Here is a 144,179-nt window from a genome sequence, read left to right as displayed (position 1 = left end):
TCACCCCATTTTCATCCAATGATGTTGCCAAACCCATGACCCTTCTAAGTGACACAGGTGCTACGCAAAATCTCTTACTGGAGAGGGATTTGGTTTTCCTCCAAAGAATTGAATGAAAGCTAAGGTCTTAGTGAATGGGATAAGTGGAGATTTTATCCCAGTTCCCTAGTATAAAGTTCAATTGGAGTGTGGTTTATTATCAGATCCAGTAGTGGTTGGAGTGATTAGGAAGTTGCCAGTAGATGGAGTAAACCTACTTTTGGGGAATAGTTTGGCAGGAGCGAAGGGTATAGCTTCACCCATGATTGCATGGAGTCTGAGGAAGGGTAAGGAGACAGAACAGTTACAGGAACAATTTCCAGCTATTTTTTCATTAGTGTGTGGCGACTAGGGCAATGGCTAAACAAAGTTCACCACAGAGATTAAAGTCACGCCACAATCAGATGGTAGAGTAGCCAAAACTATCCTTGAGAATGAGGATAATTCTGAGGAAGTGTTTGATAGGACTTCATTAATTGAGGCCCAGGAGGTAAACTCAGTGTTACATAGATTAGCACAGTCATCTCTCACAGAAATTGGGGTTGAGGGGGTTCCAGAGTACTATTAAGAACATGAAGAACGGAGTTCTGATGAGGAAGTGGAAACATCCTTTTAGACCTGTGGAAAAGCAATGGACGATTGTTCATCAGATAGTGGTGCTGCCCAAATATCATAGGGAGGTACTGCAGATAGCAAATGCAATACCAATGGCAGGACATGTAGGAGTTCAGAAAGCGCAGATATTGGTCAACAGGCATTTTGTTCCCAGCCAGCACTGCATAAGGATGAAGTGCAATTCTGTAGAACCTGTCATACTGGTCAGGTAACAGGTAAACCACAACATGTGATTAAACCTGTACCTTTAATACCATACCAGTTGTTTGAAGAACCATTTCAACAGGTATTGGTAAACTGTGTGGGACCATTGCCTAAAAAGAAGGCAAGGCATCATTCTTGCGGTCATGGATATGACTACCAGATTTCCAGATGCTGTGCCTTTGAGAACAATTATATCGCAAGTAGTTGTGAACAAGTTGTCATCTATGGCCTATCAGGGTTCCCACTTCATGTTGAAAATATTCCAGAACCATGGGCAGGATTCTCTCAGCCCAGGCCAAGCCGGAGAATCGCCGGGACGGGCACGAATCGCGGGATTCCACCCCAACGCAGGTCCGCCGATTCTCCGGAGAGCAGGGAATCGGCGCTAAATGGCTCCAGCATGGTTGGCGCAGCGCCGGTCGGGGGCCGCTCTGAGCAGCCCCCCGTGATGATTCTCCACCCGGGATGAGCCGAACGGCCGCGCAAAACTTCCGAGTCCCACCAGTACCGTCCACGTGTTCTCTTACCCGGCGGGACCTCCCTGTGCATGCATCCGGCGGTGGCCTGATGGGGAGGGAGGGAGGTCTGACCCCAGGGGGGGGGGCTCTGTTGTGGCCTGGCCCGCGATCGGGGCCTACCGATTGGCGGGCCGGCCTCTCGGGCTGGGGGTCTCTTTTGTTCCGCGCGGGCCCTGTAGACCAAGCTATGTTGCGTCAGGGCCGGCGTGGAGAAGGGAGCCACCGCACATGCGCAGACCCACGGCACCAATCTGACGCCGGGATCAGCAGCTGGAATGGTGTGGGTTGCTCCAGTGCCATGCTGGCCCCCTCTAGGGGGGCCTTTACGACAGCATCAACACTTAGCCTCAGGATCAGAGAATCCCGCCCATAATTTGTAGCTTAGGTATCAAACAATCAAAAGCAACCACATATCAGCCACAAATTCAAGGAGCTTTGGAGAGACAATCAAAATCTCTCATCAGACTCTCAAAACACTGATTAGGGCCTATTTCCATGAATATCCAAAAGATTGGGACAAGAGATTGGATTTTTTACTATTTGCCACCAGAGATTCTCTGAACGAGTCTACTGGGTTTAGCCCATTTGAGTTAGTTTATGGCCATTAAATACACATAGGACCATTAAAATTGATGAAAGAGAGCTTTCTAAAACAAGAGGATTAATCCTCCATGCTGGATTGCGTGTCCACGTTTGGTTCTGTCCTCACAAAAGAGGACACAAATCAGATGCCAGAAATATTGGAGAATGAAAGGTTTTGTGAGAGGGAAGAACTGAGATGGAAACCCATTACAAGGAGGCACAACACCAGTGAGCTGCATGGCCGAGAAGCAGACTTGTTAAAATTCTTTCATGGCATGTGAGCATTGCGTGCAAGGTCTGCATGTGTTGCTCATCCCTAAGTGACTTTGAGAAGGTAGTGTGAGCCACCTTCTTGAACCGCTGCAGTCCACCGGTAAAGGAACACCTCGGGTGCTGTTAGGAAGGGAGTTTGATGATTTTGACCGAGTGTCAGTGGTGCTGTTTGAGGGATAACTGTCGGCTATTAATGCATCAGGAGAACTCCCCTGCTTTTCAAAATAATGCCAGCATCGAGGGAAGGTAGAGCCTCAGTTTAGTGTTACATCCGAGAGGCAAGCAACTCCAACAGTGCAGCACTCCCTCAAAACTATCCTGGGATTGTCAGCCCGGGGTGACCTGCTTGAGTCTAAAGGGTGGGACTGTTCCAAGTGAGATGTGAGAGTGCTGCACAGTGAACCGCAGCAGTCAGAAAACTGACAGCAGAATCTGGGAAGGCCCACGGGTCAAGGTCAGCAGCAGAATGACAACCTTTCGGAGAAAGCAAACACACAATTCTGCAATTTCCTGGAAGGAGAGAAAAGGAGAAACAAATATCCAAGGAACATCTTCCAGCCAACACATCAGAGAGGGCTGAGATATGAATCATTGACCCTGACCTACCCCTTTGTAGCTGTTTATTGATGTTGACTAACGAGCCAGGATGAAAAGATTCCCTCACTTATGGTTAGAAGTCGGACAGCAAAGATGATTTGTACACTGGTGTCATTATTACAGGCTTAAGTTTGTTTTTATGATGAGGATATTGAATGAATTGGCAGCAATGAAGTACACATTTCAGTTTTATTGTAAACGTGACACATTTTGTGGTTATCTATTCTAAGTGACGTGTATCAGAACGTGAAAGTCTGGCCTGTGAGCTGAAACGGACAGACTCGCATACAGAGTGGGTTCAATTGCCTTCAAAATTCTACTAAATCCCTTAGCATGGCTAACAGAGAGTCAGATGTTTTGGCTTATGAGAACAGGAATGTTATTTCATGTAATAGGCCATTTATTCAGCTCTGAAAGCACCGTTCTGAACACGACAGCTTGTCCCTTTAAGCTAGGAAGTCTAATTACTCTTTGAAAACAGTGAGGTCAATCAGAGTCCAAGGTGGTGTTTTACCTGAAACTTTACTCCCTTCACAGAGAAATAGGGAACAATTTTGCCAATTTAGAGCCCCATACCTATCTGAAAATGGGGGTTGTGGTCAGAAGTAGAACATGATGCATTCCACCTTTTAGCTGGGCTGCCAAATCACCCTGGCAACAGGGAAGATTGTGCGGACTGAAGCAGGTAGAAGTTTCATTCTTTAACCTGCTTGTGAGGTATGGCTGTGTTAGCTGCCAGAAACTTGAGCACAAAGTCTAGGCTGTTGTTCCATTGAGCCAGAGGCAGACAGCGAGACAGCAGCAGCTAAAGGAACAAGAGAGTCATGGAGTAATTGAGTTTTACAGCACAAAAAGAGACCCTTCAGCCCATCGTGTTCACCCTGGCCATCAGGCACCTATGTATTCTAATACCATTTGCCAACACTTAATCCATAGCCTTCTATGCTATGTCGTTTCCAGTGCTCATCTCAATATTTTTTAAATGTTGTGAGTGTTCCTGCCTCCACCACCCTATCTCACAGTGAGTTCCAGATTCTCACTGCCCTCTGGTGAAGAAGCTATTCCTCAGATCCCCTCTAAATCTCCTGTCCCTTAACTTAAATATATATGCCCCCTAGGCATTGACCGCTCTACTAAGGGGAAAGGTTCCTTCCTACCTATCCTATCTCTGTCCCTCATAATTTTCTACACCTCAATCAGGTTCCCCCTCAGCTTTCCCTGATCTAAAGAGAACCCCAGCCTAACCAGGCTCGCATCAAAGCTGAATCTCCTCTGCACCCTCTCTCCTGCAATCTCATCCTTTCCTATTGTGTGGTAACTAGAATTGCACAGTACTCTAGCTGTGGCCCAACGAGCATTTTATACTGCTCCATCATAATCTCCCTGCACTTATATTCTTATATGCCTCAGCTAATAAAGACCTTCTTAAAAACCTTGTTTACCTATCCTGCACCCCAACGTCCCTCTGAGCCTCTGTATTTCCTTGTGCCCTACCACTCATTGTGTATTCCCTTGCCTTGTTAGTCCCATCAGAATGAATCACCTCAAAGTTTTCAGGATTCAATTCCATTTGCCACTGTTTTGCTCATCATATCAGCTCATTTATATCATCCTGTAATCTGAGAGATTCCTCCTCACTATTTACCACCTCACCAATTTTCATGCCATCGGTAAACATACTAATCACACCTCCTGCTTTCACATTAATGTACGCTACAAACAGCAAGAGTTCATCACCAATCTCTGTGGTACACCACTGGACACAGGCTTCCAGTTACAAAAACAACCTTTAATCATCACCCTCTGCTCCCTGCCACTAAGCCAATTTTAGACCCAATTTGCCAAATTGTCCCAGATCCCATGGGCTTTTACCTTCTTGACCAGCCTCCTAGGCGAGACCTTGTTAAACGCCTTACTGAAGTCCATGTAGACTACATCAACTGCACTACCCTCATCTACACACCTAGTCACCTCCTCGAAAAATTCAGTTAAATTTGTGAGACCTGATCTCCCCTTGACAAAGCCATGCTGATGATATTTAAGACAGAAGAATAAACTTTTTGATATTAAAGATATGAAGGGATGTGGAGATGGTGCAGGAAGATGGCATTGCATAGAAGATCAGTCCTTCAGTCGAATGACAGATCAGGCTCAAGGGGCCAAATGGCCTACTCCTGCTCCCATTACCTATGGTCCTGCATTGAAATACCGTAATGAGGGAATACTGCACTGCCAGAGGTGGTGCCTTTGGGATGCGATGTTCAACTAGTCTGTCCGCTCACAATATCTGCAGCATTATTTGAAGAACAGGTAAGTTCTTTCAGTAATTGGTCAGTATCTATCTGTATCCGATAATAAAGAGATTACCTAGACAGTACTTCATTGCTGTTTGTGGTATCTTGCCATGCACAAATTAGCTACAACACTGGCACTTACCTGGCAATATGGAAGGTTGCCCAAGTATGTCCTGTCCACCAAACCCAGGACAAGTCCAACCCTGCCATCTGCTGGGCCATCAGTTTACAATCACCAGAAAATGATGGAGGGTATCGTCTACAGTGCAATCAAACGGCACTTACTGAGTAATAACCTGCTCACTGATGCTCAATTTGTGTTTCAAAAGGACAGATGTGTTTCAGATCTTATTACAGTTTTAGTAACTTGAGCAAGCCAACGGTTGTGGAAACAATGATTTATTGAACAATACTCTCTCCCAATCTAGTCCTTGTTGGACTAGCGAACATCTGCAGGCCCTGCTTGGGCCGGTTTTATGTGTAGTCTTTAACAAGCTCCAGCTGGGTGGGGCCTCCTCCCCCTGCCTGGGAAGCTTGTATTGTATGAATTACATAGAGAGATCGGCAGTGGTTTCCCTGTGGTCCTCATGGGGGTTATGTCACCCTTCCCCAAAGTTCAAAAGTTCCCCTTCGGTCGCCAATGGCGAAGGCCTTCTGCACTGCTTTTCCCAAGGCTGAGCTTCAGCTTGCAGCCTCTGGGTCGGGTGGTGTACATCAGTTCATCCATTGCTCTTTTCAGACACAACATTGTCCATTTGCACAATACGTCCATGTCCATTTCCAAGCTGGAGTCAGCTTGGGGCAGCACGGTAGCACAGTCGTTAGCACAATTGCTTCACAGCTCCAGGGTCCCATGTTCAATTCCAACTGGGTCACTGTCTGTGCGGTGTCCGCACGTTCTCCCCGTGTGTGCGTGGGTTTCCTCCGGGTGCTCCAGTTTCCTCCCACGGTCCAAAGATGTGCAGGTTAGGTGGATTGGCCAATCTAAATCGCCCTTCGTGTCCAAAAAAGGTTAGGTGGGGTTATGGGGATAGGGCGGAGGTGTGGGGTTAGGGCGGAGGTATGGGCTTAGGTAGGGTGCTCTTTCCAAGGGCTGGTGCAGGCTCGATGGGCCAAATGGCCTCCTTCTGCACTGCAAATTCTATGATTCTGCCTGCTGGACGGGGCACAAGGCTGCATGGTTGGGTCCCCTTGCTGAGGGGTGGTTCTTGGCACGGAGGGAACGTCAATGCTGCAGGTTGGGTGTCATTTAGTGCAGGCGTTTGCTTCTTGAGGTGGTCCAAATGCTTATGCTGGACTCTCCTGGACCTTGTAGGAGACTGTTCCCTTTCTCTCCCGGGAGTCAAAGTGCGCCATCTCCAAAGCTGCGGGACAAAGACAATGTCCCCAGAGTCCTGACAGCCTCAGGTCATGGTGTCACTTCTGCACCTCCTGCTGCACCTTCACTTGCCTGTCGAAGTTTGGAAATATGAGGCTCAAGCGGATTCTAATCCTTCGGTCCATCAGCAGTTCTGCAGGGACGATTCCCGTCGTCATGTGTGGCATTGTGCGGTAGTTAAAAAGAACTACGCCAGTCGCGTGTGCATGGAGCCCCTCCCGAAAGTTTGGACCACCGATTCTGCCTGGCCTTTGGATGAGGGATGATACGGGTCAGTTCTGATATGCCAGATGCCGTTTGTTTTGTAAACATGGCAAACTCCTCACTCAGGAAGGCCTTCCATTGTCCGTTACCATGACCTCAGGGAACCCATGGGTGCTGAACGAGCACCAGAATTTTTCTACCATGCCCTGGACTTCATCTAGGCCATCTTGTACATGTCTGGATGCTGGATCTAGGTCCACGACTCCCACAGGGAGATCAACAATGGTTTAACTGAGGTCCCAGTGGAGGTTGTGCAACAGCCTTGGTCCGAACATGAAGAAAAGAGTTAAACGCAAGAGGTGAGGTGAGAACGATGGCCTTTGACATCCAGACAGAAATTGACCCAGTGTGGCACCAAGAAGCCCGAGAAAAATTGAAGTCAATGCCAATTAGGAGGACACTCTGCATTAGTTAAAGTCATACCTAGTACAAAGGAAGATGGTTTTGGTTGTTGGAGGCCAATCGTCCCAGTCTCAGGACATCACTGCAGGCGTTTCTCAGGGTAATGACCTAAACCCAACCAGCTCCAGCTGTTGCATCAACAGCTCCATGATAAGGTGAGAGGTGGAGATATCTGCTGTTCAGTTTTGTTCACTATTCCTCAGCTACTGAAGTAGTCTTTGCCCAAATGTAGAAAGACCTGGACAACATTTAGGCTTGGTTAGATAAGTGGTGAGTCAGTTAATCTGGGCTCCTCTCAGGATTTGTTGGCTTCTTATTAGAGAAGAGATTTAGCTGGAGGCAATAATCATGTTCATAAATATTTACTTACGTGCTAAATATTTACACGTGTTAAATAAGACCAAGACATAGCTGTAACTACTCTCTGAAAACATTCACACTCACTTCTCAGTGAATGGCATCGTTGTGACATAATTCTTTTTGCACATGCTCAGTAGCTACCTTTACTGTTAACCTTTACATCTCCCACCGAATCCCCATACCATTATAGACACATTCTCCAATACCTACCCCCCCCCCCCCCCCCCCCCCGGTGTCTCTTGCGCCAGTGTCATCAACATCTAACTGTGTTCTCAGTTCTCTTTGAGGACGTATAAGTCATATGCTCTCTAGAATCTTCTCTTTGGAAGGCACTGACCTCCTCAAACAGAAATTTTGATTTCTGGTCCATGCTAGAAAGGCGATGAATAGAGATTTTCTTCCCTATTTTCTTTCCTTTCTTCCTGGAACTTTGGGGAAAGGTTGGACTGCTGGCTGCTCTGGCTTGAAAGAATGAAGGTCGTTCAGCTCATGGGAAAGTTGTGCAGCTGAAGAGGGCCTAGAAACCTCAATGAAAAAGCATCATGAAATGCCCCATCCGTGAACAAATCAGAAGGATAGAAAGACTGGCGAAGAACATTCTAAGGAAAAAAATGATAAATTTCCTGCTAATATCGTGGGAACTTCTTTTTCTGTGTGTAGTGGCGGTTCAGCTTACACATTCTCTTCAAGTGTGAGTTTGCTCATCAGCGGACCTGCGTCTGAACATCTCCAGAAGCTCATCAGAAGGGCCTGTCCACCACCCAGAAAGCACAAGTCAGGGGTGTGATGGAACATTCTCCACTTATCTGGGTGAGTGCAGGTCCATCAATACCATCCAGGATGATGTGCCAGCCCACGGTGCCTGTCGTCTGTACCATGTACAAAATACACTGCAGCAGCTCACTGAAGCCTCCTCTGACAGCACCTTCCAAACCCGCGATCCCTACCACCCAGAAGAACAAAGGCAGAAGACTTCTGAAAGGAAAAAAAGAAGAAAAAAGAGAAAGTTTAAAGAGGGGATTCTACCGAATAGCATGAAGACTGCTGGTGGGGATGGTGGAAGGATGCACCAAAGGCCAGAATTGCAGTCCAAAGGTGCAGGAGGAAGTCTTCAGTGGCAGAGTTAAATGTCTTTGCTTCAGGCCTTTGGAGATAAGAGTGATTTTAAATCCAATCAGTTACATGGCATCATGAGGGTTGATCGCAAGTGGAGTACAATGGGTCAGCAGATTCCTAACAACACCAGAAAGATATTGTCCAGCACTTTCTTCAAACATATGAATATCAAAGATTTTACTTTAAACCTGAATAGAAGTTATTTTATAATCTCTCTCCAACGTTGCTGACTCATGTATGGCGATCCCGCTGCAGATGTCTGCTGGTGGATGCCAGTGGTTCTGGAATGGTAAACCTTGGGCTAGGAAGAGGAATAATAAGTCAACAAGACCATTTCTTATCTCTGAGCTGGTGACTACAAATAGGAAACGTCCAACAATCACAACCATCTTCCCGTACCAGCCTCCCCGAACAGGTGCCGGAATGTGGCGACTAGGGGCTTTTCACAGTAACTTCATTTGAAGCCTACTTGTGACAATACGCCATTTTCATTTCATTTATGTCATTTCATTTCATTTTCATTTCATTTTCATTCTTTGTGCTAGTGTTGGGGTCTTTCCTGTCTATTCCCTGTTTATTCCCTTATTTCCCATTTCTTTAATTTTACAGTTGCATTTTTGATCTATTGATGATTAATTGACATGCCACTTTAAGGCAAGAGGCCTGTACCTTTAATTCAAACAGAAGAATCCAAAAGGTTGTGCTAATTTAGACGGGTGAATGCAATACCCTTAATTTCTATCTTTATTAAACAACAAGAATATAGACCATCTCAGCTCTCAATCCAGTTAAATACAAATGGCATAGAGTAATACTTGCTTTACAGAATTATTCTTTGAGAAAGAGATCTCTAGACACTGCTTTACGGAACAGATCTGACTCCGGACTGAACCCCTGCAGAATCTCTGCTTGGTTGTCTCCAAAAGCAGTTCCAACTGGCTTATTTCAACTCTCCCCCCCCCCCCCACTCCCCACCCCCGTCCTCAGAAAGGTCTGCACTGTTTGAAATACAATTAATCTCTTTTAACTAATCAATGGGGGAAACAAACTGTCTTAGTTGGTCTCAGCTTCAGCCACCATCAGAACGGAAAGTGAAAAATGCTTTCTTAAAAAGCCGTGACGTCTCAGCTCCATCCAGCAATGGCATAATCTCACCAAGCTGAAAACTAATTAACTCCCCAGGGACTCCCCTTAATCAAAACAAAACTGCATTAGCCCAAGCTTTTTACACCTCTGCACCTCTAGCTCCTAAAACCTTTGTTGTCTTTCAAAGCAAGATTCTTTTAAAAACATGACTGCAGCAGTCAAACACTCTCTAACCCAGCTTTTAACCCTTACTTCACCACCTACTTATAATACAACAGCCCGTAACGTCCTGCATGATTCGTGGCTTAAGCCGCAGGTGCATCGCACATGCGCAGCGTGACAACCTGGAAGTACAGGAGTTCACGCATGCAGGCTGGAAGCACACGGCATTTAAACTCCCAGACGGTTTTCTTTTGACAGCTTGAAGCCCTGCACTGCGCTGGAGCAGCTGAATAAAAAATTCAGCCACAGCGCTAACTTGGACCACTTACACAGATTTTGGGTGAGATTTTGCACCTTTTTATTTACACTGAAAATTTTCGGTCTAGCAGAGGAAGGAGATTTGGGAGACATTTTTTTGGTAGGTTAATGTTTTATATGATTAGTGTTTAGTATTTATAAGTATGGTTAAAATGCAAATAAAATGAAAGGAAGATATATTTTATTTTTTAAACTTTGGTTTGTCATGAGGTTGTTAATTCAATTGAAAGGGTACTTCACTGTATACAGTGAGGTTGAAGTCACAGAAGGTGAAATAATGATTTTTCAAAAACTTTAGTTTGTCATGATAATCCATTAGAGAAACAATAATGGATGGAATACGGCGATCACTTGCTAACCGATATGATTGTCAACCTAAGATATTCAGTGTTACTCGTCATTGGTTCTGTGGGGCCTTGTGTGGCTGATGAGCCCGATCCCAGAGCCGAATCTTCATTCACTCACTTGGCAGGAGTTTTCAAAATGTGGGATCGGTCTTTGGACGCTATGTCGCGGGTATTCCTTTCTCAGCTCCCTTCCCGGGCCTTCTCTTGCCGCCAGGTGTTCTCGAGGAATTGTGACACTTCAAAGAGGACGTTCCTCCAAGTAGGTCTCTTCTGAGCAAAGATCTCCCCAACATTGACGTCTATCTGCCATTTCTTGTTGTAAGCCTACAAGGTGTCTTTGAAGAGCTTCCTTTGTCCTCCTCTTGTTCGGTTTACTTCCTTGAGCTGGGTGAAGAAGATTTGCTTTGGCAGTCGGAACACTGACATTCCAAGCATATGGGTGGCCAGCGGAGTTGGTTTCGGATGATCATGGCATCAATACTGTTGGTATTGACTCCTTCAAGTTCACTAATGTTAGCACGCCTGTTCTCCCAACTGATTCAGAGCTAAAGTACATTTGGATTTTGCAATGCACTTTAAACTGTATTGTTTATGAGTCTCCCTCATGTAATGTTCATCCTTCGAAGCCTCAGTGAATACTTCAAATTCTTTAACAAAATGTAATGTCTTAGTTGATATATGCAAGCCTCTTGTAAACTAATGTGAACTACCTCCCTGACAGGTATTGCAGCAAATTAATCACCCACACCAAAGAGTGTACTGCCAAAGGATATCCCAAAATGATGTCAGAGGAGATGTGGCCAGGACACTATGCTTCAGCAGCTGCTGCTTTCAGAAGTTGAGCTTGACAATTCGTAGATGATATGTCAAAACACTCCCCTTCCACCCTCTTCTTTCTCTCCCCTCTTCCCTCCCTCCCTCCTCTTCCCTCCCTTCCCTCTCTCCCCTTCCCCTCTTTCCTCCCTCCCCATTACAAATAGTCAGAACTATTGTGTTTAAGTGAGAAAATATTTTTTTTTGCAAGAAATGTGTAACATCGCACTTTAACTGTGGGATAGTTGGTACTCCACATGTCTGACAGACGTGTGTTATTCTGTAGCGTGTTAAATGGCTTCTTTTCTTTCGTTTGGACACTTTGGAAACAAATCAATTACGCAATATTTCCCAGTAGGTGCCAGCATAGCTCCTTTGACCTCTGACCTTTAACTTTGAGAGAGATGGAGACACCTTGGCTGTGTTAAGTGCAAGAGCTGATTTAATTAATTGCCAAAGGAAATAATTAAATCTCTTTTCTTCCTCCCCGCCTTGTACTGGCTGTTCCTCCCCATCCATTTATGATCAAAATGCTCCAAAATAAATAAAGTCACTAGCAACGATGGAAAGGATAGAAACCTGAAATGATAAGCAAAAGAAGACTCATGTTTTCATATTACACTTGGCACAATGTGATTTCAGAACTTCACATCCTTACAATATATAATGGGCCATAAAGCTGCAGGGCAGTGCAACCGGGGGATGGATACCTCAAAGGTGTACTGGGGTATCCCACCCAGACGTTCCCACATCAGGATTGCACGGCCATTGCCCAGGAAGTGCAAACGCCCTTGGAGCAAATCCCTTGCATTGAACAGCATCCGATACTGTGATTTATATTGTATATTTCAGATGTTTCCAACTACTTTTACATAAATAATTACCCAGAAAAAGTTAGAAGAATTAAAAACAATTCTAACTTCTGGGTAAGTATTGTACAGATCCACACCAACTCCCCATGGGACATCCCTCACCAGCCCCTGCCCAAAGCAACAAGGGGCTCCCCAAATCCCCAACTATGCCTGGGGAAACCTTCCACCCTCAATTTGTAGAGTCCCCATGCGCCTTCCTCCTCCCCAACCTCCAAACCTCCAGCAAACTCCCCCAACTCCCAACCACATCCCCCATTGACTCTCCCACCCTGGGACATCCCCCCTCTCCTGATGACCTACACCAGGCCCGATCGACCACCCTCTGCAAACTGCCCAAACTGCTCCATCCCAACTGTCCTGCCCCAAAACACTGTCCGCCCTTCCCACACAAATTGTCCAACACCCACCCGACACTCCAACCTTACTGTCCAAGGCCCCCCCAAACCTGGCTACACGCCCACTGACTGTCCAACCCCTCCCCAAATGTCCAACCCCTTCCCCAACAGTCTGGCCCTGTCTCGACTGTCCCATCACCTCCCCAACTGCCCACCAAACCCCATGACTGCCACCAAACCCCATGACTGCCCACCGAACCCCACGACTGCCACCAAACCCCATGACTGCCACCAAACCCCATGACTGCCACCAAACCCCATGACTGCCCACCGAACCCCACGACTGCCCACCAAACCCCATGACTGCCCACCAAACCCCATGACTGCCCACCAAACCCCACGACTGCCCACCAAACCCCATGACTGATTTCTCGAGGAATTAAGGGCTATGGGGAGAGAGCGGGTAAATGGAGTTGAAATCAACCATGATTGAATGGTGGAGTGGACTCGATGGGCCGAATGGCCTTACTTCCACTCCTATGTCTTATGGTCTTATGGACTGCCCACCAAACCCCATGACTGCCCACCAAACCCCATGACTGCCCAACGAACTCCACGACTGCCCACCGAGCCCCACGACTGTCCAAAACTACTCGACTGATTGGTCTCCCCGCACTGACTGTCCAATTCCTCCAACCGTCTGACCCCATCCCCAACTGCCCAACCCCCAACCATCTGATCCCCCCCCCAACATCTGAACCCCTGTTGATTAACACCCCCCCCCCCAAACGACTGTCCAGTTGTGGTCCCACAAATGGCCGAGGTGGGATTGCACCTTCATTCAGGCCCGGTATTGAAGACACTGCTGTGCTGCTAAATGTCAGGCCAAATTCCTTATCAAGTTGCATTTTGGAAGTAGGTGGGATCTGAAAATCCACCAATCTTTCCTACATCACAACTGTAAACACTGCAGAATTTGGAAATTAAATTGAATGGTAAAATCATTTGAACACTGTTATAACTGTTGCCACTGTTATGGTGGCAGCACGGTAGCATTGTGGATAGCACAATCGCTTAACAGCTCCAGGGTCCCAGGTTCGATTCCGGCTTGGGTCACTGTCTGTTCGGAGTCTGCACATCCTCCCCGTGTCTGTGTGGGTTTCCTCCGGGTGCTCCGGTTTCCTCCCACAGTCCAAAGATGTGCAGGTTAGGTGGATTGGCCATGATAAAAATTGCCCTTAGTGTCCAAAATTGCCCTTAGTGTTGGGTGGGGTTACTGGGTTATGGGGATAGGGTGGAGGTGTTAACCTTGGGTAGCGTGCTCTTTCCAGGAGCCGGTGCAGACTCGATGGGCCGAATGGCCTCCTTCTGCACTGTAAATTCTATGATAACCTGCCCGCTATTGGCTGGGGACAATTGGTTACCCCATATTCCCATATTCCTTAGGGTCCCAATGAGAGGGTAGGCGGGGCAATCATTAGCAGTGCAGCTGTATAAATAGAGCTGGCCAGTGTGGTACCGGCTAGAGAGGGAAGCAGTGGTGAACTGGCGTACCTGTGTCCATATTGTTGTTAATAAAGTTACTTTCTGTTTGACTCTATAAACTCATGCTGGATTCTTCATGGGCCTCACAAAACGCACTTACTCTGGCCTCCCACCTTGTGTTTCTCAGCAGCAAGAGGTAGCTCCACGCTCGCCGGCAACGGGATCCTGTGTTCCCGCTGCTGTCAATGGGATTTACCATTGACTCCACCTCACGCCGCCGGGAACCCCACGGCGATGGTGCACCTTCGGCGAAACGGGCGATCCTGCCGGTGTGAACAGCTGGAAGATCTCGCCCAAAGATCGGTCACTTGGAGGTTGAGTCGGTTATCAACAGTTAATATTGTTCCCTGTGCAGTGATCCTGAATTCATTATGTGAAGGAGGAAGGACATGAAGTTGGAATTCTCCAATTAATTTACTATCCTGTTAAAGGCTGTGTCACACTGCACTAGGGGGTTTGCACCATGTAACACAGGGCCAGCAATTTGCTTAGAGTCAAAGTCGATCTCTACAGGAGTGGGCATTGACAGCACCAAGGAGGAAACTCCCCTAAGGAGAAAACCTTACCTCAGGACTGAGAGGAGGAAACATTTCTTCACTCAAAGGGTAGTAAACCTGTGGAACTCTCGACCACAGAAGACTGTGGAGGCCAAGTCACTGAATGTATTCAAGAAAGGGATCGATATTTTTTAGATTTTAATGGCATCAAGGGGTAATGGAGAGAAAGCGGGAATATGGCATTGGGAGCATGGATCATCTATGGTCATATTGAATGGAGCAGCAGACTCGAAGGACTGAATGGTCTACTCCTGCTCCTAGTTTCTATGTTTACGTTGACTGGAGATTACAAGGAAGAATGACGTACATTCCTGTATCAGAAATTTCTCCAAGTAATGGGAAGTTAAAATCTGCAGCCATGACTGCAACGTGGGAGATGATATATCGAAATACTGAATACTGCTTCTCCAAGACAGAAATAACAGTCGGGGTGGCCGATGGAGACAGCTGCATGCGACTACTGCAGCTCAGTCTCATCAAAATACCATTTTAGCTGCAACCTGATCTCCTTGGGGTTAAAAGTGCAGGAAAATAATAATTTGTGACATCTAAAATATGGTTTCAACTGGAATTTGATCCGATTCAAGTTCATCTGCAAAGGCTCGCCATGGGAGAAATGGATTGTCTTTTGGCCCCTGCTCAGTACTCCAGCCCCTGGCCAAACTCTCCAGAGGCAAGTGGATGAAAGAGGCTTTGGTTTATTTTGCTGGTTAGTAATGATGTTATGGTCATCAAGGGAAAGGTTGGTTTTGGCATGGGACTGGAGCATTTTCCACTTTGCACCGAGGCTCAACCTCCATTAGACAAAGCAGTGCAAGGTTAAGTACAGTGCAGATCAACTGCAGTTTTGAGGATGTAACCGCAACGATCTGCCTTAAATCTGTATGGCAGGCGAATATCTTCTGATGCACTGGAGTAACATTTCACCCTTGTTTAAATGCTCAACATGATTGAAACAGCTCAATTGACGTCAAGTTCTTGGTCAATACTAACTGCATGCAATTTCATTACACTTGGGCATGCTCTGATTATACAAAGCTCCTGTAGTTTCATTCTGTGTATTGATTGCTCTTGTACTGCAAGAGACAACTGTACTCTGATTTGATCGCATCATGCTAAGCTATAGCCTCCGAATACCTACTTGAGCGGCAGCTGCCCAGCTTAGCAAGTAGCATTCTTAATTCTGAGTCAGAAGATTGTCGGTCGATAGTCCCGGTCCATGAGACTTGAAAACATAGGGCGGAATTCTCCCCAAGGTGAACCCGGAGAGGTTCACAACGGCGTCGGAGGCCGCTCCTGGCCCCCTATTCTCCTCCCGCCGGGGGGCTAGGAGGGCCGTGCTGGGAAACCCGGCCGCGGGGCCTTGTCGCTGGCGTCAAGGCCCGGCGCGCCGAGAATGACGCAGCCGACGCGCCTATGACGTCAGCCGTGCATGAGCGGGTTGGCCGGCTCCAACCCGCGCATGTGCGGCTGACGTCACGCCGGATGACGGCTCAAACCCACGCATGCGCGGTTGCCGTCTTCCCCTCCACTGCCCCGCAACACGTGGCAGCTTGATCTTGCTGGGCGGCGGAGGGGAAAGAGTGCGTCCCTTTGAGACGCTGGCCCGACGATCGGTGGGCACCAATCGCGGGCCAGTCCCCTCCCGAGCACGGGCGTGGTGCTCATTTCCGTCTCCGCCCCCCACAAGCCACAAAACAGCTGTCGGCGCCATGTTCACGCCGGCAGCGACCAGGTGTGGTTGTCGGCCGTGTGAACCGGTCGGGAACGGCAGGTCACTCGGCCCTTCAGGGTCGGATAATCGCGGGTCGCCGTGAAAAACGGCGGCCTGCGATTCTCCGAGCAGCGTGTCGCAAAACGCAACATGCCATTTTGGGGGGGGGGGGGGGGGGTGGGAAAATCGCGGGGGGTGCCAGAGCAGCCCTCCTGCGATTCTCCCACCCGGCGTGGGAGCGGAGAATCACACCCATAGTTCCATAGTTCAGCCTGGCAGTCCAGTGCAGAGAGTGCTGCACGGTCAGCTAACATCCAAAACAGGGCAGCACAGTGGTGCAGTGGTTAGCACTGCTGTCTCACGGTGCCACGGACCTGAGTTCGATCCCGGCCCTGGGTCACTGTCCATGTGGAGTTTGCACATTTACCCCCGTGTCTGCGTGGGTCTCACGCCCATACCCCAAAGATGTGCAGGGTAGGTGGAATGGTCATGTTAAATTGCCCCTTAATTGAATTTGTCTTTTAAATCTAACATCCAAAACAAATGTCATTATCACATTGTTTTCTTGTGGGAGGTTACTGTACGCAAATTGGTTGTGTGTTGCCTACGTTACAAATACAAAGGTATTTTATTGCATGTAGACCACCTGAGACTGTCCTGACAGTCTCCAGCAGTAGGCCATTCAGCCTGTTAGGCCTGCTCACCTAGCTGATCATTGCTATTACATGACATGCAGCCATTGTTCCTTCACTACAATCCCATGGTGGAGCTAAAATCTAGTCGACTGAGGGAGAGTCAGTGCTGAGATTTGACAGCAGGCGAGCAGACCTGGGAAGCCCTGAAATGCCAATCAGCCTGCTCTGTCGGCCAAGCTGGGAACTGCATAGACTAATAGGGCAGGAATTTCCGGCACAAACATTGGCAGGCAGAGTTGCAGGAGTGACGGGAAAATTTGGAGAACTTCAAATCTCTCTCCAAATTTTCCCATCCCATCCGTAATGATGCCCAATGTTGTTGAGTTGAACCAAGAGGCTGACAGGGGATGACAAGAGGTTTCTGGGAGTGAAATGGAGGTAGTCCTCCTAAACTGCGTTGACTTACCATAAAATAATTGGAGGAGAACAAAGGTTAGGATCCCCAGAGCTCCCACTTATGAACTTGAAGTTGCATTAGTTATAGCCATTGCAATCATATTTCTTGTAGCCACTGCAGTCCTCCAGTATGCACTACTCTGATTGACTTGCAAGCTCACTGGAAAAGGCTATTGCAGTTCAATATTATCTACAACAATGAAAGAATCTAAGCATTGTCTTGAGACCACCAACTGTGGCACGTGTAACATCAGATGGCATGTCCGGTACAGCTTTGTTTAATATTATTGTTTCCTACTAAACCCTTACAACCAGATGGCATGTAGTATAACACCATGTGATCCATGCGGAAGCAGGAGGAAGAGATCAGAGTTTATTTTGAAAAGATTGTTTTTCAAAGTGGTTTTTGGTGTCAGAATGTTTGACTATAAGAACACAAACATTTTATGGATCAGAGTGAAAAAGTGGGTCAACGTCTTGTGCTTCAGATTTTGATCCTGATCCTTCTGCGCAGTTAAATCAGCATCAGAGAATAATGCTACTGACTGGTACAGTTCAGATGAGGTAGGAAGGGCAACAATGCTGGTGAAGATTAGTGCATGGTACTGAATATGGCCACAGTATTTAATATTGGGCAGCAGGGGTACAGCCACTCAGTGCACTATGGACGGAACTGAATGTACTGGAGCCAGATTCCTACTTAACTGAAAGTAATTACAGAAGGTGTTTTTATATTAGTCAGAGAACCAGCGAGAGTCCAAGGCCCACAATACAGTACACCATCAAAACTGGAATAAAGTACCAGACAAGTGAAAATTCATTAATTAATTTAGGAAATAACAATTGAGTTTTCTGAACCATCTTGAACTGAGTAAACCTTTTAGAAAGAAGAAATGATTCTTGTAATCCGAGTGTCCTGGCCAATGACACTGGCCCCATAATAGCTCAGATTCCAGACTTTCTATAAATCAAAAGAAACATCCGGAAAATTTTGTAAGTGTTTCTTAGCCCAAGGTTGACAAACACCTGCCTTTTCCCACAAGGGAAAGAAATTAATCCTGTGGTTTTGCCACTGCCTCTTCTGTCTCAGATTTCACTCTTTAATCTATGTTTGGAGAATGATGGACACAAGATGAATTGCGTTTACAATAGAGACTTTTAGTGATGTTTTCTCTAGGGGAATGGCTTCTGAAGGAGGTGTTCGACATGTCAAGCAATCACTTCTTGCACAGTATTTCTCTAAGGCCGATGAAAGATGTGTTTGTAAAGACATCGCAACTAGTTAAGAAGATCTCTATGCTCATTTGTTCCCTACCGGCATACAGCCACATCAACAGAGCCCAGAGCACCATGATTAATCACTTGGGCATATTCTGGGCATCTGAAGCAAACCAATATTAAGTACCGCATTCAAATTTACAAAGATGCTATGATGTACAGAGGTAATTCAATATGGTAGGTAGACCTGACTTATTTAAACATAGTGGTAGAAAATATATGCAGCCAACAGAAGTTCTAGCTCTCCATATTTCAGAAACTATAAGAAATTAGTAAGAAGTCTTACAACACCAGGTTAAAGTCCAACAGGTTTGTTTCAAACACGAGCTTTCGGAGCACGGCTCCTTCTTCAGCCGTGCTCCGAAAGCTCGTGTTTGAAACAAACCTGTTGGACTTTAACCTGGTGTTGTAAGACTTCTTACTGTGCTCACCCCAGTCCAACGCCAGCATCTCCACATTATAAGAAATTAATCATTTGTGGCTCCTGCAGATTTCATTACATTGAAAATCCAAGGTAAAAGCAAAATATTGCTGATAGCCTCTTAAATCCACCGCAGTCCCTGTGGTGTCGGGAATGAGTTCCAGGATTCCAGCCAAGCAACAGTGAAGGAACGGCAATATTCCACATCAGGATGCTGTGTGACTTGGAGAGGAATTTTCAAGTCATCATGTTCTAAGGGTCTGCTGCCCTTGACCTTTTGGGTGGCAGAGGACAAGTTTGGAAGATGCTGTCAGAAGTGCTTTGGCAAGTTTCTGCAGTCTATCACATAGATGGTGGCAGAAGGAGTGAATGTTACAGGTGGTGGATGGGGTGCCCGTCAAGCAGATGCTTTGACCTGGATGGTTTCGAATTTCCTGAGTGTTGTTGGAGTTGCACTCATCCGGAATATTCCATCACATTCCTGACCTGTGCCTTGTCATTGTTGAACAGGCACTGGAGTCAGGAAGTGATTTACTCGCCAGAGTGTTCCCAACCTCTGGTCTGCTCTTGTAGCCACAATATTTTTACCACAGAGCCGGTTACGTTTCTGATCAAGGATGATACCGAGGATGTTGATGGTGAAGGATTCAGCAATGGCAATGATGTTGAAAATCAAGGAGAGATTCTCCCTTGTTGGATGTTTTAATTGCTGACACCTGTGTGGGGCGAATGTTACCTGCGACTTATCAGTCCAAGCCTTAATATTGTCCACGTTTTGCTGCATATGCACATTGACTGCTTCCGTACCTGAGAAGTCGCATAAGGTGCTGAAAATTGTGGAGCCATTGGTTAACATCCCCACTTCTGATGTTATTTTGGAAGGAACGTCATTGATGAAGAAGATGAAGATGTTTGGGCCTTGGACACTGACCTGAGGAACTCCTGCAGAGATATGTCCTGGAGCTGAGATGATTGAACTCCAACAACCACAACTATCTTCCTGTGTGCCAGGTATGATTCCGAACCAGTGAAGTTTTCCCCCTAATTCCCAATTTTGCTCGGGCTGCTTGATGCCACACTCAGTCAAATGTTGCCCTAATGTTAGGAGAAATCACCAGCACCTCACCTCTGGAATTCAGTTCTTTGGTCCATGTTTTGACAAAGTCTGGAATGAGGTCTGAAGCCAGGTGGAAACTAAACTGAGCAGCAAAAGGTAGATTACTGCTCAGTAACTGCCACTTGATAGCACTGTCAAGGCATATTCCATCACTTTGCTTATGAATACTGATGGTTCAATAATTGGTCAGGTTGCATTTCTCCTGGCTCTTCTGAACAGGACACACCTGGGCAATTTTCCACATTGACAGGTAGATCCCAGTGTTGTAGCAGGACGCAGACAGCATGTCTTGGGGTGTGGCTAGAATCATAGAATGTACAGTGCAGAAGGAGGTCATTTGGCCCATCGAGTCTGCACTGGCTCTTGGAAAGAGCACCCCATTTAAGCCCACACTTCCACCTCATCCCCGTAACCCAGTAACCCCACCTAACCTCAGGGGAATTTATCATGGCCAATCCACCTAACCTGCACATCTTTGGACTGTGGGAGGAAAGCGGAGCTCCCAGAGGAAACCCACGCAGACACGGGGAGAACGTTCAGACTCCGCACAGTAACCCAAACCGGGAATCGTGCCTGGGACCCTGGAGCTGCGAAGCAACTGTGCTAACCACTGTGCTACCCTGCTGCCCATATCTGGAACACAAGTCTTCAGTATACTGCTGGGATCATGTCAAAGCCAAAAGCCTTTGTTGTATCCAATACTTTGGACCAATTCTCGACATCACATGGAGCAAATCGAATTGGCTGAAGATTGGCATCTCTGAAGCTGGTGGCCACTGGAGGAGGCCAAGATGGATCCTCCACTCAGCACTTCTGGCTGAAGACAGTTGAAAATATTTAAGCCTTGTCATTTGCACTGAAGTGGTGGAGACCCCCATCATTGAGGATGCATGGAGGTGTTTGTACAGGTTCATCCTATGGTTACTTGTTTAATTGTCCACCACCATTGATGACTGAATGTGGCAGCACTGCGAGAACTTTGGTCTGACCCACTGGTTGTTGGGTCGCTTAGCTCTGAATATAGCATGCTGCATCTTTTGTTGAGCATTAATGTGTTGTAGCTTCATCGGGTTGGCATCTAATTTTTAGGTATGCCTGGTGCTAGCCCTTCCATACTCTCTTCACTTCTCTTTGAATCAAGGCTGGTCCCCTGGCATGATGGAAATGCTGGAGTGAGGGATATGTCACACCATGTGGTTACAAACTGTAGTTGGATACAATTCTACTGCTGATGACCCACAAGACCTCATGGAGGTCCAGTTTTGAGCTGCTGATCTGTTCAGAGGCAGTGGTGTAGCAGTATTGTTCTTGAACTAGTAATGATGTGGAGATGCCGGCGTTGGACTGGGGTGAACACAGTAAGAAGTCTTACAATACCAGGTTAAAGTCCAACAGGTTTATTTCAAATCACTAGCTTTTGGAGCACTGCTCCTTCCTCAGGTGAATGAAGAGGTATATTCCAGAAACATATATATAGACAAAGTCAAAGATCCAAGGCAATGCTTTGAATGCGAGCATTTGCAGGTCATTAAGTCTTCACAGATCCAGAGATATGGGTAACCCCAGGTTAAAGAGGTGTGAATTGTCTCAAACCAGGACAGTTCGTAGGATTTCGCAAGCCCAGGCCAGATGGTGGGGGATGAATGTAATGCAACATGAATCCAAGGTCCCAGTTGAGGCTGTATTCATGTGTGCGGAACTTGGAAGAAAAGCTGCAAAAGGAACCCTTAGGATCGAAGTGGGAAAGTCCTTTCGTAATCCTTCTCACTACCCAATCCACTGTAAAGTCAAAAGGAAAGAAAAGTTGGATTCACGCATCGCACAAAAAGCGCGCATACAAATATTAAGATTTGTAAAATGTTTATCGCAATTTTAATTTTCAGTTATTTGATTGGCCTTGTAAATAGAACATAGAGCAGTACAGCACAGAACAGGCCCTTCGGCCCTCAATGTTGTGCCGAGCCATGATCACCCTAGTCAAACCCACGTATCCACCCTATACCCGTAACCCAACAACCCCCCCCCTTAACCTTACATTTATTAGGACACTATGGGCAATTTAGCATGGCCAATCCACCTAACCCGCACATCTTTGGACTGTGAGAGGAAACCGGAGCACCCGGAGGAAACCCACGCACACAGGGGGAGGACGTGCAGACTCCACACAGACAGTGACCCAAGATTTATTTACAAAAGTTTATTAACTTATGGAAATCTGCAGGCTATCCACTAAACACCTTTTCAGGATGGCACCAACTTAAATATAACCCTAACCAAAAACCTCAACATCTTAACCTCCCAATTAATATTAAACAAAAAGGATCAATTTGCCTCATCTGTAAGAACCCTAAAGGGATACAAATGGGTAATAGTGTTTGTACTAATTATGTAGATGTTAGCACAGCTCATAAACGTATAAAAGATTATTTACAAAGAGTTAAACGGTCCTCAAGAATACCAGGCATACCTAACCTCAAAAATAATCAAACATTCTCAGACCAATGGTTCTTAGAAGATATTTACTTATATTCTGCCTATAATGGAGCTTATTTTATTTGTGATGATAGAGCAGCACGGTAGCATTGTGGATAGCACAATCGCTTCACAGCTCCAGGGTCCCAGGTTCGATTCCGGCTTGGGTCACTGTCTGTGTGGAGTCTGCACATCCTCCCCGTGTGTGCGTGGGTTTCCTCCGGGTGCTCCGGTTTCCTCCCACAGTCCAAAGATGTGCAGGTTAGGTGGATTGGCCATGATAAAAATTGCCCTTAGTGTCCAAAATTGCCCTTAGCGTTGGGTGGGGTTACTGGGTTATGGGGATAGGGTGGAGGTGTTAACCTTGGGTAGGGTGCTCTTTCCAGGAGCCGGTGCAGACTCAATGGGCCGAAAGGCCTCCTTCTGCACTGTAAATTCTATGTTCTATATCCCTGGCTCCCAGAATACTGGTCAGGATTTTGCTATTTAGATACATTGCACCTGCCATTCGTCATTTGCCTAATCTCCCTCATGTTTTAGAATCAGCTGCTCAAAGAAATAAACGTTCCATTACCTTAAGAGATGCAATTTATGCTAGAATCATTGCTTTCTATTGGGAAATAAGGACGGACAATGAATTGATTAAAATAACAACCATCATATAAAACGTAGCCGATTACACCGCTCCTGCCCGAGGTAAAATTTCTAACGAAATGCGAGCAATTCGAACCGTGGCATTAGAAAATCGAATGGCACTTGACTATGTGCTAGCCGAAAAAGGTGGCACCTGTGTCCTGATTTGTGCGGAGTTTGGACTTTCATTCCAGATAACTGGAATGAAGTTAAAGATTTGACATTTCATATCCAAAAAGAAATCATGAAACTTGATCCATCCCAAGTTATCTCTCTCTGGGATAAAATTTGCGGGTGGCTGGGACACACTGGAATGTCCACAATAAGAATAATCCTATTCTCCTGTGTAGCTGTATTCATCATTTACATGGCTGGGCCAGCATTTATTGCCCATCCCTGAGGGCATTTAAGAGTCAACCACATAATAATAATAATATTTATTGTCACAAGTAGGCTTACATTAACACTGCAATGAAGTCCAGAGTCACCTGTAGGCCAGACAGGGTAAGGACGACAGATTTCCACCCTTAAAGAACATTAGTGAACCAGACGGGTTTTTACAACAATCAACAACAATTTCATGGTCACCTTTTAGACTTTTAATTCCAGAGTTTTCAAAATTCACCATCTGTCATGGCGGGACTCGAACCCTGCTCCCCGGAGAATGACTCTGCATCTCTGGATTACTAGTCAAGCCACTATGCCACTGCCTCCCCGCAATCTCCACTATGGGATCAGTCGAATAGAAGTTGGCCAAGTAGCCTGGGATACATGCAAAACACACCTTAAGGTTCCTGGGTGTGTGAGCAAATGAATGGTCTTATCTCTTTCGTTCTTATCCTTCCTCACACAATCACAATGTTATGTAATAAGCTTGATTTCAAACTTCTGCAGACTGCTGGAACTTGCATGACTAATGTCTCAGCTGATAAGGTGGATTACAGTGAAGTCATCATGTTCAAACAGTCTTTGTGAATCAGTAATAATAGTCAGGAAATTTCATGCAATATTATCATCCCACTCAAACAAACCCAACCACAAAATAATTGTGTATTGTTTCTTGTTTCCGCAGTTAGCAGCACATTTCAGCCCTGAAATAAAAGCACGTGAACCAGACCTTGAAGTGAAGACAAACCTCTTGTACTTAAATTTAAGACAATCTGCAGTCTTTTTTAATCTATTTAGGATGCAGTACAAAGAGCGATTGTTGTAACGATCATTAAATCTCCTGGGGAAACCAACAAGAAAAATTGCATTGTACTCAGCCATAGGCACTTGGGAAAATGCCAACCAAACTCATAATAATCATCCACCACACCCCTTAATTAACAACACTGCTGATATATAGCACAAAAAGCAAACTTAGTGATCTCAAATCATTTTCCCATTTGTATTTCATTGTGAATGATGTAGTCACACACAGTAGTCATGTTTCTGCCTTTTCAGTTGTAAGGGTTTTTTCAGAAATGCAGCATGTTTTTGCAAGGACTTCTCAGAAGCAAAGAACAGCATATTGCTCTCTTGAATTCATAGAACTAAAAGAATAACCAGATGCTAACGATAGCCAAGGGATCTGACATGGGAGTGTGCGTTATTATTGTTTACTGAAAAATCCAGTGTGTGGTTTTGAAACTACTTGATCAACTCTTTTTTAATCCAGTTTCCCTCTTTATTTTGCTGAAGCTGCCCATTTTTTGCAGAGATACATTCCCAAGTAATTGTTCTCCCTGTGTCAGCCACAACAGTCAGAGGTAGCGGGTGACCTATCTCAAAGTGGAAAGTAAGACTTGCATTTAAACAGCACTGCCTTTTCCTTTCCCACAGAAATGTTTCAAAGGCTTCTCATATCACAAATTTCTTGTGAAGTGCATTGACTGTTGTATAGAAAAATGCAACCGTGGTCAGATGCCAATTGCCTAAGGAGGAATCCATGTGTTTGAACACTGGAACCCAGGCCAACAGGCCCACCTGTGATATCTATAGCCATGGCCACTCATTTTTGGAAGGCAATAAACCTTCTGCAGTATCTATTTCAGCATTGCTTCACCTTAATATCTCACAATCAGATGAGTAGCATGAATCCCTTCAATAACCCTTTGCACAAGTTAAAGGTTAGCTCACATGGTGAGACAACAGTGCAAATAATGAACTGGCCAATGGACTTCATTGCAGTGTTAATGTAAGCCTCAAAACACACAAACATCAAAATTTCAATAAAGACAATTCCAAAAGTATAAAGACAAAGTTGGCTACACTGGACTGGGAAATAGGTTAAAAGGCAAGCATTTGCATACATTTAAGGAGACATTTCATAACTCTCAGAAAAGATATATTCCATTGAGGAAGACGGACTCAACAAGAGACATGTACCATGCGTGACTAACGAAGGATGCTATCAAATCAAAAAAAAAGGAGCTGGATTCTCCAATCCTGCGCCTATGTCCACAGAATCGGTCTGGTCATATGACAGGGGGTTCCCCCGCACCAATACTCCGTGCGATGGGGGGCTAGCAGCCGCGCAGCATAAAGCCCCCGGCTTTACCTGCGGATACGGCCGGAGAATGGCCGGGTCCTTGGCCGTGCAACATGGCACAACATGGCGCCACTCCCGGACCACCCAACCCCCCCCCCCCCCCCCCCCCCCCGTCAGTCCCCCCCAGCCCCACCGAAGCCCTCCTGCTGCCAGCGGAACTCTCTCTCCGACTATGGTGGCGCTGGGCTCAGCCCGCAGCCGCCACGCGAGGTTCCAGAATGGTGTGAGCAGACGCGCCCCACGCCGTCGGGGACACTTCCCATAGGGGGCGGAGCATCAGGGAGGGCCTCAGGTGACGTTCTGAGGCCACCCATACGACGTGTGGCGTACCCGTTTTTGAGGGGGCGGAGCATCGCTAATATGGCACCGCCCCGATTCTGGCGTAAACGGGGATTCTCCGGCCGATTGCCGAACACGACTTTGGCATCGGGAATCGGAGAACCCCGCCCAAGATATGCAATGCTGCAAAGGTTAATACTGCGCCAGAGGTTTGGAAAACATTAGAAATTGGCAAAGGATCATCAAGGTAATAATAAAAAAAGAGAAATTGGAAAATGAGAGAAAACTGCAAGAAATATAAAAACAGGCAGTAAATGTTTCTACAATATATAAAAAGGAAAAGAGTAGCTAAAGGGAGCTTTTATCCCTTAAAGGGGGGACTGATGAAGTGATAATGATAATAACCATCAATAATAATATGTTAATATCTGTCTTCATAGTAGAATATACAAAAAGCATCCCATGACTAGTAGAAAATTAAAGGGAAAAAGGAGGAACACAACTCAATCACTATCATGAGAGAAGACGGTTGTAGTGTTTCGAGGTCGTGTCCAGAATTTCACTGCAGGAGTTCCTCAGGGGAGTGCTCTAGGCCCAATCATCTACAGCTATTTCATCAATGACCATCCTTCCATCATAATGCACAAATGTGGATGTTTGCTGATGACTGCAGAATGTTTGGCACCATTCACGACTCCTCAGATACTGAAGCAGTCCGTGGCCAAATGCAGCAAGTCCTGGACAATATCGGGGCTTGGGCAGACAAGTCGCAAGTATCATTCTTGCCACATAAGTGACAGGCAATGACTATGTCCAACAAGAGACAATCTAACCATTGCCCCTTGACATTCAATGGCATCACCATCACTGAATCCCCCACTATTAACATCCTGGGTTACCATTGATTAGAAACTGGATAGGGTTGGCCATATAAAAACTGTGGAAAAAAAAAGCAAGTCAGAGGCTAGCAATCCTGCGGTGAGTAACTCAACTCCTGACTCCCCAAAGCCTGTTCACCATCGACAAGGTACAAGGCAAAAGTGTGATGAAATGCTCTCCACTTGCCTGAAATACTCTCCACTCCAAAAATACTCAAGAAACTTAACACCATACAGGACAAAGCAGCCCACTTTCCTGCCACCCATTCCACAAACATTCACTCCCTCCACCACCAACAAACAGTGGTAGCAGTGGATACCATCTACAAAATGCACTGCAGGACTCACCAAGGCTCTTTAGGCAGCACCTTCCAAGCCCATGGCCACTACTACCTAGAAGGACAAGGGTAGCAGGTACCTGGAAACACCACCACCTGGAGGTTCCCCTCCAAGTCACTCATGACCCTGACCTGGAAATATATCGCCATTCCTTCACTGTCGCTGGGGCAAAATCCTGGAACTCCCTCCCTAACAGCACAGTATGTGTACCTACATCTCAGGGACTGTAGCAGTTCAAGAAGGCAACTCACCACCACCTTCTGAAGGGCAACTAAGGATGGGCAATAAATGCTGGCCCAACCAGCAATGCCCACATCAGGTAAAAGAATTTTTAAAAATACACTCATCACAGACAGAGACACACACATTGATCCCACACTCATTGCACACACACACACTCATTGCACACACTCATCCCACACTCACCACACAGGCACACATCATGCTACGTTCCTGGAGAAGTCCCCTAGAATCACAGGGTACCACGGAACCCAGTTTGGGAACGCCTGGTTTAGACAACTGAAAGCACAGCCTCCAATATTGGACGGAAGGCTATTCGGGAGGCACAAAACGTTAAAGTTGGCGCACACAAAGATTTCAGAGTAGTCAAAAGCTGGAGTAGGTTCCAATAGGGACAAGGGAAAGGATGAATTTTAGAACAAGGATGAGAATTTTAAAATTTACACAGAAAAAAAATAAATTCTGATGGACTCAGCTCATGTCTCTGCTATTTTAACTCAGGTGTAACCCCATTTCTATTTTGGTAAATGGATACCACATTTACATCACTCAATTATTACCAACAATCACAGCTCTTGGTATAAAAGGTAAGTATTTTAGAACAGATTACAACATATAACGATTCAGTTCAAAATCTGTCATTGTTTTAAAAACTCGTAAATTAAGTACCCTAAATTCTGTGGTATTCAGTGAAGTTACCTTGTAAAATTTTGATGGCTTCCTGTCTTATTTTTAGAAGAATTATGGGGGGCTCATGGTCAAACTGCCAAATATGATCTCAAGGGCAATTAGGGATGGATGATAAATGCCAGCCTAGTCAATGACACCCACATCCCAAGAATGAAAACGAAAATTGTGGACTGATTCATTGGAACAGTAAGAAGTCTTACAACACCAGGTTAAAGTCCAACAGGTTTGTTTCAAATCACCAGCTTTTGGAGCCCAGCCTTCAGAACAGCGACCATGGGCTGTTTAGCTCACAGGGCTAATCGCTGGCTTTGAAAGCCGACCAAGACAAGCCAGCAGCACGGTTCGATTCCCGTAACAGCCTCCCCGAACAGGCGGCGGAATGTGGCGACTAGGGGCTTTTCACAGTAACTTCATTTGAAGCCTACTCGTGACAATAAGCGATTTTCATTTTCATTTCATTTTCAGAACACCACACAACCCTGCCATGTCAACCTCTGCAAGACATGCCAGATCACCGACATGAGTACCACCATTACACGTGAGAATACCACCCACCAGGTACGCGGTACATTCTCGTGCGACTCGGCCAACGTTGTCTACCTCTTACGCCGCAGGGAAGGATGTCCCGAAGCGTGGTACATTGGCGAGACCATGCAGACACTGCGACAACAAATGAACGGACATCGCGCGACAATCGTCAGGCTGGAATGTTCCCTTCCAGTCGGGGAACACTTCAGCAGTCAAGGGCATTCAGCTTCTGATCTCCGGATAAGCGTTCTCCAAGGCGGCCTTCAGGATGCGCAACAACGCAAAATTGCCGAGCAGAAACTTATAGCCAAGTTCCGCACACATGAGTGCGGCCTCAACCGGAACCTGCGATTCATGTCGCATTACATTCATCCCCCACCATCTGGCCTGTGCTTGCGAAATCCTACCAACTGGCTTGAGACAATTCACACCTCTTTAACCTGGGGTTACCCCTATCTCTGGATCTGTAAAGACTTAATTACCTACAAATGCTCGCATTCAAAGAATTGTCTTGCATCTTTGACTTTGTCTATATATATGTTTCTGGAACATACCTCTTCATTCACTCGAAGAAGGAGCAGTGCTCCGAAAGCTAGTGATTTGAAACAAACCTGTTGGACTTTAACCTGGTGTTGTAAGACTTCTTACTGTGCTCACCCCAGTCCAACGCCGGCATCTCCACATCAAAATTCATTGGAAGACCATGATCGGCAACACCCTCTTGGAGCCTGCTACCTGAGGAGGAATAGGAGATGATGGAGGTAGGTAGGGGAGGGGGGGGGGGGGGGGGGGGGGGGGGGAGTGACAAACAGAATACCACAGCTTTCATAAATATTGCCCGCCCCTTATCTTTACATAATTTCCTTCAGGATGAAGTCAAGAAAGTTCACAATTCCCCTTCTTTTAAGATTCTAATATTTTGAAAATTCTGTTACCTCACAGATTTCTGACCTTTGCCTTCACTGTGGGGCAGCAGGGTAGCATGGTGGTTAGCATAAATGCTTCACAGCTCCAGGGTCCCAGGTTCGATTCCCGGCTGGGTCACTGTCTGTGTGGAGCCTCCCCCTGTGTGCGTGGGTTTCCTCCGGGTGCTCCGGTTTCCTCCCACAGTCCAAAGATGTGCGGGTTAAGTGGATTGGCCATGCTAAATTGTCCGTAGTGTCCTAATAAAAGTAAGGTTAAGGGGGGGTTGTTGGGTTACGGGTATAGGGTGGATACGTGGGTTTGAGTAGGGTGATCATGGCTCGGCAAAACATTGAGGGCCGAAGGGCCTGTTCTGTGCTGTACTGTTCTATGTTCTGTTGCGGGCGGGGGGGGGGGGGAGGAAACAAAGAAGGCCTGGGCCGGTAAGCTCAGAAGAGAAGATCTGTCATTGCACTGTAACAACAAGTGTTTGCATAGAATATTTCCAATATCGGTGTAGAAGGGTCGAGTGACTTAGGGAATTGGTTACTCAAATTGTTAAAAATGGGAGGACGTTTTGATAAAGAAGTTAATTAAGTAGATGGTCCCTAGATTTTATTAATAGATGCAGGCAGAGTAGCAATGCTATGTTTACATAAATCATTGGTTGGAACACAGGTAGAATAGTGTTCATTTTTGAACACCTTGCTTCAGACAGGATGTCAGGGGTATGGAGAAGCTGCCAAAGGGATTCACTAAGAAGTTATTGTGGGGTAGATTTGATGGGCCAGCTGCCCGTCATTTTTCATATGTTTCATTTGAGAAACGGCAATAACTCATGTAAGCATTCAAAATTACAAGAGATTATGACAAGGTCAATAGGGGAAAAATATTTCCAATGGTTAGTGAGACAGTAAGTCCAGCTCACATATTCATGATCACCACTACAAGAATGCAGAGAGTGGAGGAGATTACTTTTTTGCAGATTATTGAAATACGAGATTCATAATTATTTGAAAAAGAATAAATTAAACCAATTTTATACAACATAGAACAGTACAGCACAGTACAGGCCCTTCAGCCCATGATGTTGTGCCGACCATTTATCCTAATCTAAGATCAACCTAACCCACACCTATAAGAATCCTTTCCAATATTTTGCTCACCACAGACGTAAGACTGATGGGTCTGTAATTCCCAGGGGTTTTCCTATTCCCTTTCTTGAACAGGGGAACACCATTCACCTCCCTTCAATCAGCCGGTACTACTCCAGTGGAGAGTGAGGACGCAAAGATCATTGCCAATGGCGCAGCAATCTCCTCCCTCACTTCCTGTAGTAACCTTGGGTATATCCCGTCAGGCCCAGGGGACTTATCTATCCTGATGCTTTTCAAAATTTCCAGCACATCCTCCTTCTTAATATCAACCTGCTCGAGTCTATTAACCTGGTTCACACTGTTTTCATGAGCAACAAGGTCCCTCTCTCTAGTGAATACTGAAGCAAATTCATTTAGGGCCTCCCCCATCTCTTCAGAGTCTAGGCACAAGTTCCTTCCACTATCCCTGATCGGCCCTACTCTCACTTTGATCATCCTCCTATTTCTCACAGAAGTGTAGAATGCCTTGGGGTTTTCCCTAATCCTTCCCGCCAGGGCTTTTTCATGCCCCCTTCTAGCTCTATATCGGACCAGGTGGCTAGTTCCTTCAGAGAGATGCATGGGTACCATAGATTCCTCTGTGTTCAAACGCTCACTTGGACCAAATCTTCCATTTCATTCCTGCAGGTTTGCATGCAAAGGAATGGAAAGCCAATAATGTCCACCATAACAAATTGCAACAGCTTTAAATCACCTTCACTTTATAAAATAACCATGTTCTCACTGACAACTGGGATGTCTTGTGGCCTGTGTAAAATGGAGAGGTGAGGTGTGCAATAATGGTGAGTATACGAGCATGGAGGGAGGGAGGTTTAATGAAGGGCAGTGAAGAGAAGCGGAGGAGAACAATGCTGTAAGTAGTGTGACTGGGAGTGTTGGAGGAACAGAGAGCAAAGAAATTATTTCTAAACAGAAAATGCTGGAAGTACTCAATAGATGAGGCAACAATTGTGGAGAGAGAAACAGATTTAACTATTCAGATTGATTACCTTTCATTATAAATCTATGGAACAGTAACAGCCCTGGTGAGGTCAGTAAACGTTCTCCCCCATTGTACAATTTGCTTTGGAGCAACTCTCCCATGCCCCCCCCCCCCCCCCCCCCCCCCCTCACCCTGCAGTAGAGAAGATGCCAAGAGAGATTTCTGCCCTCTTTGGGGAACAGGATCTCCCGCCTCCTGTCCATTCCCTGGAGCAAGGATTCCAATGCAGCCCCTGAGAATATCTGGGGATGATCTGCAGGTTTTGCAGCCTTTTCGATGCTGAGAATCTTTTCCCCTTGCCTGCCACCAGACTGCACCTGCCCTGTAATAGGGGCTGGCTTCCTTTAAGTGGCATCAGATAACCGACTTTCACCGCCTCAAACCCCTCCCAAACCAGCGAGCAGTCAATAAAAAGCACCAATAACGTCAGCGACATTTATTTCAATGTGCTCCCATCTCTATCTTAAGCCCATGTACAGCACACCCCCCCCCCCCCCCCCATCCCGCCAACCCCTTTGCAACATCAACTTAAGGATTTCTTGGCCATTAACTCAGTACTTTACCGAGAACATTTTTTTCTTTCCAGAGCAATGTTTCTATCATGTAGCCTAATGGTTAAACGGTAACTACTGAGTTAAAAAAAAATCCCTGACTGGTAAAGTATGACCACATTACCTCGCACCATGCATGTGAAATAATCACCACAGTTCCTGGGTAGCGAATGCCGGTTCCCAGGTCATTCATCTTATTACGTCCACACAACATGAGATTCGTCCTGCTTAGCTTGGCACCATTTCCAAGCCACCTTGCACTAGTTGACATTTCCATAAAACTTCTAAGGGGTCTGGACGATTCTGACTCAAATTGAAACCACACAAACGAAAGGGCAGCTTTTTCACAAGAACATCAACCTTCTCCTGCTGCGACATGTTTTTTTTATTCCTTGCAAAACAATGAGCTGTGACGCTGGCTGTACGAGTTAAATCAAATATTTATACAGTCTATACCAAACCCATACGTTTTCCCACCATCATTCAAAACTGTCTCCTTCATCATGTCTGCAACAATGACTAACCTCTGCAATTATTAGTGGCATGAAATAAATATTAATGTTTGTTAAACGTTGGCTAGCTTGACAAAGTGATGCAATTCCATTAAGAACAGCACAAGCTCGTTATCCCTATCCCATAGGAGTCTTCAGTCAGCCACTTTCTGCCATGTCCAGTTATAAATACCAGTCAACTTCCCTCAATGTGTAGTTTAGTCATACTAAAGTTGACCCAGATAAACATGTGCTCAACCCAAATGTGGAATTCCAAACCACCACATTGCTTTCTATTCATCAGACTAATTTTTTAGTCTGTCAAAGGACTTTGCTTCCAATCTCAAGTGGAACTCCCGCATCTCCGACATTGCTTGGCCCACCTTGAAGAGGTTCGGTTTCCTCATCTCAACTATAGAGATGGTAGCACAGTGGTACAACTATCGCCCAGGCAATTTACAGGCCAACTGTGAGTCTCTCTCCAGGATGTTGTCTTATGAGAATAGGTTAGCCAGGCTGAGGTTGTTTCCAGCGCAGTTTAAAAGAGTGAGGAGTGACTTGATTGAAATTTATAAGATCCTGAACAGCCTTGACAAGGTGGACGTGGAAAGGATGTTTCCTCTTGTGGGTGAGTCTGGAACTAGGGACCACTGTTTTAAAATTAGGAGGTCGCCCTTTTCAGACAGTGATGAGGAGAAATGGTTTCTCTCAGAGTTGTATGCCTTTGGAACCCTCTGCATCAGAAGCTGCTGGAGGTAGCGTCACTGAATATTTTGAAGGTGGAGGTAGGTAGATTCTGAAGATGACACAAAATTGGGTGGGAGGGTGAGCCTTGAGGAGGATGTAGAGATCCTTCAGTGTGATTCGGATGTTGAGTGAGTGGGCGAAGGAATGGCAGATGCAGTATAATTGAGATAAATGTGAGGTTATCCACTTCGGTAGCAAAAACAGGAAGGTAGACTATTATCTCATTGGCCATAAGTTCTGAGAGGGGAGTGTGCAGGGAGACCTGAGTGTCCTTGTACACCAGTCGCTGAAGGTAAGCATGCAGGTCCAGCAGGCGGTAAAGAAGATAAATGGTATAGAACATAGAACATAGAACAGTACAGCACAGAACAGGCCCTTCGGCCCTCGATGTTGTGCCGAGCAAATGATCACTCTACTCAAACCCACGTATCCACCCTATACCCGTAACCCAACAACCCCCCCCAACCTTACTTTTTAGGACACTACGGGCAATTTAGCATGGCCAATCCACCTAACCCGCACATCTTTGGACTGTGGGAGGAAACCGGAGCACCCGGAGGAAACCCACGCACACACAGGGAGGACGTGCAGACTCCGCACAGACAGTGACCCAGCCGGGAACCGAACCTGGGACCCTGGAGCTGTGAAGCATTTATGCTAACCACCATGCTACCTTGTTGGTCTCCATAGCGAGAGGATTTGTGTACAGGAGCAGGGATGTCTTGCGGCAATTAGACAAGGTCTTGGTGAGTCTAGACCCGAATATTGTGTGCAATTTTGGTCTCCTTATCTGAGGAAGGATGTTCTTGCTCCAGAGGGAGTGCAGCAAAGGTTTCCCACACTGATTCCTGGGATGGTGGGATAGTTGGATATATGAGGAGATATTTAGTCAGTATTCCCTGGACTTCAGAAGAATGAGGGGGTAACTCATAGGAATCTATAAAATTCAACCAGGACTAGACAGATAGATGCAATAAGGATGTTCCCGATGGTGGAAGTGTCCAGAACCAGGGGTTCTGAGGATACGGGGTAGACCATTTAGGAGAGAGATGAGGAGAAATCTCTCCACCCGGAGAGTGGTTAAACCCATTACCACAAGAAGTAGTTGAGGCCAAAACATTGTTTTCAACAAGCAGTTAGATATAGCACTTGGGACAAAGGGGATCAAGGGATTTGGGGGGATTGCGGGATTAGGCTATTGAGTTGAATGATCAGCCATTATCATAATGAATAGCGGAACAGATGCAAAGGGCCAATTAGCGTCCTCTTGCCCCTATTTCCTATGTTTTCTATATTTTATATGTTTAAGCAAATCAAAAGTTATCGGGGGTAGATAGCAATATTACATAGATTACATAGAATTTACAGTGCAGAAGGAGGCCATTCGGCCCATCGAGTCTGCACCGGCTCCTGGAAAGAGCACCCTACCCAAGGTTAACACCTCCACTCTATCCCCATAACCCAGTAACCCCACCCAACCCTAAGTGCAATTTTGGACACTAAGGGCAATTTATCATGGCCAATCCACTTAACCTGCACATCTTTGGACTGTGGGAGGAAACCGGAGCACCCGGAGGAAACCCATGGGGAGGATGTGCAGACTCCGCACAGACAGTGACCCAAGCCGGAATCGAAACTGGGACCCTGGAGCTGTGAAGCAATTGTGCTATCCACAATGCTACCGTGCTGCACAAACGGATCAGTCATGATATTATTGAATGGCGGAGGAGGCTTAAGGGGCCGAATGGCCTACTTCTGCTCCTAATTTGTTTGTTCATAAGTATGTTCATATGCTTGTATGGGTTGGTAATCCAAAGGCCCAGCCGATATTGATTCAAATCCCACCATATGGCAACAGGCAGAAATCATTTGAATAAAAATTCAGTTAATAAGAGATATTCTGGAACTGGAAGCTAGTCTCAGTAATGGTGACCATGTTGACCAAGGCCCATCTGGTTCACTCACGTCCTTGAAGGAAATATATCTGCCTCCTTTGCCTGGCCTTTCCAAGTGTAACTCGAGACCCACATCAATGTGGTTGACTATAAAGTTCCACTCAAGAGCAATTAGGGATGGGCTTCAATGGCACCCACATTCCATGGAAGAATTGTTAATTTCAGGATCTTCAGACAGCTCATTAACACCTGGATGGATTTTTTTTTTTAAAGTTTGGTATCTATCTCAATTGTTGTCTGCCCTTTAGACCTGAATTCTCCGTTCTGGAGACTAATGGAAAATCGCTACTGGTCTCCGCTGATGCTAGGAGTGGCGCCCATGTATGAGTCTCTCTCCTTCACTGTGGTCCGCCGTGGTTTGCTCTTCTGGCTCCATGTGGGAGACCAGGAATGTTTCCAGTTCCCAGGACCAGCATGTATGTGGGATGTGTCTCCAGCTGCAGCTCCTGGAGGCCAGAGATTCGGAGCTGGAGTGGTATCTGGGGACACTGTGTAGCATCTGCGAGATGGAGAGAGGGTATTGTGGATAACACGTATTGAGAGGTGATGACACCACAGGCTCAGACTCCACAGGCAGGATGGGAGTGGGTGACCACCAGGCAGAGAAAGAGATCGAGGCAGGAAGTGCAGGACTCTCCTGTGGTTATTCCCCTGAAAAACATACATACAGCTTTGGATACTGTTGAGGGGAATGACCTCTCAGGGAAAAACAGTGGCAGCAGCCAAGTATAGAAATAGGAGGATAGGTCAGATAAATGTGTGTTTGGAGGGACAGTGCAGGAGGGAGAGCTTTAGATACTTGGATCATTGGGATTGTTCCTGGGGCAGGTGGAACCTGTATAAGTGGGATGGGTTGCACCTGAATTGGAGGGGGACAAATATCCTAGCAGGAAGGTTTGTTCATGCTACTGGGCAGTGTTTAAACTAATTTGGAAGGGGAATGGGATCCAAAGTAACAGTACAGCGGGTGAGAAGATGGAGTCAAATATAGAGGATAAAGCAGGCAAATCCAGTGGGCGGAGCAGACAGGAGTATGATAAAATACATGGTATGATAAAGCACATCGGCTAATCTGCATTTATTTCAATGTAAGGAGCCTGACGGGTAAGATTGATGAACTCAGAGTGTTGATCAGCACATGGAATTATCACATTATTGTAATCACAGTAACTTGGTTGGAAAAAGAGCAGAACTGGCAGTGGAATGTCCCAGGGTTTAGAAGATTCAGGTTTTGGGGGTGGGTGGGGGGTGGGGGGGGGGGGGGGGGGGGGGGGGGGGGGGGGGGCTAAAGGAGGAAGAGAAATTGTATTATTAATTAGGGAGAACATCAAGGCAGTACTCAGGTATCATGGGCGGGATTCTCCGACCCCCCGCCGGGTCAGAGAATCGCCGGGGGCCGGCGTCAATCCCGCCCCCGCCGTGTCCCGAATTCTCCACCACCAGAGATTCGGTGGGGGCGGAATCGCGCCGCACCGATCGGCGAGCCCCCCAGGCGATTCTCTGACCTGCGATGGGCCAAAGTCCCGCCGCTGTCAAACCTCTCCCGTCGGCGGGGATCAAAATACCTACCTGACCGGCGGGACTGGCGGCGCGGGCGGGCTCCGGGGTCCTGGGGGGGCGCGGGCGATCTGGCCCCGGGGGGTGCCCCCACAGTGGCCAGGCCCACGATCGGGGCCCACCGATCTGCGGGTGGGCCTGTGCCGTGGGGGCACTCTTTTCCTTCTGCCTTCGCCATGGTCTTCACCATGTCAGAGGCGGAATTGACCCCCTCCCCTGCGCATGCACCGGGATGATGTCAGCAACCGCTGATGCTCCGGCGCCTGCGCGGACTTACGCCAGCCGGCGAAGTCCTTTTGGCCCCGGCTGGCATGGCGCCATAGGCCGTTTGGAGCACCAACCACTCCGGCGCGGGCCTAGCCCCGCCCAACTCCAGAGTGGTTCACGCCACTCCATCATGCCGGGACCCCCTGCCCCACCGAGTAGGGGAGAATCCCGGCCCTCATCTTTGTCGGTTCCTCAAATTAACCCATATGGGTAGAAATTAGTAATGAAAAAGGGGGCATCACATAGCCGGGAGTGTACTGTAAACCTCCAAAAAAAAAACAGGGAGAGCTAAAAGGACAGATATGTATGTAAATCTCTGAGAATTGTAAGAAAAATTGGGTAATAATAGTCGGGAATTTCAACTTCCCCAATATTAACTGGGATAGTCAAAGTGTGACTGGCTCAGAGGAAGCAGAATTCTCAAAATGCCTCCAGGAGAGCTTTATGTCCCAATATTTAGAAAGTCCTACAAGTGAGGGGGTGGTGCTGGATCTAGTTTTAGGGAATGAAGCCGGGTTAGGTGATAAGGTTTCAATGGGGGAACATTTTGGAAACAGTACCGTAACTCAGTAGAATTTAAGGTAATTATGGAAAAGGACAAAGATAGATCAGAAATTAAGGTTCTGAATTGGGGGAGAGCCAATTTTAATAAAATAAGACAGGGCCTGTCCAAAGTTAACTGAGAGAAGCTACTTGCAGGAAAATCTACATCAGAACAATTGGATCCATTCAAAAAGGAAATAGAGAAAGTACAGGGCCAATATGTTCCCATGTTAGTGAAGGGTGGGAGCATTAACTCCAGAGAACTCTGGCTGTCAAGGGATATCCAGCGTTGGATAAGGAAAAAAAGGGAGGCTTATGGCAGATACCGAGGGCTCAAAACAGCAGAAGTCCCAGAGGAATATAGAAACTGTAGGGTGTAAACTTCAGAAGGAAATTAGGAGAGTAAAGAGGGAGCATGAAAAAGCATTGGTATGTAAAATAAAGGAAAATCCAAAGGTGTTTTATAAGTATATTTAGGGCAGGTGATAATAATAATAATCTTTATTATTGTTACAAGTAGGCTTACATTACACGGCAATGAAGTGACAGAAAATCCCCCAGTCGCCACACTCAGGTACACTGAGGGAGAATTCAGAATGTCCAAATTACCTAACAAGCACGTCTTTCGGGACTTGTGGAAGGAAACTGGTGCACCTGGAGGAAACCCACGCTGACACGGGGTGAATGTGCAGACTCCGCACAGACAGTGATCCAAACTGGGAATCGAACCCTTGTCCCTGTGCTAACCACTGTGTTACCGTCCCACCTAACTGTGTTCAATATGGAGATGGATAATGTAGATATGGAAATCAGGGAGGTGCATTATGATTTACTTGAGCAACAGGAAATTGAGGGGGAGGGAGGTTTTAACATTTTTAACAGACATAAAAGTGGATTAATCCCCTGGGCGAAATGGGATGTATCCCAGGCTTCTGTGGGAGGCAAGGGAGCTCTGACAAAAATTTCAAATCTCAAATGGCCACAGGAGAGGTGTTGGAGGACAGCTGTTGTGGTACCATTATTCAAGGAGGGAAGTAGGGACAAACCAGGTAATTAGAGTGAGTCCAACTCCAGTGGTAGGGAGACCAATGGAAACAATTCTGAAGGATAGAATTAATCTCCACTTGGAGAGGCAAGGATTAATCAAGGATAGTCAGCATAGCTTTGTCAAGGGGAACATAAGAACATAAGAACAGGGAGCAGGAGTAGGCCATCTGGCCCCTCGAGCCTGCTCCGCCATTCAATGAGATCATGGCTGATCTTTTCTGGACTCAGCTCCACTTTCCGGCCAGAACACCATAACCCTTTATTCCTTTATTCCTCAAAAAACTATCTATCTTTATCTTAAAAACATTTAATGAAGGAGCCTCAACTGCTTCACTGGGCAAGGAATTCCATCGATTCACAACCCTTTGGGTGAAGAAGTTCCTCCTAAACTCGGTCTTAAATCTACTTCCCCTTATTTTGAGGCTATGCCCCCTAGTTCTGCTTTCACCCGCCAGTGGAAACAACCTGCCCACATCTATCCTATCTATTGCCTTCATAATTTTATATGTTTCTATAAGATTCCCCCCCCCCCCCCCCCCCATCCTTCTAAATTCCAATGAGTACAGTCCCAGTCTACCCAACCTCTCCTCGTAATCCAACCCTTTCAGATCTGGGATTAACCTAGTGAATCTCCTCTGCACACCCTCCAGTGCCAGAACGTCTTTTCTCAAGTAAGGAGACCAAAACTGAACACAATACTCCAGGTGTGGCCTCACTGACACCTAATACAATTGAAGCATAACCTCCCTAGTCTTAAACTCCATCCCTTTAGCAATGAAGGACAAAATTCCATTTGCCTTCTTAATCACCTGTTGCACCTGTAAACCAACTCATGCACTAGCACACCCAGGTCACTCTGCACAGCAGCATGTTTTAATATTTTGTCATTTAAATAATAATCCCGTTTGCTGTTATTCATACCAAAATGGATAACCTCACATTTGTCAACATTGTATTCCATCTGCCAGACCCTAGCCCATTCACTTAATCTATCCAAATCCCTCTGCAGACCTCTAGCATCCTCTGCACTTTTCGCTTTACAACTCATCTTAGTGTCATCTGCAAACTTGGACACATTGCACTTGGTCCCCAACTCCAAATCATCTATGTAGATTGTGAACAATTGTGGGCCCAACACGGATCCCTGAGGGACACCACTACCTACTGATTGCCAACCAGAGAAACACCCATTAATCCCCACTCTTTGCTTTCTATTAATTAACCAATCCTCTATCCATGCTACTACTTTACCCTTAATGCCATGCATCTTTATCTTGTGCAGCAACCTTTTGTGTGGCACCTTGTCAAAAGCTTTCTGGAAATCCAGATATACCACATCCATTGGCTCCCCGTTATCTACCGCACTGGTAATGTCCTCAAAAAATACCACTAAATTAGTTATGCAAGACCTGCCCTTTATGAAGCCATGCTGCGTCTGCCCAATGGGACAATTTCTATCCAGATGCCTTGCAATTTCTTCCTTGATGATAGATTCCAGCATCTTCCCTCCTACCGAAGTTACGCTCACTGGCCCATAATTACCCGCTTTCTGCCTACCTCTTTTAAACAGTGTTGTCACGTTTGCTAATTTCCAATCCGCCGGGACCACCCCAGAGTCTAGTGAATTTTGGTAAATTATCACTAGTGCATTTGCAATTTCCCTAGCCATCTCTTTTAGCACTCTGGGATGTATTCCATCAGGGCCAGGAGACTTGTCTACCTTTAGCCCTATTAGCTTGCCCATCACTACCTCCTTAGTGATAACAATCCTCTCAAGATCCTCATCTGTCATAGCCTCATTTCATGTCTTTCATTTGTAAGATCATGTCTTACAAATTTGATTGAATTATTTGAGGAAGTGATTAGGAGTGTAGATGAGGGTGGCGCAGTTGTCTACATGGACTTTAGTGAGGCTTTTGGCAAGGCCCAACATAGAAAGCTGATGAAGACAGTAAGAGCATATGGGATCCAATGCAATTTGGCAAACTGGATCCAAAACTGGCTTAGTAGGAGGAGGAAAAGGGTGCTGATTGAAGATTGTTTTTGTGAGTGGAAACCTGTGTCCAGTGGTGTTCCACAAGGATTGGTTCTGGGTCCCTTGTTGTTAGTGTACAATAATTTTTTTTTTTAAATTTAGATTACCCAATTATTTTTTCCAATTAAGGGGCAATTTAGCGTAGCCAATCCACCTACTCTGCACATTTTTGGGTTGTGGGGGTGAAACCCACGCAGACACGGGGAGAATGTGCAAACTCCACACAGACAGTGACCCAGAGCCGGGATCGAACCTGGGACCTCAGCGCCGTAAGGCGGTTGTGCTAACCACTAGGCCACCGTGCTGCCCAATTAGTGTACAATAATGATCTGGATGTGAATGTCGGAGGTATCATCAGTTCGCAGATGACACAAAACTAGTGATGTTGTAAATAATGACGAGCAAGGCCTGAGATTGCAGGACGATATAGATGGGCTGGTTACATAGGCAGAAGATTAGCAAATGGAATTTAACCATGAAAAGTGTGAGGTGATGCATTTTAGGAGGACTAACAAGGCAAGGGAATATACAATGAATGGTCGGACCCCAGGAAGTACAGAGGATTAGAGGGACCTTGGTGTGCATGTCCACAGATCTCTGAAGACTGCAGGACAGGTAGATAGGGTGGTTAAGAAGGCTTATGGGATCTCTGCCTTTATTAATCGAGTCCAACATGTTTGTTTCAAACACTAGTGCTCCGAAAGCTAGTGTTTGAAACAAACATGTTGGACTTTAACCTGATGTTGTAAGACTTCTTACTGTGCTCACCCCAGTCCAACGCCGGCATCTCCACATCTTTATTAATCGAGGCATTGAATATCGGAGCAGGGAGGTAATGCTGGAGCTGTATAAAATGCTGCTCAGGCCCCAGCTTGAGGTCTGTGTGCAGATCTGGTCACCTCACTATAGGAAGGAAGTGATTGCACTGGAGAGGGTGCAGCGGAGATTCACCAGGATATTGCCTGGGCTGGACCGTTTCAGCTATCAAGGGAGAAGGGATAGGCTGGGCTTGTTTTCCCTGGAGCAGAGAAGGCTGAGGCGGGATCTGACTGAGGTATATTAAATTATGTGGTATATAGTTAGGGTGGAAGGAAGGAACTTTCCCTCTTAGTGGAGGGGTCAATAACCAGGGGTTTAAGATAATGGACAGGAGGGTGGAGGGGATTTGAGGAAAAACATTTTCACCCAGAGTGTGGTCGAATCTGGAACTCACTGCCAGAAAGGATGGTAAAGGCGTAAACCCTCACAACTTTTAATAAACATTTAGATATGCTTAAAACACCATAGCTACAAGACTACGAAACAAGTGCTGGAAAATGGGATTAAAATAGTTAGGTGTTTGATCGGTAACGCGGACATGATGGGCCAAAGAGCCTCTTTCCGTGCTGTGAAACTCTATGACTCTCTGACCATACTATGCATGAATGAGACCTTGCCGGATTCCGTCTAAATCCTGGTATACCGAAGTCCGGCAGCTGACCCCCCACCGTCCACAACACAAAACCTACCCACCCACCACCACGGGAATAATCAGTCACCCCTCACAGCATGCATGCATCAGGGTAACTTTAACCTCCCGACGAACCCCCACAGATCCCTGCAGACCTCCCATCCGAGACCCCCATATATATGAATTAATTGTTTATTTAATTCATTTGCGGGATGTGGGCCTCGCTGGTTAGGCCAACATTTATTGCCCATCCCTAATTGTCCTTGAGAAGGTGATCGTGAGCTGCCTTCCTGAACCACTGCAGCCGCTGAGGTGTAGGTACACCCACAGTGCTGTTAGGGAGGGAGTTCCAGGATTGTGACCCAGCGACAGTGAAGGAATAACAATATATTTCCCAAGTGTTTACCTGTCTTGCACCATCACCCAAAGTTAACATCAACTGCAAAGTTTACCACATATTTTTTATTCCATCATGGGATGTGGGCAAGACCAGGATTTCTTCTCATCCCTAACTACCCTTGACCATTGGCCAAGTGGTTTTCCTGCTTTTCTGTACCTAATATTGACTTTTCAGTCACAGTTTGATTCAACTGAGTGGCTTTTGAGATCGTTTCAGAGGATAGTTAAGAGTCAATCACATTGCTGTGGGTCTGGAGTCACACAGAGGCCAGACCAGGTAAGGATGGCAGATTTCCTACACTTAAGGAAATTAGTGAGCCAGATTTACCAGATATGAAAGTCGCACAAACATCGTACAATTCGGAATTTCAGTGGAGTCAGACTTTAAAGGACTTTCACTGGGAAATCACATCCATGCATTATCCTTTGGAAAGAAGAATAGTCACAAGGTGCCAGAGGAAAGAAAGAATCATGTGTTCACATAAGTCAATTTATATTGAGAAATAAGAATGACGAAGTGAGCAACTACGTTGCATCTCAATAGTTTTGGGAATTCGAATAAATGCATCAAGCAAACCTATTTGTCTCTAATTCTCATTTCTTTTTTAGAAGTGTTTGGAGAAAGAAAGATGTCCTCCAGATGGCCAGTGATGCTTTATGGAGATGCTCTTCAGTTAATTTGTAGACTTATGAACAGAAGACAGTAACACAATCCATCTGGCTGCACAAGTCTGCTTACTGATATACATTCTGCGGAAGAATCCTTTAATAACAGAACGGCAATCCTCAGTATGGAAGTAGAATGAAAACAATCAGTCTTGGATTGTTGTCAGGGCAGTTGTTTATGGCCAGACAAAAAATTATACAGCGGTAAATTTCAGGATTTACTGGTGCAGAGCCTTATTCAATAAGAATGCAGACAAGGACGCTGAGTGCCAACCCAGAGGCAATCGTGGCTCACGCATTTTTCTATTCATTAAGCATGCAAGCCGCAAAGCTGATTCACCGGAGTTCCCTATATGGGCATTCGTTGTGCAAATCATAGACCGACAGCACCACATTCTAAAATGTGTTACATGGAGCATCCTTTCACCTGAAGGCAAGAGAGCAAATCAATATTGTATACAGGTAGTGGCATTAATCTAATAAAGCTTTTCAAATTATTTTATAGGAACATAGATAACTGGACACTGAAAAATGGATCATGGTGGCAACTGAAGCAGAGAGATAGGTTCTGAGGAAGCTTTTTGAGAAAATCAAAAAGATGTGAAGGAAGGAGGGGAGGAAGAAAAGAAGGAAGGAGCGAAGGTAGGAATGAAGGAAGTAGGGAAGGAAGAAAGGACTGAAAGAAGGAGGGAAGTAAGGAGAGAGGGAGGGAGGAGCATATACCTCCATTGCAATGCCACCATGTCCCAAATTACTTTGGGACTTCCTGTGGAGAGAGGTAGGAAGAACACTGCTGACAGTAATATCACCAAGCACTTATTGCCACAATACCAGTACCAATCAGCCTTTTCGAGTCAATTTAACTCAGTGGAAAGCATTCTTACCTTGGACTCAAATGATCGAATGTACAAACCTGAAAACAGAAAGTAGTCTGACACTCCAGGGAAAGAATGAACGAATATTGCACTTGAGGTGAAGCATCATATGGTTACTCCAGCAATGCAGGAAAACTTTAAAACGTCAATGGTCAGTATTCCTCCCGAAAACACAATGTTTGGTTTATTGCTGCAAGCAAAATTTTTGCATCCATAACAGCATTGCTGCATTCAAAAAGAATTGCTGTGTGTGATGTAATTATCAAAACTATTATATTAATATATTAACATATATTAGTAATTACTTGAAGTTAAATAAGTTGTAGCAGGACTATGGGGAAAGAATGGGAAGTGGGATTTTGCAGAGAGCCAGCATTGGCAAATGATGGGCTGAATGGCCACCTACTATGCTGCAATCATTCTATGATTCCATACATGCTGTAAGATGTTCCAGAGAGATATATTAAATCACTTTTTTAAAAATACATGTATTTCTTTTCAACCCAAACCAATCACTACTTGGCCCATGTAATACCTGTGCCAGTAACCAACTTGGAATAGATGTATAAATTAATTTGCTTCTGGCAAAACACTTACTTCAGCCTGTATGCCAGGAGTACTGCGGAAAAATGGCCTAAAATTAAAATAGCTAAATTAGATTGCTAACCAAGAAGCAAAAGGAAAACAGCTGAAGGGCTGACCATAACTAATAACGTAAAAACGCTACGCCCTAAATTGGAAATCACTGAAACATTCCATATACAATTTTCAAGATTGCAATGTTTAAATGTTCTGCTAAAACTTACTCCAAATAAAATAATTTATTACTTGAATAATATTTTCTTGCCTAAGAGCCCTGTATGGCAGACGAAACCCCCGTCCCAATTACTGAGGGCATATTACAATCTGTTTCCAATTCCACATATCTTATTGTTTCAGCTAATTATGTTTTCCCCATTCCTTTTTTTTGGATTGGTTTCACCTTAATGGCTTGAACTTTTGAAATGATGCATGACCAACAACACATTCACATGAAGTTCCTCTGTTGATATTTGCATTGAGGTGTTGACCTGTTTCAAATGAAGGCATCAACATGCGTGAAACTTAGACGAGGAAATCCCCTGCTGATTGTCAATATCACCTCCACCTCAACGGATGAATAAGCTGTCGTCCATGTTGAACACCGATTTGAAGCAGCATTGATGGTACCAAGGGCAGAGAATGCATTCAGGTTGTGGGGTTTCAATGTCCATCAGAAAGAGGGGCTCGGGCGCACCATTACTGACCGAGCTGGTCGACTTGGCCTAGCTGCTAGATTGGGTCTGCAGTATGTCATGAGGGAACTAATAAGAAGGAAATGATTACTTCATCTCATCCTCACCAATCTACCTGTTGTAGATGCATCTTTCCATGACAGCACCGGTAGGAGTGACAATCACAAAACCCTAAAATAAAAACAGAAAATGCTGGATAAATACAGCGGGCCTGGCAGCATCTGTGGAGAGCGAAATGACCTAAATTATCCTTCTACAGGTCATTTAGAGAGAAACATTGGGTGCGATCCAATCGCCACGCTGCACCAGAAAAGTAGCTCACCGAGGTACAGTGTGGCCAATAAAAGCCGGAGACCCCACTCCCGGATCTACCCGGCTCACAACGCCTCGCGAGGTCCAATGCAATCTCACGAGCCGTTGCAATTTAAATCCTGCCCATTGTGGGCGGGATCATGTTTTGGCAAATCTGCATATTTGGACGAGACACTCACACTAATGCGCAGATTCCAGAGGTACCTAACCCTTTGGGATTCATCCCCTTTGCCTCGGAGACCTCGGGTGAGTGCCATTCAGCACTGAGCCCCACAAACGGGGACCAGACAGAACGCACTCGTGGGAGTCTGCCAGGGGATTAGAGGCCCCCAACTGCATGCCCTTTGGGAAGGGTGATGCCCTGGTACTGCTGTTGAGACCTGGGCACTCTGGCAGTGCCACCTGGATGCCAGCCTGGACTGCCACAGTGCTCAGGTGGCATTGCTAACTGGTACGGGCATTTCCAGGTGCCAGATTGGCACTACCAAGATGCAAAGCTGGCATCTTTTGCATGAGTGCGATTGGGCCCGGGTGCCCTTTGTGAGTGTTTGGGGGGGGGGGGGGGGGGGATGGAGGGTCGGGGACTCTCCCATAGTGCGTTCGGCTGAGGGGGGTGCGTGAATTGGTGTGGGGGCCTCGGAGATCGAGACGGCATTTAAAAATGGTGTCCCGATCTCTTGTTACAATGGGGAGTTCCGGTGAGCGGAACTGCTCACTGTCTAAAATGGGGCTATGTGCAGCCTGGACCGCGTGTTCCCCGGTGAGGACCCTTATACAGTGCAAGTCGCGTTCAATGGCCATGTGTTTCTCAGCATTGCGTGCACCGGGAAACGCTCGGCTAAATGGGCTCGCTATCGGACTTTGTCCCCATTTTGTTGAATCAAGCCCGTTAACTCTGTTTCTCTCCATAGATATTACCTGCTGAGTTTACCCAACAGTTTCTGTTCTAATTTCAGATTTCCAACATCTGCAGTACTTTGCTTTTAACCACACAATCATTGTAGACACAAAGTCCTGTCTTCACATGAAGGATACTCTCCTTCATGCAGGTGCAGCACGAGCACAATATAAATGGGTTAGGTTGCAAACAGATTTAGCAATTTAACATTGGAAATCTATTAGGTGCTGTGGGTCATCAGCAGCAGCAGAATTGCATTCAACCACAATCTGTAACTTCTACAATTACCATCAAGCCGGGAGATCAATCTTGGTTCAGTGAAGAGTACAGGAGGCCCTGCCAGGAGCAGTACCGGGCATGCATAATAATGGTGTTAACCTGGTGAAGCTACAACACAGGACTGCTTGTGTGACAAACAGCGGAAGCAGCACACAGTAGACAGAGATAAGTGATTCTACAACTACCGGATCAAGGCTCTGCTGTCCTGCAACACCCAGTCGTAAATGATGGTATACAATTAAGCAACTAACTGGACAATATTCTAGGAATAGTATTGAAGGCTTGTGCTTCACACTAGCTGCAGACCTGGATAAGCTGTTCCGGTACAGCTACAACACTGGCGTCTACCAAGCAATATGGGAAATTGAGAAGGTATGTCCTGTCCAGAAAAACAGGACAAGCCCACCCCACCAATTACCATCCCATCGGTCTACTCTCGATCACCAGTGAAGTGATCGAAGATATCGTCGACGATGCTACTAAGCAGAACATTGCAATAACCTGCTCATTGACCCTCAGTTTGGACCCTCAACCAGGGTCACACAACTCCTGACCTCATTAGAGCCATGGTTCAAACATAAACAAAAGAACGTCACTGAAAAATGAGGTGGGAGTAACTGCCCTTAGCATCAAGGTTACATTTGACTTTGTATGGCATCAAGGAACCCCAGGAAAACTGGAATCAATGTGAATCGGAGGGAAAAGTATTTGCTGATTGGAGTCATACCTAACGCAAAGATTATTGGAGGTCAATCATCTCAGTCCCAGATATCTCTGAAGGAATTCCTCAGCGTAGTGTCCTCGGCCCAACTATCTTCAGCTGCCTCATCAATGACCTTCCTTCCACCATAAAGTCAGAAGTGTGAATGTTCGCTGATGACTGCACAATGTTCAGCACTATTCACAAATGCTCAAGATGCAAAAGCAGCCCAGGTATCGAGACCTGGACGTCATTCAGGCTTGGGATAAGTATCATTCGCATCTCACAACTGCTCGGCAATGACTAACTGCAACAAAAGAGAATTTTGCCATCTTTCCTTGACATTTAGTGACATTACCATCAATGAATCCTACCACTGACCAGAAACTGAACTGGACCAGCCATATAAATGCTGTGGCTGCAAAAGCAGGTCAGAGGCTAGAAATGCTGCAGCGAATAACTCACCGCCTGACTCCCCAAGGCCTGTCCACCATCTACAAGGCACAAGTCAGCGGTTTGATAGAATACTCTATTTACCAGAGTGCAGTTCCAATAACACCCAATAAACTTGACACAATCTAGGGATTATCAACCCACTTGTTTGTGACCCCATGTACCACTGTAAACATTCACTCCCATCACCTTCCGCCACCACCACAACACCTCATATCATCGACATGATGCACAGGAGCAACTCATCAAGGTGCCTTCAATAGCACCTTCCAAACCCATGACCTTCACCAAGAAGGACAAGGGCAGCAGATGCATGGGAACACCACAACCTGAAAGTTCCCATCATCACCATCCTGACTTGGAAAGATATCACATTTTGGGTCAAAATCCTGGAACTCCTTTGCTAACAGCACTGTGGGTGTACCTACACCACATGGACTGCAGCTGTTCAAGAAGGCAGTTCACCACCACCTACTCAAGGGCAATCAGCCAGAGTTGCCCACATCCCATGAATAAACAAAAATAATTTGTCCGTGTGATCTCCAGAAATGGTTTCAATTGCCTGAAAGGATCAGAGAGGAATTTTCTCCCTTTTTGACTATGGGTTGTTCTCTGCTTGCCCTGCCCGGAAGATTACGTGGCTGTGGGTTGGAAGTGGCTAGCAATGGTGTTTCAGCAGTTCTGAGTGTGGAACAGGCTTGATGCATTTTCTGGTATTTCCTGACCATCATTTTCATATGTTTAATGTAACTCACTGTCTCTCTAACTTTCCTGTCCTGAAAGCACCATCTGGCATTGAAAACATCTTGCATTTGCAACTTGCATGCGTTTTCCAACTTCCCACAACTCTAATAGGAAACCAACTTACTCCACGAACAGGACCCAAGCACGCAATAGAATTAATATCCTTGCCATTTCCAGCCTTCTGTCCAAAGAGAGATTCACTGTTGCTACAAAATAGTCGTGCTTGAGTTCGGAGAGAATCTTCTCAAGTCAAAACATCTCAGTATTTCCTACAATGCATTACTTGTTTTGAAGGGCTGTGACCTTTATGTCAGTTAATACATCAGCGGTCCCATGGCCGCAATACAGCAATGAGATGAAGGAGCAGTTATTCTGTTTTTTGGTGGGTGCTAGCTAAGGGATGTTGGTCCAGGCACCGGATGAACTCCTTGCTCTTCCAACAGTGCCAAGAGCTATTTAACATCCACTTGAACCACCAAAACAAGCAGACAGGGCCTGAGTTGAATGTCCCAGCCAAAGAATGTCATATCTTCCATAATACCAGAGTACCATCGGCCTTTATTAGTTTAAACTTTGATTGGAGCCTGAGGAGGGGGGATGCGAGGGGTGGGGTGCAAACCATAACATTCTGATCTTTCAGTAACTGTGGCAAACTACCTCACATCATCATGTGTCTGCGGGGTAAGGAAGGGATAAGCATTGAGTGATAAAATTCCTGAGGATAACATGGGAAGGCTTTGTACAAACCAAGGAGAAGATATCACGACACATACTAGTGGCATTATGTCATAAGGGATGTGTCACTACAAATTATGCGACTGGACTTAAAAATAAATCCTTGGTGTCTTTCATGCCTGTCGTTGGCCACTGATTCTGAAGAGAATTTATTTTGGAAGGACTGTTTAAACAATAATATTTTGAATTCTTGCAGAAGGTGTTGTTGGGTGATTTTCAGTCAGAATCCAAGAAGCCTTCCTTTGTGTACGATGAAGCGCTGTGAGCAGCAGAAGTGTACTAAAAAAATGCGCCTGCCAGGGAACATGGGGCAGCTGGGAAACAGGTGGGAGAAGTGGTAAAATGAATAGATGGAGCTGTTTCAGAAAGCAGAGCTGCTGTTAAAAGCATAAAAAATAAATACCCTACGTAGGCACAGAATAATATTGTTACTCAGAATGTCCTTATCAGCCAGGGCAATGAAATGGTTCCGAACATGTGGAGTTCATCACAACTATGACTCCATGCTGATCATCAGGAAATGCACTTCATGGAATGAGGTCAATCTCCCAGCTGATAAAAAAACAAGCTGACAAATGAGCTTGCCTGATGCAGTTTTCACTTATGCTGGGCTTGACTTCAGAGCAAAATTTCAATTCTGAGATGGGATTAAACTGGGTGTAGAACAGTCCAGAACCACTAAGAAAGTGTTTAATCCTTAAATCATGAACACATTCAATATCTCACTGCGATCGCTTTGCTTTCTGCCTCTTCGCTTGATTTATTGTAATGTTCTTTCATGGGATGTGGGCATTTGTGGCTACACCAACATTTATTGCCCATCCATAATTACCCTTGTGATGGAGCTGACTCACATAGAATCACAGAGTCACTACAGTGCAGAAGGAGGCCATTTGGCCCATTGAGTCTGCATCAATCCTACTAAAGAGCTCCCTACCAAGGCCCACTCCCCCGCTGCATACCCTTAATCTAACATCTTTGGACACCCAGGGGTAATTTCTAGTGGCTAATCCACATAACCTGCGCATCTTTGGACACTAAGGGACAATTTAGCATGGCCAATCCACCTAACCTGCACATCTTTGGACACTAAGGGACAATTTAGCATGGCCAATCCATCTAACCTGCACATCTTTGGACACTAAGGGACAATTTAGCATGGCCAATCCACCTAACCTGCATGTCTGTCGGTGGATACCGAAGGAAACCCACGAAGGCACAGAGAGAAAGTGCAAACCCAAGGCCAGAATTGAACCCAGGTACCTGGCGCTGTGAGGCAACAGTGATAACCATTGTGCCACCGTGCCGCCCCATGGAGAGTGAAATTCAGCATTGGTGGAGATGAAAAGCAGGCAGTCATGAATTGGCTGCACATTGTACACCCTGCAGTTTTCCTCTCTTTCATTTCAGTGTGTACTTTCGACAGGATGTTCGAGGTAAGGTAAGGTAAAGTCATCACAGTCTCAGATGACCTTTGAGGGGGAGAGCTGCCTGGTGGTGATTTAACCTGAGGGTCACCACATACCTCATGCGAGGGGCAAGATTGAGAAGGCGGGGCCTTCGTGAAAACCTGAGCTGGTACAGGAATTGAACCCGCGCTGCTGGCCTCACTCTGAATCACAAACCAGCTGTCTAGGCAACACGCCCACATAGGATGTACTGCAGAACAAGGAAAGGCTCCTTCTAGAAACTTCAAAACTCACAACCTTCACCACCTTGGCCAACAGCGGCAAGGGGAACAGTCAGCAAGAGAGCTGTGGACCTGGATTTCAGTGGCCATGGAGGAGGGATGTAACAGCTTGGGAAGGACCCCTTAAGGGCCCAGGAGCCAATTTTGGAGGGATACCCCTCCTGCCCACTACCAGGCTGTGCAGGGAAACCTGGCAGGCTGGTCACTTGGCATGGACCTCAACTATCACTAATCTCGGTGTTGGTATGAAGTCCCTATTTTGGGATTAATTGCCCACTTAAGGGCCTCAATTGACCCACTGGAAGGTGGGCCACCTGATACCACACCTGTGTCTGGCAGAAATTGAGGTGGGAGCAAGGACGTGTAGATAGGTGGCAGGCAGACCATCCACTAGATATAATGCACCTTTAAACCCACCAGCAAGGGGCATTAAGATCATCCTATTGTATAAAAGGAAACAGAAACAGGAGTCAGCCATTCAGCCCCTCGAACCTCTTTCACCAATCACTGAGAACATGGATGATTGGTGAAACGAGAAATTGAATCTGTGCTGCTGAGGCCGTTCTGAAACACACACAAGCTATCGAACCAACTGAGCTTCCCAGGCAATGATAGCTTGAGGACATTTTAGTCGGCATGCCCTCTTGCTATGCCTGGTCATTAGCTTTCCCCCATTTTGTTCATAACCTCACTACCAATAAAATAACCTCACGATAAACTATTATTTGCAGATCCTGCATTGGCAACATCACCCCATACTGATCTTTGGGAGATAGGCTTAGTAAATGGAATGAAGTCAATCTGTTGGCTGATTCTGAATATAAAGTAAAGTCACCATAGTCCCAGGTGACCATAGGCTCCTTTCCCTTTTGAGGGGGAGAGCTAACTGGTGGTGATTTAACCTGAGAATCACCACACCTTAGGTGAGGGACGAGGTTGAGAAGGCAGGGTCTTCATGAAGAACCTCAGCTGGTACGGGAATTGAATCCGAGCTGTTGGCCTCGCTCTGCATCATGAACCAGCTGTCCAGCCAACTCAGTAAATCTCACAGTCTCCTGGGGTTACTGCTGTGTTGGGTAAGCTGGGTCTGCGAGGACTGCGTTTACTGCAGTGGCGAGAGAGACAGGCTTCCAACACTTGAAGAAATGCAACTTGATTTTATTGAACACTTAACGATAATACATGCTTTAACTGTGGGTTGACACTATGCTGAGTTGACTGGAGACCTGAGGCTAACCTGACCAGACTATCTTACGACCACATGGTGTTTGTTCTAGTTGCTGCTCACGGGCTCTGACTGTCTCAGAGGCTGGATCCCGAGAGAGCGGGAAACCTAGTGCCCTCTAGCTTTATAGTGATCGTGTCCTGTCTGGTGATTGGCTGCTCTGTTCTGTGTGTTCACTGGTCATCCTGTGTGTCAATCACTGCCTGTCTGCACACCATCATATACCTGGATGTATATTATGATAGTTACAAGTAGTTAGGAGGGGGTTCAAGTGGAATATATTCACTGAAACAAATGAATTAATTAAAGTGGACTATATATAATGAGTTCAAGAAATACATTGATATTTCTGGTGAGTTATTAGATAACTTATCATAGAATTTACAGTGCAGAAGGAGGCCATTCGGCCCAGCGAGTCTGCACCGGCTCTTGGAAAGAGCACCCTACCCAAGGTCAACACCTCCACCCTATCCGCATAACCCAGTAACCCCACCCAACACTAAGGGCAATTTTGGACACTTAGGGCTATTTATCATGGCCAATCCACCTAACCTGCACATCTTTGGACTGTGGGACGAAACCAGACATTTTATAATAACAATAATCTTTATTAGTGTCACAAGTAGGCTTACACTAACACTGCAATGAAGTTACTGTGAAAAGTCCCTAGTCGCCACACTCCGGCGCCTGTTCGGGTACACTGAGGGAGAATTCAGAATGTCCAAATTACCTAACAGCATGTCTTTCAGGACTCGTGGAAAGAAACCGGAGCATCCGGAGGAAACCCACACAGACACAGCGAGAACATGTTCTCGAGGGAGTGCAGCGAAGGTTTACCAGACTGATTCAAGGGATGGCGGGACTGTCATATGAGGAGAGATTGACTAGGTTGGGATTGTTCTCGCTGGAGTTCAGAAGAATGAGGGGGGATCTCATAGAGACTTATAAAATTCTAACAGAACTAAACAGGGTAGAGGCAGGGAAGATGTTACCAATGATGGGTGTGTCCAGAACCAGGGGTCACAGTCTGAGGATTCAGGGTAAACCATTTCAGACAGAGATGAGGAGACATTTCTTAACCCAAAGAGTGGTGAGTCTGTGGAATTCATTACCACAGGAAATAGTTGATGCTAAAACATTGAGTATATTCAAGAGGCAGCTGGATATAGCACTTGGGGAGAATGGGATCAAAGGCTATGATCGTGATGAATGGCAGAGCAGGCTCGAAGATCAAAAACCCTCCTCCTGTTCCTATCTTCTATGTATCTATGTAAACCCTTACCTGGGAACTTTCTGGAGCAACTTCCCAGCGCATCATTGGGGTACCCCCTAAATGCGATGCTGGGGAACCTGGAAGTTATGGGTAATCTCTTAACTTCACAAGAAACATTTTACAGGCTATCAATAGCTCATATATGTTTCAACGAGGTGGCCACCAGACAGCACAACACCAACAACGCATCATTTTTAATGCAATTTTATTTTACTTGACACGCATCTCATGAAACAAAAGCTACAACATCGCTGCCCAATTTTGTGAATGACCTAAAAATTAGGCTGGTGAATTGGAGCCACGATCAAATAATCAACTGGAGGAAGCCGCAAAGAAAATGCTCTGCAGCCAGAGCTGGGACCAGGAGGTTATTGGACTGAACCAATCTGCAATATGAGCTGTTCATGAGGCAACTGTGGGAAATGGCGATAATGCTGTAACAGGGTGAGGAGGGCCTTGGAGTTGTGGGGGGGGAGCATTGTCATCAGGGTATTTATTGACATTAACACTGCAATTCCACTCCTCTTGTTGCATTTAAATGATTCTATATTATATCGCTTAATTTGCTTCACATATAATGAACTACTTTGCAGTGCAGTAGCTATTACTATCCTGCTGTTTGCGCACAGCAGGATTCTACTAATAACAAGATAGATGACGAATCTATTTTCTTTGGAGGGGAAGGCTGAGCAAGGAATGTTAGCCAAGGCACTGAAAGAATCTCCCACAATTTCTTTGAATGATGCCAAGATGTGTTTTGAACCACTGGGGCGGAGAGGCAAGGGGCCTGTCCGTTTTTGGGACTATGTCTTCACAGCGTTGTGAAAACTGCGGGGCAGGATTCTGTAAAAAATGGGGCTATGTCCCCACACCAGCGGAAAAACTGGCAGCAGCATTTCCAGAAGGCCACAAAAGTGACAGATTCTCACATTTCTGGGGGGCCTAGGTTGCTGTCGGAGTCGTCCCCGCAGCTCCAGCCGGCGGGAAATGGCCCGCCCAAGTCCAAGCATGCGCGGAACAGCCGGTGCATTTCCGCGCATGCATGGAATGGCCAGCGTATTGGCCTGCAGCGTAGGAAAATAGGCCCCCACGGAACCAGCCTGCCCGCCGATCGGTAGGCCGCAGGCCAGGCCACCCCCGCCCCCCCCCCCCCCCCCCCCGCCCCCCCCCCCCCCTCCCCGTTCCAGGATGGCCCCCGCACACTCACCTGCCAGGTCCCGCCCTGTGGGAGGTGAGTAATCCACGCCGGCGGGACTCAGCCAAACACGTCGGCCCATCGGGGCCCGGAGAATCGACCGGCAGCACCCGAAAAACGGCGCCGGAGAATGGGAAGGCCGGCGTCGGGGTGGCGGGGTGCAATTCTCACAACCCCCCCCCCCCCCGGGGATTCTCCGACGCGGCGCTGGATCGGAGAATCCCGGCTGTGGCCTTTTACGCCAGGACAACTGGCATCAAAAGGCCACAGAGTCACAGCCTTGCAGGGGGCTAGCAGCAGCTGCCATAGAGCTCGGGCTCCAGCTGCCGATACGGCCCTCCATATTTCTCGGACAGAGGCCGCGCATGTGCACGCGGGCGGACTCCAGCGGCCGAGCCGTGCTCCATGGCGGACTCAGCCCGCAGTCCTGGACTACCAACATAGTGTCCCACATCAGACACTTGCCCGACCCGGACCAGCCGCACACATAGACCGGGATTCTCCCCAACTGGCGGGCAGGCCGTACCGGTGCCAAAGAGTGGTGTGAACCACCAAGGCGTCGGGCCGTCCGGAAGTTGCGGAATCCTCCACATTTCCGAGAGTTTGGCTGGCGCTGGAGTGATTGGCGCCGCTGCATCGGCGCCGAAGGGCCTCTGCCAGCCGGCGCAAGTAGGCGCATGCGCGGGAGCACCAGCGTGTTCTGGCACATGTGCAGAACTGCTGCCATGATCCCTGCGCATGCGCAGGGTGTTTCTTCTCCGTGCCGGCCATGGCGGAGCTTTACAGAGGCCAGAGTGTGGTGGGAAAGAGTGGCCCCACGGCACAGGCCTGCCCGCAGTTCGGTGGGACCCGATCGCGGGTCAGGCCATCGTGGGCCCCGCCCCCCATTCCCCCAGGGCCGGATTCCCCCCGTGCCCCCCCCCACCCCGAGGACTCCGCAGGCCGCCCTCAGAGTCCCACTGGTATGGACCTTGTGTATATCACGCCGGCGGGACCGGCCGAAAACTGGCGGAGCTCAGCCCATCGGGACCCGAAGAATTGCCGGAGGGGGCACTGCCAATGGCTCCCTACCAGCGCGATGTGATCTCTGCCCCAGCCAAAAAAACTGGCGCTGGAGAAATTGGCGTCAGAGCGGCGGGTCGGGATTCACGCTGCCCCCCGACGATTCTCCGACCCGGCGGGCGGTCGGAGAATCCCGCCCATAGCCCCGAGTCGCGAATGAAGGCCTCCCTGCTTTCCGATCAGCCCTCCCCCGACTGTGGCGGACCCAGACTGAGTCCGCAGCCGCCTCCCGAACAGCAGGATCACATTAGAACCACGCCGCCAGGAATTCGGCCTGTCGAGGGCAGAGAATAGCGGGGCGGGCCTCAGGCAAAGGCGGTGGATACTCGGCGCGGCGTACTCCCCTAGTATGCCGCTTTTCGGGGGGGCCGAGAATAGTGGAATCGGTGCCAATCCCGATTTCGTGCGGGAAAACGGACTCTCCACCCCCCTCGCCGAACGCGATTTCGATGTCGGGGTGCGGAGAATCCAGCTCAAGTTCTTATTGTGAGAGGTTTTGATGACAGGTCATTGATCTTTATATGCGGGGCCATGTAAATGCAGCCCATTAACTCTGTTTCTTTCTCTATTGATGCTGCCAAACCTGCTAACGATAGGAATCATTTTCTGTTTTTGTTTCAGTTTCCAGTGCCCACACTCCACAGTGCACCATTTCCTCAATTTTGCACGGAAGGTGTCAGCCTCGCTTGTACTCAGGTCTTGGATTGAGGTATAAAGCCACAACCTCATCATTCAGAGCTGTAGGTGCTATCAAATGGCCTGAGATGTCACTAACGTGTACTTGTGACTTTGAATAAGGAGCATGAGGGTTTAAGCACTGCACAAGGACTTGCACACCTGACCCAGGATGATATTGCTGAGGCGGATTGTATTGTCAGAGGACCTGGTTTTTTGGGTGAGATGTTAAGCCACAGCATACCTGTCTGTTCTACAGTTCAGATGGACAGTAAAACTCTCCTGGCACTGTTTGAAGGGTGAAAAGGAGTTCTCTCAGAGGCATGACGAATAAGCTTCCCTCAATCAATACTATTGGGAAAACCATGGGCTGGATTCTCCACCTCGCGTCGCCCGCAACTGAGTTATTGATGAGACGGTTGAAAACGGGATTGGCGCTTGGCGTTGATCAGTTTCCGATGCTCGGGTCCCCGTTGGCGATGGGATCGCGGTTCACGGCCCGTGCCAGCAGGAGGATGCAAATGGGTCATCAAGATCGAGTTGCATCCACTGTTACGACACCCTGGGCTACTACATGGTCAATTCCAGCCTCACTTAATCTGCAGTCACAAGTGAATTAACCAATAATTCTCAGAAAAATACCCTGTTTTAGGCCCTCGGCTGCCCAATGATTAAAGTCACCAGCATTGTAAATGTAAACACTATTACTTTTTATTAATAACAAGAACAGTAATGAAATACAACAATAGTTAACTATTCCAAGGCATCAAAACCATATTTTCAGCTGCCAAATGCACCGTTCAATGGCAGCCCGGTGGCCACATGGGCCACCGTTAATTACTAATTCCGCACTTTAACTTGCCCTCCACCCTCCACACACACACACACACACACTCACACACACACTCACACACACAAACACGACAGGCAAACACAGAGGGAAGGAAAGGTGTTATGGAACACATAAGAGAAAAAGAGTCTTTGGGCGCTATCTGACAGAAAGGTTTTTAAGTGTGGGAATTTCTGGGTGCTTCGCGGTAACCCTGCCGAGACACACTCGATCACAGGTGGGCCTTGCCGATCTGCTCCAGAGCATGTGCCAGTCGCTGAGGAACGTATCCCAGACACAGGTGGACATTGCCCAGGCACTTCCTGGTTCTCTGGGCATGCCAGTCCCGTGCTGTCTGCCCTCTGTCCTCCAGCTGTTCCTGCAGGTTCTCCCCAAGCTCATCCTCCAGCCTCTCCTGGTCCGGCTCCTCCTCCACCTCCAGCACGACGCCCCGCTGCTACCAGTTTGTAGAGGGTGCAGCAGACCACCATAAAGAGGGCTACTCTCCAGGGGTATGTACTGCAGTGCATCCCACAGGGGTCAAGGCATTGAAACCGTATTTTCAGCTGCCCGATGCACTCTTCAATGGCAGCCTAGTGGCCACGTGGGTCTCGCTATCACGGGTCTCTTGCATTTGGCCGCCTGGACTGCCCCATGAGATATCTGGAAATAATTGGAGAGGGTGAGAGACTGACAATCAGTTAGGTATTTCACCCTAGGATCTTCGGATCCCCCAAGCCTCCCCCACTCTTACATTCCCTGCCATCTCTCAGGGCGCCATCCAACGAGCTGGTTGTTCTGGTGGACGTCCCTGCACACATACCCCAGCCACAGCATGGGACCCTGGGCACTGGACCCCAAACCCCACTAGGAACATTATTTGGACCTGGTGCAGGTTCCCTCTCTGATCCACACACCTACCCTCTGGACACGGGGATGTTCCCAGTGCTGAGACCCAGCTCCTGGGTGTTTGATTGTCGGCTGCCGCCTCTACGGTATTGATGCCTCCAGTGTTCAGGCAAAGTGTCCGGGCCTCACAGTCTGATCGGGATGCCAGGCAGTAACACTCACCTGCGACATGGCACATCTATGCACGGAATCTATTTCCAAGCTGTGGAATGGTCACATCACTAACATTGCCAATTCTCTGTTAGCGATAGCCTTCAGCTGTGCAGCCAGACTCTGCCACGGTCAGTGGGAGTTAAAATGACCGACACCATATTACCACAGATAGGGTGGGGGCGGGTGGGGAGAGCGGGAGTGGGGAGGGTGGGGAGAGTGGGCGAAGGGTGGAGTGAGTGGGGAGAGGGAAGGGGGAATTGGGAGAACGAAGGTTCGAGTGGGGTTGGGGGAGTGGGGAGGGGGGACAGCAGAGGAGGGGGGCAGCGTAGGGGGGAATGGATGAAGGCGTTATCTTGTGAGAATAGGTTAATTGGAGTTTAGAAGAATCAGAAGCGATCTTATTGAAAGACAGGGTGGGGTTCTCCATCCCCCAGCCACATACTTTGCGGATGCGTGTGTTCACTGGCGGTGAGGTTCTATCCTCTGACCGCTTGGCAATGGGAATTCGCATTGAAAACACCCCACGCCGCTGCCAAATCTGCTGGCGGGGGTGCGTTGCCAACTGGAAAAGTGAAGCAGAACAACCGGAGAATGCCGTCCATAATGCTGAGAGGATGTTTCCCCCTGTGGGGGAGTCTCGAACTGGGGGGCACATTGTACAAGTTAGTGGGCTCCCATTGAAAACTCTCAGAGGGTCGTCAGTCAGTGGTATACTCTTCCACACAGAGCAGTGCATGCTGGGTCACTGAACATATGCAAAGCAGAGTTAGATAGATTTCTGATCAACAAAGAGGTCAAGAATTGTGGAGAGGGAGGGGGGGTCAGACAGCAAAATGTAGCTGAGGCCACAATCAAATCAACCATGATCTTAGTGAATGAGCAGAGCAGCCATGATGGGTCGAATGCCTCACTCCTGCTCCTAATTATTGTTTTATAATCAGTGACAGCACACAAAGACGGAAAATTGGGGGATTTCCCGCAGGATTTAATTTGAGCCTTAGTGATGAGACAAGGGTCTGCACCTGTGAGGGACAAAGATCTCTCAGAGGGTGGTAGGGCTGGAGGAGTTTTAACAATAATCATAATCTTTATTGTCACAAGTCGGCTTACATTTTTAAAAATAAATTTAGATTACCCAATTATTATTTCCAATTAAGGGGCAATTTAGCATAGCCAATGCATCTACTCTGCACATTTTTGGGTTGTGGAGGGTGAAACCCATGCAGACACGGGGAGAATGTGCAAACTCCACACGGACAGTGATCCAGAGCCGGGATCGAACCTGGGACCTCAGTGCCGTGAGGCAGCTGTGCTAATCACTAGGCCACCGTGCTGCCCAGAGTAGGCTTACATTAATACTGCAACAAAGCTACTGTGAAAAGCCCCCAGTCGCCACACTCCGGCACCTGTTCGGGTACATAGAGATAAATAGGAAGGTCATGGATGAATTTGAAAACCATCTGTAAACTTAAAACGTCAAGGCGTTGCTCAGCTGTTTGTTCATATAGGTGATCTGAGGTGACGGGTCTTAGTGGTGGAGCAGGCATCAGGCACATTCCTCTCACCTGCCACCCGAAACGCATCAGGAGTGCAAAGTTGGCCCTGTTGATCCAACCCACAGACAGAACTAACCAGTTCTTTCTGCTATAATGTTCTTCTTTCGCACGCCTCTTTGTATTCTCTATCTCTGAATTCATTATTTCCTTTAGGATTAGAAGCAGAGGATCATCATGGAACTTTCTGGAACACTAGGATCAACTAGTCAATAGTTGCTGAAAACAGCTGTGGGAAGTTGCTAAATTCTCAGTCTGCTGTTCAGTGCTGGATTTTGGAATAAGAGCTCAGAGTGGGAGATAGCGCATTTCCTGCCTTGAATAGGTAAAGCAGACCTGGTGGATGGTTGTAAGAGAAGTTCCATTGTTTTCAGCAGTCTGTCTTGCTCTGTGATTGATTTGAATGGAAAGGCACCAGTTGCCAGAAGTTAATGTCATAAAGAAGTTCAAAATGAAGTCTGTACACAGCCAGCTGTAAACTGCATTCAGAAATAAACCCAGGACAAAGCTACAATAATGGAGCCAAAGAGCGTGCAGTAGCTAATGAGTCTCCCAGGCATGCAGCATTTCTGGAGAATCGAGGCTGCAAAGTCCTTCCTGAAGAGAAAGCTGGTTATTTTGTTAATCCCCCCAGCCGCAGCCCCCCCCCCCCCCCCCCCCCCACCCACACTGCCCCAACATCCAAACATTCTTCTCATTGTTGGGATGGCTTCCCGTTATGTAAGAATGGACAACTGAAGAAGCACCACATGCTAGATTGTTGTTGTGACATTCCCAATCAAATTGCAACATAGTTGATGCAGCATGTGGATTTGTTCAATTTCAATTCTGGTTGTGGTTGTGGTAGCGTTGCCCCTTTAAGGGGTGAGCTATCACGGGTTATGTGACCCTCTTTGAGCTTACGGGACGGAGCGCTAAGTTGCCTATTGGGTGCCGTTGCGGTACTGTAGAGTAAGCTTGGGAGGTGAGAGAACTAGACCTGTGTTGGAGTTGAATATTAAGTTCTTCTTCTGTTAAATAAATCATCGTTGAGATTTACCACAGTCTCGCCGCTTCGCCTCGCACTAGAAAACTGGTCAACATTAATTCCCAAATTACAGTACCCGCTTACCATACTTAACCACTACTGTGGGAGATAAATATCAAAAGGACAGCATTGGGTAGTGGCTGTCTGCTGTTCTTTATATGATGGACAGGAAGCTTTGTTATGATCGCACTTAGGCCAGCATCTGAGCAGGAACAAGGCTCACTGAGAATTATTGAGAAGCCATGTTATTGAGGCAAGGAAAGAAATAAACATTAAATTATCTTAGCGGCATTTCTGTCCTCTGATTCCTACACTGTTTCAGTGAAGCCCAACACAAAATGGAGGCGCAGTCTTCAGCTACAGATTCGGCACTTGCCAGCCTGCTGGACTCAACATTGAGTTCAACAAATTCAGACCATGAATATGTCCTCCATTTTGGTTTTTTCTACCCCTCCTTCCCTACCCCTACCCCTCCCCGCTTTAGCCTTTAATCCTATTATTACTCCCCTTGTTTGTGTCTATGACATATTTGTAAATTAATCTCTCCTTACATCTAACCAATCCCTGACCTTCTATTTGCTCCAGCTGCTACCTCCCCCTTTCTCAATAGTAGAAAACCCCCCACGTTTAGATCTCTCCAGCTCCAAAGAATCATATTACACTCAAAAAGCGAACTCCATTTTTCTCTCCCCAGGTACTGCATGACAATTGAGTTTTTCCAACATTTTCTGTTTTTATTATTAAAGTATCATACTGCTCACTAAATTCACCTTGCCAAAAGGATAGATCTCGAGAATTCTGCTCTTTCCTCGAGAAAAGTTATCTCAATAATATTCCATGTATTTTGGAATCTGTATGCTATTGCAGCTGAGAATTCTCCCTCCAACACTTTCACTTACCAATGAGGCCTCGGTTTGAACTTAGGAACATTCCGTCCACTCTGGCTAATTTGCTGAGATGTTGGTCTCAGTAGAATGCCCTCTGAGCTTGTTTGTGTATTTCATACCCATATGTTGTTTTTGTACACTTTTGTGGTATAGCGAGGAAGGTGGTGGAAAGATTTCCTGAGCTGATTATCAGCCCATTGACCAATGTTGAATGCTCCTTCTGCGGCCAACAAGTCCTGGCATTGGACTTAAACCCTGGGTTTCTGGTCCAGCGGTAGGGATGCTATCATTGCGCCACAAAACCTCCTGACGTACCAGTATGTCATTTCTATGTTCCATCCCAAATATCCTTTTGTCTACTTCAACTAATACAGCCAATTGGTATCCCATTTAGAACAGTATTTTGTTGATAACTTTTAATAACTAGGATGCGGTCAATGAAAAAAAGAAATCTTATCATTTCAGTTTCGAATGGCTTCAGATTAGGCATCACAAGGTGACATCCTTACTTACTTTATAGACCATTCCTGTAATTATTGATTGAACAAATCCAGTTCTGAGTAACATTTTGTCACACTGAGCAAATGAAGTACAGTACTAACAAGTGAGCAAGAAGAATACATTCAATCACCTAAGGAGATCGGAAAGTATTGTTCAAGAAGTTTTCTTTCCCTGATTGGACTGGGTTTTTATCTAGTATTTTGCATCTCCTAGGAGATTGTGTGGCTTTGCGTTGGGCACTTGGGAAGTCTATAAGTATTGCAATACACAAGGTATTTCAGAAGTGTGGAACAAACCAGGTGGATCTTATCAAATTTGTAATTGCTTGTATGTTCACAAGTTATGTCATGAATAGGCATTGTGGGGTGGGGCTGAAGAATGTAGATCAAATAAAGAGAAATAACGTCTTACATTTATATCCCACTTTTCGCAACCATAGGATGTCCTAACATGCTTTACAGCCAAAGAAGCACTTTTGAAGTATAATCACTGTTGTCATGTAGACAGTTGAGGCTCAATGAGTGTTCTTTATTGAAGTCATGGGTGTTAGCTGAGGTAACTGATTGGGAAGTGGAGAAAGGGGTCAACATTAAAATAGTAGCAGAGACCGAAGGCTAGTCAGGAAAAATCAGTCAAAGTTCAAACTTTAGATTGGAATGAAGACTCCCTTATTAGTAATTACTGCTGTGTAGGCCTCTCCGGAGACCAAACTTTAGCTTGACTCTAATATCATCCAGTAATCAAGCTATCAAAATACGTGCTCCCAGATGAAAAATGGAAAAAAGTGTTGGTTAAAACCATTTTCAAAACTGCACTGCACAAGTGAACTATTTGAAGAAAAGGTGGCTTCAAGATTGTGGGTTGGGAAAATTGATATATTGACGGTTCTAAAGCAGAGCAATGTAAAACGCATTTAGCTCCACACTTGAACTCAGGGTTAATCCTTTAATCATCAAGTAGGTGCATCTTGTTCAAGTCATCAAGTCTTGTGTAACCAAAGTAATGTAGAACACAGGTTTGAAAAAAATTAAGGAAAGCTAGATACCTGAATTTAATGGAGTCTCCTTTCCAACAAAATGTTGCCTGGAGGAAGAGGCTGGAGGAAGTGGAAATCTGTAGCATACACTGTCAGTTCCCCAGGGCCCCTTCTATCAGAATTAATCCTGAGAGCGTTTGCAATTTGGGAACCTTCCCACGTGTGGAAAACAAGAGCTGCACAATCATTTTTCATTGTCATCGCCATTCCATTTCATAGGACAGAGCCAAGGCAGAACTTGTGTAAATCTCGACTCCCCCTGAAGGGAAATGTGTTATTCTTGCTTTTGCTTCAAAGTTGAGTCTGAAAAATATTTTATTTCAAAGTCTGGCTTTCGTGGCAAAATGTCAGGTTTATGTCCAATTTATCTCCAAAACTGTAAACTCCAAGCAAAATTCCTCAGCCCAAGCCAAGCCGGGCAGTGCAAGGCTGTGGGATGCAGGATCATAAGGAGTAGTGAGGAAAATGAATAATTCTAAGATAAATGTTTTTCTGAATTTTGTACCCCTCCACGTTGGAGCTGCCAACTCCGTCTCTTACCATATTTCCTTCACCACTCTGGGTCACTCTGTTCTAGCAGTGACTAACGGCAGCCAAAAAAACACAACACGGTTATTCTTCAATAAAAGATGTATTTTAAAAATAAGATTAACGTAAATGTTCTGATGAAAACGTACACATCATACTTCAACTGTGAGTCGCTTTTTCGCTCGAGATCAGGAAACCATTGGATGATACCGGGAATGATCTCACATAAACTATGAGACTGCAACTATAAAAACAAGTCTTACATTAAAGTCTCATTTGGAGCAACCAATCACAGACAGGCTATCCTTGCCCTCTCCATTATGTGGCCTATCACTTAAGGGGCAGTGTGCACAGTATCCAATCAATAGTGGGGTATAACCTAGGAGACTTCTTTCAGTTGCATGAAAAGAAGGGTCAGGGTTCAGAGTGCAGCACTGTACCAAGGGCTAAACAAAGGAAGTAAAAACTTGAGGCAAGTCAAGAAACATTGTTAAGCTAACACATGGTGAGGGTTATAAAATCCAATAAAGTATAGGTCAAGGAATTCAGGTCTTAAGAGAGAATGAATAAGTGTCATGGACAAACTAATCTCTTTTATCTTCTGATATGGATACAGTTTACATCTGATGGTTTAGAATATGAACATATGAATTAGGATCAGGAGTAGGCCACTCGGCCCCTCAAGCCTGCTCCACCATTCAATACGATAATGGCTAATCTGATTGTAACCTCAACCCCAATGTGGTGAATTATAAATACTATTAATCCACACTGTATTGTACAACATGGGGGCAGCAGGGTAGCATGGTGGTTAGCATAAATGCTTCACAGCTCCAGGGTCCCAGGTTCGATTCCCGGCTGGGTCACTGTCTGTGTGGAGTCTGCACGTCCTCCCCCTGTGTGCGTGGGTTTCCTCCGGGTGCTCCGGTTTCCTCCCACAGTCCAAAGATGTGCGGGTTAGGTGGATTGGCCATGCTAAATTGCCCGTAGTGTCCTAATAAAAGTAAGGTTAAGGGGGGGGTTGTTGGGTTACGGGTATAGGGTGGATACGTGGGTTTGAGTAGGGTGATCATGGCTCGGCACAACATTGAGGGCCAAAGGGCCTGTTCTGTGCTGTACTGTTCTATGTCTATGTTATGTGTTGAGCCTGTACCTCGTATTAGATCGCGTGTAGTTGCGCGGCTCTACCCATAGGGGGAGATGAGGAGCTTGTACTGGGCTCCACCCTTGGCTCCACCCATGGCTCCTCCCCTTAACTGGAAGTATAAAGGTTGATGTTGTGAGCCTGCCTGCCAGTTCAGCTGGAGTTCATCTCGTCACAGGCAGGCTCTGTTGTAAGACGATTAAAACCACTGTTCACTTCTAACCACATGTCGCGTGAATTGATGGTCCCATCACCCACATTCCTGCCTACCTTCGATAACATTTCATTCCCTTGTTAATCATTCAAGAATCCATCTGAATCTGTCTTAATATTATTCAAAGACTCTGCTTCCACTGCCTTTTGCGGAAGAGAGTTCTCCTCATCTCCATCTTAAATGGGCGACCCATTATTTGCAAAAGGCGACCCCTAGTTCTAGATTCACCCACAAGAGGAAATATTCTCTCCACATCTGCCCTATCAATACTGCTCAGGATCTTAAAGGTTTTGATCAAGTTGCATTTACTGTTCTAAACTCTAGTGGATACAAACCTAGCCTCTCCGACCTTTCCTCATAAAGCAGCCTGCCTATTCCTAGTATTAGCCGAGTAAACATTTTCTGAACTGCTTCTAACACATTTACATCATTCTTCAAATATTCTTAGCAAATACTGTATACAATAATCCCGATTTCGGCGTTGAGCTACGGAGAATGCAGCCCTTAGTCTCCAGAACGGATAATCCAGTCCATAACCTTCCTACTTTTGTCATCTATTTCCCTTGTAATAAATTATAACATTCTATTAGCTTTCCGAATGACTTGCTGTACCTGTATACTAGCCTTTTGCGATTCATGCACTAGGACACCCAGATCCCTCAGCATCTCAGAGCTCTGTGTTCTCTTTGGATAATAAGCTTTTTTTTATTCTCACTGCCAAAATGGACAATTTAACATTTGCCAATGCTTGCCAAGTTTTGACCTATTATTTCCCTTTGTAACCTCCTTCCATTCTCTCCATAACTTAGTTTCCTCCCAGCTGGTTGGTACGCTCAGAAATTTACACCCAATTTTGTAAGGTAAGCTCATTGTGGTGGCTCAAGACAATATTCAGGAACCTTCCAGTATAATGAAACAAAGGCTTATCGGTAACAAGTAAGGGTAAACTGTACACAAGCACAGTCACTTAAAGGTCTTTACTCTCTGGCTCCAGGGCCTACTCCATGCTTTTTTCCGATTGGTCGAGTTTTGTGTGCTCCCATGCGAGAGACCCTGTGCTAGTCACAAGAACCACAAGGACTCATCCCTTAAAGGGGCCACACTACCACATCACTTCCCTCTGAAGTCCCTGAATACACAATGCAAGGTTGAGAATCACAAAGGGAAAGAGTCCATTACAGTTCATCACAATGTCAATCTGTCAAGGGGACTTTCTGGGTCTCATGGAATACTTTACTCCCCCCACCGGTTCCTCCAATCTGAGGTAGCAACCTTATCATCAATGGAAGATTGTCTCTGAGTTTCAACCACTAAGGTATGGGCATTCGCTTCTCCAGGCGGCACCATGGCACAAAGGCAGCACGATGACATTAGGTGTGGCACAGTGGTTAGCACTGCTTCCTCACAACTCCAGGGTCGCGGGTTCAATTCCGGCTTCGGGTGACTGTCTGGGTGGAATTTGCACTTTCTCCCCATGTCTGCGTGGGATTCCTCCGGGTGCTCCGGTTCCCTCCCACAGTCCAAAGATGTGCAGGTTAGGTGGATTGGCCATGATAAATTGCCCCTTAGTGTCCAAACAATTAAGTGGGGTTACTGTCTTACGGGGATAGGGGGGACTAGGGTGCTCTTTCCAAGGGCTGGTGCAGACTCGATGGGTCAAATGGCCTCCTTCTGCACTGTAAATTCTATGATTCCAGCTCCCCCTTGCATCATCGACAGGGCCTACTCAGAACTCCCAAATTCCCTCTGTACTGGCTTCACCACGGGAGCACTGGTGCTTCCTGCTGGCTCCAACTGTTCTGAGATTATATAATAATCTATAATAATTTTTATTGTCACAAGCAATCATTGAAATCAATGGGAATGAAAACTTTACTCTTCTGCATAACTTATCGAAATCCCATATATGCCACAGCTTGATCAATTAGGAGTAACTGAGGTTTTTAATATGAGTGAAATTCACTAAATTTGATGACAACAGAACTGGTCCTGAAAAAGTAATTTGATATTTGTGGAGTTTTGTTGCATCAATAATTAGAAGATTTTTCAAAATAATTTAAAAAATTTTTTAGGTTTTTTTCAAAATGCATTAGCTCCTACGTTCAATTTTTACATCCCAATCCTTAATTCACTCTCATTACAATTTTTTAAAAGTGGTTTTTATATTACAAGTTGAGCATCCATTGTCCGAAATGCTTGGGGCTGAGTGTGTATCGGACTTTGGAATTTTTCAGATTTCGGAATATGTGTATCTGCGGGGTTAGGACCAGCACTTGTGCGACGTGTGACTTGTGCACGTGTGCCGCATCAGGACTGGCGCATGTGCGGTGCACATTGGGAACTGCGCATGTGCACCACATTGGGCGCTGTGCATGTGCAGTGCATATTGGGAACTGTGCATGTGCGGTGCACGTTGCGAACTGTACATGTGCGCCGCATTGGGCGCTGTGCATGTGCAGTGCATATTGGGAACTGTGCATGTGCGGTGCACGTTGGGAACTGTACATGTGCGCCACATTGGGAACTGCGATGTGCAGTGCATGTTGGGAACTGCGCGTGTGCGGCATGTTGGGAACTGCGCGTGTGCAGCACGGTGGAACTGCACATGTGTGCAGCACGTTGGGAACTGCGCATGTGCGCAGCCTTGGGAACTGCGCATGTGCGGCACGTTGGGATTGCGCATCACCCCAGGAACCTTCTCAAGGCCTTGTGGGATTTCCCACTTGCGACGTCATGTCAGCGCTCAAAATAAAGTGTAGATTTCTGAACTTTTCATTTTTCGGAATTTCGGATAAGGGATGCTCAACCTGTACTGCTTTTTTGTTGCCTAGTAATAATATGAATAATAATCTTTATTGCTACAAGTAGGCTTACATTAACATTGCAATGAAGTTACTGTGAAAAGCCCCTAGTCACCACATTCCGGTGCTTGTTTTGGTACACAGAGGGAGAATTCAGAATGTCCAAAATACCTAACAGCGCGTCTTTCGGGACTTGTGGGAGGAAACCGGAGCACCTGGAGGAAACACACGCAGACACGGGGAGAACGTGCAGACTCCACATAGACAGCGACCCAGCCAGGAATCAAACCTGGGATACTGGCACTATGAAGCCATAGTGCTATCCACTATGCTACCGTGCTGCCCAATAATTGGGATGTCTGTGAAATTCTTTTCTCATGATTGACCACTTGGAGAGTTTAATAATTTCATTGCAGTTCCACACCAGGAATCCCCAGTAAGGAATCCTGAAATTAGTTACAGTACCAAGGTGAAAATCTTGCCACAGATCGCTAGCCTTACTTTGTGGCTTTTTCAACAAGCAGCCTTGCTTCACTGCAAACTGCAAATGCCAGGCTATTAGTTCTCTTGCGACAATGTTTTCCAGGTCTGTCGACAAAGATACATCAAACAATATAACTCTCACATGCTGCATTACACATCCTTAACCAACTACCTTCCATGACAAGACATTTTAACTACCCAGGGATCTCCTACACAATATTTAGACTCCTTTTCAACACTTAACCCTGTAATTCTCAATTCTATTTGTAACCAGGCATTCAAACAATTAGAGGAAAGAAAAAACTTGAAATAAAAATGGAAAATGCTGATACTATTCAGCAGGTCAGTCACCATCTGTGAAGAGAACCAGGGAATCCCTACAGTGCAGAAGGAGGCCATTCAACCCATCAAGTCTGCGCCGACCCTTCAAAAGTGCACTCTAACCTCGGACCACTCACTTTCCCTATCCCTGTAACCCCACCTAACACTTTAGACACTAAGGGGTAATTTAGCATGGCCAATCCCCCTAACCTGCACATCTTTGGACTGGGTGGAAGCCGGAGGACCCGGAGGAAATCCACGCAGACACAGGGAGAATGTGCAAACGTCAGACAGACAGTCACCCAAGGCCGGAATTGAACCCGTGTCCCTGCTGCCGTGAGGTAGCAGTGCTAACCACTGTGCCACCGTGCCGCCCGTTGATAGAAACTGAGTTAATGGGCAGAATTTTATGGTGCCCTGTCAGAGGGTTTGCAGGTGGGGGAAACCTGTAAAATTCCCCCGGGTGGCTTTGGTGCTGCCGTCCCGCCTCCCACCTATCTGCTGTTTTACATGGGGCAGACAAGGCCTAGTGTGATCCATCCACACTTGCTCCAATCGAGGTCTTTCTGTGCCCAGGCAGTTCCCGAATAGCCTCCATTTTGAGACTGACACGAGGGAGTTCAGGTCACCCGACTTGAACCTCAGGTTAAAAAGGTAGATGGGACACTTCCCTTGATGTGCCTCAATCATTGAAAATACGACATTGAAACTTCAACTTCAGTGATCTTCAAAGTTTGTTTTCAAACATCTGCCTCCTTTCTCCTCTTCTGTGAGTGTTGACACCTGCTGGTAAATGCTTCCATCAGAATGGGTGCCACACTAGCATCTCATCTAATTGGCCTTCTTTCATTTGTGAGCCTAGAGTGTGATATTAGGCGGGCTATGCGACCACAGGCAGCATCACAGCTGAACCCAATTCCCCCCAACCTGACATCACAAGTACATGCAACCCAGCAAGAGTCACGCTGGCTTTTTCCTGAGGTTGCCTCATCCGCTGCCACCCAAATCTGATCAGATCAGTTCAGCGCAGAGAAGCAATCCAATTTGTAATCGTTAATGCTTAGAGTGTGATTAAATTGTGTCCTAATGAAGGTCATTAGTTTCGTTTAGCCACTGAACCATTAGGGAAACATTTATAGTACTCTGTCACATCATGTTAACCCTTGCTGTTATCTGTACACTCTGCCACCCTTGAATACAAACTCAATGCATCTTTGGCATCTGCTTGGGCATGGTTCTGACTTCTATATATATCACGTTGCCCATGCTTGTGATCCTGCTGCCATTTGATTGACTCAGAAGCATTCAGTGAATGATCATAACTTTGTGCTTGGCTGCATCAAATCCCCTCGAGATGTCTCTGATGCTAATAATGTTCCATCGGTTGTCAAGGCACATTAGTAATGGTGAAATGAAGCTCTGTTTCCATTATGACAGTTTCTACTCCTTCCATATCAGTTTAATAGAGATTTGATTCAGCACAGAGAGTCGCACAGGAGAGGATAATCTCAGAATTCAGCAGCATTCATCTGCCATTTTAAATTCAAGCAAACTTTTTCAAAGCGGTGCATGCAATCTTCCAGCTAGATACTGGGCAGTAAAAGTATATACTTGCTTGTAAAAAATATGTTGCTTGCTTGCAAAAGTGGCCAGTGACCTTGAACACATTGGGCTGGATTCTCCGTTTCAGCGACTAAACGTTGACACGAATGGATCATGGGCGGTCTTTTACGACCAAAATTTCTGTGTGAAACCCTCACCGATTCCGGGACCGGTGAGGGGCTAGAAGCGCCGCCGGATGAAACTTCACGACCCGACAGCCCAAGCCCTGAGAACCCCATTGGTCATCACCCCCCCACCCAGCTCCACGGATCCCAGCCGAGTGTGGCGGCGTTGGACACAGTCCACAGCCGCCACGCCAGGTTCCCCACACGGCTGAGACCACACGTGTCCCACGCTGTTGGGAACTCGGCCTACCGGGGGCGGAGCAGCGGGGGGAGGTCTGGACGAAGACGTACCAACACCGTTGCAATGGCGCGGGACGCGATGATGCCATTTCCAAGGGAGCGGAAGATGGCTGACCGGCGTCAAAGCGGTGCCGGCCAATTTGGTCGATTCTCCACCTGATGGTCAATTATGAGACCAGGGTGCCCTGCCCTGATGAGGTGGCAGGCGGGTGGGGGGGGGGGGGGGGGGGGGCTCATTGACGCCCTCATTGGTGAGTTGTGGCATTAGGGTGGGTCCGGAGGCCATGGCGGGGGGTTTAGAGATCAGGGCACCATTTATCTCATCCTGCACTGGTGGGCTGAGCCCACGTTAGTGAACTAAGTGCGGCCCCAGCGTGGTGTTCCTCGCCTAGGCCCAGAAATGAAGCAGAGTCCCGTTTAAAGCTGGGGTCATTCTCGGCATTGCAAGAGCTGGGAAACATCCGGCTAAATGCACCCCAAACGGAACTCTGCTTCATTTCTGTTGAATTGTGCCCCCGGAATTAACAGTCCAATGATGGGCACGAAACCATTGTCGATTGTCTGAAAAACCCACCTGGTTCACTAATATCCTTTAGGGAAGGAAATCCGCCATCCTTACCTGGCCTGGCCTACATGTGACTCCAGGTCCACAGCAACGGACCCTGAAATTCCCTCAGTTCAAGGGCATTCGGGGCAATAAATGCTGGCACAGCCAGCGATCCCCACATCCCAGAAATTAATTTATTAAAAATGTATCTTTCACCTCCGCTCCACAGGTGAATTCTTTGCTGCTGATTTTAGATTTTTAGATTTATTGTTATGTGTACGAGGTACAGTGAAAAGCATTGTTCCGCGTAGAGTCCAGGCAGATCACTCCAAACATGAAAATATAGAACATACGTTAAATTCATGTGGATACATAGTGAAAATACAGAAATATAGACAGCAGGTGAAGTACACAGTGTGTACTGATAAGCCATTGCAGAGATTTAATCTTATTTCTTTTGCAGCCAGATAAGCTCGAGACCCAAAGACTGAGGTTTCCAACAAATTGAGTTGTGGCAGTGTCACTTATCAGTCTTATTAAAATGCTCATGCATCCACACGTATGTCCGGTTCTTCTTGCATACTTATCCATGCAGCTGCACTTCAACAGTATAAACAGAGGTAAAACACCCACAGTAGTTAGCAGGGCCTAAAAGATCGCTTCTTTCATCAGGGTGCATCGGCTTAGCAGCATGGCTTATCTTTGCGTTAGAAAAGGTATCCTTTTCAAGGTGACCTAATTGGCAAAGTTTAATGTCTGCCGCATCAGATTGTTCTCATTTGGAACCCTGCTTCAAATCCAATTTAATATTTTACTTGGGATTTGCTGAACACCAAAAGGTTGTTGAGAACTCCAATTGTTCCAAGCATTATTTCTCAGAAAGAGAAGCCAGAAGATTTAAGTTCCTGATTAAATGCTCAAATTGCATGATCAGCATACGCAGTGAATACAGTAATGCCTGGGAGTGAATACAAACTCTTTCTGCTGGTTACTACAAATTTACGTCCGATTTGCGACCTGCGCAGATTTAATCCTCGACTGGGCTAAGGTTCCTTGTGGTCAATTGTCCGATAGGAAAACTTCATATCAACAATAGCCTATTCTGGTCAGATTGTTTCAATTTGGTGTCATGACAACGTGTAAGACTCAGGGTATCAGGCTTTATAATTTCACTACAATGTTAAGGGCTTCTGATTGACCCAGATTTTTCGCTAACCAACGCAAATGAAAAGCACAATGAGAGTAAGAATGCTTAGAGATCTGTACTGCTTCATTAATGTGTAGGCTGCATTGAATTGTCTCAAATTATTATATAAGACCTGAGTTGTATTTGTGAAAATACAGACTGCCTGAATAGGTCTGAGTATTTACAGGTACAATTTAATGGCCTCGTCACACCCAACCTGGTGGCACGACAAGGCCAATGAATCGCGCAAGAGGCCTCTTACAAGATTATAAACGCTTGAGATATCTCACGAGATTCATCGGCACATTTATATATGCTTACGCGTATTCTCTCAGGGCCGGGGAGCTCACAACCTTGGGCCAGGCCTAACGGAACCTGGAGCTCTCCCAGGACTTTGGAGACACCTGGGTGGTTGGAGGCAAGGCAGGGTGGCCCCCTGGCTCTCCCTCTAGCACACTGGCACCTTGGCACTGCCACTCTGCCGAGGTGCCCAGGTGGCACTGCCAGGCTGACAGTGGCATTGCCAGTCTGCCCATCTGGCAGTGCCAAGGTGCCCAAGTGCCAGGGTGGAAATGCCAGGTCTCTGGGCCTGAGGGCGACCATACCCATGAAAGGGGGGATGAGATGGAGGGTATGAACGGGGGGGGGGGGGGGGGGGTTAATCATAGAATCATAGAATTTACAGTGCAGAAAGAGGCCATTCAGCCCATCAAGCCCGCACCAGCCCTTGGAAAGAGCACTCCACTTAAGCCCACGCCTCCACCCTATCCCCATAACCCAGCAATCCCACCCATCCTTTTCTGGACACAAAGGGCAATTTAGCATGGCCAATCCACCTAACCTGCACGTCTTTGGACTGTGGGAGGAAACCGGAGCCCCCAGAGGAAACCCACGCAGACATGGGACGAAAGTGCAAACTCCACGCAGACAGTGACCCAAGCCGGGAATCGAGCCTGGGACCCTGGAGCTGTGATGCAACTGTGCTAATCACTGTGTTACCATGCTGCCCACAGTGCTGGGTTGGTTGTAGGGGGGGTATGAAGGGGCCTAATAAAAGTTAGGGTGAAGGATGGGGATCCTGAAAGAAGGGGAAGTGGGAGGCTTGAAAAGGGGTGGGGCCTTCAGCCACCGCAGAGCGACTGTCCTCACTTAGAAGGGTTGGAGGTAATGGCCTTGTGTGCAGGGTGGTGACATTGCCCATGGGTGGGACTGGGGGGACACCTCAAGCTCACCTAGAGATCGGAGCACCCTTTCAAAATGGCACTTCCATCTCTAAGGAATCACTCTCACTGGCAAGTTCAGCTCCCCAGTGCTGGAAACATTTCTAGGTGTGCGCTTTACCGGGGGGAAACTCCGAAGGCCCGGAAAATCGACTCAGGGTGTGATCTAACGGCCGGGCCATGCCCAACTCGGAACACGGTGCGGCCAGTAAATCTCAAGAGTGGCCTCTTGCGTGATTTACCCAGCTCGCTATACCTGGCGAGATCTAACAGGATCTTGTGAGACGTTGCGACCTGGATCCCGCCCATATGGGTGGAACCTGAGTTTACATATTTACGTGTACAGTTAAGCACACTTAGAAGTGCCTCCACCAGAGCTAATCAGCCCCCCAGGATCTAACAGCCTTACCAAGGAGCCACCAGCTGGGCGCCATTTTGCACTGGTCTCCACAAACTGGGACCAGGCGGAAGAGCACTTGGGGGGGGGGGGGGTCTTCCAGACAATCGGAAGGGCCTGGAAAGTCAGCCTCTGCCCAGGGCTGACACCCTGGCACTGATGATTCCACCTGGGCACCATCAGGCTGGAAGGGGCACTGCCAAGGTGCCAGGCTGGTAAGACCAATGTGACAAGGTTGCATTTTGCATGTGCCAGGGATCGGGCCAGGGTATGCCCTGCTCTTATGAGATGGGGTGGGGGGGGGGGGGGGGGGGGGGGGAGGTCATGCACCCCTAACGGGTACGTTAGGGCATTGGTGGGGTCCGGGTGTCGCATTGAGAGATCGGGGGCACCATTTAAAAATGGTGGGGAAGGCCCCGCCGAGTCCCATTCGATAGCAGGGTCATCCCTAGCATGACAAACACCGGGAAACACCCCACTAAACCCACCCGAAACAAGGCTGTTATTTTTTTCTCAATAATCGCACCCTCTGTGTCGTTGAATAGCAGTGAGGATCTCACCCAAAAAGCCGGCAGAAAACACCCTGCCAAACTCACACAAAATGACACCTAGAAATATTTTGTGAACCGCGCCGAAAATTGGAACAATGAAAATTGTAATTGTCTCTACAATCTCTGTAATCTGTTTTTGGATTATAATTGAGATGTACAGTTTCACATATGGAGAAATGCTGAGGCGATTCCTGAGCATCTCACTCAGTCTGACTGGTGACTGGTCAGTGTCATGGGAAGTAAATTATAAGTCCACATTGGCTGATGCAAGATTAGATGAGAAAATCGAGCTTTTTTGCAGTTATAAAGTCTGTTTCACCTTGGTTGGGAAGATTAGCTCTTTAGGCTCCCTTGGTTGACACTTATTATGAATCCATCATCGTTTGAGTAATCAGATCAGATCCGCTTTGTAATGTCCTAGACTTGCTTTCTCCGTAAAGCATGTAACATTGACAACCAGAAAACACCAGTTAGTTCATTAAGGAGTGCTACACATTTACAATAGTTGGAGCGTCATGACCAAACACTTTCTACCCACTCCACTCCCACTCTACAGCCATGTAATCATTTGGAGGGAGCAATGAGAAAAAAATGCACTTGAAAATTCCTCTCCAACTCTCCCCCCCCCCCCCCCCCCCCCCCCCCAAAGTGATTGAGACCAATCATGGAGATTATACAGGTCACGTGTTATGCACCTCTGACTTTCTGTCACCTGAGTTATGCCTCAGTCAAGGACCAATTTAGTTTGTCCTTGAGGGTGTTGGTTGAAAGTTGATAGATTTGTAAAGTTTTGCCACATGGCTGTCTCCCCAGCAACATGAAATAATGGGAAGACAATCAGACATTGACCACTACCGATAAAATAATTGGTTTCCAGCCTGGCAATGGAAAGAACCTGCACATCTGTCCTGAATTCTCATGGTTATGACAGCATCAGTGGCATAGACAGCAGTCCCATGTTCTGTTCACAGTGCCAATGCTTCTATTAATTCTTCAGTGATACCTGAAATCATGATTCAGGATTCCTTAATCATGCAATCTTCCTAAGTCTGTCACCGCCTGAACGTATGGATTGCAAAGTCAATCGGCAGGATTCTCCAGTCGCTGACACCAAAATCGCGTTCGGCGATAAGCCGGAGAATCTCCGTTTCCACCGAAATCAGGGGTGGCACCACTTTTGCAATGCTCCGCTCCCTCGAAAACAGCGTATTCGCAGAATACGCTGCACGCCGTCGGGACGGCCTCAGGACGTCACCTGAGGTCTTCCCCAATGCTCCGCCATGGATGGGGCGAGTTCCGGGCGGCGAGGAACATTTGTCCTATTTTTTTCCATGAACACGCCGTGGCAGCTGTGGACTGAGTCCAGCGCCGCCACAGTCTGGGGGGAGCCATTCCGTGGGCAGGGGGGGGGGGTTTTGGCGGGCGCTGGGGGGCACTGGCGGGGGGTGGTCCGGGGGTGGCGAGCCTGGTAAAAGGGGGGGCAGATTTTGGCAGGCCAGGTCCACACGTCATGTTGAACGGCGCGGCGGATGCGCAGCCACAGACCCACCAATTCTCCGGCCATATCCGCAGGTAAAGCTTGGGGCTTTACACTGCGTGCCTGCGAGCCCCCAATCAGACGGAGGGTCGCTGCAGCTTTTGCACCATTATTTGGGGTGTGAAACGCCCTTGTTCTCACGCCAGCATCAGCACTTAGTCTGCAAATCGGGGAATCCAGCCCAGTATTTCTCTTGGAAGTGGAAAAGGCGACCTTATTTTGGTCATACTGCTCATCCTCCCTCTGTCTGGCAACATGCTAAATTATTGTACACATTCACATGAATTTTGGAGTAATTGTACACATTTGTGGCTGTGAATAGGACTTCAGATCTCTTTATCTGTTTTTCTGTTTTGGGCTGAGTACACTCTATGACTGGTGTACCTCAGAAAGCCAAGAATGTTTCAATCAGACAAACAGAACTGGATTATATTATTTGGCAGGTGGTTGTGTTTTTCTGCAGTGTGTGCTTTTTTTTTTCCATGTTTGTTTCTAATATGCTGTCAACAGCTACGCTGCATCTACACTACCAACACAACATCTGCAAGTGTTTGATGCTCCTCTCTGGTTAATATGAGCCTGCAGATTACCAGTGGAACAGCTGGACAAGATGCAATGATTCAAAAACATAACTGAGCAGCAGGACCAATAGACCAGGTAATATCCAGAGAATTACATTGAATTTACAGAACAGAAGCAAACCATTTTGTCCAACAGGTTGAAGTCAGCATGGTAGCACAGTGGTTAGCACTGTGGCTTCACAGCGCCAAGGTCCCAGGTTCGATTCCCCGTTGCGTCACTGTCTGTGTGGAGTCTGCACGCTCTCCCCGTGTCCGTGTGGATTTCCTCCGGGTGCTCCGGTTTCCTCCCACTAGCCCCGAAAGATGTGGGGCGTGATTTTCCGCAAATGCGGAGAATCGTAAAGGCTGCCGTGGGACAGGCCGTGACCCACGGCAGCCTTCACGCCCACTTCCGGGATCGATTTTCCCCCGCCGGGCGGGGCTAGGAGCGCGACCCCGTACGTCACGGCGGCGCGGCCTTGACGACGGTCGTCAAGGCCGCACGTCATGCGTCACGCCGGCTGACACGGCCAATGACGTCAGCCGCGCATGTGCAGGTTGGACAATGCCAACCCGCGCATGCGCAGTTGCCGTCTTTTCCCTCAGCTGCCCCGCAAGACGTGGTGGCTTGATCTTGCGGGGCGGCGGAGGGAAAAGAGTGCATCCGTTACGGACGCACGGCCCGCGATCGGTGGGCACCAATCGCGGGACTATGCCCCCCTTGGCACAGCCATGGTACTGCCATGCCAATCGGGCCCCCAGATGCCCCAAACGGGCATCTGGCGCCCATTTCACGACGACAGCGAGCAGGTGTGTTTGCTGCTGTGTTGAAACGGGCGTGAAGACCCGGCCCCTCGGCCCATCGGCCTCGGAGAATCGCCGCTCGCCGTAAAAAACGGCGAGCGGCAATTCGTGGCGTGGGTTGGGCGTGGGGGGGGAAGAATAGCGGGAGGGCGTGAAAAATGTCGGGAGGCTCTCCCGCTATTCTCCCACCCGGCGTGGGGGGCGGAGAATCGCGCCCGTGCTGTTGGGTAATTTGGACATTCTGAATTCTCCTTCTGTGTACCCGTATAGGCGCCGGAATGTGGCGACTAGGAGCTATTCACAATAACTTCATTGCAATTTAAGCCTACTTGCGACAATAAAGATTATTATTATGTCGACATTTATGCTCCACAGAAGCCTCCGTATGTCCTTTCCTTCTAACCGTATCAACATATCCTTCTCTTCCTTTTTTCTCGATGTACTAATCTAGCTTCCACTTAAATGCATCCATATTATACCACTCCGTGTGGTAGCAAGTTCCCCGGATTCTAACCACTCTTTGGATAAAGACATTTCTCCTGAGTTCCTGATTGGATTTATTGGTGATGGTCTTATAATTATGTTCTTTAGTTTTCATCTCCCCACAAGAGGAAACAACTCCTTTGCAGCTACCCCATCAAACCCTTTCATAAGTTTAGGTTCCAATTAGGTCACCTCACAGCATTATCTTTTCTAGAGGAAAGAGCCTCAGGCTGTTCAGCCTTTCCTGATAAGTATAACCCCTCCTACAGATATCAAGGACTCCACTTCAAAAAGTTATTTCAGTGGCTAGAGCACTTTGAGACAGCCGGTTGTCATGAAAAGTACGATATAAATACATTTTCTTTTCTTTGTATTGTTTTAAGATGTGAGCATCACTAGTAAGGCCAACATTTATTCCTCATTCGATGTTTCCTTTAAGAAGGTGGTAGTGGGCCTTCTTAATTACGTATGAACATAGGAAATAGGAACAGGAGTAGACTATTCGACCCATCAAGCCTGCTTTACCATTGAATATGATCATAGCTCATCTTCTGCCTCATCTTCTGCCCCAACTATATTACTACTAACAATTTGGACGAGGGAACTGAATGCATTATCTCCAAATTTGCAGATGATATAAAGTTGGGTGGAAGGGTGAGCTGTGAGGAAGATACTGAGATGCTTCAGCGGGATTTGAACAGGCTGAGTGAGTGGTACATGCATGACAGATGCAGTGTCATGTGGATAAATATGAGGTTATCCACTTTGGTAGAAAAATTGGAAGGCAGATTATTTATTTGAATGGGTAAAAATTGAGACAGGTGGATACTCAACGAGACTTTGATGGCCTCGTGCATCAGTCGCTGAAATTAAGCGCGCAAGTCCAACAGGCAGTAAAGAAGGCAAATGGTATGTTGGCCTTTCTAGCGAGAGGATTTGAGTATAGGAATAGAGATTTTTTAATGCAATTATATAAGGCATTAGTGAGTCCACACCTGAGAATTGTGTGCAGTTTTGGTGTCCTTATCTGAGGAAGGATGTTCTTGCTATGGAGGGAGTGCAGCGAAGGTTTACCAGGCTGATTCCTGGGATGGCAGGACTGTCATATGAGAAGAGGCTAAGTCAGTTAGGGTTATATTAATTGGAGTTTAGAAGAGTGAGAGGGGATCTCATAGAAACTTATAAAATTCTAACAGGATTAGACAGGGTAAATTCAGAAAGAATGTTCCCAATGGTGGGGGAGTCCAGAACTAGGGGTCATAGTTTGAGGATGAGCGGGAAACCTTTTAGGACTGAGGGAGAAGTGTGCTGAACCACAAAAAGTAGTTGAGACCAAAATGTTGTGTGATTTCAAGAAGGAATTTGATATCGCTCTTGGGGCTAAAGGGATCAAGGGATATGGGGGGGAAGGCGGGATCAGGATACTAAACTTGATGATCAACCATGATCATAATGAATGGAAAAGCAGGCTTGATGAGCCAAATGGCCTCCTCCTGCTTTTTTTTCTATATATGTTTCTAAATCCAATTCCCACCCATTAACCATGAACTTTGATTCCCTGAAAGATCAATAATCTTTATATCTCAGCCTTCAATATATTCAATGATGGAGTTTCCAAAACACTGTAGGATAGTAGAAATTCCAAAGATTCACAACCTTCCTTAACTTTGTCTTAAATGATCGACCCCTTAGTCCCATGTTCTAGATTCCCTGCTAGGGGAAACAACCTCTTGGTGTGTACCTTATCAAGCTCCTTCAGAATCTTGTTTGCTTCCACCTATTATTCTTCTGAATTCCGAAAGCATGGGGCCAATTTACTCTCATCAAAGACTAGCCCAATCTAATGAGCCTTCGCTATACTGCTTCCAAGGCAACCTTAGATATAGAGACCAAAACTGTGCACAGGATTCCAGATGTTGTCTCCCTATAGTCCTATACAATTGTTCTTGTACTCCAACCCACTTGCAATAAAAGCCAAATTGTATTTTCCCTCCTAATTGCTTGCTGTACTTGCAGACTAACTTTCTGTGTTCCTTGTATGAGCATACCCAAGTCTTTCTTCATATCAACATTTAGAAGTTTCAGGCCTTTTAAAAATTATTCTGATTTCCTATTTTCAAAAATTTCCTATCTCTGCAGCGAAGAGGTGAATGTTTATTTTAGCTACTTTCCTCCTAATAGCAAAACCTTTACGATCCATTTTTATATACATGGCTAGTTTGGTCTCAAGCTGTTGAACCACTTCAGTCCACATGGCCAAAGATGCTGTTACTGAGGAATTTCCAGGATTTGGGCCCTATGATGATGAAGGGACAGCAGAAATGAAAATGAAAATGAAATGAAAATCACTTATTGTTACTGTGAAAAGCCCCTAGTCGCCACATTCCGGCGCCTGTCCGGGGAGGCTGGTACGGGAATCGAACCTTGCTGCTGGCCTGCTTGGTCTGCTTTAAAAGCCAGTGATTTAGCCCAGTGAGCTAAACCAGCCCCTGTATGTATGTATGCTCAAGTCCAGATGGCTCATGACTTGGAAGGGATTTTGAAGATGCCTCATTTACCTGCTGGCCTTGTACTTCCAGGTGTTGGAGATCATGGCCGGGATTCTCCCTTTTTGGGACTAAGACCCCACGCCCGCCAGAAAACGGACGAAAAGCACTCCGGATTTTTTCCTCGAAGGTCCGGGTTGATTCTCCGTTTTCCAGGGGGATAGTAGGGCCCCGGCAGCTCTGGCTGCATAGACCGCACAGCCGTGCACGCACACGCCGGCCGCAAGCGGGTCCGCGCATGCGCTCGGAGGCCCACCTCGGCGCGGGCGCCGCCGACATGGCACGGCCATTGAGCGGGCCCACGCGGAGTAAGGTAGGTCCCCCCCAGATCGCGATGGCCCGCCGATCGGTGGCCCCCGATCGCGGGCCTGGCCATCACTGAGGCCCCCCCGCAGTCAGATTCCCCCCGCCCCCCCACCAGAACCACCACTGCGGCCGCGGGTCTGAGCTCCCGTCGGGTGGTACCAGTTGTAAACCACGCCAGTGAGAGATCGGACGGTCGCCCGAGGAGAATCACCGTGGGGGCCTATTTCAGCCACTCCCAACCGGCGCCCAATTACGGGTAATACATCAGCTGAAGGGAGGCAAGGAGGGCCAACAGTGCAAAGGTGCTTCATTGCCAACCCCACCAAAACCTCTTTGCTTCGATCAGGTTCTCTTCATTAGACCACCACCTCCCACCCCCTCTCCCCCATCACAGTCCTGCCTCCCCTCCAACCCACTGAAAGCCCCCTCTAGGTCTCTCCCCCTTCCCTCCTTGGAGTCAGGAATCAAACACCCATTCCAGGTTGGAACCACTGCAGCCTCAGGATCAGGACTGGAACAACTATAGCAGTGAGCTTTTTCAGAGTGTCTCCTGCCCAACTAGAAGCCAAGCCTGTCAGTCAGGGCAACTTTGGGGCAACAACTGAAAAAAGACACGGTGTCCAGTGAAAACTCAACCGCATTCACAATTCCTCATCTTCTCTTGTAAAGATGGAAGAGGGGAGAGATATATTGTCAGCAATGGCTTAGTTGATAACACTCTCACTTCTGAGTCGAAAGTTCATGATTTCAAGTCTCCAGAGTTAGACTTGACACAAAGAAATTAGGCTGACACTCAAGTGCAGCGCTGAGAGAACCCTGCACTATCAGAGATTCTGTTTTTCAAATGAGACATTTGACAGCGGCCCCATCTTCTTTCTCATGTGGATATAAAAGATCCTACGTAATTAGTTCAAGGACAAACAGGGAGGTTATTCCCAAGTATTTCCTGGCTAATATTTATCCCTCAGTCAACGTTGTTAAAACAAAACAAAAGTGTAATTATCACATTGCTGTTTGTGGGAGCTAGCTGCACACAAATTGGGTGTTGTGTTTCCTATGTGCCAACAGTGACTACACTTCAAAAATATTTAATTGAATGTAAGGAACTTTGGGAAGCCCTGAGCTTGTGAAAGGCACCAGATAAATACATGTGTATTAATGGTATCAGAAGATTTGCTGACCCAGTTAAGAAGAAAAGGATTTTTAAAATTCCATCCGGTATAGTTTGGTTGGGGAATATTCTGCAACATTCCTTTCAGTTGATATACCGGCATCAATAAGCACTGAAGATGCCCCTCCTGCTCACAGCTGATATAACCATTGCAGAGGATAAAATATTTACTGCTGCACATTCTGACATCTTTCCTTACGGAGATTTAACAATTTATTTTACTTATCTTTCTGAAGTGTCACATTTACCCCATTACAACATAATAAATGTCTCCATGGTGAGACAGATATAACACAATGATGAGTTATCTGTTCAGTTTCAGTTCTATGGAGGTATTTTAGAATGCTTCACTGAGACAAAGTCATTCCTGTGACATAATGAATGATTTTGTAAGGGATTATCATACTTCCATTATTCATGTTGAAGTTAATACAATAGCATTCAACTCAAAGTGCCATTTGAATTCAATGCATCAAGACTTTCACATAGCCTTATGTGGGTAACATTTAACATTGTCTACTCCCAGTTATAGCCAAGAAAATGCTCCCACTACACAAGCATATCAAGCGCCCCGAGGTAACTGATCGGGTAAGTTAGATACAGCGTGCAGGGTTTTCCTGTGGGTTTGTGGACCCTGCCAACAGGCTGAAATACGGACCGGAAAGCAGCACTGACATTCATCTGTGATCTTCCACATGTTGCCCAGCTTGTGGCCAGAGAACAGGCTTGCCAACCAGTTTAGGATTGTGGGCAGACTCCTAAAGCTGAAGTGCCAAAAGGAAGTCTTCCAATTTGAAAGCACAGTCATGGTAGGTAAGTGAAGGAGAGGTTCCCCAAGCTATATGTGCTCTCCTTCCAACTTTTACAAATTAAAAAAATTGACCTTTGCAGTCACGCCAAGATAATCCCAAATCACCAATGTTATGTATCAGAGTAAGGACGGCACGTTGGCGCAGTGGTTAGCACTGCTGCCTCATGACGGCGAGGACCTAGGTTCAATCCCGGCCCCGGGTCACTGCCCGTGTGGAGTTTATACATTCTCCCCATGTCTGCCTGGAACTCACCCCCATAAACCCCAAATGTTGCGCAGGATAGGTGAATTGGACACACTAAATTGCTCCTTAATTTGAAAAAAGAGAATTGGATACTCTAAATTTATTTTAAAAACTTTTTTTTAAAGTTATGTTTACAGAGTAACACCATTGACTAGTGTAATGTCACGTGTTGTGCAATGACATCATTGGAGTATTTTGTGGGATTTTGTGGCGTTCACCATTGTACCATTGTACCCTGTTTGAGCAACATTTTGCACTCTGTTATATAAACTCAATGAGTGTCACCTCTGATTCTTACAACAAAGAACATAACAAAAGACAAGCTGGCCGTGTGATCTGGGTCATAAAAAGGTACAAGAGAAAAATAATTTTCGATGAAGATTTTGTGAGCCAGAGAAAGGAATCATTAACGGAGGTCCAGACCCAGACACTATAGGGAGTGAGGTCGGGAGAAATAGCGTCGACGTCCAAGGCAAATTTACTGTTGTGGCAGTAAAAACAGCTCTCAAGTAATAATTTGGACAGTTTGGAGCGGGGCGTCGGTGAGTCATCCGACCAATCACAACAGCCTCTAGTGAAAGTAAAAGGGTTTTCAAAAAAGCAAAACAAACTATTAAACAACTGTGAGTTACTGGAGGATTATTTCAAATGGATCAAGGTTTTCAGTACACTTACCATTGTCAGTGCAGGCAATGAGGTAAGTGCGGCCTGGGTGGGACAGTCCCAACCGAGGCCACAAAAAAAAGAGTCCCATTTGATAGCGGGGCTGTTCTCGGCACTGCAGGCACTGCACATATCCTGCTATACACGCCCAAAACAGGACTCTGCTTTTTGGGTGTTAAATCATGGGTTTGGGTTTATTTAAACTTAAGTAAGTTGGCCATGGAATTTGAGTGGAATAAAGATAATATAAGCAATCAGAGGAGCCTAGCTGTAGCAGGCAGAGTTTAGTTTAGTTTCTCAAAGCTGTGAGCTGAACCACAGCTTTTTGCAGAAGGCTGCCCGAGTCAGCATTAATCTGACAGACAGGGATCTTCAGGCTGTTTACTTGATGGATTTCCCTCTCTCCCCAAGCAGTCTTTCAAAGAGCTGTCTATCATGAGAGAATGGCGAGTTCTGAATCAATACCCCTCCATATTGAACACCACTTGGAGGAAGTGTCCATCGCTGATTTGCTCGGTAGTACCACCGCAGACCGAGTTGGCAGGGTCCTAATGGGCATAGCTGCTATACTGGGAGTGCAGCAGCTGGTGAGGGAACCAACAAGAGAGAAAAAGATTCTTGACCTCTGTTATACAAACTCAATGAGTGCCACAGATGCATCTGTCATGACAGCATTGGTTGAAGTGAGCACCTGAGGAACTGGTGCTTTTTTTCAAGAGATGCAAATTAATTAGGGTGTGTGCTGAATGTATTGCTGTAACAATTCACCATGTGCTTATCTGTATTATGCTGGTGCCCATATGGGCTCCACCTATGGACCATTGTATGATATTATCTATGATGTAGCATGCTGGGGCCTGTGTGGGCTCCAGCTCTGGCTCCACCCCTTGAGGGGAGGTATAAAGAGCAGTCGCCCTGTAGGCGGCTCCCACTAACCAGTCGCAGGCAGGCACTGTTCTAGTTGATTAAAGCCACAGTTTACTTTCACTCAACATATGGACCTCGCCATCCGGGACACCTACGAGGCTGGAGTCAGGTCCAACTACGTGAGAAAGCGCCTACTTGAAAAAGGTGTCCTAGATCTGGAAGAGACGGTAAAATTAGCCTCCTCTCTGGAAGTAGCGTTCCAAAGCCTTAACGCGTTCCCATCCGATCACGCGACCCCCCTCGTGGACGTCCGACCAAAGAATACCCCAGGCCTGTGCCGCGCGGCACCCACCATGGGGGGAAACCCTGTTATTTCTGCGGCCAGCCTCAACAACCCAGGCAGCGTTGCCCGGCCCGGAACACGAACTGCAGTGACTATGGGAGAAAAGGACATTTTGCTAAAGTTCGCCTGGCCAGGTCCAAAAACTCTAAATCGCAGGCCCGACCCTCATACTCACAGGCCTGCAGATCCCGCAGATCCCGCAGCATGGCAGCGTGTCTGCCGGCTCCGCCCCCCCCCCCCCCCCCCCCGCCCCCCCACGGACGCATCATCGGCCTCGTGCTGCCCATGGGGGCAGCCATTTCCAAGCCCGCACAACATGTGGGACTCACTGGGGCCACCATCGTGGCCATCCTCGCCCACGTGGCCCACCACATGCGATTCATGGGGGCCGCCATCTTGGACGCCATCTTCCTCTCCGCCCGACGCATGCGACCGACGGGGGCCGCCATCTTGGCCGCCATCTACAACGCCACCCGACACGTAGAACCAACGGGGGAAGCCATCTTGGGACTACCCCAGCATCTCCGACCACGCTGGCTACCCGCAACTCAGCACGGTCAACCTTGACCAGTCGCGACCCAAACACCTCCGGAGCTCTATGATGACCGTCCAGGTAAATGGACATGAAACGCCCTGCCTCTTCGACTCCGGGAGCACAGAGAGCTTCATTCATCTGGACATGGTAAGATGCTGCTCGCTCCCAATCTCCTGCCGCATCAAACCATCTCCCTCGCCTCCGGGTGGCTATCGGTGCAGGTCCGGGGGTGCACTACCGCAACCCTAGCAATACAGGGCGCCGAGTACGCCAATTTTAAATTATATGCGCTCCTCTACTATTGGGACTGGACTTCCAATGTAATCTCAGGAGCCTCATCTTGAAGTTCGGCGGGCCCCTACCCCCACGCACCATGTGTAGCCTCGTGACCCTGAAGATCGACCTTCCCCCGCTCTTCGCAACTCTCACCGCCGACTGGAAACCAGTCGCCACCAGAAGCAGGCGGTACAGCATCCAGGACAGGACTTTTATCAGGTCCGATGTCCAGCGACTCTTCCAGGAGGGAATCATCAAGGCCAGCAATAGCCCCTGGAGGGCTCAGGTGGTGATCGTCAGGACCGGGGAAAAGAACCGGATGGTTATAGATTACAGCCATAAACCATAAACCGGTATACGCACCTCGATGTGTACCCCCTTCCCGGATCGCAGACATGGTTAATCAGATCGCGCACTACCGGGTGTTCTCCACTGTGGATCTGAAGTCTGCGTACCACCAACTCCCAATCCGCCCGGAGGACCGCCACTACATGGCTTTTGAGGCAGATGGCCACCTCTTCCACTTCCTCCGGGTCCCCTTTGGCATAACGAATGGGGTCTCGGTCTTCCAAAGAATGATGGACCGAATGGTGGACCAGTACGGGCTGCGGGCCACATCTCCATATTTGGACAACGACACCATCTGCGGCCATGATCAGCAGGACCACGATGCCAACCTCCAGAGATTTCTCCAACTCCAAACTGCCCGAACCCTTAACCTCACTTACAACAAGTAGAAGTGCGTTTTCCGCACAACCAGACTAGCCATCCTCGGCTACGTCGTGGAAAACGGGGTTCTAGGACCCGACCCAGACTGTATGCGCCCCCTCCTGCAACTCCCCCTTCCCCACTGCCCCAAGGCCCAGAAAAGGTGCCTCGGGTTCTTTTCATATTACCCCCAGTGAGTCCCCAACTATGCGGACAAAGCCCGTCCACTAATCAAGGCCACCACCATCCCACTGCTGGCTGAGGCCTGCCAGGCCTTCAGCTGCATCAAGGCAGATATTGCCAAAGCCGCGATGCACGCGGTGGATTAGACCGTCCCCTTCCAGGTGGAGAGTGACGCATCAGAGGTCACCCTCGCCGCTACCCGCAATCAGGCACGCAGGCCTGTAGCGTTTTTTTGACGAACCCTCACCACCTCCGAAGTTCCACACTCCTCAGTCAAAAAGGAGGCCCAAGCCAGTATGAAAGCTGTGCGACAGTAGAGGCACTACCTCGCTGGTAGGATGTTTACCCTTGTCACCGACCAACGATCAGTAGCCTTCGTGTTCGATAATACGCTGCGGGGCAAGATCAAGAATGATAAGATCTTGAGGTGGAGGATCGAACTCACAACCTATAATTATGATATAGTATATTGTCCTGGGAAGCTCAACGAACCCCCAGATGCCCTGTCCCGCGGCACATGCGCGCAAGCATATCCACCAGCGGGCAAGGTGACCGGCTACATGCTATCCACGATGACCTCTCCACCCGGGGGTCACCTGGCTTCTCCACTACATCAAGGCCCGCAACCTGCCCTACTCCACGGAGGAGGTCAGAGCCATGACCAGGGTCTGTCAAATCTGTGCAGAGTGTAAGCCGCACTTCTATCGACCGGACAAGGCCGACCTGGTAAAGGCATCCCGGCCCTTTGAGCGCCTCAGTATCGATTTCAAAGGGCCCCTCCCCTCCAACAACCGCAACACATATTTCCTCAACATCATCGACAAGTTCTCCCACTTCCCCTTAGCAATCCCTTGCCCCGACATGACCACGGCCACAGTCATTGAAGCCCTACATAGTGTCTTCACCCTGTTTGGTTTCCCAATGTACGTCCACAGTGACCGGGGCTCGTCGTTCATGAATGACAAACTGCATCAGTACCTGCTCAGCAAAGGCATCGCCTCGAGCAGGACTACCAGTTATAACCCCAGGACAGGTGGAGAGGGAGAATGCAACGGTCTGGAAGACCATCCTACTGACCCTGCAGTCCAGGAATCTCCCAGTTTCCCACTGGTAGGAGGTCCTCCCCGACGCACTCCACTCTATTCGGTCCCTCCTTTGCACGGCCACAAACGGGACCCCTCATGACCGCCCATTTGTTTTCCCCAGGAAATCCACCTCAGGGGCCTCGCTTCCGCCCTGGCTGAAGATGCCGGGGCCCGTCCTTCTCCGCAAGCATAACAGGGTGTGAATGTGGTGAATGTATTGCTGTAACAATTCACCATGTGCTTATCTGTATTCTGCTGTTGCCCATATGGGCTCCACCTATGGACCATTGTATGGTATTAACTATAATGTAGCATGTTGGAGCCTGTGTGGGCTCCCCCCCTGGCTCCACCCCATGAGGGGAGGTATAAAGAGCAGTTGTCCTGTAGGCGGCTCCCACTAACAGATCAGTCGCAGGCAGGCACTGTTCTAGTTGATTAAAGCCAGTTTACTTCTACTCCTGGTTTTGTGTGAATTGATGGTCGCATCAGGGTGTGACTTGGAAAATGGTTCTTCCCGTTGCAAATAATTTCCTGGGTTTGAAGAGGGCACTCCGGTTGGTTTACAAAGGGCGGTTAAAACAAAGCTTTTAGATTTGGCAGTCAAGCTGCAGTTGATTGTGCCTGAAGAGGTGCGGAAGGTGGATATAATAAAAGAGATAGCTCAGCATTTAAATTTTCCAGAGACACAGCCTGAATCATTAGAATTTGCTAGAATTCAATTACAAATGAAACAATTAGGAATTGCAGGAAAAAGATCAACAGAAAAAAAAGAACAGAAGAAATTAGAAATGTAACAAAAAAAGAAAGAGTCAATGGCAAAGCAAAGGAAAAAGAGAGAACTTTAGAAACTGAAGCAACAAAGAGAACATCAACATAAAATGTGGGAGATAAGGACAGAAGTTGAGGAGAGTCTAGAGGGAGGATTAACACCTTCTAATCAAAAGCCTAGTGGGAGCATATGTTTAAATATATTCAAGCACTGTCAAGGTTTGAGGAGAAAGTTGTGGAAGCCTTTTTTATCTCATTTGAGAAGGTGGCTGAACAATTGCATTGGCCAAAGGCCATGGGGGTATTGTTGATTCAAAGTTAGTAGGTAGGGTTAGTGAAATATTTGCACCAGTATTGCAGGAGGTATCATGGGATTATGATGAGTTGAGAAAAGCCATATTAAGCGCATATGAACTAGTGACAGAAACCTACGGACATACGTTTAGAAATCGAAGGAAAAAACCAGGTCAGAATATAGAACATATAGAATTTGAAAGAATTAAACAAAATAATTTTGAAAGGTGGATAAGAGCATTAAAAAGAAGGGGAGGTGCGGGTTGGGGGGGGTCACCTTCACTGAGTCATTGGTGTGGGAGAGGCACGCGCTGCCATTCTCACACTGCGCAGGGATGAAGTATCGAGTGTGCACAGGGATTCATGGAACATGCCGCTCTGAAATGACAGGGTGGAGGATCTGCTGGTGCACACAGTGATGTTTGTTTGCTTGTGCTTTTTTATAGTGGTGCCCGATCGTAACTACTGCCTCTGCTCACTTGTACTCACTAGGTGCCTACAGTCTTTTCCTAACCCTCCCACTATGCCTTGGATCCACAGCTGAGGTTGAGATGGTCTGCTGCCCTCCATGCTTGGTTGCCTGAAATGATGTTTGTGGGTCTGATGGGATGTTTGGAGCTTGAGAGTCTGGATATACTTTGGGGCAGCGCAGGTATTCCAGTGTTACCCTGTTCAATGCTCGGGACTGGAGGAATGTCGCTCACAAGAAGAGGCGTCAGATGGACTGGACAGCCTGGGTCCCCTGTGTGGATTGCCCTGGCCTACGCCCCTGCTAATCCTCTTCCCTTTGAGTGCCAGGGGCGCCTACGCTCCTCCATGGGAAAGAGGGGTAGCTGGAATGAGATCCAGGGTCCCTCCCCCCCCCCGCTGTCCCTCCTGATTCTCGTGACTCTGCCCTCCCGACTCTGGCGCAGATGCTCGTGGACTCCCACCAGTGCCTGCAGCATGCATTTGAAGCCCTCAGCCCTGGAGGACATGAGCTGAACCTTGTAGCGACATCCCCCACCATGGGGAGTGGGTTCTGTACCAAGGTCCTCACTGCGGCGGCCATCCTAGCAGTGTTGGTCTGAATGCGTTGGAGTTATGGGTTATGCTGAAATTGTATAAGATGTTAGTGAGGCAACACCTGGAGTATTGTGTTCAGTTTTGGTCTCCTTACCTGAGAAAGGACGTACTGGCGCTGGAGGGTGTGCAGAGGAGATTCACTAGGTTTATCCCAGAGCTGAAGGGGTTGGATTACGAGGGGAGATTGAGTAGACTGGGACTGTAGTCGTTGGCATTTAGAAGGATGAGGGGGGATCTTTATAGAAACATATAAAATTATGAAGGGAATAGATAGGATAGATGCGGGCAGGTTGTTTCCACTGGCGGGTGAAAGCAGAACTAGGGGGCATAGCCTCAAAATAAGGGGAAGTAGATTTAGGACTGAGTTTAGGAGGAACTTCTTCACCCAAAGGGATGTGAATCTATGGAATTCCTTGCCCAGTGAAGCAGTTGAGGCTCCTTCATTAAATGTTTTTAAGATAAAGATAGATAGGTTTTTGAAGAATAAAGGGATTAAGGGTTATGGTGTTCGGGCCGGAAAGTGGAGCTGAGTCCACAAAAGATCAGCCATGATCTCATTGAATGGCGGAGCAGGCTCGAGGGGCCATATTGCCTACTCCTGCTCCTAGTTCTTATGTTTTTGTCTCCTCAGTCTGAAGGCAATGGGCCCTCCAGTCAGATTTGCTGCTCAAGGAGAAATGCCGTCATCTCTCCTGATTCTCGCGACTCTACCCTCGCAGTACTAGAGCTCATGGACGACCGGACTCAGGGGCACGTCATCGGACAAGAACTCAGCAGAGACTGGGCTACGGCATCCCTCAGAGTGCTGGATCCCTGGGGACTCCCAACTTCCACCTCCTGTAGATCGTCAGCTGTGAGGTGCTCACCAATGCCCAGAAGCCTGCCTACTACTTAATCCTTCCAAGGTGTGAGTACCTGCACCGGTGGAGGGTGTGGGCGACAGCTGTGACACCTCTTCTCTGGTGATATTCGAGAATTCCCCTTCTGAGCTGCTCGGGTCTGTGATTTCCAGAGTGCGCGAGGATAGTCCGAGCTGCTTGCCTTGCAATGGACGGGCATTAGTACATCGCGGGAGATAAATAATGCAAGATATTTACTCATGTGAAGTTTGAGGGATAACCTTTTGTCCTTATGGTTCTCACTTTTACTCGCTGTTCCCACTTCGCCATCAGCACATGGCTGAGCGGTCCCGTTCCTCCCTGGCCAGGGAGGGCCTCGTGACAGGTGGGCAACCCAAAAGGTGTCTGGGTGAGAGATCACCTTACAGGTGTGAGGGATGGACAAGGGGGCACATTTGGAAACTGCAGGTGACAGACTTACCCTGGCTGCATGAAGAAGGTCACCCACATTTTGGCAGCACTGCTACCCCGTCCTCTTCGGCAGGAATCTGGCACTTACTGCAATACCTTCCCAGGTGGGGGTGATCACCTTGCTGGAGTGTGAGAACAGGACATCCTGCCTCTGATCGATTCTGGTCAGAGCTCCCTCCGAGAATCTTGGAGCAGGTTTCCTGGTTGCTATCTCACCTGCTGGGCAGGTGTTTATATGGAGCTCCGATTAAGTGATGCAGTGATTAAGTTTCCCTGGAGCAATAAAATCACTGGAAGGCCGCCAGGAAATCGGCATGATTTCTGTGGAAGAAAAAACGTTTGCTTGAGAGGCTCAAGATTCCATGAGAAATCCTCGAACTGTTTTTCTCACCGGAACTGACACTTTGCCTTTTTTTGGTAAGGTTCCTCCGAATGTAAATGTAAACTCTTCCCTTCTGATTGCACTCTCAGATCCAACCATTCTAGGTAGTGATCCACATCTCATAAAAGTCCTGATTGGCTTTGAGCTATCCTCAGATACAATTTCCTGTCCACAATGAAGGCCAGTTCTGTCCTTATCCAGACCCATTGCTCTATTCATTCATAGGATTTAGACATCACTGGCAAGACTAGCATTGATGACCAACCCCAAACTGCCCCTGCAAAGGGTATGGTGAGCCACCTTGTGAAACAGCTGTAATCTGTGGCACAGGTACTCTCCTAGTTCTGTTAGAGACTGAGTTAAGGATTTTGGCCCAACAACAATTAACAACGATGTATCTCCAAGTTTATTTTTCTTCATTCATGGGATGTAGGCATCGCTGATTGCACATCTGGACTAGTGAAGTTGGTAAGTCCTTTATTCTTTTCATGTGGCCGTCACGGTCAAAGGACTGCATGTGTTGCCCGTCCGCAATTCCCCTTTAGAAGAGGGTGTTTAGCTGCCTTCTAGAACCATTACAGTCCATGTGGTCCAGGTACACCTACAGTGCTATTAGGGAGGGAGTTCCAAGATATTGGCCCAGTGAGTAAAGGAACAGTGATGATATGTTTGCCAATTGGATGGTGAGTGACCTGGAGGGCAACTTCCAGGTGGTGGAGTTCCCAGGTATCACAGCTCTTCATGGGTGCATAGTTTTGAGCTGCTAGATTTATAATCAAACTTCGGCAGCACGGTGGCGCAGTGGTTGGCACTGCTGCCTCGCGGCACCGAGGTCCCAGGTTCGATCCCGGTTCTGGGTCACTGTCCGTATGGAGTTTGCACATTCTCCCCGTGTTTGCTTGTGTCTCGCCCCCACAACCCAAAAATGTGCAGGGTAGGTGGACTGGCCATGCTAAATTGCCCCTTAATTGGAAACAATAATTGGGTACTCTAAATTTATATGAAAACAAGAAAAGAAAGAAAAAAGATTTGTAATCAATCTCTCGCATTTAGCATTGTTGTAGTACCACACAACACAATGTAGCAAATGCTCAGTGTAACGGAACGTTGTCTCCACAAGAAGTGTGCAATGGTTACTCCGACCAATAGTCCTACTAATATTGTCATGGAAAATGCCTCTGTGGCAAGTAGATTGGTGAGGATGAGGTCAATAGACTTTCTTCTTTTATTGGTTCCCTCACCACTGCCACAAGCCCAGTCTATCGGCTAAACCCTTCAGGACTCAGCCAGTCCGGTTCTATCAATGGATGTTAGGTCCCTAATCCAGAATAGATTATGCCCTTGCTGCCCTCAATACTTCTTCCAGGCGTTGAGCAACATGGAGGAACACTGCTTCTTCAGTTGATGGAGGGTATAATGCGGCAAGCTGCAGGAGGTTTCCTTTCCCATGTTTGACCTGATGCCATTCGATGTCATGGAGTCCAGAGTCAATGTTAAGGTCACTGCTCAACTGTATAGCACTATGCCACCATCTCTAGTGTGTCTGTCCTGCTGGTGGACCAAGACGTACCCAGCAATGGCAATAGAGGAGTCTGGAACATTGACTGTAAGGTATGATTCATTGGGTATAACTGTGTCAGCATATTGCTTGATTCATCTGTGGAACAGCTCTCCTAATTTTGACACACGTCTTCAGATATCAACGAGGGGAAAAATGTAGGGTGGATTGGGATGGGTTTCCCTTTGTTGAGCCTGGTGCCTAGATTGATGCCAAATTGTCTATCTGGATTTCAAGGATTACTTGGGATATACAGCATAGAAACAGACCATTCAACCCTAACAGTCCATGCTGGTGTTTATGCTCCACTCAAGCCTCCTCCCATCTTACCTCCTCTAAATCTACCACTCTAATGCCTTCTCCTTTATATGCTTGTCTAATTCCTCTTTAAATGTATCTGTACTATTCACTTCAAACATTCCTTGTGTTCGCGAGCTCCACATTCTCACAATCTTACATTGATGGCCTCTAGTCATATGCTTTCCCAGCAAGAGAAAACATTGGGCTACATCATGGGGAATCTCCCAGAAATGGCCAAAGTTTCAAAGCCCAACCTTCAAACCCAGCATTTCCCAACTTCTAGGGGGTGGGACTGGAGTCAGGCCAGAGTTCATTCATGAGTTATCTACAGAGGCTGGTACTTCCTGAGTGTGCAGATCAGACCAGGTAAGGTAGGCCTGAATTTGATGGATTCATTTGGATAGCCGGGTTGCAATATTAGAGAGGTAAAGCACATATTTGAATAGGACCCTTGGACACCTTTGGTAGAGGTAAGACACCCTTTGGGATTGTTAAAAGTACACCTGATTATGCACTTGTTCACACACAAGTGGGCAGCACGGTAGCATTGTGGATAGCGCAATCGCTTCACAGCTCCAGGGTCCCAGGTTCGATTCCCGGCTTGGGTCACTGACTGTGCGGAGTCTGCACATCCTCCCCGTGTGTGCGTGGGTTTCCTCCGGGTGCTCCGGTTTCCTCCCACAGTCCAAAGATGTGCAGGTTAGGTGGATTGGCCACGCTAAATTGCCCTTAGTGTCCAAAATTGCCCTTATTGTTGGGTGGGGCTACTGGGTTATGGGGATAGGGTGGAGGTGTTAACCTTGGGTAGGGTCCTCTTTCCAGGAGCCGGTGCAGACTCAATGGGCTGAATGGCCTCCTTCTGCACTGTAAATTCTATGTAAAAAAACACATTGAAACTGTAAAGCTGCCAAAGAATTGTTGGGCTGTCAAAGTACTGTTAAAGATCTGTCTAGCTGTCAAAGCTGTCCAGGAAGTGTCAAAGCTGTCCAGGAAGTGTCAAAGCTGTCCAGGAGGTGACCAAGGATACTAGGTGAGTTGACCTGAAATGGTAGTGATGCTGAGTTGGCATGTGTTGGCACTAGGTTGATACGGGAGGAATGGAAACAATGGGGGTTGTGATGGCATGGGTTTAGCATGGCTTGATATGGATGGGGCATAGAGTATGTGGGGCAGGATAAGGGGAGGGATGAGGGAAGAGGGTTGGAGGGATGTTTTTTGTTTTATGATTATTATTGTTATATATTTATCTAAACACAGCGCCGGAGCACAGAAATAACCCTTGCCTGTCAATGTTTTCCTGATAACTGTGACAGCACGTTGCTTGATTCATCTGCGTTTTTGGAGGGATTATTCTTATAATCTCCTCAGCAGGCTCTCTGGACCCGTTATTTGCATTTTATAATGGCTGACCAGAACTGACCACAGTACTGAAAGTGTGAACTAACCGAGATTTGATACAACGTAAGTAATCTCCCTTTTCTTCCTACAGGCTGTGCTATCTCTGCTAAACTTCAGTTGCTAATTATTTGCCCATCCTGCAAATTTATTAATGTCGTTCTGTAAAATACAATCCTTCTGCTGTAAAAAACAGAGCTTCTCTGCATTGACTCTGGCTTTAGCCTTTTAGTTTCTTGCAGTGGTCTTGTACAACTGAGTAGATTGTTCCAGTAAGAATCAGCCATATTGTGAAGGGTGGGATTTTCCAGCCCTTCCCTCCAGCGGGATCTTCTGGTCCTGTCAAAGGTTTCCACGGCAGCGAGACGGGTGAGCCACACAACAGGCTACCGTATTGGCGGGACCAGATGATTGCGCCAGCGACTAATAGCAAGCCAACTCGGTCACCGGAAAACGAGTCACGGGAAAATCCCGCCCTAAAGTTCTTGAGTCACATATCAGCTAGGTCTGGTAAAGGTGCCAGAAAAGCATTAGTGAAACAATCCAATGGTTTCATCTGGTATTTACTATAGAATTGATTTTAATGAACTAACCTGCAATTCCCATCTGTCCTGGTGAGATTTGAACTCATGGCTACTCCAATGCACACCTAGCCAGCCTCCTACATTCTATTTCTAAACTTGAGGTCACCCAAAGCTCTGTTGCCTCTGTCCTTATGGCAAAGCCCATTCACTTTGTCTCACTGACCCACATTAGCTCCCGATTAAGTTACACCTTGATTTTAAGACCCGCTCTCTATGTTTTCTTTTATCTCTGTAATCTCCGATAAGCCTCACAACCCTTCCTGATAACCCTTCCGCCCAAGTCTCCAAACGATCTAAATCCTGCAGTATCCTCTGACAGTCCTCGCCGCTATCCGCAATTCCACCAACCTTTGTATCGTCCGCAAACTTACTAATCAGACCAGTTACATTTTCCTCCAAATCATTTATGTACTACGAACAGCAAAGGTCGCAGCACTGATCACTGCGAAACACCACTAGTCACAGCCCTCCAATTAGAAAAGCACCCTTCCATTGCTACTCTCTGCCTTCTATGACCGAGCCAGTTCTGTACCATCTTGCCAGCTCACCCCTGATCCCGTGTGACTTCACCTTTTGTACCAGTCTACCATGAGGGACCTTGTCAAAGGCCTTCCTGAAGTCCACATAGACAACATCCACTGCCCGACCTGCATCAATCATCTTTGTGACCTCTTCGAAAAACTATCAAGTTAGCGAGACACAACCTCCCCTTCACAAAACCATGCTGCTTCTCACTAATACGTAACCATTTGATTCCAAATGGGAGTAGATCCTGTGTCGAAGAATTCTCTCCAGTAATTTCCCTACCACTGACGTAAGGCTTACCGGCCTGTACTTCCCTGGATTATCCTTGCTATTCTTCTTAAACAAAGGAACAACATTGGCTATTCTCCAGTCCTCCGGGACATCACCTGAAGACAGCGAGGATGCAAAGATTTCTGTCACTGGGCAGGCCTCTGACAATGGGCCCCCTAGCCGCACAGAGTACTCTGCGAACATGCTGATTCTTGGGTCCCGGAGAATCACCGGACCGGCACCGGGCCCGATTTCAGCGTGAAAATTGATTCTCGCCATCCCGCGCCAAATGCGGTTTCAGTGCAGGGCTGCGGAGAATTCAGCCCACTGTGTCTGCAAGAGCAGGTCCAAGACTAGGAAGCTTGCAGCAAGTAACTCATAGAAGGATATCTATGGCAGCAGGGTGGTACAGTAGTTGTCACTGCTGCCTCACAACGTCAGGGACCTGAATTCAATTCTGGCCTTGGTTGATTGTTTTTGTTGAGTTTGCACATTTTCTACATGTCTGCTGGGGTTTCCTCCAGGTACTCCAATTTCCTCCCTCAGTTTAAAGATGTGTAGGTTAGGTGTTGGCCATGCTAAGATTGCCTCTTAGTGTTCAGGGGTGTGCATGTTTGCAGGGATAGGGTGGGATCCTTGGTCGGGTGCGCTTTAAGGACGTCGGTGCAGACCTTATGGGCCATATGGCCTTCTTCTGCACTGTATGAATTTTATGATTCTATGATCTCCTGACTCCCCAAAGCCTGTCCACAATCTGCAAGGTACAAATCAGGATACCCTCCCCTTACCTGGATGAGTGCAGCTCCAATAACACTCAAGAAGCTCGACATCATCCAGGACAAAGCAGCCGTCTGATTGTTATCCCTTTCACAAACATTCAATCCCTCCACCACCGATGCACAGTAACAGCTGTGCGTCATCTACAGGATGTACCCCAAGGCTTCTGAGACAGCACCTTCTAAGCCCACAACCACTATCATCTAAAAAACCTGATTACATCACTGGCGGGGAAGATCCCAAACAGACCTCACCACTGCAAATACCGTTATCGCTCTGTCACATTGTGTTTTTCAATTAAGGGACACTTTAGTGTGGCCAATCCACCTCCCCTGCACATCTTTGGGTTGTGGGGGATGAGACCCACGCAAACACAGGGAGAATGTGCGAACTCCACACAAACGGTAACCAGGGGCGGTGGTCGAACCCGGGTCCTCGACGCTGTGAGGCAACAGTGCTAACCACTGTGTCAACTTGCCGCCCTCTCTCACAAGAGTTAGTGGCCATATGGGATTTGCGGCCATGGTGAACGGTCATTGAAAATCGGGGCCACTGTCTCTCAATTCACATACACAAATTCTCGGACACTCTCTCACACTCACACCGGAGCGCCAGGAGGAAACCCACGCAGACATGGGGAGAAAGTGCAAACTCCATACAGTCACCCACGGCTGGAATTGAACCCCGGTCCCTGGTGGTGTGAGGCAGCAGTGCTAACCACTGTGCCACCGTGCCACCAATTGAATTTCACCGGGTCCAGATGTTCCTGCGGGGCTGAGGCGCACACGCTGGCGCACACACTGAGGTTGACTGCAGAATTTCTTCTGACACACGGGCTGTGAACAGGCAGCTGGGATCAGAGACCAAAACTGGGTGTGGCCATTTCTGTATGGCTCAGCTACAACACTGCTTTGAATGACAGAGCCACCAAGGGAGCTGTCAAATCTCATCAGTTATACAGTCTCTCACAGCTCTGAGTTCATTGGCATAGTCAAGATAGTACCTTACTGATATGTACTGACAAAGAGCTCATCCAGTTGAACTAAATTCTTATTCACAGCATTTAAGATACAAGAAAATGGTTGGAGAAGCTGTGTGACAGGATGGAGCAGCTTCAAAGCACTCAGTTACAGAGCAGGAAGTTCTGCAAATAATAACAACTGCTACAGGACAGCTGTATCAGAAAGATGTTTATAAGAACTAATTGCAATTTTGTTCTTTACAAATTCCATGTTTAATCCCTTGAGATTTTGGTCCGTGCTACTTGGACATCTGGATGCAGACAGTGGTTTCTTTTGCTCTAAGTTTATCCACTGGTGAACAGATTCAGACCATTTTGGTTCCTTACAACTGTGTCCTTTAAGGCCTGATATTTGACTCACGCACTCATGGTACATTCAGAGTCAGAATGTCTTTGAGAATCAGAGCCCAGCACCACTCACAGAGGCTGACATGATTTCATGAGTGTTTCATGGTGTTGAGCATTTTTCTTTTTGCCTTTTGGAAATTAGATTTTGAGATGAGGTCATTGACGTTTTCAAGACTATGAGGGGTACTGGCAAAAAGTAATTGAAGTAAATTGTTTGCTTTGCTGAAGGGTTTTCACACAGGAACACGAGAAACAAGAGCAGGGATAAACCACATGGCCTGTCGAGCCTGCTCCAACATTCAATGCGATCATGGCTCATTTTTCGTTTCAACTCAATTTTCTCACTCTCTCCCCATATCCCTTCATTCTCAGAGCAATCCCTCAACACAAGGGCAGCACCTCCCAGGACCGACTGCTGCACTAACGTCTGGACCCAGTGAAATTCAACTGGTGGCACGGTAGCACAGTAGTTAGCACTGTTGCCTCACAACGCCAGGATCCAGGGTTCAATTCCAGCCTTGGGTGACTGTATGGAGTTTGCACTTTCGCCCCATGTCTGCGTGGGTGTCCTCCTGGTGCTCCAGTTTCCTCCCACAGTCCAAAGCTGTGCAGGTTAGGTGGATTGGCCATGCTAAATTGCCCCTTGGTGTCCAAACATGTGTAGGTTAGGTGGTGTTACAGGGATAGGGCAGGGGAGAGGGCCGAGGTCGGGAGCTAAACTCCAGACAATAAAAGCCCAATTTCTTCCCCTCTTATCATAGGGTAGCCCCCTTATCCCATGGACCAATTTAATGAACCTTCGCTGTAGAACTTTAGATGTGGTCTCATCAAAACCGTGTAGAACTGTAGCAAGATTTACTTTATCTCCGCTAATATTAATTTCTCGAATTTTTTCACTCTTGGTTACCGTCTATAGCTGGTATAGAACTTACGTTTTCTGCTGTGAAGATACAGACAAAATATTGTTCAAAGCCTCTGAAATTTCCTCATTGCCCATAATAATTTCTCTTGTCTCTGCTTCTGAGGGACCAACAATTACTTTATAGCTACTCTCTTCCTTTCTATAACAGAAGGTACTGGTTTTTTAAAAATCTTTTTATTGGCATTTTCAAAATTATATACATTGCCATTTGTTTTCATTTATTGTACAGTCTCAAAGGTTTCTTCTTAGTTTTCTCTATTTACAGTCTGTTGCCGTCTGGCTCAGCATCCAATCCTCCTTACCCCCCCCCCCAGCTCCTCTCTCCCTGAACCCCACTCCCTCCTTTCCCCCCTTCTTCACTGCTGCCCCTCATTCTTTCTTGCTGGGTTTTGCAACCTCATCTTGCTCTCCCCCACCCCGCCCCCGCAGTGCTCCCTCGCTTTCCTCTTTCTATCTTGTCCGGGCTATTTCTCCCTGGCTACTGGCTATTCAATTAATTATGTGTTGGCCATAAACAGGTCTTTGAACAATTGGGTGAATGGCTCCCATGTTTTGTGGAAGCCCTCTGCCGACCCACAGATGGTGAATTTCATTTTCTCCAGTTGGATAGGTCTCCAATTCTGATAGGGCGGACAGCCATTCTGCAGCTTTAGGTAGTGCTGCTGATTGCCAACCGCGCAGGAAGCAAGGGCATCCGCCCTCCTCCCCATGAAGAGATCTGGCTGGTCTGATACCCTGATGAAAGCTACTTTTGGGTATGGCTCCACCCTCATCCCCACCACTTTGGACATTGCCTCGAGGAAGGCTGTCCAGTACCCAGCAAGCCTGGGGCAAGACCAGATCATGTGGGCGAGGTTGGCCGGGCCTCTTTGCCATCATTCACATCTATCCTCCACTTCCAGGAAGAACCTGCTCATGTGGCTTCTGGTCAAGTGGGCTCTATGTACCACTTTTAGCTGCGTTAGGTTGAACCTTGCATATGTGGAGGTAGAGTTGACCCTATGCAGTGCTTCGCTCGAGAGTCCCCACCCTATTTCGAACCCCAAGTCTTCCTCCCATTTCCTCCTTGTCGTGTCCAGTTCGGTGTCGGCCCCCTCCAGCAGTCGTTAATACATGTCACTATAGCTCCCTCTACCAAGGATGCCTGCTTCAATTGGCTCTTCTTATAGTGTATGTCATGGTGGTCGCGGGTGTGTCCTTCCGTAGGAAGTTTTTAAGCTGCAGGTATCTGAGTTTGTTGCCTTTAGCTAGTTGGAATCTCTGTGTCAGTTCTTCCAGTGCTGTGAGCGTACCATCGGTGTATAGGTCCCTGACTGTCAATGTCCCCCCATCCTGTCTCCACTTTTTAAAGGTGGCATCGGTGAGTGCCGGTGTGAATCTGTGGTTATTGCAGATTGGGGCTTTGTCGGACATTTTGGTCAGTTTGAATTGCTGCCGTAGTTGGTTCCACGCCTGGAGAATGGATATCATCACTGGGCTACTAGAGTGTTTGTTGGGCTGCGGTGGGAGTGCCGCCGTGGCAAGGGCCCGGAGAGAGGTCACCTTGCAGGAGGCTTCCTCTGCATGCACCCACTCGGCCTCTGGCTCCTTTATCCATCTCATCACTCTTCCGCTGTCGCTGCCCAGTGGAAGAATTGTAGGTTTGGGAGGGCTAGCCCTCCCCTGGATTTTGGTTTCTGTAGGAACTTCTTTGTGATCCTAGCATTCTTTCCCTCCCTCCCATACAAACGCCATGATTAATTTGTCCAATGAGTTGAAAAAGGCCTTGGGGATATAGATCAGGATGGATCTTAGTAGGAAGAGGTATCTGGGCAGTACATTCATTTTAATCGTCTGTACTCTCCCTGCCAGTTTCACTGGGAAAATTTCACTTTTGCTCATGTTGAGGTTGTAGCCCGAGAAGGCACCAAACTCGTTCATGAGCGTGATGATTCCTTCGATGCTCCTTTGTGGGTCTGAGATGTAGGGGAGCAGGTCATCCACGTAGAGCGAGACTCTATGCTCTCTGCCTCCTCTTTGGATCCCCCTCCAGTTCTGTGCTGTTCTGAGATCAATCGCTAATGGTTCGATCGCTAAGGCGAACAGCAGCGGCGACAGCGGGCACCCCTGCCTGCTGCCCCTGTGCAGCTGGAAGTACTGGGAGCTGGTGTTGTTTGTACACTTACCATGGGAGCATTGTACAGGAGTTTCACCCAGGAGGTGAATCCTTTTCCAATCCCGAACTGCTCCAGCACCTCTATAAGGAACCACTCGACTTTGTTGAAGGCCTTTTCTGCGTCCAGGGAGATGATTACCTCTGGTGCTCTGTTCCCGGATGGGGTCATGATCACGTTCAGCAGGCGGCTGATGCTCGATGACAAATCCTGTTTGATCCTCTGCAACCACCTCTGATACGCAGTCTTCTAGCCTTTTAGCTAGGACCTTGACCAATATTTTGGCATTCACGATTAGTATCGAGATGGGTCTGTACGAACCACATTCAGACAGGTCTTTGTCTTTCTAAGGTACGAGTGAGATTGAGGCTTGTGCTAGCCTAGGTGGCAGTGTGCCCCTTGCCAGCGAGTCTGTGAACATCTTCCGCAGGTGCGGAGCCATTGCTGTCGCGAATGTTTTGTAGAAGTCCGCCGGGAACCCAACTGGTCGCGATGCCTTCCCCGCCTGCATGGAGCTGAAACTCTCCATGATCTCTCCCAGTTCTAGCGGTGCTCCCAGGCCCCGTTTTCTGTCCTCCCCCATGACTGGCATATTTCATCCCCAGGTCAGGAGGTAGTGTTTTGACACCCTGGCCACGTGCGCAGTCTTTTCTAGCCTCACAAAACCCGAGCTCCCAACATAAGTGGATTAACCAATAATTTGTGTATTTTCCTAAGATCTTTAACCCTTGATTTCTCCAATGAGTTACAGGTACCAGATTTACAAGTAAAACATTAACAAACTGTTTATTGACAAGAGTAAAATATGAACGTAGAATGACAATAATGGAACAATAGCCTCCTGGTCTACTTATTCCCAAAACCATGCCCCACCCAACACCCAGCCACACACAAGACAGACACAAGGTAAAGGGGCTAGGAAAGGTTGAAAAATAACAGGTATTAAGAAGTTTAAGAGATTTGAAGATCTTCATTGTTGGGGTTGACGTCCGTATAGGCACTGAGTCCTTCAGAATGTGAGGTGTTGAATCATCGGTTGGTTTGGATCTTCAAGCTAAACCACTCAGGCCGGACTCTCAGGCTGTGGGATCCCCTCTGGAGACACACTCTACCTTGTGTTGAACTGAGCCTTACCCACGGAAGTTGCATTTCAAGGCCGCTCAATTTTTGATATGTGGTCAGCTTCAGCAGACTCAGTAACAGCTTGTCTCAGTCAGAACAGTAGTTTTCGCGAGGCCTTTCGGTGGTCTGGTAACTTTAATGGGAGAGGACTCCTGAAAGTTCCTCTTTCCCAGCTGTTTTCAGGCTTTGAGCAGACACTAACTTCTCTGTGTATCTGAAGGGAATTCCAGCTAAGATTTGAGAGCGAATTCCCCTCTTCTGGGAGAGAGAGAGTGCAAAATGAGGCTGCTGAGTTCTGCAGGTCCAAAGCAAAACTGAAGCAAAAACACAGAGAGAGAGCGATCAGCAGGACAGTCCAGCATAATTCAGACCAATCCACATCAAGAATCTGCCATGTCCCGGGATTGCAATGGAGCTGATTGGTTGCTAGCCAATCTGCAAACACATCACCACTGATGTCAGCAAACCCTGCTGCTGCTTTTTAAAAAGTTAATGGCGTATGCCCCAGCAATGCCCGGCTGTAGGAATTATAACAACCGAATGAATAGGAATTAAAATGAAACAAGAGTCAAACGAGGATTCACAGTTCCTTACAGTACAAAGTTTTTTTAAAAATTTATTCAAGTGATGTGGGCTTCTTTAGATAGTCCAGCATTTATTGTGTAATGAGAATGTCGCTTTAAGAAATGTTTGGCTGCTCATGTTATTGCAGTGATGTCAGAGTGTGGGTGGAACTGAGCTCTGGTTCTGCTTTTTAGTTTCACTTTGAGAAAGGCTTGGATGTGTCTGTCGTTTTGGTTTTGTTTTTCAGTATGTTGCAATTGAAGTCAGCCAAAGCAGCTGTATTGTTGAGCTCTCTGCCATGAAGGACTTTCTCTTAATTATTTGGTGAATTCAGAATTATAAATGTTTTCAGTATTGAACGTAAACTCTGATGTGCTGCTTTTTAAAGGTTTATTAAGTCTTTTGGGTGTAAAAGGACAGCATACAGATTACTTAGTGTTGTATTCTTTGGGGGGTGCATTTGATTTACTGGTTGCTAAGATGTTCACTGTTTATTTTAGAAAGGATAACTTGAGTTCATAGAATAAATATTGTTTTGTTTTAAAAAATACTTTTCCATTTCTGCTGTACCACACCTGTAGAGTGGACCGTGTGCTCCCCATACCACAATCTATTGAAAGTTGTGGGTCAGGTGAACTCCATGATACACTTTGGGGTTCTCTAAAACATGGCCCATAACAATTGTCTATCACTAATTGCCTTTGGGAAGATAGTAATGAGCTGCCTTCTTGATTAGAGAGTCAGAACTATGACGAAAAGCTAAATGGTTCATATTCACCCAAACGATGATCAGGTTGTGGAGCGATTTGCAAGGAAAGGCTATTGTAATGAATCATTGAAATGTGTTTGAGCAATATTTTGGTGCATTATTGCAGTGAGGAAATTTTGAAGTATAAATAAATGAGTAGAGTTCAACAATGCAAAATAACAAGTTCATTTTAATATGTTCTCAGGATGTGTACATTTCTGCCAAAGGCATATGTATTGCACGTTCCGATCTGCCTAAAAGAAGATTAGGATGGACCATCTACAAGATGCAGTGTGGGAACTCATCAAGGCTCCTGCGACAACACTTTGCAAACCAACAACTGCTACCACCTGGAGGGACAAAGGCAGCAAACACATGGGAACCCCACCAGCCCCTCTGAGCAGCTCAACATCCTGACTTGGAACTATATTGCCAATCCATCACTGTCACTGGTCAAAATCCTGGGACTCCCTTCCCAGCTGCACTGTGGGTGTACCTACGCCACCGGGACTTCAGCGGTTCAAGAAGCAGTTCACCACCACCTTCTCAAGGCTAATTAGGGATGGGCAATATATTCTGGCCTAGCCCACAACACACAAACAACTTTATAAAACAGTTTACTTAAACCACGATGCACACACAATGGTAATTCTGTCAATGCAATTGTTTGAATTCCACTCCCTGGACTTTGACACTCTGTAAATTAAAGGGATAACACTGATCTAATATAAAGAAAGAACTTGCATTTATGCTGATCTTTCCACAACCTCAAGACATCCCAAAGCATTTTACAGCCAAAGGGATATTTTTGAAGTGAAGCCACTGTTGTGATATTGGAAACAAAGCAACCAATTTTTATGCAGCAAGCTCCCACATATGGCATGAAATTACGACCAGATAATCAGTTTTTGTTATTTTGATTGAGGGATAAATACTGGCCAGGACATCATAAAGAACTCCCTTGCTCATCTTTGAAATAGTGCCAAGCAGTCCTTTTATGACCAGTGGGAAAGCCAGACTGGGCCTTCATTTAATATCTCATTTAGAGGACAGTACTGCTCATGAAGTGTCAATCTAGATTATGTGCTCATGGCTCTAGAATGGAACTTAAACCCATAATCTGATGACGCAGAAGTGAGCGTGTTACCACTGCGTACAGGATGGACAAGCACTACACAGGCACCATTGTAACACCAAATTAGAACTTCTAATTATATGTGAAAAGCCACATAACAGCTGAAGACTCTTTGAAAAGAAATTGCAATTACCGCAGATGATGTACCACTGCACAGCCTGGCAATTCTGTCAAGAATGGAATTGCTACATTCATCCTGACAAAACAAATGTACACTGAAACACAAGGCCAAGGGAAGAGTGAAGCGAGGAGAGAAATAAGTATTTTTTATCTGAAACCCCAGAATACTCAACCATTCTCTCTCATTAAACTGTGGGTTAGTGCCATTTCACACATGACTGTTGCCTTATCTAAAATGCCTGAAATAGTTGCAGGGACATGTTTAAGTTGAGATCTGCTGGATTGTTAAGGCTGACACTGGGGTGCTCTATCAGAGGGTCTGTGCAGATTCGATGGGCCGAATGACCTGTCTGTACTGTAGGGATTCTATGGTCCCTTATCACAACCTGCCTAGTGTCATCACAAGATACCTCTCGATGAGAACAGGTTCAGGTTGGTAAGATGTAACAAGTGGAGTACGACAGGGACAGTGCTGAAGCCTCAACTATTTACAATCCATATGAATGACTTGGATGCTGGGACTGAATGTCTGATTGCTAAATCTGTTAATGACACCAAGAAAAGTAGGAAGCAAGGTGTGAAGGAGACATAAAGGGCACGGTTTTCTGGCCATGTTGTGTCCGGCGTCAATGTTGGGAGAATAGTGGGAGAGCCCAAAAATCGATTCGCACCGGGCGTGAAACAGCTGGCATGGTCAGGACCTCGTCCTTATCAAACTTCATTCGCATTCATTTTAATCTCATTAGCGAGATTAAAGTCAAATGCAACCCTCTCCCACCCCAGCAAGAAGTCACGCGGGCGTCATTTAGGACCAGGCCTGTACGCAGAACAATACTTTTCAGTGTATGACAATGATCCAAATCCAAATTAAAATCCTCTGCAGCCAAAGGGAGGAAGAAGAAGAATCTGGTAACTGTCTGGATGAATGGAGGGCAGCTGAACACGACATTCCTGATTTTGCTGACAGAGGCCTGGGGTCTAGAGGCTCCTGGTCTGGGCAGGAGTGAGTGCGCAGAGCGGAAATTGTCAGCTCAATTAGCTCGCTGGACTCTGAGAGAAGGAGGGCAGTCATGGTAAGGGTGGGGGTGTGTTGCAACACTAATCCTCGTTGGGCCTAAAGGCACACTGCAAGCTCCGGCAGACTGGGTTGTTTGACTGTAATGACATGCCAGCAATAAGATCTCGGGATCCCAAGTCTGGGTCTCAAAGAATAAAGAACAAAGAAAAATTACAGCACAGGAACAGGCCCTTCAGCACTCCAAGCATGCGACGATCCAGATCTTCTATCTAAAACTGTCGCATATTTTCTAAGGATCTGTATCCCTCTGCTCCCTGCCTATTCATGTATCTGTCTAGATACATCTTAAATGACGCTATCGTGCCCGTCTCTACCACCTCCGCCGGCAGTGTGTTCCAGGCACCCACCACCCTCTGCATAAAGAACTTTCCACGCATATCTCCCTTAAACTTTTCCCCTCTCACCTTGAACTCATGACCCCTAGTAATTGAGTCCCCCACTCTGGGAAAAAGCTTCTTGCTATCCACCCTGTCTATACTTCTCATGAGTTTGTAGACCTCAATGAGGTCCCCCCTCAACCTCTGTCTTTCTAATGAAAATAATCCTAATCTATTCAACCTCTCTTCATAGCTAGCTACCTCCACACCAGGCAACATCCTGGCAAACTTCCTCTGCACCTTCTCCAAAGCATCCACATCCTTTTGGTAATGTGGCGACCAGAACTGTACGCAGCATTCCAAATGTGGCCTAACCAAAGTCTTATACAATTGTAACATGACCTGCCAACTCTTGTACTCAATACCCCTTCCGATGAAGGAAAGCATGCCGTATGCCTTCTTGACCACTCTATTGACCTGCGCAGCCACCTTCAGGGTACAATGGAACTGAACACCCAGATCTCTCTGTACATCAAATTTCCCCAGGGCTTTTTCATTTACCGTATAGTTCGCTCTTGAAATGGATCTTCCAAAATGTATCACCTCGCATTTGCCAGGATTGAACTCCATCTGCCATTTATCCACCCAACTCTCCAATCTATCTATATTTTGCTGTATTCTCTGACAGTTCCCTTCACTATCTGCTACTCCACCAATTTTAGTGTCGTCTGCAAACTTGCTAATCAGACCACCTATACCTTCCTCCAGATCATTTATGTATATCACAAACAACAGTGGTCCCAGCATGGATCCCTGTGGAACACCACTGGTCACAGTTCTCGATTTTGAGAAACTCCCTCCCACTACTAATCTCTGTCTCCTGTTGCCCAGCCAGTTCTTTATCCATCTAGCTAGTACACCCTGGACCCCATGAGATTTCACTTTCTCCATCAGCCTACCATGGGGAAGCTTATCAAACGCCTTACTGAAGTCCATGTATATGACATCTACAGCCCTTCCCTCATCAATCAACTTTGTCACTTCCTCAAAGAATTCTATTAAGTTGGTAAGACATGACCAACACAAAACCATGTTCCCTACCACTGATAAGCCCATTTTCTTTCAAATGGGAATAGATCCTATCCCTCAGTATCTTCCCCAGCAGTTTCCCTATCACTGATGTCAGGCTCACCAGTCTATAATTATCTGAATTAGCCCTGCTACCCTTCTTAAACAACGGGACAACATTAACAATTCTCCAGTCCTCCGGTACCTCACCCGTGTTCAAGGATGCTGCAAAGATATCTGTTAAAGCCCCAGCTATTTGCTCTCTCACTTCCCTCAGTAACCTGGGATAGATCCCATCCGGACCTGGGGACTTGTCCACCTTAATGCCTTTTAGAATACCCAACACATCCTCACTCCTTATGCCGACTTGACCTAGAGTAATCAAACATCTATCCCTAACCTCAACATCTGTTATGTCCCTCTCCTCGGTGAATACCAATGCATACTACTCATTAAGAATCTCACCTATTTTCTCTGACTCCACGCATAACGTTCCCCCTTTGTCCTTGAGTGGGCCAACCCTTTCTCTAGTTACCCTCTTGCTCCTTATATATGAATAAAAGGCTTTGGGATTTTCCTCAACCCTGTTTGCTAAAGATATTTCATGACCCCTTTTAGCCTCTTGATTCCTCGTTTCAGATTGGTCCTACATTTCTGATATTCTTCCAAAGCTTCACTGTCTTCAGCCACCTACATATTATGTATGCTTCCTTTTTTCTCTTGGCTAGTCTCACAATTTCAACTGTCATCCATGGTTCCCTAATCTTGCCATTTCTATCCCTCATTTTCACAGGGACATGTCTGTCCTGCACTCTAATCAACCTCTCTTTAAAAGCCACCCACATATCAAATGTGGATTTACCTTCAAACAGCTGCTCCCAATCCGCATTCCCCAGCTCCTGCCAAATTTTGGTATAGTTGGCCTTCCCCCAATTTAGCACTCTTCCTTTAGGACCACTCTCGTCTTTGTCCATGAGTATTCTAAAACTTACGGAATTGTGATCACTATTCCCAAAGTAATCCCCTACTGAAACTTCAACCACCTGGCCGGGATCATTCCCCAACACCAGGTCCAGTATGGCCCCTTCCCAAGTTGGACTATTTACATACTACTCTCGAAAACCCTCCTGGATGCTCCTTACATATTCTGCTCCATCTAGACCTCTGACACTAAGTGTATCCCAGTCAATGTTGGGAAAATTAAAATCTCCTATCACCACCACCCTGTTGCTCCTACACCTTTCCATAATCTGTTTACATATTTGTACCTCCACCTCACGCTCGCTGGGTGATGTCTATAATACCGCACCCTTCCTATTTCTGAGCTCTGCCCATATCGCCTCACTGCTCGAGTCCTCCATAGTGCCCTCCTTCAGCACAGCTGTGATATCCTCTCTGACCAGTAATGCAACTCCTCCACCCCTTTTACCTCCCTCTCTATCCCGCCTGAAACATCAATATTCTGGGATATTTAGCTGCCAACCATGCCCTTCCCTCAACCAAGTCTCAGTAATAGCAATAACATCATACTCCCAGGTACTAATCCAAGCCCTAAGTTTATCTGCCTTACCTACTTCACTTCTTGCATTAAAACAAATGTACCTCAGACCTCCAGTCCCTTTGCGTTCATCATCTGCTCCCTGCCTACTCTTCCCCTTAGTCACGCTGACTTCATGATCTAGTTCCTTACAGGCTTTAGTTACTACCTCCTTACTGTCCACGAACCTCCTCATTTGGTTCCCATCCCCCTGCCACATTAGTTTAAACCCTTCACAATAGTGTGAACAAAAGCACCCCCAAGGACATTGGTTGCAGTCCGGCCCAGGTGTAGACCGTCTAATTTGTAGCAGTCCCACCTCCCCCAGAATCGGTCCCAATGTCTGAAAAATCTGAACCCCTCCCTCCTGCACCATCTCTCAAGCCATGCATTCATCCTGCCTATTCTTTCATTTCTACTCTGACTACCACGTGGCACAGGTAGCAATCCTGAGATTACTACCTCCGAGGTCTGACTTTTTAACTTGGCTCCTAACTCCCTAAATTCTGCTTGTAGGACCTCATCCCGTTTTGTACCTATATCATTGGTGCCTATATGCACCATGACAACCGGTTGTTCACCCCCCCACTTCAGAATGTTCTGCAGCCGACCTAGAAATCCCTGACCCGTGCACCTGGGTGGCAACATACCATTCAGGAGTCTCGTTTTTGACCACAGAACCGCCAATCTACTCCCCTAACAATTGAATCCCCTATGACTATAGCCCTTCCATTCTTTTTCCCGCCCTTCTGTACAGCAGAGCCAGCCACGGTGCCATGAAACTGGCTACTGCTGCCTTCTCCTGGTGAACCAACAGTATCCAAAGGTATACCTGTTTTGGAGGGAGATGACCTCAGGGGACACCTGCACTGCCTTCCTGCTTTTTCTCTGCCTTTTGGTCTCCCATTCCCTTTCTCTCTCAGCAATCCTAATCTGTGGTGTGACCAATTCGCTAAATGTGCTATCCACGACCTACTCAGCATTGCGGATGCTCCAAAGGGAGTCCATCCGCAGGTCCAGAGCCATCATGCGGTCTAACAGGAGCTGCAGCTGGACACACGTCCCACACGTGAAGGAGCCAGGGACATCAGCCACGTCCCTGAGCTCCCACATTGAGCAAGAGGAGCATGACATGGGTCTGAGATCTCCTGTAATTTTTAATCTTAAACTTAACTTGGTCCAACTATAATATTAATTAATAGATAAATGAAAAAGTAAAAAAAAAAAGAAAAATTGTTGCCAATCACACGATTTAAAAAAAATAGAAACTGATGCAAATTTTCTCCGCAACAGCCAATCAGCGGCTCTGCTCTGCTGCCCTCTGCTGGATGCCTGCCTTCACTTGAACATGGAAAGTGTCTTGCTCAGGTACACCTTCTGGACACAGTGATGGATGCTCTCTGGTACCGTACCAAATGGTGATTATGCATATGTGAGTCCTCGCTGTCCATGTCTCCAGGCTAAGGGAAGGATGCAGGCAAGGTCTGGTAATGGCACAAATCAGATGTTGAGCCTTGGATCTTTCTGCTCCCTCTGTCTCAGCTGCTCACTGAATGCACCATCGAGGAGCCTAAAGCATTGTCAATAATGCAGAGCTCTATGTCTTACTGTTCATGGCTTTGAGCCAAAGCTATTTTCTCAACAATTACAGACGTTACAGGAATTGTTTTATTTTGTATTTCACCTTTTTCCACGTTCTATTTGAATGATCCCAATCATAAGAGCTATCCAATTGTAAGGGGATGCTCTAATGCTCAATTGCAGACACAACTCTGTCATTCTTAAGTCCAGCTTCATGACAAGTAAACAGCACTTCTTACAACACACTCCATAGTTCTTCACTATTGTTTCCATGTTGCACAGAGCTTAGCAGTGTTCTGAATAAACAGGAAATTACCCAGTTACACAACAAATGATGGGACTATCATTGCGACCAATCCCCTACGAAGAAATTAAAAGTACAGCCACACAATAAATAGCGCTTATCCGGCTGAACAAAAAGAGAAGCAAAATACTACAGTGACTAACCCTCACCCTGCTGAACAGGCAAGTATGTATGTGATTACACAGTAACTCTTACCCTGTTCAGTAAACAAAACCTTTATAGTTACACAGTAAGTACCCTATTAAACAAACAACTGTATATGTGATCGCACAGTTATTCATGCTCTGCTGAATAAACAGAAGATCTGTCCAATTCCATGGTGAGTAACCCTCACATTGCTGAATAAACACAAGATCTGTACAGTTGCACAGTGAGTAACCCTCACCCTGAACAAACAGAATCTCTGTACGTTCCTGATAAAATATGAGCGTATAAAAATATAGCGTATATTAACTGTTTATAAATATTCCACATACACCAGTTCCTCGTTCCTGATGCTGCATGTGAACTTCCTAACTATGCTGCACTGCCCAAACTGGATGGAGTCAGGCACTAGGAATCTGGAATCCTCCAAGATGAGTTGTCAGGCAAACACTGGAACAGATTTCAGCATACCGTTATGTTCCATTTGGATACAGCATTGGTTAGGTCACATTTGGAGCATTGGAAATAGTTTTGGTCTCCATTTTCGAAAAAAGATGTAGTGGTTCAGGGGAAGGTGCAAAACGTGATTTAGAAAGAAGACCAAAATATGACCTAATAGAGGTCGTGATAGTTATGACAGCGTATGACAAAATGTTTCCACTTTAGGGAAGTCCAGAATCGGGGGGTGATAAATATAAGGGAATCACTGATGAATGCAAATAAGAAAGTCAGGAGAACACCTTTACCCAAAGAGTTATTACGATGGCAAATTAATTATCACAAAGAGTAATTAAGATTATTATTCATTTTTTTTTCCAATTAAGGGGCAATTTAGCGTGGCCAATCCACCTACCCTGCACATCTTTGGGTTGTGGGGGTGAAACCCACGCAAAAACGGGGAGAACATGCAAACTCCACATGGACAGTGACCCAGAGCCGGGATCGAACCTGGGACCTCGGCGCGTGAGGCAGCAGGGCTAACCCACTGCGCCACCGTGCTGCCGAGTAATTAAGATGAACAGCACAGATGCATGTAAGGAAATTACAGGTAAATGCATGAGGAAGAAATGAATAGAAGGATATACGAACATGGTTAGAAGCGTGATGGGATGAGGCTCATTTGGGGCAGAAACACAGCCGTGGATCTTTTGGGCCGAATGGCCTATTTCTTTGCGGCAAATGCTCACTCTGTGTGTGGTTGACTGTAATTACCCAATGCAAACCACTGGCCATCATTTTTTGTACGACAAATTGCTTCTCCAATTATCATCCAGTAAATAATGCAGTGACAGCAATAGGATAGCACACCAACAGGATAAGCTGCAGACTGCAATGCATTTCATACAGAGCGAAGAATGAGTTTGCATTCGTAATGTACCTCCTCAAGTGCTCAGAGTGCGTCAGAGTACTCCACAGCTAATGGAGATACTGGAAGTAACTTGACTGCAACTGTTCCCGAAGCTTCGTTTTGTTGGCCTCCATAGAATTCATCAATGTTTACAGCACAGAAGGAGGCCATTCGGCCTATCGTGTCCACGCTGGTCAACAAAGATCTGACTACATTGATCCCATTTTCCAATGCTTGGCCCATAGCCCTGGAGGTTACGGTAGCGCAAGTGAATATCTAAATATTTCTTAAATGTTGCGAGAGTTTCTGACTCAACCACCCTTTCAGGCAGTAGGTTCCAGACTCCCACCACCCACTGGGTGAAAAGGTTTCCTCCAGCTCCCCTCTTGGCCTTCTAGCATACCTTAAATATATAGATATGTTGAAAGAGAAGCAGGATTTGCAAGGAATGAAAGGTAGTTTTTGATGGAGGGCCACATGGATTTGCTATTACCCAAGTCAGTTTCTATAGTAGGACAGGAGCTACCAGTCTCGTTAAGAAGCAGTGCATGAGGATGTTACACGTCATCGAGGAAGCTGTGAAATTCTACCATCTCCTTCACCCAATCAATATTAAATGCAGTGAATGAAAACACTCTTTATAATACCCAACCTTAATAGACCATGGATTATTGTTGAAATGTGGTCACAAGTGTTTTGTTTACGAATGTGATAACCAACTTACACACAGTCAGGTCCCATAATCAGCAAATAAATGAGCAACTAGATAGCCAACTTCCAGGAGAATCGCCTGTCCTACTTTCAATGAAGCCATGAAATTTAGTACATCTTCCTCGACCTCTGTTTAATTTCTCGACTCAAAGACAGTGGCAGAATTTTCACTTTCATGGTGGAAAACAGGAAGCACCCGGTCTGTTTCTGGGTCCTGAGCCCTCCCCCAGGGGAAATTTGTCACTGGCTCTGAGACTTTGACTGAGGCTGGTCCTACAATATTGGCTTCTCCCTGCAAAATACAATGAAACCTGGAGAGGTAAATTTTGCGAGGCCCCATTTTTGTGCCCCATCAATGGTAAGGGTGGCAGCTCCAATACTGCGACATTAGTTTCTGGGCCTGTGCTTACTCAGAGGGAGTCGATGCTGGAAGCGAAGACTCACAAGAAGGGCACGCAGGCCATGTAAGATGAGGTTGCTATGGTATCCTGTGGAAAACAAACACTCTCCCCACCTCCAACATTAAACCTGGAGCCTGATGGAAGTGAAAAACAGTGAAAGCAGATGGTCAGTCTTGCACAAACCAAAAACAGTGCAGAAGAAGGCCATTCGGCCCACCGAGTCTGCACCGGCCCTTACAAGGAGCACCCTACTGAAACCCACGTATCTACCCTATCCCCGTTACCCCCACTTAACCTTTTTGGACACAAAGGGCAATTCAGCACGGCCAATCCACCTAACCCGCACATCTTTGGACTGTGGGAGGAAACCGGAGCACCCAAAGGAAATCCATGCAGACACGGGGAGAACATGCAGACTCCGCCCAGCCGGGACCTGGGAATCGAACCTGGGACCCTGGAGCTGTGAAGCAACTGTGCTAGCCACTATGCTACCGTGCTGCCCACACTAGCATAGTGACAGTAATTGACAATCATTCCCATTTATAACATTATGATTTAGGGGCAGCATGGTAGCACAAGTGGATAGCACTGTGGCTTCACAGCGCCAGGGTCTCATATTCGATTCCCCGCTGGGTCACTGTCTGTGCGGAGTCTGCACGTTCTCCCCGTGTCTGGGTGGGTTTCCTCCGGCTGCTCCGGTTTCCTCCCACAGTCCAAAGACGTGCAGGTTGTTTTGTTATGCTCTTGACGTAGCATAAGCTGCTTCCTTAATATACACTCTGACAAAGGAAGGTTCAGACTTGGAGATAGCTGTAACACATTTATTGAACTGTTAACAATTCTCCTACTTGGATTCGACTCTCCTGTTAATCCTGCTATAGCTACTCAGACTGACGAACCAGTCTGCTACAATCCAGGTGGTGGGTGTGATGTGTTTCAAATCAACCTTGTGTAATCACTGAGAGTCTCCACTGGAAAGAGGAAGATCATGTGTGCTGTGTCCTTTTATATGGGTTGGTGTAATGTCCTCCTGTGGTAGTGTCACCTCTGTGTGTGTCGTGAATGCCCATTGGTCGTGTCCTTTCTAACTGACCTATTGATTGAATGTTTGCGTGTCATGTCTCTGGTGCTCCCTCTAGTGTCTAGCTAGTCTACGTGTATTTACATTAACCCCTGTGTATTTACAGTGATGCATATCACCACCCAGGTTAGATGGATTGGCCATGATCAATTGCCCTTTGTGACCAAAAAGGTTAGGAGGGGTTATTGGGTTATGGGGATTGGGTGGAAGTGAGGACTTAAGTGGGTCGGTTCAAATTCGATGGGCCGAATGGCCTCCTTCTGCACTGTACGTTCTATGTTCTATGATGCAATTAACAGTGAACCTCATTGCTTAACTTGGCATTGTTCTTCAATTTTACACATTACTCCAACCGAAATGAGTTGTGAAGACCTTACCAAGGGATATTGCATCCCTCACCTTCACGACCCTTCGCTAAATGATGGCCCACCTTTCTGATCTGGAGAGTTTATGTGTGAGAAATTAATTTCAGTGACACATGGAGGCCCTGTGCTGCTTTGCTGGGACACAGGACACCACTGGCCCATAGCAACCTGTCGGGAAAATAGGGCACACAGGAGTGTCCCCAGTGTAAGCTGGAAGGCTCAGGTGAACAAAGTTAGATTCTCTACAGGTCTGAAGATGCACACATCCCTGGTTCCACTTTAGTAAATCACCTCAGCGCTTCCTCCGACATCCTGACATTCTTTGCAAAGTATGGTTCCCAGAATTAGAAACAAAACTGCATCCGAGACCTCAGAACTGCTTTTATAAAAGTTTAGCTTAACTTAATTGCTGTTCACAGCATCACACAATTGTCACGGCACAGAAGCATGCCATTCAACCCAACGGAATCCAACACATCCGATCTGCTCCTTATCATCCTAACGCAAATGGGCTGGCTCAAAGGTATATTCAGAAAATGAAGCATTCATTAAAGGTATATTGTGAGCAAGGATCATTGTCTAAACGACTGGGCCAATTCCTGATGACAGACAGTAATGCAACAAATTCAACAACACATTCAACGACCTAAAGTTCTCCGCAACTGCTAATGGCAAAATGTCAGTTACACGCAGCATTTATTTGCTGAAGCTGGCTAAGATAAGAGAAATTGTTGAGAGGAAACAGCAAAGTCAGGTTTTATGTCACGGCTACACGCTGCGTTTTACACAAATGTCAGGAAGTAATGGTAAGGAACTAAACCACTCGTAAGAAGTGGATATCTTAGCAGCGACAGGACCAGTCTCCTGGACATTTCAAACTCGGGATGATGTAGTTTGGAGGAGACACATTGATCAACATTTGAAACCAGAGCTAATTTGCCAGAGACAGATTTCGGCCAACGGAGAATCCCGCCCACCATTTCTCAGGATAATGATATACCTGAGCCCCCATTGAGTATTTCTTTTCAATGATTTTTCATTGAATTAGAATTTCACTATCTGTCATGGTGAGATTCAAACACAGAGCACCAAAGCATTACAGTGTTCTGGGGCGGGATTGTCCGACCCCCCACCGGGTCGGAGAATCGCCGAGGGCCGGCGTCCATCCCGCCCCCGTCGTGTCCCGAAGTCTCCGGCACTGGAGATTTTGTAGGGGCATGGATCAAACCACCTACCTTACCGGCGGGACCAGGCGGCGCGAGCGGGCTCCTGGATCCTGGGGGGGGTGCAGGGCGATCTGGCCCCAGGGGGTGCCCTCACGGTGGCCTGGGCCTCGATCGGGGGCCACCGATCGGCGGCGGGCCTGTGCCATGGGGGCATTCTTTTCCTTCCGCCTTCGCCATGGTCTTCGCAATGGCGGAGGCGGAAGTGACCCCCTTCCCTGCGCAAGCGCAGGGATGCAGTCAGCAGCCGCTCATGCTCCGGCGCATGCGCGGACTTCCGCCGGCCGGCAAAGTCCCTTCAGCCCCGGCTGGCGTGGCGCCAAAGGCCTTTCACGCCAGCCGGCGAAGCGCCAACCACTCCGGCGCGGGCCTAGCCCCTCAATATGAGGGCTTGACCCCTAAAGGTGCGGAGAATTCCGCACCTTTGGGGCGGCCCGATGGCGGAGTGGTTCACACCACTCCATCACGCTGGGACCCCCACCCCGCCGGGTAGGGGAGAATCCCGGTCCAGATTACAGAAAGTGTCAATAGTAACAGACCACCACCTCCCCATCGGCTAGATAAATGGCAAGATTCTGTCTATTTGTTTAACGGCCTCTCAATCTGTCCTGCCATCTCAAAGATTTGCATATATACCCACCAAGGGGTGTGAGAGCTACACTCACAGCTACACATTAATATCTAACACATTCTTCCACCCTTCAGTTCTGACAAAAAGCCAAAAGGACTTGAAACGTTGAGTTGGATTCTCCGCCACCTGCCGCCAGTAGCAGAGGTCCCGATGCAGCGGGCAATCCAACGTCGGGGAAAAAATGGAATCGGCACCACCGAGCGCCAATTCCTTTCTGGTCCCCCTGTCCTTGACTGGTGGCGGCATTGAGGTTTGCGCCCACTCCGGGGGAGGATGTAAATAGGTCGAAATGACCCATTTGCATCCTATTCAGAGGCTAGACACTGGATTCGCCATGCCTCCATGAATCTCCAGTATTCTGGGCTGGGATTCACGTGGGTCTGGATTGGTATAAGCATTTGCTGTTGTAGCCCTGATGCAGTGGACCTCGCTGTGGGCCAAGAGGGCATGTACTTAAAATAGGTACTTTCAAAGTCCATCAGCGGAACCTCTCCTCCCCACAATACAAATCCTGCCCCCCCACCCTATCCCCCAGCCCCCTACCTTACCCAACACCAGAGACCATTACCAAAGACCCCAACCAGCCCCCCACCAGAGACCCCACCAGCGATGCCCATCAGACCCCCCATTATGGATCCCCTACCAGAGACCCACACCAAAGACCCCCATCAGAAACCCCACCAGAGACCCCATCACAGATCCCCACCCCATCAGAGACCCCCATTTGAGATCCTCATCAGGACTCCCACGAGACACCCCCCTACCAGATAGAACCCCACCGGAGACCCCCATCAGACCTCCCATCAGAGACTCCCCCATCAAAGGCCCCCATCAGAGACCTCCATCAGAAACCACCCCCACCAGAGACCTCCATAACAGGGAATCCACCTAAACAGAGAACCACCCATATCAGAGCCCCACCCCAAGATCAGGGAATCCCTCTATATCAGAGAAATCCCCATAACAGGGAACATCGTTTCGCAGAGAATCCCCCTCCCATAGCAGAGGACCCCTGCCCTTCAGTCACCCCTGCCTGGAAGCTAAAGACCAATCCCAGCAGAAACAACGTACAAAGAACAAAGAACAAAGAAAATTTCAGCACAGGAACAGGCCCTTCGGCCCTCCCAGCCTGCGCTGATCCAGATCCTTTATCTAAACCTGTCTCCTCTTTTCCAAGGTCTACTTCCCTCTGTTCCCCGCCCGTTCATATATCTGTCTAGATGCTTCTTAAATGATGCTATCGTGCCCGCCTCTACCACCTCCGCTGGTAAAGCGTTCCAGGCACCCACCACCCTCTGCGTAAAACACTTTCCACGCACATCTCCCTTAAACTTTCCCCCTCTCACCTTGAAATCATGACGCCTTGTAACTGACACCCCCACTCTTGGGAAAAGCTTGTTGCTGTCCACCCTGTCCATTCCTCTCATAATTTTGTAGACCTCAATCAGGTCCCCCCTCAACCTCCATCTTTCCAATGAAAACAATCTTAATCTACTCAACCTTTCTTCATAGCTAGCACCCTCCATACCAGGCAACATCCTGGTGAACCTCCTCTGCACCCTCTCCAAGGCATCCACATCCTTCTGGTAATGTGGCGACCAGAACTGCACGCAGTATTCCAAATGTGGCCGAACCAAAGTCCTATACAACTGTAACATGACCTGCCAACTCTTGTACTCAATACCCCGTCCGATGAAGGCAAGCATGCTGTATGCCTTCTTGACCACTCTATCAACCTGTGTTGCCACCTTCAGGGTACAATGGACCTGAACTCCCAGATCTCTCTGCACATCAATTTTCCCCAAGACCCTTCCACTCACCATATAGTCCGCTCTTGAATTTGATCTTCCAAAATGCATCACCTCGCATTTGCCTGGATTGAACTCCATCTGCCATTTCTCTGCCCAACTCTCCAATCTATCTATATTTTGTTGTATTCTCTGACAGTCCTCCTCGCTATCTGCAACTCCACCAATCTTAGTATCATCTGCAAACTTGCTAATCAGACCACCTATACCTTCCTGCAGGTCATTTATGTAGATCACAAACAACAGTGGTCCGAGCACGGATCCCTGTGGAACACCACTAGTCACCCTTCTCCATTTTGAGACACTCCCTTCCACCCCTACTCTCTGTCTCCTGTTGCTCAGCCAGTTCTTTATCCATCTAGCTAGTACACCCTGAACCCCATACGACTTCACTTTTTCCATCAACCTGCCATGGGAAACCTTATCAAATGCCTTACTAAAGTCCATGTATACGACAGTGAAACAGTGAAAAAAAATCATTACTTTTTCACTCACCTGTCGCTTACAACTGCTGCCTCATGCAGGTGTCTAGAAAGCAGCAGCTGCAACTTCATAGAAAGCTAAAACCACACCAGAAGGCTTTAAACCCTCTCAGATCCTTTGATCTGCAAGGCTTCTATTCATTTCAAAGCAAAATAGCTTTTAGCTGCCTGCATTTGACAGCTTCCAGGCAGCCAGGTGTGTTATTTATTTATATTTCCCTTTAATGGATCTCAAGTCGCCTGCTGTGAAACTAACCACAATGTTTATAAACATCTCAGTGCTAATAGCTTTCACTTCCTTTATTCCTCAGCAGAAAGCACTTAACTGCTATTGATGAGGTCTTGAGCTGTCAATCATAGCTAGATGTTTATGGGGTGTTCCCTGTTATGAATGGCTCTCTGCTATGCATAGGGGGTTCCTGAATATGGGAGGTTCCTTACTATGGGGGTGTTCCCTGTTAAGGGGCATCTCTGGTTGGGGGATTCTTTGGTGGGGATCTCTGGTGGGGGTCTTTTGTGCGGGTCTCTCATGGGGGGGTTCTGACGGGAGTCTCTGATGAGGGTCTCTGGTAGGGAGTTTTGGGGGTGCCGGCACACCCTCATGCGTGCATTCTGGGGGGATGATCCAGCAATTTCAATGGTGAGGTGGGGAGGATGCCCACACTTGTTGGGGGCAGTATTTGCATTGTGGAGGGGAGGGGGGGGGCAGCTGCCGGACATCGCTATCGGGCCGCCCACTCAAAATGGCTGCCCAATAGTGTGATTTGTGACAAAATCCCTTGAGCTCCCCGCCATGCATAAATTTGCACAGCAAGTGACACTGAATCGCTCCTGGGCACTGCCCCCAGTGCCAGCGCAAAACAGAAGCCATTCAGCCCCGGTGGGAGAAATCTCCAGAAAGAAGAATCTAGCCCATTAACTTTCTATCTATCCTTACAGATGCTGCAGGACCTGCTGAGCTTTTCCAACATCCTCTGTACTTGATTCTGATTCCAGCAGGTACAGTATTTCACTTATTTTTATATCGTCCTGAAGTCTGCTACTGTTCTTTATTAAATGTCCATGCTTTGTGTCATCAGCAAACTTTGAAATGATGCCTGAATACCTAAGTCCCTAAGTCCAGCTCATTAATATATTCCTAAAAGAGCTATGATCCTCATATCCAATGCTGCGGGAGAATGTTATATAATTCCCAAGGGCATCAAATTGACTAACAAGGCTACGATGTTATGCTTTATAAAGCACCTTTGCAACTTTGTACACACAACATCAACTATATTACTTTCATCCATCCTCTGCGCGTCATGTTGTTTCAGACATGTTCTGCGCGCCATGTTTCCCTGCTGGCGGGAAGTGAGTGTAGGGGAATATTCTGGTCATGCCTTTTCATCTGCATCTCATGAGCAGGGTGTAAATCAGTTTCATGCAAACCATCAGCAGGTTTCCCGATCTGCCCTTGCAGACACCAGTGGAAGATCTGGCAGAATCTTCACACCAGCATAGAAACCGATTTTTGGAGCTCTGGCTGAATTCTTCCCCACCCCACTCACCCACGATTAAACCTGCCAGCAGGGGCATGGAGAATTCCACCCATTGTCTCTGAAAGTTTCCACCACTAACATGTGGCTGGCTGGAGTTACCCTCACGCTTTATCGAACAGGGTTGGAACATTTGCACCTTTCATCCTTGAATAAGAACACAAGGCGAGAGGAGAAATTGCTGCAATATTTACTGTAATTATTTCCAATTTCCAAAGGTTGTATTGAAAGGGGTAAAATACTGAGTGGCAGCAGGAATCTCAGGATTAATTATACTCCAGCACAGCTCTCAGGAATCCGACTTGAGAGTTGTGAAGTGGAAAGGAAATGGTTAATCTCAAATTTACTAGATTTGGGGTTCTCGTCATTTTCACCCAATTCCAAAATGGACCCTTCAAAGCTTCAAGGCCGCATAATGGTGTCAGCCTTGGCTCAGTTGGCAGCATCCTAGGTTAGAGGTTTGTGGGTTCAAAAGCACTTCGAAAACTTGACAATTCAATGCAAAGCGGAGGAAGTTCTGCATTGGCGGAGGTGCCACCTTTCAGGGGCGTCATCAAACGGAGGCCCAATCCACCCTTGAAGGAGAGCACAGGAATTCTCTCTGATACCCTGGCAAACCTACAATCCACAACACACACAGCAAAGTGGGCGGAACAGTAGCACAGTGGTTAGCACTGTTGCTTCACAGTGCCAGGTTCGATCCCGGCTTGGGTCACTATGTGGAGTCTGCACATTCTCCCCATGTCTGCGTGGGTTTCCTCCAGATGCTCCAGTTTCTTCCCACAAGTCCCGAAAGACGCGCTTGTTAGGTGAATTGTACATTCTGAATTCTCCCTCAGTGTACTCGAACAGGCGTCGGAGTGTGGCGACTAGGGGATTTTAACAGGAACTTAATTGCAGTGTTATTGTAAGCCTGCTTGTGACACCAATAAAGATTATTCGTAAACAACACATTGGCCAGGACTATATGGCCCCGTCGCGATGTGTCACCGCCCAACAGAGACAGCGAGTCATTTAAATCCCCATTCAGTTTGGCGGGTCAGTAATATCCTGTCGGGTGGGAGGGACTGGAGAATCCTGGCCTTTATCTGGTCATTATTATTCTTGCTCTTGGGGTAATGTTGTGTTTCCTGCATTAAAACAGCGACTATACCTCAAATATATTTCATTGGTTGTATAGCACTTTGGGGTACCAAGGTTATGAAAGTTGTTGTATAAATAAAACTTATTTCATTGATTGCAGATTGGTGAAATACACGGGGGCACAGCTTATTGCATTCCAATCACTGTGTAGCAATGAATTACGATGTGCACTAATTATATAATCATCCAACCTCATTTGTGCATAATCCCTCAAGAACCTTTGAAATAACATTCGATCAGACCGTCCTATCCTGCATAAAGGCCTGTGGCTCTCGGAACAGTTGATTGGGCAACAGTGGACACAATAAAAGACCTAAGAGACTTCTTGATTGATCAGATATGCCTGCCACAAAGAGAGAGTTAACCATTCTGCAGCCATACACAGAGCAACGCGAGGAAGTTGGCACATATAAAAAGGCTTGAGCACCATCTAGGAATACTACGTATGTTACCCAGGATACAACACTCAGCAATCAAACAGTGGCACATCTGTGTACGATGCAATGTGTTTCCACGGAGTGTAATCCAATGGGTATAGGTTTTTAGTTTAACAGTGTTTCCTGCCTAAATAAACTAATTGCCTAAAATGCTCATGACATTAATTTACCCCAATACTTCTATCCTGAATGTTTCCTGAGGCATGAAGTCATTTGTCTGTATTCCAACACTGACAGCTGTGAGCAGACCAAGAGGGATTGCTAACATTCTTTTCTTAATGAATAATTCCATAGCAGTGAGAGAAAAGCCTCCAACATCATTTGTTTGATATAAAATCATCATTCCATCACTGCTGGAAACATAGACCAGAAACCTCAATCAAATCCTGCTGGGATTGCGATAGAACAGTGAGTGCACATCTCCAACTCAACACATCTCACCATGACAGGCCATCATTCGCCCCCTCATTCCACACACCTCACCCCCAGCACTCGCGAGGCACAAAGTAAGTTTCACCTCAGCAGAATCTTATCTAAGAATAATTCACGCCAACCTCATTATGAGTTGGTCTCACAGTAAACCACATCTCAACATGGTTCTATCTCATCAGAGCTGTGTAAAGCTCTATCAGTGTAAAAAACAATCTCAGCAAAGTTATATCCGTGTAAAGCTATCATAGCAGAGTTCCATTAGTGCAGTGTTCTTCAAACGTTTTTTCCGGGGACCAATTTTTACCAACCGGCCAACCTTCGGGACCCAACCCGTCCGATCTTCGGGACCCACGCCAGCCGACCTTCGCAACCCACGCCAGCCCACCTTCGGGACCCACGCCGGCCGACCTGCGCGACCCACGCCGGCCGACCTGCGTGACACCATTTTCTCTTACCTTGTTTGCTCCTGACAAAAATGGAGGAAATGGTTTTGGGTCCCTTTGGCCCTCGTACACGCTCCTCCAATGGAACCTGTTGGATGAAGGTGAAGCCTTCCGGTGTCAGAAAGTATGGAGTCTCCATCTGTCCAAAGTTCTGCATTTTTTTCCTGTAAAATGTTATCAAACAAACCCCCCCCACCACGAACTTGCAAAAAATAAAATAAAATGAGTAAAATAATTGAAAAAAATGAATAAAACCCCCCTGAACTTATAAAAAAAATGAAATGAATAAAATAAATGAAAAAAATAAAAATTAAATGAATAAAATAAATGAATAAATGAATAAAAACCACTACAAAACATGTAAAGCAAAAAGCTGTAACCATTTTAAAAAATAGCGGCCACACTGCGCATGTGTCCCCGATTTGCCCATGCGCACCGATCATCATTGCACGCATGCGCAATGCGGCTGATTTATTTTAACCTGTGTGGTAGTATGACTAGAGGTACTACGGTACCTGGGAATGTGAGCTACCATTGGTGGAGAAGGCTCGCTGCTCATTGGCCCAAGTGTTTGCCTGAAAGTCAGGGGGCAGAGTTGAATATGGTTGCCATCACAAAGGAGAAGGTGCTAGAGAAACTAAAAGGTCTGAAAATTGATAAATCTCCGGGCCCAGATGGGCTACATCCTAGAGTTCTAAAGGAGATAGCTGAAGAAATAGTGGAGGCGTTAGTTATGATCTTTCAAAAGTCACTGGAATCAGGGAAAGTCCCAGAGGATTGGAAAATCGCTGTTGTAACCCCCCTGTTCAAGAAGGGAACAAGAAAAAAGATGGAAAATTATAGGCCAATTAGCCTAACCTCGGTTGTTGGCAAAATTCTAGAATCCATCGTTAAGGATGAGATTTCTAAATTCTTGGAAGTGCAGGGTCGGATTAGGACAAGTCAGCATGGATTTAGTAAGGGGAGGTCGTGCCTGACAAACCTGTTAGAGTTCTTTGAAGAGATAACAAATAGGTTAGACCAAGGAGAGCCAATGGATGTTATCTATCTTGACTTCCAAAAGGCCTTTGACAAGGTGCCTCACGGGAGACTGCTGAGTAAAATAAGGGCCCATGGTATTCGAGGCAAGGTACTAACATGGATTGACGATTGGCTGTCAGACAGAAGGCAGAGAGTTGGGATAAAAGGTTCTTTTTCGGAATGGCAACCGGTGACAAGTGGTGTCCCGCAGGGTTCAGTGTTGGGGCCACAGCTGTTCTCTTTATATATTAACGATCTAGATGACGGGACTGGGGGCATTCTGGCCAAGTTTGCCGATGATACAAAGATAGGTGGAGGGGCAGGTAGTATTGAGGAGGTGGGGAGGCTGCAGAAAGATTTAGACAGTTTAGGAGAATGGTCCAAGAAGTGGCTGATGAAATTCAACGTGGGCAAGTGCGAGGTCTTGCACTTTGGAAAAAAGAATAGAGGCATGGACTATTTTCTAAACGGTGACAAAATTCATAATGCTAAAGTGCAAAGGGACTTGGGAGTCCTAGTCCAGGATTCTCTAAAGGTAAACTTGCAGGTTGAGTCCGTAATTAAGAAAGCAAATGTAATGTTGTCATTTATCTCAAGAGGCTTGGAATATAAAAGCAGGGATGTACTTCTGAGGCTTTATAAAGCACTAGTTAGGCCCCATTTAGAATACTGTGAGCAATTTTGGGCCCCACACCTCAGGAAGGACATACTGGCACTGGAGCGGGTCCAGCGGAGATTCACACGGATGATCCCAGGAATGGTAGGCCTAACATACGATGAACGTCTGAGGATCGTGGGATTATATTCATTGGAGTTTAGGAGGTTGAGGGGAGATCTAATAGAAACTTACAAGATAATGAATGGCTTGGATAGGATGGACGTAGGGAAGTTGTTTCCATTAGCAGGGGAGACTAGGACGCGGGGGCACAGCCTTAGAATAAAAGGGAGTCACTTTAGAACGGAGGTGAGGAGAAATTTCTTCAGCCAGAGAGTGGTAGGTCTGTGGAATTCATTGCCACAGAGGGCGGTGGAGGCCAGGACATTGAGTGTCTTTAAGACAGAAATTGATAAATTCTTGATTTCTCGAGGAATTAAGGGCTATGGGGAGAGAGCGGGTAAATGGAGTTGAAATCAACCATGATTGAATGGTGGAGTGGACTCGATGGGCCGAATGGCCTTACTTCCGCTCCTATGTCTTATGGTCTTATGGTCTTTTCATTGGTCAAGACGTAAGGTAGCTCCGCCCAATGAGGCGGGGTGTAAGAACCCGTGTTTACCAGCGGCCATCCTTCTTTCTGTACTCGAGCTGCTGGGGAAACATCTTGTCGATTAAAGCCTTCAATTCGGACTACTCCTTTGTTTCAGTAGTTATTGATCGCGCATCTATTTAATCTGCAAGTTTTTAAAGGATGGAGCTCCGCATCCAGCCGGAGTGTCTGCGACTCAGCTCCCACGCAGCTAATGCAGCAGCCACATTCAAGCACTGGCTGGCTTGTTTTAATAGCTACCTCAGCACGGCGGAAAGCGTACCAAAGAGGGAGCAGAAGCTACACATTCTCCACGCATTCGTCGGCACTGCCATCTACACGCTCATCGAGGACACGATCGACTACGACGCTGCCATGAAACTGCTTAAAGAACAATTCATCCGGCTGGTAAATCATGTTTACGCTCGGCACTTGCTGGCTACGAGGCAGCAGATCCCTGGTGAGTCGTTGGACTATTTTTACTGTGCACTCCTTGTACTGGGGAGGAACTGCGGCTGCCCACAAGTGTCTGCTAATGAGCACACTGAACTCCTCATCTGAGACGCCTTTGTTGCAGGCATGCAGTCCCCACAAATCCGCCAGAGACTGTTAGAAAGGGAAACCTTGACCCTCACGGAGGCACGGGCCCTCGCAAACTCTTTAGATGTTGCAAACAGAAACGCCCGCTCATACGCCACCGGCCGCGTGGCGGGCCCCTGGGCTGCGTGGAATTCAGTCACCCTCTCCCCCACAGACTCGGAATCACCCCAGGCCTGTGCCGCAAGACGACGTGAAAAACCCGCTCGGCCCAGTTGTTATTTTTGTGGCCAGGCGAAACACCCCCGACAGCGTTGCCCAGCCCGATCGGCAATGTGAAAGGGCTGCGGGAAGAAAGGCCACTTTTTGTCCATTTGCCAGGCCAAGGCAGTCGCTACGGTCACGGGCAGCGACCGCGGGACACCCCCCCCCCCCTCCAAGGGCCCCGTGCGGTCCGCGAACTTCTCTGTCCCCATCTATCAACGCCACGTGCGGCCTCCAAGCGCCATCTTGTGCTTCCAACGCCACGTGCATGGGACGGGCGCCTCCATTTTGTCCACCCTCCGCCATGTGCGATCAATGGGCGCCGCCATCTTGGATCGGCTCCGAGGACCCCTGTGCGGGTGACTACGCACCACCTGATGACGCCTCCGATCTTCTGCCACGACTCGCTTCAGTCATCCTGGACCAGTCTCGACCCCGCACCCTCTCTACGGCAACAACGAAGGTCCTGCTCAACGGGCACGTAACGTCCTGTTTGCTGGACTCCGGGAGCACGGAGAGTTTCGTACACTCTACCACGGTAAGACGCTGCGCTCTCCCTGCCTATCCCGTCAAGCAAAAAAATCGCCTTGGCCTCTGGCTCCCATACGGTGGAGATCACAGCGTATTGTATAGCGGACCTCACGGTCCAGGGGAGGGAGTTTAAAAATTACAGTCTCTACGTCCTCCCCCACCTCTGCGCAACCGTCCTCCTGGGGTTAGACGTCCAGTGTAACCTCCAGAGCCTAACTTTTAAATTTGGTGGCCCTATAACCTCCCCTCACTGTCTGCAGCCTCGTGACCCTCAAGGTCGATCCCCCGTCCTTGTTTGCAAACCTCACCCCGGACTGCAAACCTGTCGCCACCAGGAACAGACGATACAGTGCCCAGGACCGGGTCTTCATCAGGTCCGAGGTCCAACGGCTTATGAAGGAAGGGGTCATCGAGGCGAGTAACAGCCTCTAGTGAGCACAAGTTCTGGTGGTAAAGACCAGGGAGAAGAATAGGATGGTCATAGACTACAGTCAGACCATCAACAAGTTTACGCAGCTGGACGCGTAGCCTCTCCCCCGTATATCTGACCTGGTCAACAGGATCACACAGTACAAGGTCTTCTCCACGGTGGACCTCAAGTCTGCCGACCACCAGCTCCCTATCCGCACAAGAGATCGCAAGTACACTGCGTTCGAAGTGGACGGGCGGCTCTACCACATTTTAAGGGTTCCCTTCGGTGTCACAAACGGGGTCTCGGTCTTCCAACGAGACATGGACCGAATGTTCGACTGATACGGTTTATGGGCAACCTTCCCGTATTTCGATAATGTCACCAACTGCGGCCATGATCAGCAGGACCACGACACCAATCTCCGCAAATTCCTCCAAACCGCAAAACTCCTGAATTTGACTTATAACAAAGACAAATGCGTGTTCAGCACCGACCGTCTAGCCATCCTCGGCTACGTAGTGCGAAATGGGGTGATAGGCCCCGACCCGGAACGCATGCGCCCCCTGATGGAGCTCCCCCTTCCCCACTGCTCCAAGGCCCTGAAGCGCTACCTCGGGTTCTTCTCGTATTACGCTCAGTGGGTCCCCAACTACGCCGACAAAGCCCGTCCTCTGATCCAAACAGCCACTTTCCCCCTGTTGATGGAGGCCCGCCAGGCCTTCAGCCGTTTCAAAGCGGATATCACAAATACCACGATGAGCGCTATCGACGAGTCCCTCCCCTTCCAGGTCGAGAGCGACGCGTCTGACGTAGCTCTGGCAACCACCCTCAACCAAGCGGGCAGACCCGTGGCCTTCTTCTCCCACACCTTCCGAAATCTGCCACTCCTCGGTCGAGAAGGAAGCACAGGCCATAGTAGAAGCTGTGCGACATTGGAGGCATTAACTGGCCGGCAGGAGGTTCACCCTCCTCACAGACCAACGGTCGGTGGCCTTTATGTTTGACAATGCACAGCGGGGCAAGATAAAGAACGACAAGATCTTGCGGTGGAGGATCGAGTTATCCACCTACAACTATGACATCTTGTATCGTCCTGGGAAGCTAAACGAGACTCCCGATGCCCTGTCCCGCGGCACCTGTGCCAACACACAAGTGGACCGCCTCCAAGCCCTCCACGTGGACCTCTGCCACCCGGGGTCACCCGCTTCTTTCATTTTGTAAAGACCCACAACCTGCCCTACTCCATCGAGGAGGTCAGGACAGTCACCAGAAACTGCCACATCTGCGCGGAGTGCAAGCCGCACTTCTACCGCCCCGAAAAAGCACATCTGATAAAGGCTTCCCGCCCCTTTGAACGCCTCAGCCTGGACTTCAAAGATCCCCTCCCCTCTACCAACCGCAACACGTAATTACTCAACATGATTGACGAGTACTCCCGCTTCCCGTTCGCCATCCCCTGCCCCGATATGACCACAACCACCATCATGAAAGAGAAAAACCCTCCACAGCATTTTCTCCCTGTTCGGATTCCCCGCTTACATACACAGTGATAGGGGGTCCTCCTTTATGAGTGACGAACCGCGTCAATTCCTGCTCAGCAAGGGCATTGCCGCCAGCAGGACGACCAGTTATAACCCCCGGGGTAACGGACAGGTCGAGAGGGAGAACGGTACGGTCTGGAAGACCGTCCTACTGGCCCTACGGTCCAGAAATCTCCCAGTCTCCCGCTGGCAGGAGGTCCTCCCAGACGCCCTCCAATCCATCCGGTCGCTACTTTGTACGTCTACAAATCAAACTCCTCATGAACGCCTTCTTGTCTTCCCCAGGAAGTCTTCCTCAGGGACCCCGCTCCCGACATGGCTGGCTGCCCCCGGACCCATCCTGCTCCGGAAACACGTGCGGGCGCACAAATCGGACCCGTTGGTCGAGAGGGTCCAGCTGCTCCATGCTAACCCGCAATATGCGTATGTGGAGTACCCCGATGGCCGACAAGACACGGTCTCTCTACGGGACCTGGCGCCCGCTGGATCCCTACCATCACCCCCGGCACCAGCCCCACCCACCCCCCTCCAACCGCAACTGCTCCCCACAGGCGCTCCCCTGCCTGGCTCACCAACCCCCCCCCCCCCACCCCCCCACGGGCCGGCCCTCACCAGCTCCGTCTAGGGATGTTGAAACCTCCACAAGGACCGGATTATCGCTCCCGGAGTCATGGACGCCCGCATCTCCAACATCTCCGACGAAGCTCCGTCGGTCGCAGAGGATGTCCAAGGCCCCCGATCGTCTGATCGAGTTGATATAAACTCTTAATGGACCTTTTTTCTCTCTGACTCTGTAAATAATTTGCAGTGTGATAACACAACTCTGTATAGTTACGGGCCAGTGGGCAGCCGCCGTTGGAAAGGTATGGTCCCATATCACTAGTCATACTACCAGTAAATTCTCCCACCCGCACTGGACTACTAGTCATGGCTGGACGCCCAAGCCCCCCCCCCCCCCCCCGCTTCTCAATGAGCACACGCCCGCCCCCCCCCCGGTTCCTTTCTCAACAAGGGGTGAACGTGGTAGTATGACTAGAGGTACTACGGCACATGGGAATGTGAGCTACCATTGGTGGAGAAGGCTCATTGGCCCAAGTGTTTGCCTTTTCATTGGTCAAGATGTAAGGTAGCTCCGCCCAATGAGGCGGGGTATAAGAACCCGTGTTTCCCAGCGGCCATCCTTCTTTCTGTACTCGAGCTGCTGGGGAAACATCTTGTAGATTAAAGCCTTCAATTCAGACTACTTTGTTTCAGTAGTTATTGATCGCGCATCAACCTGTTCGTAAAACTATCACAGCAGAGTTCTGTTAGTGTAAAACTAGCACAGCCAAGTCCTATCAGTGTAAAACAATCTCAGCAAAGTTATATCAGTGTAAAACTTTCCCAGCAGAGTTCTATCACTATTAAACCAGCACAGCAGATATCTATCAATGTTAAGCTTAGTTGTGCATCAGACGCTGATGACGTTTGTGATAAATGTGGCTTGTTCCTCCACATTTATTATAACTTCTGAAGCTTTCTCATCATTGTAACTTGTAGCTCTTGACAATCCATCTGCTACAATAAATTCTTTGCCCGGAGTATAGATAACGTAAAATCGTATCTACACAGTTTCATCATCATCATTTGGAGTCTCGGCGGCATGTCGTTGAGGTCTTTCTTTATTATGTTGACCAAAGGACGGTGATCCTTTGCCACAGTGAATTGTGGCAGGCCAAAGACTAAATAATGGAACTTGGTTATGCCCGTTAGCAAACCTAAGCATATCTTTGCTCCATCGGAGTCATAGCATGAGATGCATATGCAACCGGTTTCCATAGATTATTTTCTACTCTCTGCAACAAGACTAGTTGGGATGTTGGTTTCCTTGGAATCAAAAATACAAAGACCAGGGCTGTAGTTAGTGATGACTTCATGCCTTTCCATTCAGCTTCATGCTGAGATGTCCACAGAAATTCAACTTTCTTTTTAATAAGATTTCTTAACCCTGTTGTTCTGCTGGACAGATTGGGAATAAACTTTCCCATAAAATTTACTACACCCAGCATCCTTAGAATTGCCTTCTCAGAGGATTAAATAGGGTGGACAGTGAGAGCCTTTTTCCTAGGATGGTGATGTCCAGCACAAGGGGATATAGCTTTAAATTGAGGGGAGATAGATACAGGACAGATGTCAGAGGTAGGTTCTTTACTCAGAGAGTAGTAAGGACGTGGAATGCCCTGCCTGCAACAGTAGCGGACTCGCCAACACTAAACGCATTCAAATGGTCTTTGGATAGGCATATGGACGATAAGGGAATAGTGCAGATGGGCTTTAGCGGAGTTTCACAGGACGGCGCAACATCGTGGGTCGAAGGGCCTGTACTGCGCTGTAAATGTTCTGTGTTCTATGTTCTTATCTTTCGGTATTGGCATCTGACCAATGGCATGAATCTTAGCATGATCAGGTTAGACGCCTTCTTTTGAGGTGACATCAACGAGAAACATTAATTTCTGGATGCCAAATTGGCATTTTTCTCTGTTCAACATTAAACCATACAAATTAACTTTTGTCAGGACTTTCATAAGTCTTTTGAAGTGTTCTTCAGGAGTGTTGGACCATATAACCACATCATCCACGTAATACACAAACACCTGGGGCGGGATTCTCTGCCGGCATGATTCTCCGTATTGCCGGTCGGTGCCCTGGGGTTTCCTGACGACGTGGGCCCCATTTTTTTGTAAAGTATTTTTATTCAGGTTTTGCAGAATTTTTCATAATAAAACAGTCGTAGCCATAATAACAAAACAAACTAGAGTGAACATTAACATAGTGCAAAAAGAGAATATACAATAACAATTAATTGGACATTACCCCACGCGACCCAGTCTCCCCACACCATCCCAATGAAGCACTCACCCCCCCCCCCCCCCCCCCCCACGGATTGCTGCTGCTGCTGACATTTTAATTTCTCCCGAGAAAGTCGGTAAACGGCTGCCACCTCCGAGAGAACCCTAGCGTTGGCCCTCTTAAGACAAACTTTATTTTCTCGAGGCTGAGAAACCCAGCCATGTCGGTAACCCAAGTCTCTACACTCGGGGGCTTCGAGTCCCTCCACATTAATAAAATCCGTCTCCAGGCTACTAGGGAGACAAAGGCCAAGACGTCGGCCTCTTTCGCTCCCTGAACTCCCGGGTCTTCTGACACTCCAAAGATCGCCATCTCTGGACGCGGCACCACCTGTGTGTTAAGCACCTTGGACATTGCCCTCGCGAACCCTTGCCAGAACACTCTAAGCTCCGGGCATGCCCAAAACATGTGGACATGGTTTGCAGGGATGCCCTTGCACCTCATACAACTATCTTCTCCCCAAAAAAACCTGCTCATTCTCGCTGCCATCATGTGTGCCCGGTGGACCACCTTAAATTGAATTAGACTGAGCCTGGCACATGATGAGGAGGAATTAACCCTGCCCAGGACCTCTGCCCACAGACCCGCTTCCAACTCCTCACCTAGCTCCTCCTCCCACTTGCCCTTGAGCTCCTCCTCCGGGGTTTCCTCCATCTCCTGTTATTCCTGGTAGATATCCGACACCTTACCCTCCCCCACCCAGGTGCCGGAGACCACCCTGTCCTGTATCCTCAATGGCGGCAGCGTCGGAAAGGCCACTACCTGTTTTTTCAGGAAGGCTCGTACTTGCAGATATTTAAAGGCATTTCCTGGCAGCAGATTAAATTTGTCCTCTAGCGCCTTCAAACTGGGAAAGCTTCCGTCTATGAACAGATCTCCTATTCTTCTGATGCCTGCCCTCTGCCAGCTCTGGAACCCACCATCCATCCTACCCGGGACAAACCTGTGATTGTTGCATATCGGGGTCCGGACCAACGCTCCCTCCACCCTCTTGTACCTCCTCCACTGTCCCCAGATCCACAGTGTCGCCACCACCACCGGACTTGTGGAGTAACGGATCGGCGAGAACGGCAAAGGAGCTGTTATCAAATCTCCCAGACTAGTACCTTCACATGACGCCGCCTCCAGCTGCTCCCACGCCGTCCCACCCCCCATCGCCCACTTCCTGATCATAGCTATATTGGCCGCCCAGTAGTAGTTGCGAAAGTTGGGCAGCGCCAACCCACCCCGCCCAGACTGCGCTCCAACAGCGCGCTCCTTACTCGCGGGGTGTTATTCACTCACACACCCTCCCTGCCAGTGACAGCGGGAGCATGTCCCACCTTTAAAAGTCCCCTTCCATTTGCTCCACCAACCGGGTCAGCTTGAGCCTGTGCAGGGCATCCCAATAGGAAACCCCATGGACCGGCCGACGCAATGGAGAATCCCGCTGGTGGGGCAGGGCATAAATGTGGCACGGCAGGGCGGAGAATCCAGCCCCCATATTCCTTCAATGATAGTCTCCATTGCCTGGTTGAAGATTTCTGAAGCTGATATTACATCAAAAGATAACCTGTTGAAACAGTATCAGCCAAAGGGACACCAAAGGTACACCATTTTCTGCTTTTACTATCTAGTCGTAGTTGCCAGAATCCTTTGGAGGTAACCAGTTTCGTGAACGCCTTGGCATGAACCATTTCTCCTGTGATTTCTTCTCTTTTAGGTATTGCATAGTATTTTCTTTTGATGCTGTTATTTAAATCTTTTGTATCGATACATATTCGCAAGTCCCCATTTGGTTTGCACACACATACCATAGAGCTTACCCAGTATGTCGACTCAGTCATACTTTTACATTGCTGCATTCCATCCAACTCATCCTTTAGACTGTCTCTTAACGGTGCTGGCGCTCTTCTGGGCGCATCTATCACTGGCTAAGCATCACTTTTGAGTTTAATGCTGTACGTGAAGGGTAAGATACCCATTCCACTAAATACATGCTTGAACTTGCTCAGTTTTTCCTCAATTCGATCTTTGAAGGAGCTATTTAATGTGAATTCTTTGCACCAAATGTAATTGAATGCATGCATCTACACCAATTAATGATGATTTTGTAGCATCAACTATTTCATATTCTAATGGTATACAGATGTCACAGTTCTGTACTGTGAGGTAACAGGAACCTTTCATTGCAATTGCGTTCCCGTTGTCTGTCATCCGACATTTGGACTTCCTAATCTTTGGAAACTTATTTACAAGTTTCAGATCTGCCTGTATTAACAAATTTGCATGTGCACCTGAATCCAGCTTAAACTGACATCAGACCCATTAACACTAAGTGTGACAATCCAATCTTTTATTAGATTTGATAGTTGAAATATTGTCTTATCATCAGTGTCCAGTGTATTAACTTTTGTAATCGCTTCTACCATGAAGGTATCTTGCAGAGTATACCTGGAGGAATCAGAATTTGAAGTAAAAAATACTTCTGTACTAGCCTCCCCGAACAGGCGTCGGAATGTGGCGACTAGGGGCTTTTCACAGTAACTTCATTGAAGCCTACTCGTGACAATAAGCAATTTTCGATTTTGTTTTGAAATGTTTCTTAATTTCTTTCATTTTATATATTTTGTCCTTTTATATATCAATGGAATGATTTTTTTAGAGTCGTTTGGATTTGGATAGGTTAAGTGAATGGGCTAGGGTCTGGCAGATGGAATACAATGTTGACAAATGTGAGGTTATCCATTTTGGTAGGAATAACAGCAAACGGGATTATTATTTAAACGATAAAATATTAACGCATGCCGCTGTTCAGAGAGACTTGGGTGTGCTAGTGCATGAGTCACAGAAGGTTGGTTTACAAGTGCAACAGGTTACCACATCGCGATCATTTTTTTCCTTTTAAAGGACAATGTTTTCTATAATGGCTGTGGCCACAGCGTGTGCACATCATCACACTGCTTGCTTCACTTTCAAAATGGCCACCATCTGGCGCTCTGTCTTTAAAAATGCGTCACTGAGTTAAAAGCGTGGCCACTATTTCCGAAATTGCACCTTTTTGTTGAACCCTAAACACTGCATATTGGTTTGTGGCTTGTTCACTAGCTTTGCAGATATTTATAGCTTCTTCTGATGGTAAAATCGGTCTTCTTAGTAAATGCTCTCGCAATCGCTCATCATATACACCAAACACTATTTGATCCTACATTATTGAATCCGTAACAGAGGAAAAATTACAAGACTGCTCTCTGAGCCTTAAATCAGTGACAAATGAGTGAATCGATTCTCCGTTTTTTAAACATATGGCGCTCATACGTTTCATTTACTTGCGCTTTACAATGAATATCAAATTTGTCCATAACCCGTTCATATTTTTCTTATCTTCACTGTCATCGAACTCAAAGGAATAATATTATTCAAATGTCTGCGATCCAGCCAAATTTAGGAGGAGCGTAATTCTTTGATGATCAGGATCTGATTCTAACACAGAGGCAGATAAAAAAAACGTCAAATTGCTGTTTGAAATTTTTCCTGTTTAGGCTTAGTTTACCAGTCATCCTGAAGTATTCTGGCTTTTTCAGACATTACGATCAGTAACTTGGTGCTTTCTCCAAGATCTGTGTAGTGGCGTGATTGTTCTTCTTTGTTAGAAGCTTAACTAACTTTTTTAACTAACTGCTTACTTTTTGGAACCTACGCCTGGTGCCATGTGGTGTTCTTTCTGATTCTTATTGTCAGGATGGATGTCTTAGTGTTCACAAAGACCAGAGGTGTAGTAGAGAGGATTTTAGTTTTCTGGACCACTAGGATCTCTTCCGGGGCAGGTGCGACCTGTACAAGAAGTATCGGCTGCATCTAAACCTGAGGGGCTCCAATATCCTGGCTGGGAGGTTTGCTAGTGTCACTCAGGAGGATTTAAACTAATATGGCAGGGGGGTGGGAACCAGAGCATTAGCTTAGACAGTGTCATAACTGAAGGGGAAATAGAGAACAAAAATAATAGAACATCACCCTCAGGCAGAGCAAAAAAGGTGACAAGTGTGAGAAGGGAGGTGGTCAATGCAGGACTGAGGGCATTGTACCTTAATATGCGCAGTATACGGAACAAAGTAAATGAGCTTGTTGCGCACATTGAAATTGGCCGGTACAATGTTGTGGGCATCACAGAGACGTGGCTGCAAGGGGATCAGGGCTGGGATCTAAATATACAAAGATATGTGTCCTATCGAAAGGACAAGCAGATGGACAAAGGGGGCGAGATTGCATTGTAAGTAAGGAATGAAGTTAAATCCATAGCAAGGAGTGATATAGAATCAGAAGCATAGAATCTCTGTGGGTAGAGTTGAGGAATCACAAAGGCAAAAAGACCCTGTTGGGAGTTATGTACAGGCCCCTAGCAGTAGTCAGGATGTGGGGCAGAAAATAAATCAGGAGATAGAGAAAGCATGTAAAAAAGGCAATATCACAATAATCATGGGCGACGTCAATATGCACGTGGACTAGGAAAATCAGGTTGGTAGTGGATCCCAAGAAAAGGAATTTGTGGAATGTTTTAGAGATGTTTTTTGGAGCAGCTTGTGACAGAGCCCATGAGGGAACAGGCAATTCTGCATTTGGTGATGTGTAATGAGGCAGACTTGATTAGAGACCTTAAGATGAAGGAACCCTGAGGGAGCAGTGACCACAATATGATAGAATTTACCCTGCAGTTTGAGAGGGAGAAGCTGGAGTCAGATGTAACGGTATTACAATTAAATAAGGGTAACTACAAAGACATGAGGAAGGAGCTGGCCAGAATTGATTGGAAAAGGAGGCTAGCAGGAAAGACAGTGGAACAGCAATGGCAGGAGTTTTGGGGGGTTATTCGAGAGGCACAGCAGATATTCATCCCAAGGAGGAGGAAACATGTTAAGGGCTGGTCAAGGCATCCATGATTGACGAAGTCAGAGGTTTGGGAATCATTTAAAAGCGAGCAGAGGACAATTAAAAAAGCAATAAGGGGACAGAAGATGAAATATGAGTGCAAGTTAGTTAGTAATATAAAAGAAGATAGGAAGAGTTATTTTCAATATCTAAAAGGTAAGAGAGAGGCAAAAATAGGCATTGGACCACTGGAAAATGTGGCTGGAGAAATAATAAGAGGAAACAAAGAAATGGCAGACAAACTGAATAGATACTTTGCATCAGTCATCATGGTGGAACACAACAGTGGGATGCCAGAGCTCCAGGAGAACCAGGGGGCAGAGGTGAGTGCAGTGGCCATTGCTAAGGAGAAGGTTCTGGGGAAACTGAAAGGTCTCAAGGTGGATAAGTCACCTGGACTACACCCCAGGGTCCTAAAAGAGTTAGCTGAGGAAATTATAGAGGCATTCTTTCAGGAATCACTGGAAGCAGGAAGGGTCCCAGAGGACTGGAAAGTGGCTAATGTAACTCCACTGTTTAAGAAGGGAGGGAGGCAGAAGACGGGAAATTATAGGCCGGTTAGCCTGACTTCGGTCATTGGTAAGATTTTAGAGTCTGTTATTAAAGATGAGATCGCGAAGTACTTGGAAGTGCATGGTAAAATAGGATTGAGTCAGCACGGCTTTGTCAAAGGGAGGTCATGTCTGGAAAATTTGTTAGAGTTCTTTGAGGAGGTAACAAGGAAGTTAGACAAAGGAGAACCAGTGGACGTGATTTATTTAGATTTCCAGAAGGCCTTTGACAAGATGCTGCATAGGAGACTGTTAAATAAGTTAAGAGCCCATGGTGTTAGGGGTAAGATCCTGGCATGGATAGAGGATTGGCTGACGGGCAGAAGGCAGAGAGTGGGGCTAAAGGGGTATTTTTCAGGATGGCAGCCGGTGACTAGTGATGTGCCTCAGGGGTCTGTGCTGGGACCACAACTTATTACAATATACATTAACGATCTGGAAGAAGGAACTGAAGGCACTGTTGCTAAGTTTGCAGATGATACAAAGATCTGTAGAGGGACAGGTAGTATTGAGGAAGCAAGGCATCTGCAGAAGGATTTGGACAAGCTAAGATAGTGGGCAGTGAAGTGGCAAATGAAATACAATGTGGAAAAGTATGAGGTTATGCACTTTGGAAGGAGGAATTTAGGCATAGACTATTTTCTAAATGGGGAAATGCTTCGGAATCAGAAACACAAAGGGACTTGGGAGTCCTTGTTCACGATTCTCTTAAGGTTAACGTGCAGGTTCAGTCGGCAGTTAAGAAGGCAAATGCAATGTTAGCATTCATGTCAAGAGGGCTAGAATACAAGACCAGGGATGTACTTCTGAAGCTGTATAAGGCTCTGGTCAGACCCCATTTTGAGTATTATGAGCAGTTTTGGGCTCCGTATCTAAGGAAGGATGTGCTGGCCTTGGAAAGGGTCAAGAGGAGGTTCACAAGAATGATCCCTGGAATGAAGAACTTGTCGCATGAGGAACGGTTGAGAACTCTGGGTCTGTACTCGTTAGAGGTTAGAAGGATGAGGGGGGATCTTATTGAAACTTACAGGATACTGCGAGGCCTGGATAGAGTGGACGTGGAGAAGGTGTTTCCACTTATAGGAAAAACTAGAAGCAGAGGACATCATCTCAGACTAAAGGAACGATCCTTTAAAACAGAGGTGAGGAGGAATTTCTTCAGCCAGAGGGTGATGAATCTGTGGAACACTTTGCCGCAGAAGCTTGTGGAGATCAAATCACTGAATGTCTTTAAGACAGAGATAGATACGTCCTTGATTAATAAGGGGATCAGGGGTTATGGGGGGAAGGCAGGAGAATGGGGATGAGAAAATATCAGCAATGATTGAATGGCGGAGCAGACTTGATGGGCCGAGTGGCCTAATTCTGCTCCTATGTCTTATGGTCTACAAGCTAAGTTCAATAACAAAGCTAGCATTTATTGCACTATTAAATCTCGACCACTTGCTCATATAGCAAACAATAATCTAGTAATTTACAATCTACACTCGACTAACACTAGTCTCTACACTCTATCTATAACTGTACTCTGCACTCTCTAGACCTCTCCTCTGCACCCTCTCCAGCCCTCTCCCAGAAGACAGAGTCAGTGCTTTATTTAGCTCTGTATCTAGCTCCATCTAGTGGTCAATTATGATATTACATTAACCCTCTCTATTCTGGACATTTTACATAATGTCACAAATGCTGCTTTTGACTTCCCATAATCAAAGACTAATGATATTCAGTCCAGATAAATCAAATGACGCTCACAAATCTTAATGTGATATTTGATTTGAGTTTTCCCTCCATAAATTCTCCCCTTTTAGTACCGAATGCTGAATTTAAACATTTTTTTGGCAGAGTGGGAGGAGGAGGGGAGGAAGCCGCAGGGGTCAACATCTTCAAGAGCAGAGAAAAATATCTAGCTCGTGTTAAATCTGGTATTTGGAGGGGGTTGCAATCAGTTGCCCAATTATCCATTCTACTCCCAGGAGTGGTTGAGTTTTTTTTTATTGTGTGCTGCATGCAGTCATTGCTATGATCCCATTTACGCCACCTTGTATGACATCACTCCATCATTGCTGCCTTATTTACCACATATCTTTCAAAAGTAACATGGGAAGCATTAAGCATTTTTTAAAATCATTTGCATTGATATGGCAGGAAGTCTTGTGGTGCAGTGGGTAGTGTCCCTGCCTCTGAGTGAGAAGCTCCCGCTTGACTCCCACCCCAGGACGTGAAGGCCAAGGAAGGTGCGTTCAAGGCCAACCTGCAAATCCTTCCAACACTCCAATGTCAGGCGGTAAGAGCAGGAGATACTCCTGGTCAGCCATGCTTGATGTGGGGTGGTACTCCTCATGCGAGAAGCCTCTGGCAACAAACTAGTGACCTGTTCCAGAAGGCACTCGCTATGGAAACAGGCAAAGGTCTGCCTTTGTGCACCATTAGGTGCGAGAAGAGAACTGGCACTGGAAATTTGAATGGCACTTTTCATGCCAGCCAGATGTCTCAAAATATGTTGCAACCAATGAAATACTTCTTGAAATGTAATCACTGTATAATGTGGGAAATATGGCAGCCAATGTGCATTCAGCACTCCCTAAAAAGCAGCAATGTGACGACGACCAGATAGTCTGTTTTCTTTTGTGAGAGCTTAACATTCTCTGCTTCATTCCAATTCATCTAGCCGCTTTGCAGGGCCATCTGGAGCACTGTTCCCAACCTCATCTCACACCTTTAGCACCTTTTAACTTACATCATGCAGGATTGCTCATTGGGGACCAGTAACTGATACCTCCAATAGAAATACCAATAGCTCCCGTGTCCATTTCCCTCACCTTGCTCTTTCCATAGCCTTTAACTTATCACACTTCCAAAACCTTCAGTCCATACCACTCGTCACTGGACTCCTTGGAGGAATATGTTGAAGCCACTCTTCAGCTTTTCCATAATGAAATTCAAAGGTCGCTGGGTCCCAGTCTTCTTATTGGCACAGTGGTACTGTCACTGGACTAGTAATCCAGACACCCAGGGTAATACTCTGGGGTCCCAGGTTCAAATCTCACCATGGCAGATGGTGAAATTTGAATGCCATAAAAAATCTGGAATAAAGTCCAATGATGACCATAAAGCCATTGTCGATTGTTGTAAAAACCCATCTGGTTCACTAATGTCCTTCAGGGAAGGCAATCTCCAGCCTAACCCAGTCTGGCCTACATGTGACTCCAGACGCACAAAGCAATGTGGTTGATTTTTAAACTGCCTCCCACTGAAATGGCCCAGCAAGCCACTCAATTCATGGGCAATTAGGGATGGGCAACAAGTGTTGGCCCAGCCATCGAAATTGTCAACAATGACTTGCCAAAAGAGTCTGAGCCTTCTGAGGCACTGGTGCGCAGACATTTCCAGCGAGCTTATCCATAAACTCTCTGCTGGGGTCACCACCTCTGTCAACCTGGATCCCTGTGTCCCATCTCCTTTATCCCATAGAACAAGAAGCAGCTTATGCTACTGTTTCTCCTGCTGCTTTTGGTTTTGATGTTGCTGCTCCTCTTGTTCTTCATCAAAGATACAAGGTGGAATTTTATCAGTTGCCTTAGTGAAGGTTGACAACAGGGAAGATCAGATAGGTAGCGGAGATGACTTCGAAAAAGTTGAAAATTGCCTGTCAAACAGTGAAATTTGATTCACAGAAAGAATAGTGTGAGCACAGACCTCTCACATAGGCCGGCATTCACACTTTAAAGGCTATCTGGCCGTCAGTTTCATTGGTCAATGCCTTTCCACTGTTCTCTCATCTTGTTGGGCCTGGCAGGTTCCACACAGTTCTGGAAACCAGGTTAAAGCCAGAATTCAGAGTTTAAAATGAATTAGTTCATTATTTAAATATTGAAATTCCTGATCCAGCAGTTCCACAGGGGTTTTCCACTCACCTTTAAATGTGCCTCAGAATCTGGAATGTTTGGGGTCTGACATGCCAGCAGTTACTGGGGCTTTAGCTCTGTTCTCCCTGCACTGAAATTCACTGATGACCCCCCAACCACCCTCACTATTGGTTGTCAAAATTCTGCCCAATGGGTGGCTGATTCAATCGTGTCCAGTTTACACCATCATCCAATGTTTAAACTGTCCCATTGTTTCATGCAATGCGATTTTGTACAAACTAATATCAAGATCACTTATTTACAGTGATTGAATAAATTGTGTTTTTATTTTCGAGCATTATGAGAGTATTAGTAGTAGATTCAAGTTCATATTAGTTATTTCTATTTTTTTTATTCTTTCATGGATGTGGGTGTCACTGGTTGGACCAGCATTTGTTGCCCATTCCTAATTGGCCTTGAGCTGAGTGACTTGCTGGGCCATTTCAGAGAACATTTAAGAGTCAACTGCATTGCCATGGGTCTGGATGCACATGTAGACCAGACCAGGTAAGGATGGCACACATTAGAGAACCAGATGGGTTTTTACAACAATTGACAAATAGTTTCATGGTCATCGTTCGACTTTCAAATGTTACCATCTGCTCTGGTGAGATCCGAACCCGGGTCTGCAGAGCTTTACCCTGGGTCTGTGGACCACTAGTCCAGTGGGAATGCCACCGCCTCCTCCTATGCTACCATGGAAATTATCCCTTGATTATTTTTACAACTTTATTTACCCATGCATTCAATTTCATGTTTTACTGGATCCAAAAGAGGGTGGTGAATCTGTGGAACTCATTGCCACAGGAGGCTGTGGAGTCCAAGTCACAGAGTGTCTTAAAGACAGAGACAGATATGTTCTTGATTAACAAGGGGATCAAGGGTTATGAGGAGAAGGCAGGAGAATGGGGATGAGAAACACATCAGCCACGATTGAATGACGGAGCAGACTCGATTGGCTGAATGGCCTAATTCTGCTCCTATATCCTATGGTCTTATGGTTAAAAGAAGATATTGGCGTAACCTCTGGGCTTCCCCGTTTCAGATTTGGGGGTACCCCAAAGATGTGCTGGGGAATCCCTCTCAGAAATAATCCGGGATGTCTTTGCACCACAATGGTCCAGAAGTGCTAACTTTGCCTGGAGAGTGCGATTAAAATCGTTCATTTCGGATAGTTTCAGAGGGTTTATGCTAATAGCTACTCAGAAAAAGTTAGAAGTAATAAAAGCGCTTCTAACTTCTGTTAGGACACTGTTGTACAGCGTTTGTCTGTTCTATGTTTCCTGTTAATCCTTGTCCTGCTGCTTGCCTTTAATCTACAATCTTCTTGCTAGCAGCTACAGCACTGAGATTTCTGCTTAAACTGCAGACATTCGGCAAACCTGAAACAACCCTGGTTTAATGGATTTGCCCAGGACTTCCCTTGTAGGTTCTGCGGCAGAGCCTGTGATGTCAGTTTGATAGACTTGGCTAGCAGCCAATCGGTGAAGCTGAAATTCTGAACTATCTCCTGTTATTGATTGCGATTGGTGGAACCATTCAGAAACTTCCAGAAGAAAGGCAGGCCATCTGGAGAGCTCCAATTTGCCCTCAGCTCTCTGAAGAGATTCAGCCTGGATGCAGCTGGAAGGCACTCTCTCTCTCTTTCTGTTGCTCTCTCTGCTAGGTGATTTAAAAGGCTACAATCAGATCTGTGAAGGTATTCCTGTTTAAAAGAAACAGACAGCAATCAGATCCGTGAAGGGACCTTGTGGAGTACCAAAGTGCAATTTGTTTTTCCTCAGGTTTGCAATACTTTAACCCTTTGTCTGATGGCCGAGAAGAACAGAATCTGCAAACACGCTTTACAATATAGCTGCCGTTTCTGTGCAGGGATCAGACATTCTGAAAACACTATAAAATTCTCTTTAAACTTTCAGTCATATCTCAGGGAGACGGGGGGTCGTCCATCCGATGATTGGAGGATGGAATTGCACTGACCTGAATCTCCTGTGTGAGCTCCATCTGATGGTCAGAGTCAGAATTTCACTGACCTGAGTCTCTTAGATAAAATAATACTGCAGAGGGTCGCATTCGGAGAATCATAGACTTTACAGTGCAGAAGGAGGTAATTTGGCCCATCGAGTCTGCACCGGCCCTTACAAAGAGCACGCTACTCAAGCCTTTGTCTCTACCCTTTCGCCGTAACCCAGTAACCCCACTTAACCTTTTTGGACACTAAGGGCAATTTAGGATGGCCAATCCACCTAACCCGCATATATTTGGACTGTGGAAGGACACTGGAGCACCCGGAGAAACCCACGCAGACACAAGGAGAACATGCAGGCTCCGCACAGACAGTGACCCAAGCAGGAATCGATCCTGGGGCCTTGAAGCTGTGCAGCAAATGTGCTAACCACTGTGCTAACATGCTGCCCGTGAAGACCGGCACCTACCGAGGCCACAACCACAGCAGCGAAGTTTCATCTCACTCCTTTCCCTTCCATTTCCATTATACTAATCCAATAATACTAACCCATTTCCTATCTCCTCACCGTG

The sequence above is a fragment of the Scyliorhinus canicula genome, chromosome 7 (assembly GCF_902713615.1).
Source record: "Scyliorhinus canicula chromosome 7, sScyCan1.1, whole genome shotgun sequence".
NCBI lineage: Eukaryota > Metazoa > Chordata > Chondrichthyes > Carcharhiniformes > Scyliorhinidae > Scyliorhinus > Scyliorhinus canicula.
The sequence above is the reverse complement of the archived record's forward strand: the minus strand, read 5'-3'. Positions refer to the sequence as shown.